At 44.8% G+C, this 144,179-nt stretch overlaps 1 protein-coding gene, 2 long non-coding RNA genes and 1 pseudogene across 4 annotated transcripts; 1 reads left to right on the forward strand and 3 right to left on the reverse strand.

The window, feature by feature from the left end:
- Nucleotides 1–38,520: 38,520 nt before the first annotated feature.
- LOC144216116 (uncharacterized) lies at nucleotides 38,521–50,365 on the reverse strand. Of its 2 annotated transcripts, none has more exons than XR_013330571.1 (3): nucleotides 50,145–50,365; nucleotides 39,855–39,988; nucleotides 38,521–39,560 (listed from the first exon to the last, which is right to left on the reverse strand). It is a non-coding gene; the product is annotated as an uncharacterized LOC144216116 (long non-coding RNA). The 2 variants fall into 2 exon arrangements; XR_013330572.1 differs by having other exon boundaries at nucleotides 38,521–39,565.
- On the forward strand, nucleotides 50,141–51,241 carry LOC144216115 (uncharacterized). The gene is made up of 2 exons (XR_013330570.1): nucleotides 50,141–50,606; nucleotides 50,956–51,241. It is a non-coding gene; the product is annotated as an uncharacterized LOC144216115 (long non-coding RNA).
- A 15,857-nt stretch (nucleotides 51,242–67,098) lies between these two features.
- ALOX5AP (arachidonate 5-lipoxygenase activating protein) lies at nucleotides 67,099–95,630 on the reverse strand. Its single transcript, XM_077745379.1, has 5 exons — nucleotides 95,513–95,630; nucleotides 88,605–88,704; nucleotides 78,933–79,003; nucleotides 74,673–74,754; nucleotides 67,099–67,572 (listed from the first exon to the last, which is right to left on the reverse strand). The coding sequence occupies exons 1-5, from the start codon at nucleotides 95,580–95,582 to the stop codon at nucleotides 67,410–67,412; spliced, it is 486 nt and encodes a 161-aa protein (XP_077601505.1). The 5' UTR covers nucleotides 95,583–95,630; the 3' UTR covers nucleotides 67,099–67,409.
- Nucleotides 95,631–108,770: 13,140 nt separating this feature from the next.
- Nucleotides 108,771–110,880, reverse strand: LOC144216120 (erythroid differentiation-related factor 1 pseudogene; annotated as a pseudogene).
- Between the last annotated feature and the right edge of the window lie 33,299 nt (nucleotides 110,881–144,179).

Here is a 144,179-nt window from a genome sequence, read left to right on the forward strand (position 1 = left end):
ATGGTGTGTATGTGGGAGCCTGGGGGAGGCAGCCCCTGGGGGCGGAGGGGGGACGGCGGGGGACAGGGGGGAGCAACGGGAGGCAGAACCTTGGCCTTCCCCTGCCGCTCCCCCTCGGTCACCCTGGCCCAGCAGGGGGAAACCTGGAGCCGTCCTTGGGCTGCCAAGGATCCTTCACACCCGAAAAGAGGAGAGGAGAGGCAGATCTGAGCCGCAGGGAACAAAAGGCTGGGTGCAGGGGCCCTGGCGGGGTAGCCCCGTCTGTCTGCCCTTCGAGACTGATGTGCCAGCAAACGTGGCTGATGCAGGACCAGGTCATGAAACAGCGGCCCTTGTACTCATCACGTACTAGGCCGCGAGGTACCCACTGCGCTTACATCACCTTCGTTCCTTTCGCCCTCACAGCAAACCCTACCGGTAGGGATTTATTCGCCCCCAGTTACGCCCCCAGTTACAGAGGATGAAGCTGAGGTTCAAAGAGGTTAAGGATCTGTCCAAGGTCACCCAGCTGAGGGTGAGGTTCATATCCAAGACTTCCCTACAGGAAAGCTGGGTCCCACAGCCATACGTCACACCCACTAATGCTGGCTTGAATGCCATCCCCTTCCCAGAGCAGGGCCGCTGGAGAAAGGACAGTGGGTCTCCCACGCACCTGTCATAAAATTGAACCAAATGCCAAAAAACTTAGCAATCAGTAAACATAATATTTTAATGCAATGTTTTAAAAAACCAAAATTAATAAAATACCCATGATGAACAAAAATATCAAAATTGTGAATAAAGGCAGGCTCCAGCCTGCGTTTGTGGGGCCTGAGAGTAAATCCTCCCTCACCTTCCCCTGCACTGGCCCCTCCCCCTGCACTGGCCCTGCCACAGAAGGAGGTTCCTTCCACCTGCCCCCTAGTAGTGCAATGCGCACCCTCGGATACATATCCCCCAAAGTATCTTTATCCCAACAGACAGGATCCCTGGACCCCGCCTCTCCTGCCAGTTAGATCATAAGAGCTGTTGCAGTTTCTAGAGCCTCCTCCACCTGTGTGGCCAGCACTGGACAAAACTATAAAGCTCTTCAGCATTCTGGTTTCCCCTCTCAATTCTCATGTCTGCCTCTACCCCAGGCACCCGTTTTGCTCATAGCTGGGTCTCCATGAACAGATTAAACCGATGGAGGTTTCAGCCAGTGGCACTCTTGGGTCTCGGCCCCAACTTCCATTGGCCAACGGAATAGGATCTCTGGGGTGGCCCAGGTGTCTGTGTTCTAAGGCTCTCCTGCTGATTGCCAAGTGCAGCCAAGGCTAAGAGCCAAAGACTGAAGGAATTACTTATTCCTGGGGCTGGATTTGCATTTTCATAGTGGACACTTAAAAACAATATATCCTGGGGTGGCCTGGGTGGCTCAGTCCCCTGAGTCCCCAACTCTTGCTTGCGGCTCAGGTCACGATCTCCTGATTCATGGGTTTGAGCCCAGTGTGGGGCCCTCTCTCCCTCTCTGCCCCTCCCCTGCTCATGCTCTATCTCTCTCTCAAAACTAAATAAACATTAAAAAATTTTCTTTTTAAAAAGCAAAGAATCCTTTAAGACCCATCTCTGAACTCAAATTATGATATTCAGGGTCCAGTGGGTTAGAAGATCCTTCCAGCATTCCTCAAGCATTGCCCATAGGCTGGTTCTTACTCAGAATAGCACCTGTGTCTTCTATCTCATTTATCTGTCAGCAACACTGGGGCAGCTCCCAAGCCTTTCTTCATCCAGTGGCTTACTCTTCAGAATGCCCAACAAGGAACAAAGTTACCACTTGCTCATCTTTGCATCTCCAGCACCTAGCACTATGCTGACTACAAAAAATATTTGCTGAGTCAACCAATAAAAGATGAATTGTTATTTCTTTCTTTCTTCAGCTGCTTATGTGACCTTGGGTTACATCTGACTTTCACAAACAGGGCATTGTGCGGCTGCCGTCCCCATCCCCAGGCCGCTCAGCATCCCCCCTCCCTGTCGTGGGAAACTCACCTGTCTGACCACATGAGGGGCTGCCTTACCCTCTGATCTTTGGTTGGGTGTGGTCAGTGGGAGCTCTAGCAGATTAGACAGATTGAGGTCACCCTGCTCGGCCAAAGTGGGTTTATTATGCCAACTTGGGGGCGATGGTTGGAAAGATCTGGGATCTTGAAATCTGGGATGTCCTCTAGTATTTCAGCCCTGCTGACCCCCCGAATGCTCAGCACTTACAGAGGTGACTCAGAACCGGCACTTCCCCTGAGGGGCAAGACAGTGCGTCAGCCTTGCACCCACACCACTGTAGTAGGCAGAGAAAGGGCCCCCCAAAGATGTCCATGTCCCAGTCCCCAGGACCTGTGAATAGGTTACCTTAAATAGCAAAAGGGACTTTGAAGATAGAATCAAGTCAAGGACCATGAGTTGGGGAGATTGTCCTGGGTTATCTAGTAATCACATGGTCATATGGGTCCTTAGAGTTGAATGACAGTTCCTAGCTAGGGTCAGAGGGCCATGTGACTGTGAAAGAATGGTCTGAGAGATCAATGTCACTTGTTTTAAAGACAGAGGAAGGGGCCACGAGCCAAGGGACGTGAGTGGCCTCTAGAAGATGAAGAAGTTAAGAAAACAGATTCTCCCCTAGAACCTCCAGAAAGATTTATGGCCCTGCCAGTGATCTCAGCCCAGTGAGACCTATGTTGAGCTTCTGATTGACAGACAGAACTGTAAGAAAATGAATTTCTGTTGCTTTCAGCTACTAAGTTTGAGGTAATTAGTTATAGCAAATAGAAAACCCACTTACCATTATACCCAATGCCCTGCTTGGGATCTGCCTTAGTCCTTTCGGTGGCAGTAACCAAATACTGGAGACGAGGTGGCTTCTAAGCAACAGAAATTTGGTTCTCATGTTTCTGGAGGCTGCAAATCCGAAGTCAGGGTGCCAGCGTGGTCAGGCGAGGGCCCTCTTCTGCATCACACACTTCTCGTTATGTTCCTATATGGCAGAAGGGCCAAGGATTTCTTTAGAGCCTTTTTTATCAGAGAATTCATCTAATTTATAAGTCTCCACCCTCATGACCTACTCACCCCCCAAAGTTCTCACTTCTGAATACCTATGTTGGGCATTAGGATTTGGTACTGTAATTTATTATATGTGGTCATCTTCCATGATTCCCGGCATTTTTGTAACTTCCTAAGTGATAAGAGCTATAGGGACATCTTTGTTCCCAGCTCCTATGCCTGGGTGGCTCAGTCAGTTAAGCATCCAACTTGATTTCAGCTCAGGTTGTGATCTCATGGTTCATGGGATCAAGACTTGAGTCAGACTCTACACTGAGCATGGAGTCTGCTTGAGATTCTCTCTCTCCTTCTCCCTCTGCCCCTCCCTTGCTTGCGTGTATGCACTTGCCCTCTCTTTCTCTCTCTCTCTCTAAACAGAAAAGGAAAAAAAATGACAATGAAATAGTCCGAAGAGATAAAACTGAAGTGGGTGTCTTTGATATTCATAACAAGCCTTTTTCCTCCACATCTGAGTTTATGTCAATGAGGTGACTTTTGGAAAGGTGCCAGGAACCTGACCATGCAATAAGATGGTTAAAAATTGAGATCAGTAACCAATAGCCAATGATTTAATGATTGCATCAATGCAATGAAGCTTCCATAAAAACCCGAAAAGAATAGGGCTCAGAAGGCTTCTGGGCTGGTGAACAAGAATGCATCCACATGTCAGGAGGGGGGTACACATCCCAAACTCAGACCTTTCTAGACTTTGTCTTGTGTATCCCTTCACCTGTTGAAGGGAAGGAAAAATTTTTCTTCTGCCCTCCACATCTTCCAGCTGGACTAAGAATTAAGTTGACATGAGACAGAGTAACTGGAGGAAAAAAAACGGTTTTATTATGTGCACAAGTAGGTTCAATATAATGAGATTGAGTCCCAAAGAAATAACCAAAGTAGGCAGTTTTTCTACTTTTTAGACAAGACAGTAAATCTGTGAAAAGTTGACAGGACAAAGAAAATTGAACTTTGGGAGCTTCAATTAGTAAGGACTTCTGAAAAGAATTTGCACTGGGGGAGTAAATTAGTGAAAGTAACAAGAGTGGTTTATATAGCCTCCTCTGCTATAGATTTCTTACCTCTAGTGATAAGGATGTCTCTTACCTCCTGGTCCAGGGAAGGCACCTTTCACATAGGAGATTTATCTCCTGCTTCTAGGGAGACAGAAGGGAGTGTCCTTTTTGTACAGGCTGGCTCTTAAACAACTTTTATTTTAAATAGCCAATATGCTGGGGCACCTGGGTGGTTCAGTCAGTTGGGTGTCTGACTTTTTGACTTAGGTCATGATCTCACAGTCTGTGAGTTCAAGCCCCGCGTCAGGCTCTGTGCTGACAGCTCAGAGCCTGAAGCCTGCTTCAGATTTTGTGTTTCACTTTCTCTGCCCCACCTCTGCTCACACTCTGTCTTTCTCTCACTCAAAAATAAATAAACATTAAAAAATTGAAAAAAAAATAGGCAATGTGTCAAAGTGACACATTTGGAGGCAGCCTGCCCTTGGTCTGTACATGGTGCATTTGTTTTCTTAAATATCCTTTGTAATAGACCGGTAATCTAGTAAATAAATTGTGTGGGATTTTTTTTTTCTGAGTTCTGTGAGCTGCTCGCAATTTAATCAAACCAAGAAGGGAGTATTTTAGCTCATGGGTCAGAAGGACAGTTGACAACTTGTATTGGCGTCTGAAGACATGGGGCAGTCTTGTGGGACTGAGCCTACTACCCGTAGGATCTGACGCTTGCTCCAGGTGGATAGCGTCTGAATTGAGTTAAATTGGAAGACAAAATCGGAGGACACCCAGCTGGTGTTGCAGGATGGCTTAACGTTCAGGAAGCCCACACGTCTGGAGTCAGAGGCGAGGTAGCATCGTGGGAGAGGGCTCAGAGTAGAGGAGGCACAGGAGTGTCACTTTCCCTAGCAGATTTCAGCACATACATTTTTAGGGGACACATAGGGACACAAAGGCCATAGAAGGGACTTTGTGCTTTCTGTCCCTACAACTCTGGCTTCTGCAGGGTTAGAGATCTTGGACCCCAAAGGGGATGTGCTCTGGCCAGGGGACATTACAAGGGGGCCTTTGAAGTACAAGTTATGGCTGCAGCCAGGGCACTTTGGACACCTTGTGTCCACTGGCCAACAGGAAGAAGAATGGCCATCGTGGCGGGGGTAACTGACACTTGTCAGCAGGGGGAGATGGGANTCCGATGCGCCCCTGGGGTGTCTCTTGGCTCTCTCTTGCCCTATTGCTACTGTGAGTGAGCACATGCAGCATCTGTCCTGGCCCGATGAGGCTGTGGTCACCAAGTGCCCCAGGAATGACGAGATGGGTCACAAGACCTATTGAGCTGATAGCTTAGGGAGAGGGAACATTTTAAAGAAATGTTTTAAGTTTATTCATTTTTTAAGAGAGAGACAGAGTGCAAGCAGGGGAGTGGCAGATAGAGAGGGAGACATAGAATCCAAAGCAGGCTCCAGGCTCAGGGCTGTCAGCACAGAGCTCGCCGTGGGGCTCAAACTCACAAACTATGAGATCCTGACCTGAGCTAAAGTTGGATGCTTTAGTCACTGAGCCACACAGGTGCCCTGGGAGAGGGGACTTTAAAAAGCAGAGCAAAGAAAAAAAGACACTGGTAGTGCTGGTGTGGCTTGCATCGCACTAATAGAAAAGGACGTTCTTCCCACGAACCTCCTTCTCCTAAGTTTCTCCTTAGGAAGAAAGGCCCACAAGAACCATGTTCCCCAGGCCTGCTTGGAGAAGGAATTCAGCCTGGCATGGAGAGGGGGTGGGGGGGGGGGGAGACCGTGGCAGTCAGGGAGTGTGCCGTTCAGCTCAGCCTCCAAGTTCAGACCTGCCTCCCGTCTGCAGGCTCTGCCCACTTTTACTCCTTCCCCCTTTGTGCTTTACACATATTTTCCCCAACACATCTCTTGCACGTGTCACCCATCTGCTTCTCAGAACACCTAAAATAGACCAAGGGTGGAAGTGGACCTTTCCTTGAAAGGAACTAGTGTCCCTACCAGCCAGTCATGCATGGAGGCAGCCAACCCTGGGCAGGAAAGGAAATGTCCCCCTCACGTCCAAGCCCAAGGTCCACCTCGGTCCTTATTCTGAGGCATAGAGATCTGGGGAACATTCATGATGGTCCCTTGAAGACAAGTCTAGAAGCATGCAGGAAGCCTGCCTTGTAAGATATGCCACTGTGGAACTGGATCTACAGGATAAGTGACATTTTCTGTGTTTTGCTTTCCTTCTATTTACCACAGAGCCATAGGTAGAGCCCCATTTGTAATGTCAGCCTAGTCTCTGCTCTACAAAGAGGCATTAAGCGAGGGACTTGCTCTACACTCGGAAGGGCAATGTCCCTCCCCACCCTGTGGTCAGAGTAAGGTAATAGCTGTGCCGCAAAACGGGTCCCACAAGGGGCCTCAGCGGTAGGTGGCAGCACAGTGGCAGGATGAGGAAATGGGCTGGGGACCCCGAGACCTCTCCCTAAGGCCAGCTCTCAGGGGAATGTTGCAAGAGGTACCAAGGTCCAGCGGGAAAGCCATTGGGAGCTTGTGATACCATAACTGAGGTTAAACAGAAACGTACAGGAGTTAAAGGGCCCCTAAAGCCTCCAACCAGAGGGTCAAAAATTCACCACATTCATGCTACTTGGCTACCCAATACTTGTCTGGGTTTTTTCCTTGTTTCTTGTGGTTGGAACAACTCAGATTTTTCCAAGCCTTCCAGGCCCTGACTCTCAGCTTTCCATCAGTGTTTCCGCAAACTTTAATGACCGTAGAATCTCCAGGGGGCATTTATTAAAATGGAGATTCTTGGTGGAGCTCAGAGACTCTAATCTACTAGGTCTGAGGTTGGTCTCAAAATGTGAGGTTTTTGGGGCGCCTGGGTGGCTTAGTCGGTTAAGTGTCCGACTTTCACTTGGGTCATGATCTCGCGGTTCGTGGGTTCGAGCCCCGCGTCGGGCTCTGTGCTGACTGCCGGCTCAGAGCCTGGAGCCTGTTTCAATCTGTGACTCCCTCTCTCTCTGACCCTCCCCTGCTCATGCTGTCTCTGTCTCTCTCTCCTAGAAATAAATAAAACATTAAAAAATTTTTTTTAAAAAAAAGTGAGGTTTTTTAAATGTATTCATTTATTTTGAGAGAGAGAGAGAGAAAGCGCAAGTGGGGGAGGGACAGAGAGAAGGAGAGAGAGAATCCCAAGCAGGCTCCACAGCAGTGTGGAGCCTGATGCAGGGTTTGAACCCACGAACTGTGAGATCATAACCTGAGCCAAAGTCAGACACTTAACTGGCTGGAGCCACCCAGATGCCCCACAACGGGGTATGAGTTTTAAAAGGCCACCCGAGAGCTTCAAATGCAAAAGGCTGAAGACCAAACTCAGTTGAAGCCAGTGGTTCTCAAACTTCGGCGTGCATCAGAATTTCCCACAGGGCTTGTTAAAGCACAGATTTCTGCCTCCTGATCTCCAGAGTTTTCTCAGCAGGTCTAGGGAAGGCCCAAGAATTTGTATGTCCAACAAGTTCTCAGATGGCAATGATGCTGCTGGTCCAGGGACCACACTTTGAGGACCTTTGCTTTAAGAGATACACCCCACTCTCCTCTCAGTCTTACTTTTACTGGGAAAAAGTGGTCATATTATGTTTAATTCTCCGGACCTTTCCAAAAAGACACAACTGTCAGAGGCTGGACTCCTGCAGATCTGTCCTTGTCAAGTTGATTGTGGTCAGGCCACAGCTCTGTCAGGCCATCAGACCAAAGTGTTAAGTAACTGAGTCCTGGAGCAGATGTGGCCACATTTATCTATCAAAGAGGCCTTAAAAGTGATAACCTGCTTGGAATGAGGGTCTAGAAGACCTGTCTTGAGGTGTTGACTTCTTAGCAGGTACACTAGTTTTATTTAGATAGAATTTTATTTGGACGGGGTTGGTGGTGAAGGGTAGAGTTGAGGAAGACTATGGTGGGGAATCTAAACTCCAAGCCACCTCTGAGAGCTGTCCTTGGAATGGGGTGACTATCAGCCCAGGGTCAGAAAGGGAGAGGTAAGCTGAAAGAGAACAAGAGGTAAGAGTCAGCACACAGGAGACTCCCATCCAGTGGCTGAAATCACAGGGGGACAGGAACAAACAGGAGAGGGGTGGGTTTCAACTCACAGGATAAAACAGGGCAACAGACCTTTGTAGAGATGGCCTGAGCCTTAAAGCCCCAGCTGGCCCAGGGGCCCTCAGCCCCACTGACTTGTATTCCCACCACGCTAGATTCCCTCCCTCCTGTCCCCACCTCCGTCACCACAGTAAATCGGGGGGAGGGGGGGTTTGATAAATATAAATGATAAAGGAAAGTCCGGGATAGCCTCCCCCCCTGTAGAAGGTGGTTCTCAAGGTCTGAGTATTTGGACAGAAGGTAAGGAGAATCCTAGGTGTCACCTTCATTTTGGGTTTCCTTTTGTAGCAGGAGATATTAAGGGGGTCAGAAAACCTGGAGCAAAGGACCCCCAGCACAGTAAGGTGAAATTCAGCAAGATAGGAAGCAAGGCAGTAAGTCCCAACCTGTCCCCCACACAAGTACGCACTCACACACACACACACATCCACACACACACACAGACATAACTGTTCAAGCTGTAGTAATTACGAGTACCTTTTACCAAAAGTTTTCGGTTTTCCTCTTGGGCAGATGACAGAATTGCATTTCCTAAAGGCCCCTCCACCAGAAATTTTGTGTGACTGTGTGACTTGATTTGAACAGTGAAACGCAAACACTTCTCACACTTCTGTGAGAAAATTTCAAGAGCCAGAGAGAGATTCCCTGCAGTATTTTTACCTCTGTCTTATTGATCAGATCAGCTTCTCCATCACACGGGTCCCAGAGAGAGGACCAGACAACCAGTGATAAACATTTAGAGTGAGAAATTAAAAAAAAAAAAAAAAAAAAAAGACAATGCTATGTTGTTTTAAGCAGTGAGTTGGTTGGGGGGGGGGCTCCTCATCACAGCATCATGTCATGTCATTTCTGCTACCTGATGCAGGGTATGTTGCTGGCCTTCTCGCCCACACCTGTCATGGGTGCCCTAGGGACTAAGGACGACTAGCAGAGATCTGAAGTTTAGAGACAGACTCTGTATGAGCTCAGTGGGGACTGGTCACAGACAAGGAGATTGAAAATCAGATGTGACAACTGTCAGAGAGGAGTCCCACGCCACCAGCACCCACATCCTCTCATTTATGCATCAGTTGTTTGTACAACAAACATGAAATAAAAGCTATGCCATCCACGCCGAGAGTTGTTCTAGCGTTCAAAAAACAAGGATGAATCACCACAGCCTCCATCCTGGGGAAGCCCATGGTCTGCTGGGGTGACAGGCGTGAAAACAAATGGTCACTATGCAAGTACGATCGAAGACCCAAGCCAAAGCACCAAGGGGAGCACCAGGAAAGAGTGGCCTTCTGCACAGGGCAGCTGGAGAGGGCTTTGCGAAAAACCTGGGGGTGCGCTGGGCTCCGGGGAGAGATGGGCATTGTCCAGGTGTATACAGAGTAGGAATCCATTAGCATCACGGGGTCAGGCCCCACCTGTAGCTCCATGTGAACCCAGGGCCCAGCCTCTTCTGACAGTGCAGGCCTCTGGCCCCTGGAGGTCACTGACCGGCCGTCACTAGCTGTGCCAGGGAACAGCCTGTCCACAGGAATGTCACAAGTAGAATTGCTTTCCAGCTGGGGAACTGACAGGTTGTTCCCAAGACAAGTCTCATTGACCATGTCAAACGGAGTCAATTTTAGCACAGCCCTCGCTGAGGTGTTGATTGGCTGGGCCTCAGCTTTCAGTGTTTTTCAGGTCTAAACACCGAGGAATAAGCCCACAGTCTGGAGGAATAATGTAAGGATTACAAACCATTGCCACAATCTGAGATGTGATGTGAGGGCATTATGCAGAGTTTCCCAGAGCCTGGGGGAGAGCTTGCTGTGCAGAAATGAATGCCACAAAGATAGATAGCTGATAGATAGATATAGATAGATAGATAGATAGATAGATAGATAGATAGATAGATAGATAATATATGTGATAGATAGGCAAGATTAATAGGTGATTGATAGATAAATAGATGATAGGTAGAATAGATGGATAGGTAAAAAGATAGGTATATGATAGATGGTTGACAGATAAGTGATAGATAATTGATAGATTAGGTATAGATAGATAGATACATAGATACATAGATGACCAAGGTAAGAGTACATAGCCTAAGATTTCTGGGGTCTCTTGGAGTGACCCAGTTTCTAAAACAAAAGTCTTAGCACAGACTGCCATCATCTTTTAAATTTGTTTTATCATCACGTTTTTCAAAAGTATGAAAATGAAGTATTTTATTTTGTCATATAATAATTGCTTTTACTTAAAATATTAAGTGACAGCAGATCAGGAAATTCCAGGTGTACAGGTGGCCAGAAACTCACACTGGACTCCATCCAGACACAGATCTGACTTTTGCCCTGGTAGGATGTGGTGGCATCTCTGTTGAAAGGAAATCAGAACGTCAATATATTTGAAAATACTTGGAGTATGACAGCAGGGGACACATTATTTCCCTGCCTCTCCCAGCCCTACCCGTCCCTGAACATCAGAGGATAGACCATTTGTTGAAACTGAATCCATTTTACTAATGTCTCAAAATAATGACCCAAACTTCACCAAGACACCCTTTGCTGGGAGGAATGACTTGAACTCTGGTGAATGACTTAGATGAAGCACGGGGGCTTGGTGATCTGCAGTCACATGCCAAGGACTCCAGGGACAGCAGTAGAACAATCAGCTCCCAATATAAGAGAAGCCAACGTGAAACAAAGTACTGTCATTTCGATAGCAATTTGCCTAGCAAAATTTGCCTTCGCGGGTGACAATCACCCCTTTATTCAGGGACAACCACAAGGTCAAAGCAACTAAGCGATTCTTTACATGAATACATACACTGGTTCTCTTCTTTGATAAATGGAAAACTATCCAAACCTAAGGCTTTCTCTGCTTCTCTCCACCTTTCCTCCTGATCTCCGCTTGGACTAATTTCTCTCCCTTTGTTCTCTCATTCATATCTCTCTCTCTCCCTCCCTCTCTCTCTCTCTCTCTCTCTCTCTGATATTCATTCCTACTTGAAGACATGGGAGTTTGGATCAAGTGCCTGCCACAATGTTTGTAAAATCCTGTTCCCCAAAGTGACAGTAATGGTCTGTGGAACCTCTCTGGCCCTAATTACTTGGCAGTAGAAACCTCTGTGGGCTGCTTCTCCTGCAGTCAGTCCAGACCATAATTATCACAAGCCCAAGCGACTGAAGCCATGTGCTGAGAAAAGCATAGCACTGGGCCCCTGATATGCCTGCTGCTGACTTTATGTGTGCGCAGAAAGAGAACAGGAAGGTGAAATGTGGAGCAGGAAGGACCCACAGATTCCACACATTTTGAAAACCAAAGTCAGTTTATAGAAAAAGAGAATTCATTTCTGCAAAAACAATACTATGATTTGTTTGGGCCAAATCATCGAGTCTTGGTTGGTTTTAGATCAACCTGCCCAGAGAGAGATCTTGACATCTGGGCTCTAGAACTCTGCCACAAAGGGACAAGACATCAGAGGACACCAGTGGCCCGTGGACAGGACTTGGCTTTGTCTAGCCACAGAGCTAAACTTTTAACATAAAACACATCAGAATTAAAATGAGTAACAGTACTAGTTTGCTGAGGCCTCTACTGCTCTGAAAGTGTGGTGATGAAGGCCCTGAAGGGAAGAAAACTAGCTTTCTCTGTGGCTCTGTTCTAGTACATTGGGCTACTTTTGGCTAGAATTTTGCAAAATCCAATCATGGGCACTGGATTGTCATCCTATGTTTTTCCGGGTTATGATTATTATTGAGCTGATCTCAATCCTGTGTTTCTTTCATAGCTTCTAGAACTTGGAAGAGAAAGTCCACTTTCAAAAGCTTTTAATTTGCCCTTTTTTAAAAGGTAGCACATACTGCCTGATAAAAGACATTCATTGCTGTATCCCCAGCACTTAGGACAGTACCAGGCACGGCATGGGTATTTGGTACATATCTATTAAAAGCTGATTTAATGAAATAGAATAGACATGTTAGGGGGTAATTTGTTCATAGGTCTTGGTTTTCTTACTAAGTGTTCCGGCAGTCATTCCCTCACCAGATCCATTAATTCAACAAATGTTCATGGAGAACCATCTTCACGCAGATTTGGGACTCCCCAGCCAGGATGGTGAGCCAAGCAGGCAACCAGCCTTGTTAAAGTCACTGCAAACGATGGTCTCCACCCTTAAGCTGCTTATAATAGGGTGAGGGAACGGAACAGATCAGAAGCAATTAGAAAACAATTAAGTGTTAAATTATATGCTTCTGAGTAGCCCAGGGTATTCTCACAGGGAGAAGATGCTAATGCAGTCATTGCTGTTTTTGTGGAAGAGGTGGGCCTTGGCCGGGGCCCTTGAAGAATGCTCTGGATTTGGGAAGCACAGGGGCTGGAGTGGAACATACCTATTAGGAGGCAGTTACCTGGGAGCCACCAAAGGAAAGCTGAAGCCTTGAACATCCAGTTACACATTGGACCAGAATCACTCCCAGTTAAATAGCCAGAAAATGCTTTAAAGATTTAGAAGAGTTTGAAGCGGACTTGGAGAGAATAGTTACCTGCTGCCACAGAGGCTAATTTCTCTTTCTCTAAAATGCCAGAACGTGACCCTAGGGGTTTTGCCTTCAGGTCACTCTACTGGGGGAGTCGCTGGAGGCCTCCCCCAATTGCTGGCCCAGGCTGACTGTTCAGGAAGCTCCTGGGGACATTCTTTCCCGGTCCCACCCATGGTCTCTTCTTCAGTAGCTCTGGAATGGGATCCAGGAATCTGTATGTTTTTAAAGTCCCCCAGGTGATTCTATTCATCAGCTGGGTTTAGGAACTACTTTCTTAGATTTATTTCAAAGCCATTTCCTTTCAGGATGAAAGGGAAGGCATCTAATAACCAAAAAAAAAATAGATACGACTTCTATCTGCGAATCCCGGTACAATGAACTTCCTGGAGAAGTCCCAGGGGAAAGAAATCAATCCAACACATTCCACTTCCTTGACCTTCTAAATGAGTCAAAATGGTCACAATTTGGCTAAAATGAATTAAATTTTGCTTTTATGGCATAGGCGCAGCCTGATGAATGAAAATGAGAGATTTTTCTTTTTATTTAAAATATTAGGAAGATGAAATTGTGAGCAAATTGGAGCAAAACTAGATTAAGGTACTAGTTTTTCTTATTTAGTTATGTCAGTTTGTGCCTCCAGTTCCAGAAAAACATCCATTGGTGTGTAAGGTGTTCCAAGCATAAATATCAGGAACAGCGTATCTCTTCAGTCACACACACAACTTGGAGAATAAAGCCATATCTGTTAGCATTAAAAGGGTTAAACGCATGGCTTTGGATCCTGTGTGCCATGTTCCATGTCTCCATCTCTCCATTTTTTAATGGGTGGTGATTATTAATGTTTGAAGATATGTTCCTCTTCTTGGACTCACCTGGCAAGTCCCTGGTTCTATTTTCTTTTATGTAGCTAATATACACTCTGCACTGGGGATTGGTTTGCATTTTTCTCTTTGGGTGTTCAATTCCTATTAATATTGATGGGAGTTATGTGCTCAAAATATACCCTCAAATTTTTTCTTGGCCAACACGCATGTACACACCACACACACACACACGCACACACACACACACACCTCCTCCTCTTCCCACTGTGTTCTTGACCCTTGCTTAATCCAAGACACCAGCGTTCAATTTATTTGTGACATTTCTAAAATCTGACTGAGGTTCCCTGAGGTCATCCATCTATGTGGAAATTAACTAGTTTCTCCCATTCTGAAGGAGTACTGATTTCAGAGGTGTTAATGGCTCAGAGGATGTACTTAGTCTCTGTAGACCTAACTGCATGACCTAGTTTATTATTCGTTCAGGATTAGTTCTGAATCGCTGGGAGCAAATCTCAATGTATTCATTATTTTCTGCTTAGAGCACGTGATCATGTAATGGCACCCAGTTCTTGCCTGAAATGTGTCTCCACATTGTTTTAACAAATAACCAGCTCAATAATTATCATGGAGTTATAGTAACACTGAGCAGAGGAGACATTGCAAGTGTGCGCATCAGAAAGCTGAGTTGTAAATATTCCCATTATTGTTGCTATGATGTCATTACAATTTTAGCGTCTACTTTAATGATAGACTAGGATTCAAGATTTACTTCCACAGAAACTGATAAGTGCAAAAGGTAAGGCACAAACACCAAGGCTAATTATATCTACAGTCATGTTACATTCGTCACAATCCTACAGAAAAAGAAACATCAAACTAATCATTAAACTGACAAGCTAGACTCCGTCTCCCCCATATACGTGCCTTAGAAGATTCAGAGCCTTCTTTTCTGTTAGAATTCTTCTCTGTAGCATCAAATATACACTTTTCCCCAGAGCTGCCTATGTTAGATTATTCTGATGAGTTGGCACAGACATCAAAGGCCCTTTCTGGAGGCAACTTCGTGGCTTTATTCACTCAATGAGCATGTATAGAGCAGGGACTTTGTGCCTGGCACCTTGCAAGTGGCTGAGGGTACACTGGATAAAAATGGACATAGTTTCTGGTCTCATGAAGGCCCAGACTAGCAAGGGAGACTCAGGAAAATCAAGTAATGACAGATCAGCATATATCCAGAGTTACGTAACACTGCGCTGAGTGTTAGTGCAGATGAGCAGCTCTCTGAGACACATGACAAGACACGTGGCCTCGATTGAAGGTCAGGGAAGGTATGAATGAGAAAGGGGTGTGCCTGAGCTCAGACATGAGGGATGAGCAGGATCAAGAATGCCACACAGGTGACATGTGCCAAGAACGGGCGGAAGCCACAGCCCTGAGATGTTATGTGCAAAGAAGACAAGTGTGGCTCAAGCCAGAGCTGAGAGGACCTGGTGTTATAGAGCCTTGAGAGCCCCCTTCAAGAACACTTTCTTTATCCTCAATGCAAATGGAACCTATCAAAGGTTTTAAGGAAGATTGATGCAATCAGATGTACACCCAGGAGAAATGTTCAGAGAGCTATGTGGGAATACACTGAAGAAGTGCAAAAGCAAAGGGAGACACGGAGACTAGTTAGGAAGCCAGTTTAGCCATGAGTAGTTGGCATCAGACTAGGAAAGTGGGTAAAGGGCAGCTGCAAAAAAGGGGACCGATGCAAGGGCTATACAGGAGGTAGAAGAAGCAGGCTTTGGGAATAATCAGATTTCTGGGAAGGAACTGGGGTGTCTAAAAGAACTTCTACACTTTTGACTTGCATAATGTGATGAAAGTGGTGTCAGTGGATGAGACTCTCTGTATGAGGTGGCCACAAAGCATCTGAATGGTGATGTTGAGCAGCCACGGATGAGAGATGTGAACCAGAAGACACTTAGAATTCATCATTGTCTAGCTGGTCGTTGACATCATGGGTGTGAAGGAGTAAGCCAAAAGAGAGAATAAATCTATGGCCATACCACCCTGATGGGGTGCCTGGGTGGCTCAGTTGGTTAAGCGTCCAACTCCTCCTTTCACCTCAGGTCATGATCTCGAAGTTTGTGGGTTCAAGGCCTGTGTTAGTGTTATACCCAGATCGCAGTATCCTCACCGACCAGAGACCACCAGGGAGACCGAGTCATGCATGCAAAGGCAAAGGGCTTTATTACAGGCTTAAGCTCGGGCTCACAGACTTCACCAGCGTATGGGTCCGTCCTGAGAGCCTCGAACAAGGGCAGAGTAGGGTTTATATGGGGTTTGAGACTTGGGAGTTACAGAAGTTGTGACATGGGAACAGTGATCCAATCATAATAATTCAACATCATTGACAGCGGGTTTGACCATACACATTGTCTAGAGTATTCGTTACTTTTGGCAGGATCCAATTACAACATTTAGAGTACCTTTAAATTCAACCAATCACAGAGCGAGCCTAGGGTCTTGTTCGGCGACTAACAGGTTAACTTTAACATTAGGTAACAGGGTCCTATCTATAGTTTCTATCTCCAGGCCTCTCCCTTAACAATGTGGAGGGTGGTCGCTGGTCTTTCCTGATTGGGTGTTGCGAGGGAGGTTTCTCCTGCCTTGGGCAATGTGTAACTGCCTGATAGTTTCGGGAAAGCTGAAACTCAGGCCTTCTAGTTCAGAGGGGAAACTTAAAACCTGTCATGGAGTCAGTTTGGTTTAGACGTTTAGACTTGTGGCCTTACATTAGCATCAGACGGGGCCTTGACTCAGGCCCCCGAGTAGGGCTGCACACTGACAGCTCGGGGCCTGCTTGGGATTTTTCCCTCCCTCTTTCTCTCTCTCTGCCCCTCTTCCACTTGTGCTCTCTCTCATGCTCAAAATAAATGAATAAAAACTAAAAGAGAGAGAGAGAGAGAGAGAGAGAGAGAGAGAGAATAGAAGGAACCTTGGGTTCTGGAAAATAATTCTGCAATGTAGAAACGATATTAGTCATGGAACTCCAAATCAACATTCCTATATTTAATATGCACACCGATTCGTTGTTCTATGCAATCCATCTATGATTTTAACAGCTAAATTAAAGGGTCATTGCTATTTCTTCATAGTAGAAGCCTTCAGAAATAGGTTTCGTTATGGCAGGCCACTAATAACTCAGGATTCCAATTTTTTAAAAGTCATTTATCACAAAGTTTCACTCAAATACGCTTACTTGTGCGCTGGTGCATTCTGAGAGATCAGGCTGACGCAGCGAAGTAGGAGGCTGGCTCAGTGTCTGTCGTGATTAAGATGGAATGGGCCCCCGAGTTCTATTTTCATGGCTCTCTTATCCAAAATCAACGACGCGTGCTCCAGTCTCTCTGTTCATTTATCTTGCTCACTAATTTTATTAACCTCTATCAAGGAGGTCCGGGATACATATGATCTTAGGGCAAAGATCTCTATTTTTATTTATCAGCCCCCTGAGAACATGTTGATCGAGGTACAGTATAATTATCAGTCCATTAACTCACAAGCCAACTTTTTGTTCTCATAAACAAATGCAAATCCAGGTTCTTGAACACTCTTGAAAAGCACACCTTCCTTCCTCTCTCTTCCCAGATTGAGTTTTTCTATAAACAAAGTGCTGTTTAACCTGCATGTTTTTGTGTTGCCTTTCACTGGTAGGCTAGCATTCAGTTTCCCAGCGCACCCACTCACTACCAAATTTGGTCCATCTTGGCTCGTGCCGGGCTGGAAGAAAAAAAGATACAAAACGATAGGTATCTCTTCCTAAGCCAGAGTGTTCCAAGGGGGTAACACCATGCCCAGACAGTGGTAGAATGTAAGGTATGTACAATCATACCATGGATGTGAATGTCCAAAACCTGGTAGCCCAGAAGTTGCTGCCAGACTTCCAAGGAAGTCTGCAATTCTGATAACTGTATCCACACAGACTACAATTTACAGTCCTTTAGCAATCCTTTCCATTTCCTCAATGCCTCAGCTTAGCTCTCCCTTCTGGGAATCCCCTTGGGCTCTCTCTTTTGAAGCTCCTCTCACATTGTTTCCATGGTACCCTCCACTCCCTTCATCCTAACTTACACTCCCTTGTGAATGTGTTCTTACTTAAGTGTATCCCCTCTACACTGAAAAGGCTGGGTCAGCCTCCACAGGACCATCGTTGTCACTGTTGTATGCCTCTTTCCTGGAGTCATTTGGTAAATACATGAATGAACAAATTAATTGCCAACCTTCTCTGCCAGGTCCATATCCTCACTCTCAGATTCTATGTGGGAGAAGAGAATCCAGCCAAAAACAAAACAAAGAAACACAAAGAGATGTTTATTGGGTGCAAATCCTATACCTCATCTAATCTATTTCTCTCCTTCTCTTGCCAAAGGGCAGAGAGGACTGAGTCTGCAACCCTCCCGAGGGGCACTTTGTTCTTTGTATAAACGTTCACATGAGGTAGGGGTGGGGAATGTTCCATGAGGTTCATGTGAGGAGCTGGTCCATGAGTGTGAAGGGCTCTAGGGATATGGCCCCAAAGGGAACCACCAGGCCAGGCCATGTAAGATGAGAGTGTGACTATACCTCTGAGAAGTGGTCCATCTCTGAATTCAGGAGCCTCCCTTAAGCTGGACAATTCCAAGTACATAACTAATGGGTCACTTAGCCTTTGAGGAGGGCATTTAGGCAATCAAGGCCACCTAGGCAAGTGGATTGGCATTGCCACTAGATCCTGGGGTCTCCTTCCATTCTCCTAGGCTTTATACCTAGAAGACCCCATGTCCAATGGCTCCCTTTCAGACACCGAAGAAAGACCATAACACCATGAGCAAACATCTTCTTGACCAAGGAATACTGAGGCCAGTCCAGAGCCACAGCCCTATCCCTATACCAGTGATGAGGAACTTATGGTCCCATTCCAGACATAGCCTTGTAGCTCATACAAAGCAATGGTTGGGGCTGTCGGGGCTGGGGTAAGGCTGGAGACTCTCTAGAGAAACATTACAGAGTGGTCCTTGATAAAATTGAACTTCCTGGCACATCTGCTCCAGGAGTGTGATGTGACCCTGGTTAGAGGACAATGGATTGGCTATGGGATGGCCCCATAGGACTGGGGGACTGTGTCCCAGGGAAGCCAAAGTCCCAGGGAATGCTACATTCTACACAATAAGACCTCCAGGTGCTAGAGGCACAGTTCAGGATGGCTCAGAGCTGGATAGATGCTCTTTCTGTCTAGTCTGGGCTTCCCCAGAAACAAAGCCTACATCAGAGACGTGGGTCCAGTTCACTTATTTGGAAAGTGATCCCAGGAAGAAGGAGGGAGGGAGACAGGAAGGAAGGCACGTCAAGTATCTCACACTTCTAATCTGAGCTGGAATAATACTTGGCAAATTCCAGTAGCTTCCAGGAGGCAGGCAAGTAGACAGCCACTGGGCATAGAGGCAGGACACTGTGTCTTGCCCAAGGGTGCTTTGGGGCTATGCACACAATCAGAGCCACATCAACTTATTACTTGTGTGTGGGACACTTCAGCTCCCTGGAGCCCCTGTTCCCTGACTGGGGAACATCTCTAAGTCAGGGTGAGAATAACACCTAACTCTTGGGGCTATTTCCAGGATAAAACAAAATATAAGAAAATATGTAACATGCCGGGACACACATTACAAAGAAGCTTCAAGGTTGGGCATCGGATTCTTTTTTCCAGTAAAATGCAAAATAATGCAATCTCTGCAGGGGGGATTTGGCAGTATTAGCTAAATCACACGTGTATTTGCTTTTTGAAGCAGTGATTTCGCTTTTAGGAATCCATTCCAAAGATAAGCTAGCAAAAATATTTAATATGAAAGGACAAATATACTATTTTTTAAATACCTGAATTTTTAAAAAGCAAAAGCAAGTCGAAGTACACTTCACTCCACACCACACAAACAGGAACTATGCCAGCACGTTTCATACACCATTATTTTATTGTAGATGTCTAATGAGGTATACCCTAAGGACAAGGGCTGGAAAAGAAAAAAAAAAACTAAACTGTTTTCAATGAACATTGTCATTCTGAGATTACGCACGCGTATGGTAGGATAAAGCAATTCCAGCGTGGAAGAAAGAAAAGACATCTACAGAACCAACAGGATTAAGTAAAAACCTCATAGTTCTAAAATGATCATATCAATATAAACTCATGCTATATTTTATCTTTAACAAATAAAATGTATGATTCCTGGTTCTGTCCACTGAAAAGGCAGGAAGGCATATCTTGGTGGCTTCTAAACACCTGGGCTCCTTGGAGAAGTGGCTGATCACAGGTCAGAGGAAGAATCTGGACCATCCTGTCACATAAGGAAATTAAAAAAAAACTATCAAAGACCAACCTGTTGTGTCAGATGTCAATTGAAAAGACCCCCATTGCCAACGGGACACTTTGAGCACCATTAAGGATATGAAATGTAATAGATTTAAATACAGAAAATGTTTTTCATGATAAAAACTCATTGGTTAATATTGGAGGTATTAGGGAACCACTCCAAAACTTTAGAAAACTTTGGTAAATCAAGTGAAAGAATCAAGCATTTATCCTTTCTTTCCTAAATGCTCCATATGTCTGAATAGCCAAAGAGTTGATGAGAGGAATTTTTCTATATGAAAGTGTGTCAGCTAATAAATGAAGAAGGAATGATAGAACACAACCATTCCTCAACTCCTAAAACATGAATGGATGAATGAACAATTGAAATGTGAAGTTAAACATGTGATCCCATTTACATTAGCACCAAGAAAACATAATAGGGACAAAGCTAACACAATACACACAGGAACCATATGAGGACAGCGACAAAACTCAAATGACAAATCAAAGAACGTCTAAATAAATGAGAGATATATCATGTTCACAGGTAAGAAGAATCAATATTATTAAGTCAATTCATCCCAGCCTGATCTATAGAGTCAATTCGATCCCAATCAAAATTCCAGCAGGTTAACTTGTGGATATCAAAAACCAGATCCTAAAGTTTTTATGGAAAGGCAAAAGACCCCGAAGAGCTAACAAAGTGCCGAAGAAGAACACAGTTGGAGGACTCATGCTACCTGACTTCAAGACATACTAGAAAGCCATGCTAATCAAGACAATGTGGTATTGGCGAGAAAATAGATAATAAAATGGAATACAGTGTCCAGAAATAGACCCACATAAATACAGTTAGTTGATCCTTGACAAAGCAGTGAAATAACTTAATGAGGAAAGGAATCTTTTCCACAAATGATACTGAAATAGTTGGACATCCACATGCAAAAGAATAAACCCAGAATTTACACCTCTCTGAGAAATGAGCTCTAAATTAATTATGGGCCTAAATGTAAAACATGGAATTATACAACTCCTAGAAGACAGCAAAGAAAATCTAAATAACCTTGGGTTTGGTGATGAGTTTTTAGATACAACATGAAAAGCATGATCCATGGGGGAAAAATCAATAAGCAGGGCTTTATTTATTTTTTTATTTATTCAGCTGTGGGTGAATGTAAATTTTTTTTTTTTTTTTACAAATAGTTTATTGTCAAGTTGGTTTCCATGTAACACCCAGTGCTCATCCCCACAAGTGCCCCCCTCCATGCCCATCTCCCCCCTCCTCCCACATCCATCAGTCCTCAGTTTGTTCTCAGCATTCAAGAGTCTCTCATGGTTTGCCTCTCTCCCTTTCCCCTACCTTTTCCACACTTCTCCCCCATGGTCCTCTGTTAAGATCCTCCTAATCCTCCTATACGTGCAAACATATGATATTTGTCCTTCTCTGCCTGTCTTATTTTGGTTAGCATAACTCCCTGAAGGTCCATCCATGTTGCTACACATGGCCAGATTTCATTCTTTCTCATTGCCATGTAGTATTCCATTGTATAGATAAACCACATAGTCTTGATCCATTCGTCTGTTGATGGACACTTAGGCTCTTTCCATGTTTTGGCTATTGTTGAGAGTGCTGCTATGAACATTGGGGTACATGTGCTCCTANAGTTTCTTGTAGACAGCATATAGATGGATTTTATTTTTTTATCCATTCTGCTACCCTATGTCTTTTATTGGATCATTCAGCCCATTTACATTGTGTTATTATTGAAATATATGGGTTTAGACTCATTGTGTCCTTTGTGGGGTTCATGTTTGTGGTGGTGTCCATGGTATCTTTGTTCCTTGCAAAATTTCCTTCAGAGCGTCCCCCTCAGGATTTCTTGTAGGGCTGGCTTAGTGGTGACAAATTCTTTCAATTTCTGTTTATTTGGAAAGGTTTTTATCTCTCCTTCTATTTTGAATGACAGGCTTGCTGGATAGAGGATTCTTGGCTGCATATTTTTACTGTTCATCACATTGAAGATCTCCTGCCATTCCTTTCTGGCCTGCCAAGTTTCAGTAGATAGGTCTGTCACCACTCTGATAGGTTTCCCTTTGTATGTTAGGGCCCTTTTCTCCCTAGCTGCTTTCAAAATTCTCTTTTTGTCCTTTTATTTTGCAATTTTTACTCTAATATGCCATGCTGAAGATCGATTCAAGTTACGTCTGAGGGGAGTCCTCTGAGCCTCTTGTATTTCCACATTTACTTCCTTCCCCAGGTCGGGGAAGTTCTCTGCTATAATTTGTTCCAGGACTCCTTCAGCACCTTTCCCTCTCTCTTCCTCTTCTGGGATTCCTATGATACGGATATTGTTGCGTTTGACCGTATCGCTGAGCTCTCGAATTCTTCTTTCCTGTTCCTGGATCAGTTTGTCTCTTTTTTTGTCAGCTTCTTGTTTTTCTATAATGGTGTCTTCTAAATCACTTATTCTCCTTTCTGCCTCTTCAATCCGTGCATTGGATGCCTCCAATTTATTATGTATCTCATTTATCGCATTTTTTAATTCATCATGCCTATTTTTATGCTCCATGTTGCTTGTAGCCATAGTTTCTTTGATGTCCCCTATGCTTTTTTCAAGTCCAGCTATTAATTTTATGATTATTGTTCTAAAATCTTGTTCAGTTATGCTGCTTATATCTGTTTTGAGCAGTTCATTAGCTGTCTATTCTTCTTGGAATTTCTTTGGAGGAGAGCTCTTTCATTCGTCATTTTAGTTAGTTTTCTGTCTCTTGTTAAAGACTTGTTATGCTCTCTGCACCTGTGAGCGCTGCTGTACCCAAGAAAACTCTTTGACTGTCTAGGGCCTATCCTTTCGGAGTGTGTTTTTTGAATGGTATCTTTTGGTCTCTCTTGTTTTGACTTTGGTTAGTTTATTTTCCTACTTTTGGTGATATTTGGGACTCTCTACCATGTGTACTTTGGCTTGTTTCTTGAGGTAGCCCTGGAGAAGAAAACAGACAGACAAACACACAGGGAGCAGAGGCACACAAGCGCACAGACAAATCCAACTAACCTGCAAACCGAGAGGGAAAACACAAAAGTTAAGAGAAAAGATGGAGAAGGGAAGGCGAATAATAGAAAATTAAAAAATACATAAAAAGGTCAAAAAGAAGAAAAGAAAAGGAAAAAAGAAGAAAACTGATGGACAAAGAATGGTTTAAAGCATATAACCGTATTTCTCAGCTACAATTAAATAGCCGTGTGTATGCAGTGCTGGTTGAAGAGCATAGAGAAAGAGAGAGAAGACAGGGCGGGGATGAGGCAAAATTGGAAATAGAATGAGCAGGCAGAAGGGATAAAAAGCTTTTTTCAAAGAGCTAAAGGGTGGAATATGGTTGGATAGGTGAGAGAAGGATGCTGGTGTTACTCAGAGAAACTATATAGTCTAATTACTCCTGAGAGACAGAGATGAAAAGGTCAGTAGGTGTAGAATTTAAATCTACCGAATGGACTAAATGTGATTGTTTAAGCAAGCTGGTGACCAGAGTTAGTCAGGTCAGTGTTCCAGAGGGGGAAAAAAAAAAGAAAAAGGGGAGGGCAGCTCTCAAGCAGGGATGGGCGTGGTGCATCAGGCAGGAGTTCTGCTTTGGGGGTTGTGGGGAGGAGAGTGGTGGCGCTGCAGTCCCTTCTTGAACCAAGCACTGCACCTCACTTTTCTGGGTGTGTAAACTCCCCGTGCTGGGGGCGCAGTCAAAGTGGGTTGCCCTCTTTCACCCAGGCCAGGCCTCGTTTCCAAGTCCCAGTCCACATGTCCCACTGAAATTGCCGTAGACACAACCTCGCAGGCGATCCTTTCAGGGCAATTCCAAGCCTCTTGCCTGGCCCTGGTGGTGGAGCCTGAATCCCTGCTACCTTCTCCTCCAGGTCGGGTTGGCGAGCTTGGGCGTGGGTTTGCCTGCGGGGCGCGCCGGGCCCACTGGAGAGAGAGAAACCAGGTCCCTCTGTGACTCATCATCCGAAACACGAACTCGCGGGCAAATCTCCAAGTTTTTAAGCCCTTCACCTTCCCTCTAGAGTTCCAGCCAGTCAAGAGCGCAGCGACCCAGTATGCGCGCCTGTGCGCGGCTCCTCCAGGAGTCTGGCCAGCCAGAAGCACAAAGAAGNCACTTTTCTGGGTGTGTAAACTCCCCGTGCTGGGGGCGCAGTCAAAGTGGGTTGCCCTCTTTCACCCAGGCCAGGCCTCGTTTCCAAGTCCCAGTCCACATGTCCCACTGAAATTGCCGTAGACACAACCTCGCAGGCGATCCTTTCAGGGCAATTCCAAGCCTCTTGCCTGGCCCTGGTGGTGGAGCCTGAATCCCTGCTACCTTCTCCTCCAGGTCGGGTTGGCGAGCTTGGGCGTGGGTTTGCCTGCGGGGCGCGCCGGGCCCACTGGAGAGAGAGAAACCAGGTCCCTCTGTGACTCATCATCCGAAACACGAACTCGCGGGCAAATCTCCAAGTTTTTAAGCCCTTCCCCTTCCCTCTAGAGTTCCAGCCAGTCAAGAGCGCAGCAACCCAGTATGCGCGCCCGTGCGCGGCTCCTCCAGGAGTCTGGCCAGCCAGAAGCACAAAGAAGTGGTCCGTGCCAGCAGCCCCTCCTGGACGAGTTGGCATGTGGTGACCTGGCATGCAGGGATTTGGCACACACGGTCCTTCTGTGCCCCAAGGGGAGGTTTTTCTGTTTCCCAGTGACAGGGACCATGTCTTGAGCGGTTTCAGACACTCTCTTTTTCCCCTCTCGCTCCCCCAGCGGGGGATCTCCCCCATCCCTGGAGTCTCTGATCCCGGCCCCTTTTTATCTTCCCCAGTTCGCACTCACGTTAGAAGCTTTCTCAGTGGATTCTGTGTCCTTTTTCTCCCAACCTCTTGGGTTCTGTAAAGTTTCCTATGGCTTCAGATCTTTTCCGTGTGAGATATGGGGGCGAGTGCAATGTACAGAGCTCCCTACTTCTCCGCCATCTTGCCCCCTCCACTCTAGCAGGGATTTATTAAATTAAAAACTGCTCTGCAAAAGACATTGTTAAGAGAATGAAAACATTAGCCACAGATTGGGACTAAATATTTGCAAAACATGTAATTGACAAAGGACTTGTACCTAAAATAGTTAAAGAACCGTTAAAACTCAATAATAAGGAAACAAACAACCCACTTTTAAAATGGGCAAAAGGGGACGCCTGGGTGGCTTAGTCGGTTAAGCATCCGACTTTCCCTTAGGTCATGATCTCGTGGTTCGTGGGTTCGAGCCCCGCGTCGGGCTCTGTGCTGACTGCCAGCTCAGAGCCTGGAGCCTGTTTCAGAGTCTGTGACTCCCTCTCTCTGACCCTCCCCTGCTCACGCTGTCTCTCTCTCTCCTAGAAATAAAAAAAAAACAAAACATTAAAATGGGCAAAAGATATGAACAGACACTTAGCCAAAGAAGAGATACAGATGGCAAACAAAGATATGAAAAGATACTTGCCCTCATGTCATTAGAGAATCACAAAGTAAAACAACAGTGAGATTTTATTATGCACCTATTAGAATGGCCCAAATCAAACAATCTGACAAGATCTAAAGCTGGTCAGGATATGGGACCACAGCAACTCTCTTTCTTGATGGTAAGAATGCAAAAGTGATACAACCACTTTGGAATACAGCTTGTCAGTTTCTTAAAAACTAAACATATTTTCACAAGATGATCCAGCAATAGTGCTCTTTGGTTTTTATCCAAGTGAGTTGAAAACTTATATCCACACAAAAACTTGCACACAAATATTTATAGCAATTTCATTCATATTGCCACAAACTGGGACCTTTAGTAGTTGAATGGGTAAACAAACTTTGGTACATCCATTCAGTGGAATATTATTCATCAATAAAAAGAATGTGCTAACAAGCCACAGAAAGAGATGGAAAAGACATACACATGTTGCTAAGTGACAGAAGCCAGTCTGAAAAGGCTACACACTGTATGACTCCAGCTATATAACATTCCAGAAAAGGCAACACTGTGGAGACAGTACGAAGACCTGTGGTTGCCAAGAAGGGTTTAGAGGTGTGGGGTAGGTAGAGAGGCGAGCACAGAGGATTTTTAAAGCAGTGAAATTATTCTGCACGATCCTTTAATGGTGGATCCATATCCTTATCCATTTGTCAAAACCATAGAATTGTACAAAACAAAGGGTGAAGCTTACTGTAAAGTATGGACAAAATAAGCCTGTATCAATATTGGTTCATCAGTCATAACAAATGTAACACACTAAAGCAATGTGTTAATCATAGGGGAAACTGTGAAAAGCCATAAGGGGGTCTCTGGGAAACTCTGTACTGATGCTCAATTTTTCTGTAAATCTGAAACTGTTTTTTAAAAATAGTTTAAATTTTTTTAAAAAATAGGAATTGATCTAGGCAATAATCGTTAACAGCTGCCATCCCTACCAAAAAAGAAATAACCACACATTACGTACCTCCTGATGGAAGAATACAATACCACAGATAAAGTAATCTCACAAAAAAAAAAAAAAAGCAAACCAAAAACGAAAGAAAACTTGAATCTCATCAAGCTCTTACCTCTAACTTGCAAATGGTTACAGAAAATACCACTGTACTGAGGAAATACGGAGAACAAAGCTTTATGTCCAACAACAACACAGGGGTGCAATACAGACTCTAGGAAATCCTGTGGAATAAAACACAGTTTCTTCAGCAAATCATTTGTAAGGAAAAATAAGACAGTGATAGAAGGAAAAGACTTAGGAGCAGATCAAGCAATTGCCATTTAAGGATCTGATCTAGAGCCTAGCCACATAAACAAATGATGGGGAAGAAAATACAAAACCTGTAATAACAAAGATTCATGAAACAGCTGGAAAAACCTATACTAATTCAACATTTTATGATATTAAAGAGTTACTATTGCTATTTTCAGATGTGGTAATGACATTGTGGTTTTATGTTTAAAATTAGCGTCATCTTTTAGAGATAAATACTGAAATACAGATATAGATGAAATAATTTTGTGATCAGAGTTTGCTCCCAAGACTGTAGCAGGGAGGAAGAAGGGATCAGAGAACAGCTAAACCGAGATCGACCGGAAGTTGGATTTTTTTGTTGTTGTTAAAAACGGGTGCATGGTGGCTACAGGGAATCCTTCTATCATTTCAGGGGTCAGAAAAACAACTATTTTTGCTCTGCTGATGAGCTGAGAAGGACCTTAACATTTTTAAATGTTAGGGAAAAGCTAAAAGAAGAATATTTCATAACATGTGAAAATTATGTGAAACTCGAATGTTGGCATACACAAATAAAGTTCTATTCGAACACGGCATCACCATTTACACGCTGTCCTTGGCTACCTTTGTGTCACAGCACAAGTAGTTGAGGCAAAGAAAAATACTGCTGTCCATCTAACCCTTTCTCAAAGAATCTCCCCCTTTGGCCATTTGGCAAAACACACTCCCTGCCTCATTTACCCTCCGTGACCCCTGCTCTGTGACTCAGAGGTGTCTATTACATCGTGAAATAGTATTTTTCACTGAATTAATCTTGACCTTAAGTTTGGTGTCGAAATTGCAACATTAGCACATATATGGCTTGGCAACCCGGCTGGATTCTCATATTAAATTCTCTACCCCGAGCTGTTCTTTGTTTCTCTGCACCCAGGCTAATGTTCAAGCAAATGAAACTGTATATTAAAGCTACGTACATTTTACGTGACCCATGGCAGTTGTATACTTGAAGATGTGTGGGGGCTTTCATGAAAGCCTGCCAATTCAGACTTGTTATTTGTGATTCTGAATTCTTCAATTGCAGGTGCTGGTGTGCGGGTCTGGGTCATCTGCTGTGCATTTCTGCTGAAGTCAGGCAAATGGCCTGCTAGGAAAGAGCGCCTTGGATCCCAGCCTTCACGCCATCGTAGCCAGCTCTGCAGATCTTGTCGCGTCAGCTCCCATGACAAATCCAGTCCTTCAGGACGGGCCTCTGGGAAGTTAATTGGCTGGGGAAGAAAAATGCCATGTGCCAGAAGAAGAGCCACGGATGAAGCCTTCCAAACCTGCCCGGTGGCTGGCGCTGGCCCTGCCATGGCCTGCCTGTCTGAAGCCATGTGGCTCTCATGACTGCTAATGGCTGGGACTGCTGTGTGAGTGCTCCTAAGGGCAGAGTTTGGCTGCTGCCAGCTAGTGTCAGAGAGAATGTCAGGGCGGGCCCCTGTCATGCCCTGGAGTGGCCTCTGTCACCCCCTGGCAGGACCTGCCCCCCTGGCCCCTTGCCCAGGTGGAGGTTTTGGGCCCACTTTGCAGTGCGCCCAGGGAACTGCCCCATTGGTTTCCCCAGTAGGTTGTGCCCCACTGATGTTGGCTTCAAGCCGTACTCCAGGAGGTGGTGCTGGTGTGGGTGCTGTGCTCCCCTGGTCCCCAAAGCATGGGGTGTGGAGGCTTCTGGCAGCAACTGGCTGGCTTGGCTCCTGGGGGAGTGAGGATGGAAAGCTCCAGCAGCCGCGACCGTGACCAGGGCAGTTACCCAGCAAGCCTGGCTCCTGCCTTTGGTGTGTCTGTGTCTGTTGCCAGCCAGCGTTTGGAGGAAATGGAGAAAATGAAGCTCTGTGGGGTTTTGCTCAGCCTCGAGCAGGTGTGTTAAAGCCCCCTCCTGTGTTTATAACCTTTGGCCAATATACTCTTTGTACATAAGAAACTAGAAGATTAGAACACTGTGTACACAGCAAGCTAGCCTCATCCTTGCAAGATAAGTTTCTCAAGAACTGCACCAGGAAGTTAGGCAGGAAGCCAAAGGTTAGCACAATAACTGCACTGTCTGCCTCTGTAGCCTACTTACCACATAGGCGATATTTGTATCTTAGAGAAACAGGTCCTAGTCCAGTCACGCAGATGCCTGGGTACCTAGTCCAGCCTGATAAGCTCAAGAATATAAGCTCTCCCCTGCTGCTACTTGGGGCTGCTTGATTTGGGTGCTCCCCAAGCATGCCCAGCGCTGAATAAAGAAGTGTGTGATGCCAATTTGTGTTCCTGTCTTCTGTTCACTGATCTCGGCTCCGGTGGCTACAACACTGAACCCCACCCCACTCAGGGTAACACTGGGAAGAGGCTGACTAAAATTTCCATAGTGTTAGGATGAAGGTGAAGGTGGGCCCATTTAAACAAAAAGGCCAAGAAGTAGTGAGACACTGAAATGAGAGTAGAAGTCAAAATTCTCACCATGGCCCAGGTCCTGCTTCGTCCAGTCTTTGGTTCTTCCTACCTCATTTTGTGCCAATTTCCCTCACTCCCACCTTGTCTCATACTAGTCTGTTCAGCTGCTCAAACATATACAGCCTCACAGCCTCAAGGCCTTTGCACATGTGGCCCCTTCTGCCTGGAATGCTTCATGCCCTCCTTCTGCATCCTCTGCTTTCTCCCAGTCCTGACCTCCACCCTGCCTCTGCTTGTAGCCCACCCCTTCTCTTCCATTAGGCCCTGGGGGAGAGCTCGCCCTGCCTCCTCCTTATACTCTCCCTCAGTTATTCTGTCTCAGCCCTTTTTTTTGGGGGGGGGGGGACTCTGTCATAGCCCTTGATACAACTTACAGTTGTTTCACTTCTTGTTTTACCTCCTTAGTTTTTCTTTTACTGTTTATTTACTTTTGAGAGAGACAGAGACAGAGTGTGAATGGGGTGGGACACAGGGAGAGGGAGACACAGAATCCAAAGCAGGCTCCAGGCTTGGAGCTGTCAGCACAGAACCTGATGCAAGGCTGGAACCCACAAACCATGAGATCATGACCTGAGCTGAAGTCAGATGCTTAACCAACTGACTCACCCAGGCGCCCCTACTCAGTTTGTTTTTATCTGTCACAACTAGATTATAATTTCCTTCAGGACAAGCACCATGTCTAACTTATTTTCCACAGAGTACCCAGCACCTAGTACGGGGCCTGGACTGAGTAGGTGCTCACTAAATGCTTATTGAATAAATGAATGATAGATTCAGTGGTCACTGCATTCAATTTTCTTTCTTGTTCTCAGTTGCCTATATTGATTGGCTAAGTGATGTTCTCAAGGTTGGGTTGTTCGTTCTGTGCTTTCATTTCTCCTCCCCTCTCCTTCCTGCTCCTGGTCTTTTAGTCATTTTGACGCTCATGAGCAACCCTTATTGTAGAGTGGGCAGCAGGAGCCGGGGGGTGGGGGAGATGGTCCTGGAAAAGACAACTGCTGGTTGACCAGGGAGCTGGACCCAGGCACTGGAAAGTTCCTCACCCTGTTCTCCATCCTTGGAATATGGGTCCTGCTTGCTTTTCCCGCCCCCAGTTGTTCCCCCAGGGACACAGCCTTGAGACAGTGATGTGGTGCTGAGAATGGCTGCACAGTACACGTGCCTGGATCCAGTTAAGGCCTTGCAGTAAAATTTTAAGGTTTACAGGTTCAGGGATCCACTCATCTTGCCACTGCCTGTGACAAACCTTGTAGGTAAGTTCTGTTTGCTTATTACAACGCCCTCAACCGAGCTGGAGTTGGTCTGTCCCCGCCCTCCGGTTTCACATCTCACCTAGGAAGCTCCTGAACAGGTTACAAACTAGCAAGGAGTCATCTGCTTCTTTTTACCTGATCCAACATGAGCCTTGGTCAGACCCGAGCTCTTCTTAGGGGCTAACCTATCTTTTGGGGATTATTTATTATTTTAATTGTTCATGAGATTTCTGTCCACTCAGAGCAGGTAGTCGTATTGGTCAGAATAGGCCAACTGCTGTACAAATAACCCCCAAATCTCAGAGGCATCCATCACTGCAGAGGCCGATAAGAATGTTCTGGATCGCACAGTCCTCCTCCAAGGAGTCCCTCAAAGATCCTTGTCATGGGACACTTCATCTTTAACACCCGGCCTCTTCATTCACCATGGGTGTGGACACCTCACCTTCTTGGTCAGCAACAACACAGCTTACACACAGTGGGACAGACAGTCCCACAGTCCCACAGGGATACAGGGTCTGATGTGGGAGGTGGCAGATGGAGCTCCGGGTGGGCAGCCTCTCCGAGCAACGGCTCTCACAAGGGGAACACGAGGGCCCCTGCCACGTGGCTGGTTCTACTCTGGCATTCACACCTCACCTCAGAGCCCAACACCTCTGAAAGGTTTTCCCAGGGCCCATCCCTCGGAGCCACCTACCTGAAACCAGACACTCTGCACTAGAAGACTCTGAAATCAGTTCACTCATTTCAACAATTTGGTTGTTCTTAAACTAAAACTTCAGGGGCGCCTGGAGGGTGCAGTCAGTTGGGTGTCTGACTCTTGGTCCCACAGCTCAGGTCTTGTGGGGCTCCGTGCTGGGCCTGGAGCCTACTAAGATAGATAGAGAGATAGATAGATAAAAACTTTCCAAAAAGCAGAAACATTGTCTGTTTTGTTCAATGTTATTTTCCCCATAAAGTGCTTGGCATATCATAAGCACTGACCATTGGTGCAGTAAAAGCAAACAGAAAAGAGTAAAAATGAAAGGTATTAACTTTAGGGCAGTCTTAAAAAGCAAATTTTCCTGGGGTGTCTGTGTGGCTCAGTCAGTTGGACATCCTACTTTGGCTCAGGTCATGATCTCGCGGTTTGTGGGTTTGAGCCCTGCATCAGGCTCTGTGCTGACAGCTCAGAGTCTGGAGCCTGCTTTGGATTCTGTGTCTCCCTCTCTCTCTGCCCCTTCCCGCCCATGCTCTGTCTCCCTCTGTCTCAAAAATAAATAAAAACTATAAAAAATTTTTAAAAAGAAAAAAATTAAAAACAAATGTTCCTGGTGCAGTTATAGTCAAATTGGCGGATTTAATTGAAAATCATTTGTTAGGAAAAATACATGGGCACCAGTTAATTTGTGCGGGCAGAGGGACAAAACCTCTCACGGTCCAAAGACATGAGCACCCGTGAAAGATCCTAGCTGAGTTGAGTTCTGAATCCGAAAACAGAGAAAGAAAGTTCAGGATGAAGAGACTATTTTTAGTCCTTAGAAGTAGCTCCCTGCTCCAGATAATGTGAAAACCAGGGAGAACTTCACTGAGATGAGCCCATACTCTCTCACTCTAAATGCCACAAAGTGCCAAGGGGGAGAAGGCCTCTAAGGAGACAGGATTAATGAATTCTGAAATAGAAGTAAAACAAAGAAGTTTAGTTCATTTAAGAGGAGCCTCCATTGAAGGCCTTTGAGTATTTGGGGTCCTATTTGATGGAACTCAAATTCTAAAATGAAATCACACGGTGTGTTTAATTATTTCATACCGTGTTTTAAAGCAAATATATAAGACAGAATTTTTTTTTAAATTGTATAATTCTTCTTTATTACCAACAAATCAATTATCCACTTGTACAGGTAATTATCAGTTATATGAATCCACATAGGTCTAGGGGCACCTGGGTGGCTCAGTTGGTTAAGCGTCCAACTCTTTTTTTTTTTTAATAGTTTATTGTCAAATTAGTTTCCACATAACACTCAGTGCTCATCCCCACAAGTGTCCTCCTCCATGCCNTATAAGACAGAATTTTAAAAAATGATTTTTTACATTGGAGAAAATCCATTCCCCCTTTCTTCCCAGTGCTGCTTCTCACACCGCTGTCTGCATGGCCCCTACCCACAGCCGCTATCGTTTGTCTAATCTGCCTTTATAACGGTCTTTACAACTGCGACTCTCTTTCATCTGCCTCTAGAAATATTTTTGTGGAACTGGCGTTCAGTGCTCCCAATTGTGAGTGCATATGGCTTTACATGGAAGACTGTGTTGTAGAGAAGCTTCATATTGATTAAATTTGTATTAATCCGAGGCTTTTAAACTCACCAGAAAGGAATCCTTTTACACAGCAAGCAACACACCTCACAGCTGCTCCGCTGTGAGTCCACAAACTGGGCAGACGTGAGGCAGGCGTACCTACACCGCCATGGGGCCTCCCCCTCCTCGGCGACTCCGGCTTCCAGGCAGCCTGGCGGGATGACAGTGTGGCCTCAGCCTTCTCACACGCGTCCCGTCTCCGTAGGAAACGACAGGATTATTAGTTCCGGTCCTGGCAGGAATGTGCTGGGGCTGGGGCAGGCTCCTGGCACGGGAGCTGTTTGAAGACAGAGCACTGAGGCAATCTGGAGAGCTGAAGCTCTGGGCCCAGTGAGGAGTCTGTGGGGAGAACCTTTCCTGGTTTCCTTAACCCTGTGGTTGGTCTTGGCCTCCTACCTCAAGGCCTTGTGTGGCCGGCCTGGGCTGGGCTGGCCTAAGGTGTCTGCGCACAAAGTACTTTAAAGAAGGTACTTTCAGGGGCACCTGGGGGGGCTCAGTTGGTTAAGTGCCTGACTTGTGATCTTGGCTCAGGTCGTGATCTCACAGTTTGTGAGTTTGAGCCCTGTGTCTGGCTCTGCGCTCATGCCCTGAAGTCTGCTTGGGATTTTCTCTCCTCTCTGGCCCTCCCCTGCCTGTGCCCTCTCCATCTCTCTCTCAAAATAAATAAATAAACTTTTTAAAAAGGCACTTTGAGTTCTGTGGATGGTGAGGGTCCAAAGACCCTATATGCCGCGCCATTTTGAGCATTTTTCTGTGTGCCAACAAAACCCCTTTCCACGATTGGCTCACTTAAAGCTCAGACATCTCTGGGAGGTAGGGTTAATATCACTTTCTACTGTGTTGAGGAAACTGAGTCACAAAGAGGTAAGAAACCTGGTGAGATCACGCAACTAGCTACAAGAGGGGCTAGGAATGTATCCAAAGCCATTTGACAACAGTAAACTCTTGACCAGCAGCAAACACAGAGCTAGCAGAGAGGGATAAAAAACACAGACCCACACAACCTGGGTTCAAGTCCCACCTCTGCTGTGTGATGTAAGCAGGTTGACAAACTTCTCTGTGCATCAGTTACTTTAGGTATAAACTGGGAATAACGATAGGATCTATCACATGTGGTACATATGAATTAAATCAGTTACTACATGTAGGTGCTTCTCTGTGCTGGGACGTAGTAAGTGCTGTGTGTCTACTGTAAGTCCTACCACGCTGCTGGTATTCCTGCCCAGTCCTGTGCTGCTGGCTCTTTTCTCCACCTGTTAATGGACCCTGAATCCCCTGCAAATCCAAGCCAATCGTTTCCGGGAGCGGAACCTTCTGGACGAGGTCCTGGGAGACGCCACTTGGTAGCTGCCTTCTCCTCCCTCCCGTTGCACACTGTTCAGTGAGTCCACTTTCAAAGCCACTGCGTTGGAAGGTGCCGAAAGCCTTGCGCCTCCAGGGCTGGTGTGCGCCGTGGTCTCCACAGACAATGTGGGTCCCTTCCCCCACCCCTGCCAGATGGGCAGCTGGACCCCGCTCTCCAAGGCCGGCAGCCCGCCTTCAGGGCCGTGCAAAGCACTTAAGGGAATTGGCTTCCGATTTTTTCTCACAGAATCCATGAGCTCATGGGAGGCTGGGCTGAGGGTCTGATCTGAAGCAGAAATTAGAATTAAGCCTCCTCTCCAAATGCTTGAAGCCCTGCAATTATCCCTCCCCTCCCTCTTTCGCCCCCTCCCCCTCCCCTACAGCCCTCACGCCCTCCCACCTCCCTCAAGTCAGGGGCTCTCAACTTGACTCAAAAGGCCGCTGGGGCTCCTGGGAGGCCTGCCCTCACGCGCCTGTGAGCACACATCCCCTGGGAAGCCTTCCATAGTTACTGTTCTGTTCTCAAAAGGGGTTTGTGATCCCCCAAAATGTCATGGACTCTAGCATTTATTCCATTGGATAAGTCGATCCATTGCGCTGGGCTCTCCAGGAAAGGCCCCAAGCTGGACTCCGACATGCAGGGGGTAGCTGAGACACTCCTGTGGGAAAGACGGGGGAGAAGCGGACCCGGGGCGCAGTCAGGCAGGAGGGAAACCTAACCAGGAGCTGCCCACTGGGATTCCGGAGCGCAGGTCGCTAGCGGGGGTGTCCCATGCTGGGGCCCCGGACCACGACGCTGCTCTCTCATGTTGGCCTAAGAAGCGTAGGGCCAGGTTGGAAAGCTGAGGTCTACCCTGAAGGAGCTGTCAGCCCACCATGCGCATTGTGACTGGAGCCTGAGCCCTTTCTGAAAGAGGGTCCAGGTGGTGCACCCCTGCGCCACTACGTGCCCTGGGTGGCCACCACACACAGCGTCTGGTGGGGCCTCCTCAGTCCATCAGACTCGCCCAGGTAGATTCAAATCCAGGTGGCCCAGCCCAAGGCACACCAGGGACCTCGCAGCCTTGACCTAGTAAATAGGAGTCCCTGAACTCAACCTGAGGAAGAGAGCTTCGGGCTTGTTGGGGAGGAGAAGCAAGTTGTAGACAAGGGAATTCTTTATCTTATGAATGGATTATATACATGATGGTTGTTTACAATTTGGGACACGTTTTCTCATGGAAATGCTATTAGAAATGGTTCCCCAGGCTCATTTGCAGAAACCTATTAAATTCATAGCTATGTTTCAATAATAGGAAGGGTCATCCCCAGGTCAGAGGCCAGGAAGACCCCCTTTGCGAGCCCTTCTGAGCTGTCCAGGGAATCTTGCAGCAGCAGCGGCAAAGGAAAAATCAGACAGCATGGGGGGGGNGACTTAGCTGTAGAGCTAAGACAGAACCCAGGGATGAGACCCCAAGGGTCTGCGGCAGGGCCCTGCCCCAAAGGCACGCTGTCCTGTGCAGTGAGGTTATGCCTGCTCTTTACTAACAGGGTTTCTTTCCTGCCATCTGCCCAGGCCTCTCCGCGACCACCCTCACGGAAAGGCTCAGCCCGGCTGGACGGAGTGCAAGCTCTTCGTTAACCTCTGGTATGCCGGGCTTCTTACCCCTGAGTGCCTGCAGCCGCCAAACGCGCCCGAGGGGGACGTTCTGATAGCGGCCACTAGAGGGCGCGTCCGCCCTTCCCTACTCCAGGTGATGAAACCCTCCGTTTTCAGGGCCCTTTAATGAGAAGGCTGTTCCCAAAGTACCCTCCTCCCAGGGAAAGCGCCAGGCTTCTATTAAAGGGAACCGCTTATTTATCCTCTAACATGAAGAAGCTTCCATGCAGCATCAATTAAACACATTTAATGTGAGTAAAGTGGGCAAACAGCTAAGGGATAGAAATGTAGGGTTGTTGTTACCATTTTAGAACATCAAACTACTCCCTTTGGGTCTCCATGGTGCGTAGGTTAGTTCTGGAATGGGCTCAAGTTTGCATATGCCGCAGAGTCCCATCCCCTCCCCCAAACAGGCTGAAGATTGGGGTATGGTGTCCAGATACTCCAGACGGGTCAGATAGTCTGGCTTCATACTAATTTTTCTTAAAAAATTAGTATTTTTAGCTCCACATGGACACTCATATTGTCAGGACCTTCGTTACAATGTCGGGGTTGAAAAACTGGGCCACTGGTGGTATTTTCTATACTGTCTACCTAATGTGTAGGACGGATTCTGGAAGGTTCCATCGTCTGGACCACATTGAATAAATATGTTCCCAGGGATGGGGTGTTCAGGAGCACATGATGCACCGAGAAAAAGTGAACTGAAATCTTAAGCAAGAGCCACAGTTCTAAATTCTGAACTGCTGGAGGGGCTGGTCAGCCACAGGATGCCAGTAAGGTTGTGGCTTAGTATAGTAACCAGAGGGTGAGGAAAGACCCTCAGGGGAAATGTCCCCCTTTCCTTGGTTCCAAAAGTAGTGATTTCCTAAGCAGTTGATCTGCTTTTATCTCCACACTCATCCGTTTCCCTTTTTTGTTTACTCCTGGTGCCTAGCCTGTGGCCCTTTGGAAGGAAATCTGTCAACTTGCTTGGTAAACTGTAGTTTTCCTCACCTCACTCCTGGCTCCAAGTTATATTTCCATTCTTCATTTTTTCTCTTGCTCTTGTTTTTAGCGTTGAAGCTTATATTTTGCGTCTCTATTGTAAACTGCCTTAAATCCTTTGTGGAACAAAGCAAAAGACAAATAAAATAAAGGAGATATCAGATACATTCTTTCCATGGAATAGCATCAGGCTGAAGTGTGGGTGTATATTTGTTACCTTTCCTTTGTAGGAAAGGAATGTTACAGTTCTCTGCCAGACTGCCTGACTGGTGACATTTTCCAATAACTTTCTACTTCCCATCAGTCTTAATTTGCTTAAGTGTGACTTGGACACCTCCAAGTTGTGTCTTCTAAACTTTTCTCTTTTGTATGCAGTACACAAGCTTATTTTTCTGATTTTAAGTATATTCTAACATCTCTGATGCCTGAAGCGACAAATGTGCTTTTTTAAAATTTACATTGATTTACAAATTTAAACTTTTTTTTACTCTCAGAAGACCCAAGTACTGCAAACCAGCAATATCATTTCACCAGTCTGGCCAATCCCTTTAAATGTATTAAAAAACAAAGGGAAAGTCACAAAAACTCAGATATTCCCAAAGCAATATACGTTTTTGCTGCTGTTGCTATTACAAGGATCAATAGCCGTTTTGAAGGCCTCATTTCCTGAATCTCAAGGGTTTGACCCCAAACTGGACACAGTAGGTGCTCAACACGATTTGTTCAATGAATGAATGAGTCAACGCAATGCAACCAAGATGCTGGGGCAGAATGGATGAATGCCCCGGGTCGGGCCTGGGTAGTTCCCTCACCGGGTCTTCGAGTGGGGTTGACTGACTTTCAATGATGCAGGTGTTTGCTGAACTGATGTTACTGTGGTTTTCTCCAGGAGGAAGGGACTGAGCCAAAAAGGGCTGGTGTCTGGAAAGGGCAGCTCTGAAGGAGAAAGGCTTGGGAAATGCCTGGAATGTCCTTTTTTTTTTTAATAAAATGAACCCTTTCTCTTCTCTCTTCCACCACCTCCCCTCCCTCAACTATTAGCAACTTGCCCTGTGAATGCCCTAAGTGAAACCCCATGGTCCTGATCCACAACCCCTTCTTCCCCGCACTTCCTTCTGAATGTTTGTCCCGAGAGACTTTTTATTCTTTCTTTTACTTTTACTTTTATTTTTTTTTTCTAAGAGGTTTTTCATTTCTGAAGCTGTTAGGTCATTGGCCAGGCCTAAAAGTTTAAAGAGAACAGAGAGGGTAATTAGTCTGTGGGTTTGGGCTGGGGCAACAACTGATTTCTCTAATTAGGGTCTAAAAGGTGGACTTAGCTGAGGACACGCATTTTCACTGGAAAATAATTCATTTCTGTTAGAAAATTTCACCAATTGGCATTTTTTTCAGCTCCACAGATGCATCTCATTCTCTCTGGCTCCTCCTTCTCTTGATTTTTCTTCGACTCCTTTTTTTGGGGGGACCTTGAAACATAGAGTGTTGTGGGGCCAGGCTTTACAAGAAGCAGACAGTGTTTGTTTGGTGAGGGACCTCTCAGCAAGCTGGAAACATTTGCTTTCCTAACCAGCTTCCCTCACTGTGAAGGACTCCACCAGCCTTGGGAAACGCTTTCCCTACTATGTTTACAAAGCACTAAATTCTCGATGTCATTAATTCCCTTCATAAAGAAAGGGGCCTAATAGAGTTTTCTATTAGTCATTGAGATAGTGGTTATAACCCTGAAAGACCCAGAAAACAATAGAGCCTAAATTGAAGTGGGTGTGGGGTGGGGGTTGGGGGTGTGTGTGGAACAGCAAAATCAGTTCTCTTTTTTTGCCATCTGATTTCTCCCGCTGTAAAGGGAAATATTTTGAATATCTTAATTGTTACCTCACACATTTGTTTATTTTGTTTTCCTTTTCAGAACATCGGGAAGTGCTGTGTAGACACAGACCTCTTCCCCCTCCCTGCATGTGTTTCTCAAAGGAAGCCTCTTTGTCCTGAGGGTTCTGGCTAACTGTGTCCAGAGTAGAGCACCCAGTATGGGGGAAGGGAGGAGGGGGAGGCCCAGGGTCTCAGCCCCCAGGGACATCAGAGGTGCTGGCTGGTGTGCCCAAAAGGCCGGGCAGAAAGGCCCAATGCTCAAATTTCTCCTTGGAATCCAGGCTTCCGGGGAGATTGATAACCCTGCAGGGTTACCCTTCCTGCTCTGAGTCCCTGCTTGTCCACCTCTGGGCAAGCCCAGGCCACCCACTCTGGGCTTTGGACAAAGGAAAGAGGACACTATTCTCGGTCAAGACACTGTTCCCTGCACAGCCCAGCTCCTGGGGCCTTGACGGGGGCATCCGTAATTCCACAGTGATGAGTCCCCAGAAGAATCCTACGGATTTCAGCATAGATTTCGTGTCTCGAGAATGTCCTGAGGCTCCAAATGGCTGAGAAGTGTCAAGTGTCACTGTGGCACCAATGGAAGCTGTCGGCTGGGAAATCACAGGTTCTCAAAACATGGCCCACAGACCTCCTACATCAAAATCGCTGGCAAAGCTCGTTCCACAAGACAGACGCCCCCCCACCGCTTCTACCAGCAGCACTCCCCCAGACAAACTCTGAATTTCCCATGAGGTCAGGGGAGTGGTGGGACAGGCCAGGAACGGTTCCCACACCTGCCTCTGACCCCAGACGCATGCAGGCCTCCCGGCCCCCTGGGATGGTCCAGGACGCTTTCTCTCCAGGCGTAGAAATACTGGGCTCCCACAGGAGGGGGCACTCATGGAGGCTACAGGGGATCCCAAGCTATGCTTTTTCCACGGAGCAATCAGCCAGAGGTGTGGCCAGCCTTCTGGACTCCGAATCTTCTCGTGTGCCCTGGTGTTTTCACCTCAATATTTCTCACCTGGGTAGAATCCAAGAGAGAATTAGAGTCACTCCGTAAAGTGCTCAAGAGCATGGATTTAAGTTAACACAGAGATGGCCTTTGTACCCCAGACTGCCTGTTTGACATGTGGGCCTGGCCTGATCCTATTCACATCCCTAGAGAGACACTGCATGAGCCATATTTGGCAGAAGAAATGTACAGACAGGCACGGGCATCAGGGCCACCTTTAGCAAAAAGAATTCCCAACCTCTGGCTATCAGATGAAGCCCGGGCATGTGGGCCACTGCAGCACCCATGTGGGACCCACCTCCTTGGGAGGCTTTCAAAGATGCTGGGATATTCTCCTTGTGTTAGTCTCTCCTCTGTGCCAAGCCTTTAGAGGCAATTATAGATACGCGACCTTGGGTAAATTACTCTCCTCCGAGCCACAGATGGCCTTACCTGTAAAACAGAAAAAATAATAATCATGTTATGGCAGCATCCGTGGAGCTGGTGCCTCAGCCTGTCTGCTCCTCCCCTGCCTGCCCGTAGCATCTTGCTAGGGGTCCACACCAGGGACTTAGGCATGTATCTGGACACTCAGAGAAATGGGGTGGGGGACCATGATAACTGCCTAAGTTTGGCAAGTGATCATGCCTGATATTTGTTCCTGATCTTGAGTGGAGATCATTGTTGCTCGTTTTTCAATTCAACAAGTCACCCAGTCTGTTGATGGGGCCTCCCATCAGGATGGATGCTCGACCAAGCTAGGGCTTGGATGACGCCAGAGCTGTCTTGCTTCTCAGATTTGCTTCGAGCCCTGCCATGCTGGGGTGGCTCTGAGCGTGGTGAGCTATTTAAGGACACATCTTGTATAACTGTCATAGATCTGGGTGCACCAGGAGCCACCAAGCCACATGCTGGCACCTGCCTAAATGTACCAGCTTTGAGAGACAGTGTTGGTGCTAAGATGGGGAGTCTGTTGGCTACCAGTGGCTGGTAGGTAGCAGACTTCTGTGGTCCATTCATTGTCTTGGAAACGAATTCTTGCATTGAGAGAAAGAGAAAGCAATTGTAATTAAAGCTTTCCTTGCGCAGAGTTTCCCAGTGAAGGGAACTGGCACATTTCTTGTGTGCCCATTCGGCCCCAGGCACTAGGCTAGGACCTTCCCATACATTGAATGTTTTAATCCTTACAACAGCCAGAGAAGGGACTACGGTTGTCACCCAGAAACAGGCTCAGAGAGGGTAACGAATCCCTTCAGAGTCTTACAGCTACTCAGTGTCAGAACCAGGGGACGAAGCCAGAGTTGGGAACTGTGACAATGGAGAAAGGGAACCAATGTTGCTCTTTTTAAACCTGAAGCTTTTCCAGGAACATGATCTCAGAGACTGGCCATCCCTGAGACCAGGGAGAAGGCTCTTCTCTACAGGAAATGCCTCCAAGCTTCCCTACGAGGTTGAGGCTAAACCCCTTCCTGATGTCTCATGGATGTCCACTGGGAAAATATGTTCTGTCCTATCTGACAGTATAGATGAAGACTCCGGGGAATGGAAAGACATCACAGACAAAAGAAAATAGATGCAGGGTCGAGGTGCTGTGCTACCTGCAGTGAACAAATGCTAGGAAACCACATAATGATAGAGAGGGAGTCCACTCCACCTTCATCTTCAAGCCCCACCTGTTTGCAAGCATTCTCCCTCTGCTCCTCACACAGACCTCTGGATCCACCAGCCACAACAGGCCCTTCTGCCCTCTGTTCCTTGGATCGCTGGCAGCCACATTTATGTCCAGAAGTTCCTTCTTACATGGGTCGGCGCCTCGGCTCTTTAGATGCAACCAGACTTGTGCAGCCTGCTTCTTCTCACTCAGTCCTACTCTTTCTGGGTGGCATCATGTAAACACTTCTCCCTTCTGTGAATGGTGAGCTCCTCTGAATCTCCTGTGCCCATCAGCGGTCCCCCAGAACACTGTCCTAGGTTTGTACAGAGAAGACACGCTACAAATGCTAAATGGCAGGTGGAATGAATGGCCAGTGGCCTGGGAATAGAGACTTTGTGTCTCTAATCCATATTCCCAGGCAGGAGCACCTGTCCAGTCACTCTTTTCACTGCAGCTTGAATGCAATACTTTCTCATTCAGAGATGGTCAGGAAGACCTTGCTCCCTCAGAGGGTAAACAAGGTTACACTGCCTCATGGTGAGCTCCAAGGAAATAACCAGTAACTAAACAGTGGTCGAATGTTCACAAGATCATTGAAGATGAAAGGAAGAGGGCTTCTAGGATTCAAAGAGAATGAACAATGCTGGAAAACTTTTTTTAAATTTCCGAGCAAGTGTTTCATTAGATACTGGGACAATTCATTTCACTTTTTAAGAGTCACTTCAGTAACTCAAAAGCATTCACTGAGCACCTCCCAAGTGCTTGATGCTACGGGGGAAATTAAGATCTTCTGCATAGAAAGTGCTTTATGGCCCTCAGCACATGTCACAGAATGCTTCTGTATTACCCGGCGGCTTTACTAGGTGGGCAGAATGGTGGCTTTGGAAGATGCCCTGATCCAACGCCTGCAGGGAGTGTGTGACCTCACATGGTAAAAGGGACCTTGCAGATGTGATTCATTGAATCGTCCCGGGAATGGGAGACCATCTTGGCTTATCTGGGTGGACTCAGTGTCATCGCCAGGGTCCTTACAAGGGGGGGTCAGCATCAGTCGTAGGGGATGAGACAAGGGAAGCTGACCATCGGGTAGCTGGAGCAATGTGGCCAGGAACTGAGGAGTTCGGACAGCCTCTCCAGAAACCGAGAAAGGCAAAGAAGGGATTCTTTCCCAGAACATCCAGAAGGAACGTAGCCTTGTGGACATGTCCATTTTGCCCTGTTAGGTTTGTGGTCATTTATTACACAAATCTTTACAACGGAGATAAGGATAATCCTTATCTCGTAGGCTCTGCCAGTAGATGATATGTGGCAAAGGTCTAGAACAGCGCCAGGCACCTGGCCATTTGGTCAGTTGTCATCATCACAGCATTGTTATTTTATTGTTATTTATTTGGGAGATCTTACCCTGTGGGGTAGGCAGGTCCACTTCATATTCATAAAATGAACCTGTATGAAGTCCTTGCCAATAACCCTAGAGACCCGAGAAGAACTTAATGGGGCTCCTGGCAGGCAGGGAAGGCAGACATCTTAACAAGGAAGGCCAGCATGGAGTGACGAGACTCAGTTAGGGGTATGCTCAGGACTGGGAGTCCAGAGGGCGGGTCTCTGGTGGGAAGTGGGGATGACTGGGGTGGTCCCTCTAATGAAGAAAGCCCTGAGCAAAGAACTGCAGATAGCAGAGGCCAGCAGGCAGCGAGAGGAGGTGCAGAAGGAGCAGAGGGGGCTGTGCACGGAGGCAGCCTTCTAGAGAAGAGGGGTTGGACAGATGCCCAAGATCCCACAACCAAGACTCCAACCCAGATCTTCTGCCCAAGGCCTGTCTGCTGCCCTGGGGATTCTCTGTATGCATGTGACATAGCTACTGGCAGGTCTCAAGGATGACATGGTTTGCCCAGAGACTCCTGAATATAGAATAAAGACACCATTTAAAAACAACCATTTTAGAGAATGCTTAAAAATAAATGGTGGTGAAATTCCACCAGGAAGGTGTAAAAGAACCAGATTTGGGAAGATTTAAAGAGATAAGAACATGAGTTGGACCCTACAGGTAAGTAGGATGTGGATAGTTGGGGGTGGGGGTGACAGGAGAAGCTTCTCAGCATCCTGGAGGCCAGCCAGCCCCGGGAACCCAGAAGGTAAGGGTGCCAGGCTAGCTATAGAAAGCCATGTGGGGGCCTTGAGGGCTAGTCCCAGTTAACACTTTACTTGGAGCATATTTGGGGAGTCTGCTGCAGGATCCTTGAGCAATAGGACGAAATCCGCATATTAGATGTACTAATGGGTCTGTCCATAAGATGGGAACTTACCTTTCTGTCTCCAGCATGGTGCATGCTCCACTGTTATTTGTTGTTCTGAACTGAGATTTGCTAAGTCCCCAGTAGCTCGCCATGATCGTATAGTGGTTAGTACTCTGCATTGTGAACTGAGATTTGCAGGATGGATTGGAAAGCATGGGGGACGCCTGGTCTCTGATCTAAATCCTACTGGCTTGCACCTCATTAGGGTGGAAGCTAATGGTCGTCAAACCCCACCAAGATCACAGTCCCTGATATTCACAAAAGGTTACAAAGTCATCCCAGATTTAAGTTTCCTCATTGCCTTTAACCTTTACTGGTAAGCACTAAATGTTTCACCGAGTGCAGATTGAAATAACACTTTTTAGCTCCTATTTGATATCCAAGTATTGACTATTTATAACTGACTATTGACATATAGAATTGACTATATTCTGACTATAAAACAGAAACTGAAAGTGTGATTTCAGTGCCAGATTCTGAGGTAAGACGCAAAGCCTTCTCGGTCTTCCAAGCCTTAGCATGGTGTGATTCCTGCCCACACCAATCCCGTACATGGGGGATTGCTGAACGAAACAGGTCCTTGGCTGCCAAAATGTGCCCAAAAATTGTGCACCAGAAATAATAGTAACAATATGACATGTAGAATGCTAAGAAACTGCTGGCAAGTATAATAGCATAGAACGCAATTTGAACTTGGGTGAAACGAGGTGCGCTTAGATCCCTATAATGGCAAGGCACTCTAGCCTCGGGAACTGCTTGCTGAAGCAGGGACTCTGATTCAGACAGAACCTTCCAGTCCCTTTTGCCACTTGCTTCTCCCTTACCAAATTTTAGCTTCATTCTTACCAAAAGGTAGTGGATCTTTTCCTCCAGGACGTGGGGGACACAACCACCAGCAGCTTCCAGGTTCTTTTCTCCCTCCCAGTAGGAACCCCTCTCCTCTACCAGCTACAGTGCCAATAAGTCTCAGGGAGGGACCATCTCCAATATCCTCCCCTCAAGGAGACTGAGGCCAGGGAGGCAGAGTCACAGAAAGGGATGATAGCCCTGATTTGGTCCACGTGGCTGGAGTCAGGGGACAAAACCAGCAGTTTCATCAAAGAAGGGCTTGGGTAGCAAGAACACTAAGGAATTGCTCCGGGCCAGCAAGCAAACTTCAGGATTCCCACAATGGCTTATGGCAAAGCCAGGCCTGGGAGGTTTCTGTTCTCTTCTGGGAGTCCCAGCCTGTGTTCCCACGTCATCCCGTCTGGCCTCTGATTATGTGCCTCTGAGTCCTGGCAAAGCCAGGAGACCTTCCTCCACCTGGAATCAGTCTGGGCTCTCTCCCCACCTTCCCCCTGCGTGGGGTCTTCTGAAGTTCTCAGTGCCTGCAGTTAAAAGTTCAACTTTGAGGGCACCTGGGTGGCTCAGTCGGTTAAGTGTCGGACTTTGGTTCAGGTCATGATCTCAGAGCTCAGATTCTGTCTCCATATTTCTCTGACCCTTCCCCACTCACACTCTGTCTCTCTCTGTCTCTCAAAAATAAATAAATGTTCTCTCAAATTCAGCGGGAGCTTCTGACTTTGGCTCAGGTAATGATCTCACGGTTTGTGGATTTGAGACCCACATCGGGCTCTGTGCTGACGACTAGCTCAGAGCCTGGAGCCTGTTTTGGATGCTGTGTCTCCCTCCCTCTCTGACCCTCCCCTGTTCATGCTGTCTCTCTCTCTCTCAGAAAAAAAAGAAATCAGGGGGCACCTGGGTGGCTCCGTTCTTTAAGCATCTGACTTCAGCTCAGGTCATGATCTCACGGTTTGTGGGTTCAAGTCCCATGTCAAGCTCTGTGCTGACAGCTCAGAGGCTGGATGGAGCCTGGTTCAGATTCTGTGTCTCCCTCTCTGTCTCTGCCCCCTCCCCAACTTTTGTGCATGTGCTCTCTCTCTCTCTCTCAAAAATAAATAAATAAACATTTAAAAAAATCCAACTTTGCCATCAAGTTAACATTGCATCAGGCAGGCACGGTGAGAGAGACATATCCAGGCCTGACATTCTTGTCAAAGCCTCACAAGAACCTACAGCTAAAAATGGAAGATGTGGGTGAAATCAGATTGGGTTGGACTCAATTGTTCATCAGAAGTTGGCAGATACCTCCCCTAACAACTACGAATTTTACATCCATGGCAAAAAGTGACCAATCAGGCCATAGGTCATTGTACTGACAGGTGGCTAAACACTAGCCATGGGTGCTCTCACTTGATGAGTAAAAGGCTTTGCTGCAAGGAAAATGTTGACTTAATTCAGGGATGGCATAATTGTATCTGCACATACTTTGTTCTATTGTTGATACACCAGAGGCTGCCCTGCTGGTTACAATTGTTTCAAATCCTCTGGCACCACTGATCCCAAGTTGACCCCAGATTCCTGAGCATCAGGAGCTAGCCACGACTTGTCACTGGCCCCCATGGCCCTTGCTGGGTTTACCGCGCATGCGTCATCTGCTGGGATGCACTGGGCTCAGCCTCGAAGGCCACCCTCTAACTGTGGGTCAGCCAAGCCCATAGCCATCAGGCCGGCCTCCTTGGGGGTCAGCAATGACAGAACCTGCCTGTAGCTAAAGTATGGCTTTTTTTTTTTTTTCTTAAGTAAGACTCTTTAAAACGGAAGCTTTAATTTTCTGGTTATCTGGCCAATAGAAATTCCATCCATCCTTGATTGTCAGAGAGCTGACTGCGAGTGCCTGGGCAAGTTATAACTTAAAGAAATGGTGAAGGTGGGTTCATTGCACTCAGAGGCAAAATCTGTTCCTTGGATCCTGGAGTACACCCTGGGCCTCATCCAGCTGGTTTGGAAAGTCTCCGATAGGTGAATGGGTGCCCGGCTGAGCAGAGCACAACCACTTCCCCTGTTCCCACAAGTCATCCTGATGTGCAGAGGAGAGTGAGTCAATGCACTGTGAACTCCCCCTGTATGTAAGAGCAACCCAGTCAGCTCTGTCGGACCAGGCTGGGGGTTCAGGAAGCCACATTCCGTGTGGGACTTCGAGCAGCAATCTGGCCGAAGGTACCTGGGCGGCCTGAAGGAGACTGCATTTAAGCCCTGCACTAAAGCAGCAGAGCCTTGAGGCCGGTGGTTTATTGGGTGTTTCCTGTTAGGATGCAGAGCCCCAAGCCTCCCCGCTGAATTCCTGGCACAGTAACACAGCACACATTTATCTGGCCACATTTACACTTGGGAATATCCAGAAAAGGGGCCTGTATGCCTTTCCCAGCATCATGCCCACCTGCCTCAGAAATCAGAGCTGTATGGTTGGAGTCAGATAGGAGACGCAGCAGTGCTGAGCCTGGAGCAGCTTATTAGAACGGAATGGGTCCTCAGCTGCAGACAAAAGTGTGCTTTTTCTTAAACCACGAACCTGGAATGTGCCGTCTGATGATGATTACAAGCCAAATCGATGCTCAAGTGATGGAAACCAGGCCCATGCTCTGGTCATGGTGTCCAGGCGGGGACAGCTGTGGCCTAATGGGATCAAGAAGTCCTACCCCACTCGCCGGCAGGTCCTCAGGGGAGGGGGCACCCAGGCGCTGTTCTGAGGGCCCCTTGCCCGGCGCAGGGGCTCAGCAGGTGTGCAGCAGAGTCAGCCCCATCCCACACATGGCCTCCTTGCTCGGGTGACAGGAAGGGGCTACGGTACTGGGGTCAGCTCATCAGGACAGACCTCTTCCGCAGCTCAAACCGAGGCCTCTCTGCCTGCAAATCTCTCATCACCACACGAACTACACCTGGAAGTACAGGTAAAGTTTGCTCTCTTTGCACTTAGTGGAAATGATGTTTCTATTTGATACACAATGAAGCCCCATGATAACGCACTCACAATAATATAAGATCTGATGAATAGACAGAGAAGGTGATCGCTTCCTGCCCTCCATGCCGACCTCCCCTGGCCATTCCACCTAACTCATTATAACTCAAGCACACATTTTATGGGACTGAGTTCCAGGGGCCCTACTTAGGAATTGATTTTGTAATCCAAATCATGCATAGAAAAATGCCAAGCATAGAGAAGACCTCCATCTGCTGCCAGGGCCACTTTGGTGAGACAAAGCCCTGGTGAGATGCTGCTGTCAAGGACATTTATACCTTGAAGAGCTTACATTTTAAATGCCCATGGGTCACTGTCACCTATTAGCGGTCCCCTAGATAAAGGCTCAACCGTTAAAGATGTGCATGTGGTCCTGGTGATGGTGTTTAGTCCCTCACAGAGCTGAAGGGTAGAAAGATGGTTTAACAGAGAAGTCAGGGCAGAACATGTGTTCAAGTACACACAGGACAGCAGACCCAGACTTGCCCTTGTTTTATAAGCTGCCTCCTCACCCAGCTCTGGAGAGGGATGTTTAATTATCCACCATTTTGGATGGCATCTGAGGCAAAGGCACCAGGTCCAGCTGTTCCTTCCAACGCCATCTTCCCCATCACCATTACTGGCACCATTGATCCTGAGAGATGAAGCATCCTTGAGAGGTTGGAGACCTGTTTGTCACTAATCTTGCTACCTGTCATTGTCAGTGACATTCTCAGATGTCAAGGGGCTACAACTTCTTTTTTTTTATTAAAAAAAATTTTTTTAATGTTTTATTTATTTCTAGGAGAGAGAGAGAGAGACAGCGTGAGCAGGGGAGGGTCAGAGAGAGAGGGAGTCACAGACTGAAACAGGCTCCAGGCTCTGAGCTGGCAGTCAGCACAGAGCCCGACGCGGGGCTCGAACCCACGAACCGCGAGATCATGACCCAAGCGAAAGTCAGACGCTTAACCGACTAAGCCACCCAGGCGCCCCAAGGGGCTACATCTTCTGAACAAGAAAGAATAGTACCTTCTCAACAGCTTCAGCACAAAAGATGACCTTGAAGAGATGTCCAAGTATGGAGGGGAGAGGAGGAAGGTACCAATTTTCCACATTTAATATTACTTGGGCTTTCTGGGAAAGAAACTGGGGTAGAGTTTAGACCTGGCTACACTCTTAGAGGAAGTTTACATCATTATCTAGAGTCTGGGTCTCTTTAAAGGGGCAGAACTCCTCAGATGTGACTACAAGCCTGCTGTGGTCCTCCTTGGGTCACCCCACAAGCAGACAAGTCAACAAACCCACTCCTCACAAACACAGTTGTGTGAACTTCTCCCTGCCCTCTGGTTTCACCCACAGGAAGTGCATTCCAGAATATACTAGAATATTCCAGAACTTCCCGAGAATTCTGAAATACCTGTGCTCTCTCACCAGGCCTAGCCAGTTCTCTGCTCCAAAGCACTTGCTTTGGAGTCTAAAACGACTCTTCCACTGACAGGTTCATCTCTGACATGAACTGAACTGGAGTTCAGAGACTGCTTATACTTGGTGTCTGCTAGCTCACTACTCAAATTTGTTTGCTACTCAGTATGCTCTCACTATATTGCATTTCCTTTTTCTCTAATTTTTAATCACAGTCCACAGGGGATGTGTGAGAGGCAGGAGAGCCATACCCTGGAGTTTTGTCAGCAATTGGTAGCAACTGAAGGACTTCCCTGACCCCCAGAAGCAGTTATATGCCCCTCAACCTTCATTATAAAGCTCAATACATTTGTTCACATTATACGGTGACTGTTGATATGCCTTCTCCTAGAAAATAACACCATTTACTGAGCACTTCCTAGGTGATAGTGTTTAACGTACATTATTTCCATTCCCTTAAGATAAGTATTCTTTTTTCCACTATAACAGGTGAGAAACTAGTGTTCAGAAAGGTGAACTAACTTCAACATCACACAGAAAAAGATCGAGCAGAGAAATCAAACTTCTGTTGGGCAGGCCTGGCTTCAAAGCCACTTTTCTGTAGCTTCACTTGCCAGTCAACGTCCTATAAACCGGAGGTCTCGGCTCAAACTTTCCTCTGTCCTGAAGGTTACCGCTGGGACTGAGAAGTTTTGTGACATGTGGTACTTTTTAAAAGTACTAAAACCAGGATTGTTGGTCATCCAGGGGGTGTGGACACCTGGACCTTAAGGTGGGCCTCGCCTGGAGTGCAGATGCGGCAGGAGGTGAGGTGGGGCGGCTCAGAGCCAAGGGAAAGAATGCCCACTGTGTACAAAGACGCCCCCTGGAAGACAGACTCTGCAATGACAAGTCTTCCAGCTTTTTCAGAGGGTTATAGCTTTGGTCTCCAGGCCAGAACCACAATCATGGTCATTTGGATAGTGCAGATGGGTTTTGTCAGTGGGAAAGATTTACCAAACATCAGAGAAACATCCCCAGGTTTTTCCCCACTTTATATGAATTCAAAGAATCTAAAACTAGATACAATTTTTGAAAATATTCATGGATCCATTGGACTCACCCATCTCGAATGCTCATCTCTGAGAAAGCGTCTAAGCCCATATCAGCCAAAGTTCTTAGGGTGCTCCAGATCCTATGGGATCTGCCAACAGCTCCCATGCCATTCCTCCCTGCACACACACACACACACACACACACACACACACTCCCCCTGCACATGACCTCATAGAAGCATCTTTGCAGCTGCACTTCACACTTCTGCACATGCCATGGCCATGGCTTAGACCAAAGCTCTCTACCCAGAGTCTTCCAGACTACCTCTCCCCTGCCTGGGTCACACAGTACTGTCCTTCTCTGCCGTAGATGTGTGTTTACCTCACCCCTTGAGGCTGGCATGCGAGGGCCAGTGACTATGTCTTATTCCTGGGTTCTCAGCATCCACCACAGTGTTTGGCAAGCAGATGATCAATAAGTGTTTGTTGGCATGTTGCTCCAGGTTGCAACCCCAGGCAATTCCAGGCTTACAAGCCCTAAGCTTGTAACCGGGCTTACTGTCAGCTTCTAACCAAGGGTACTCAGTTCCCAGCAGCTGTGGAGGCCACCGCATGGTTGCCATGGGAACCAGCCATTCACAAAGCCTCTGGGGCCCAGAACTCCACCAGTTCCCTGCTGCAGAACCTTCTCAGATGCTACCATGGGAACTGCCCAGGTGCCAGGGGCTCTCTCAAGCCCACCTCTTAGAGTTGCCTTGGGCCAGAAGATGGAGGCTGGACCTTGGTCGTGATCCCCATACCATCTGCTTTTATGGAGAAATGTACTCAAAGTTGCAAAGTGCCAGTAAGTGAACTACTCGAACATAACCTACAAGATAAAGTGGCTTTGCTCCAGGCAGCTGGTCCGAGAAGGGTGAGAATCAAGAAGCAGGCAGTTGGGAAAATGCAAAAGGGATCAGATCTCCTTTATCCCCAGAATGGGGGTGGGAAGTCTGTTGCTGGCAAGGTGGGGGGTGGGGGGTTGCTGGGGAATGCTGTCACACCTGCCAGAGGTGGGTCCCAGCAGACATTTTACCAACTGGCAATCAGTAGAGTATTTTGTAAATGAGGGAACTGAGGCTCAGAGAAGTTAACTGAATCTGTGTGTGTTTCTTCTTTCTGGGGACACTTTGCCTGCCCTCCCTTGCAACTAGGAGAGGCTATGTGGCTGTCCAAGGGACCTGAGAGGAAACAATGTGGGCCACTTATAAGCTTGGTCAAATCTCCCATGCGTGCCTCCGTGTCCTGGTCCTCTTATAGCCGGCTGGACTGATGATGACCCCTGGGCAACCTTGGAAAAGACCAGTGGCCTGGTGAAGACCAGAGAGCCTCTGCCGGTTCAAACCCACAAATGACTGTGCCGAGTGGGTTGCCCCACAAACCTCTACATCTCCCCAGAAGTATTACTTGAGCAAAAAATAAACTTCTAGTGTGATGACACATGTTGAAGTCTGTTTGTTACAACAAGTAGCCTTCCTTAACTGATAGGACAGGACAGTCCTGTCTGGCTCTCAGCTTCCCTGTACCACATGTCACAGGTCAGGACTCATTCCAGGGCAACTGGCAGCATCCGAGATATCTCTATATCTCTGGCTCAGTTGGACGAGTCCAGAGGTGCTGGGATCAGAGCTGTTTTGTTCATTGCAACAGCTGCTTCCTGTGTTCTGGAGGACTTCCAAGAAGCTGGCTCTAAGACAGAGCAGAAATTGTCCACATGACATGTTCCCAGGGAGATTATGGATTTGCCGCGTGGTGTCTGATACTTAAAAGGTGTTCTATAAATACTTGTTGGATGGATGGATGGATAGATAGAAAATAGCTTCTACTATAGGAAAGAAGGAAATAATGCCCTAAATATAGTGCTGGGAGTCTAACTGAGACACAGGAAAGTAGGTGAAGAGAGTTGCTCACTCCCGTGACAATACCCATTTACAATCCAGCTGGGTTGAGGGAAGTGGGTGACCGGAGATGGACAGGCCCAAAGAGGCAGCCAGTGTGTGGCATTAAGTAACCTCTACTGCTGGAAATGCTTCACACCCATCCCCACCGAGGGCTGGGCTTGCCATGTCAGCAAAGAAAAGCACAGATGTCCAGTTAAGTTTGAATTTCAAATAAACAAATACTATCTGTCCCTATAAAACTTGGGACATACTGATGCTAAAAAAAAATTCTTCATAATTTAAAATCTTATATTAAAATTTAACTGGATGTCCTGGACTTTCATCTGGCAACCCTAAAGCAGGCCTCCCCGTAAGTGATCTAGTATGGACCATTGGAGGAGGGAGCTGACGTGGGCTGATCAAAGATTGTTGCTTCAGGGACTTGGCTTCACTCAGGGTGGTTTGCCTTGTGTGAATAACCAGGAAGCAGAAGACCTGTAGCAACTTCATTTGGCCTCTTTCCTGCATTCTGAAAAGCATGCTAACTATGGAAAATGGTAGGTCTATAAATAGTGGTATAAATTAGAACAGGAAAAAAAAAAACTTTGGCCTTCAGTCCATTAGATCCAGAAAAGAAATCCTTCCAAGCTAGTGACTGTTTATTAAATGTGAAACATACAACCTCATTCATAACAGAGTTTATGGAATGGGAGTACAAGGGCCCTTTCTATTTTTAACCTTTAGAAGACGTCTCTGTGTTTTTTTTTCAATATTCCTAAAAACAAATATCATTCACATATAGTTACTGTCATTGTCCAAAAGCTGATATTTAATAAATAGTCCACTGTCGGCACATAATTCTTGGCTGGTCTTTATTTAGACACTGTTGTTCTCTTCCTTTAGATTCAACACCAGTTTAGCTTCTCTTAAGATTCCTAGGAGTCAGAGAAGAATGTTCTAGAAGCAAAAGGAATCTAGCCTCATTCCCTTTCCCCCACACTGATCACATTACAAGTTTACAGCAAAATCTCAGAGGAAAAAAGGCAAGAGAGCTGAAGGGGTAAGGCAATCACCATCGGGGCCAGGAGGTTTGGTCTGAAACAGCCACATGCTGTCATGAGGCCTCACATTAGTAATGAGATTCCGAGCTACATCTAAGCATCACATTGTGACAGAACCTCCATCATCATCACCCTCATTGGCCACATGTTTTACTTGTCATTGTCCCCCACTGCTGTCCCTATTTTAAGGCTTGCCTCATGGCAGGCCTTTCTCAACCCAGCAGCAACCAGAGGGATCTTTTGTAAAATGTCATTCTCTCATTTTAAGCCTTCCCATGATTCCCAGCCCTCTAAAAAATTCTCAGTGTGGTCTACAGTGCTCAAGACTCAACCCCTCTGACCTTACTTTCTTCTTCTACTCTCCCCAACGGCATTCACCCCACTTGACCGACATGGCCTACCTTCTCCTCAAACACACCAAGCCTGATCCCTGGTGAAGGCTCTGCATGGACTGGTTACTGTGTTTGAAAAATTCTTGCCCTACGTTTTGGCTGGCTGCTGCCTTTTGTCATTCAGGTAACACTTTAAAATTGCCTCAGAGAGCAGCTTTTCGAGAGCATGAAACCTAAAGCAATTCCCTCCCCATCTCCTCACCCTGTTTTGTTTTTATCATCACACTTACCACTAGCTCATAATTTTTTGTTTATCTGCTCATTGTCTGCATCATCAAAACAAAACGTAAATTCCGAGAAGACAGATCCTATTTGTCCTATTCAACCCATATCTCCAGTGCCCAGAACAGCACGTAGCATTCAGTAGGCTGTCAATATATGTGTCTTGCAGAAACTTTCAAAGCTTTATCATGTCACCAGGTACCAGATCCTCATGAAAACAGCATATACACAGAGTAATAATACTAGCAAATATTTATCCACATGTCTAAGCACTTTACATGTATAATCAATTCCCTCTCATTCTCACCATAGCTCTAGGAATTCTGTTATGCATTATCCCACTTTACAGACAAAGGCTTGGAGCACAGGTGGAAAAGTAACTTGCCCATGATCACACCGGGGCTGAGGAATTACTTGGATATACCCACGAAGTCCACCTCCAAACTGTGGGCACTGTTCGCTGAGTTGTGCTGCTAACCCCAAATAAAGCCCAAATCCAGGGACATAAATGGGACAGAGTCCAAGCTAGTTCTGAAAGATATTCCCTCTGAGGCTTTTTGTTGTCTATATGGGTTTGTTTCATACCATTTGTAGAGTTCCAGTCATATGTTCAGTGTTAGGAAGAAAGAAAACTAATCGTGATTTGGCAAGAATTACGAGAGAGCCAAAGACAGAAGAGGATGAAGGCCATGAAGGCCTTAATAAAGCACTGTCTTCTGTGTCCACCCATCCGTCCGTTTGTCTCTCCCTCAACACACATGTTTTGAGCACCTAACCACTACCAGGCACTGTTCCAGGCACAATTGTCCATCAAGAGGCAGTAAGGTCGAGGACTATGGACCACCAAGAATAGAACAATATGGCTTTATAGGCTCCATGAGGAGTCTGGAAGCAGGGTATTCCAGGTGGTGGGGACAGCGAGTGTGGAGGCCCTAAGGCAGGAATAGGCCTGGCATATCTGGAAGATCAGGAAGGAATGGGTATGAGATGGAGAGAGCAGTGGTGAGGGATGAGGTCAGAGGAAATGACAGAGGCCTCACAAGTGTAAGGTATTTGAAATTTACTCTGAGTGGATAGGAAGCAGAGATGTGACTTACCATGTTTAAAGAGTCTGGCTGCTCAGACACCATGGGTCACCAGGAAAAGCAGAGCTGCTATGGTGGTGGTTCTGCCCCCTCGTGGGCATTTCACAAGGTCTGGAGATATTTTGATTGTCACAACTTACGGTGCAAGAGGCAGGTGCAACTGGAGTCAGGTTGGGTAGAGGCCAGGGGTGCGTGCTACTGACCTCTACAGCCCACACAAAGCCCCCACAACAGGGAATTACCCTGCCCAGAATGTCAGTAGCGCTGAGGCTGAGAAATCCAGAGTTGGGGAATTAACTACAATAATCTAGGCAAGAACTAAGCACAGACAATGTGCCCGGTAACGTACCAGGAACCGAAGATACCACAAGGAACAAAACACAAGGTGTGCACCCTCACGGAGCTCACGTTGTGGTGATAGTGGAAGCTCAGAACAGAGTGGAGACTGGCAGGAGGGAAGGAGGGTCAGCTTTTTTTTAAATGTCTGTGGAAGGCAAAACTGACAGTTTGGTCAGAACTGGATGTGTCGAAAGCAGAGTCAGAGTGGACTCGAAGGCTTTGTCCTGAGCAATTAGTACAGTGCCGCCATGTGTTGAAATGAGGACCCCTAGAGGAGAAACTGATTTGGGGGCTGGCACTAGGGGGGTTCGGTTTCGGATATATTAAGTAGACATGTGGGCAACTGGATATTTTAGTTTGGAGGTTTGAAAAAAAAGACCTGAAGATGAAAAAAAAAATAGAATCTTAGAAATTGATAAAGAATACTCAGGGATTCAGTTTAAATGCAAGAACGCATCTGAGGGATCCTCACCCCCAGCCCCACCTCTCCACCACTGGGGAGGTTGGGGAGGAGCAGGGAAAGGAGGATGAGTTAGGAAGATAGCAGACATGCAGCGTTGTGTTGGAAGACAAATGAGGAAATGATATCAGGAGAAGAGAGTGGCCAAACCATGCAAGCTAAGTGGTCCCATGCAAGGAAGAAAACCTAAATATCACCCATCGCTGTTTTCTAACACTATGAATTGTTCTGGTGAGGCCATCACAAACTTGGTCCATCCATCACTGCCTTTTCTGTTCAGTCTCTTCAAGGATAATTGTGGAGCATGTATCCTGACCAATAAATTAAACCGGATCTCACATAAGGTGCAAAAATGACTATTACATAGTTTCTGTCCTCATGAAGCTTTCTCCTAGAGAAAATACAACATCCCTGGAAGTTTCTGTCACATCAAAATAAGGAATTAATCTACCGGTACTCATTGGGTATCTACTAAACTCATAGCACTCTCCTTGTGGCTAAAAATATACAAGAGAGGGGCACCTGGGTGGCTCAGTCAGTTAAGCATCCAACTCTTGATTTCAGCTCAGGTCATGATCTCGTATTTGATGGGTTCAAGCCCTGCATCAGGGATGGATTCTGTACTGACAGTGGGGAGCCTGCTTGGGATTCTCTCCCTCTCTCACAGCCCCTCCCCCACTTGCACATGCTCTCTCCCTCTCTCTCCAAATAAACTCTAAATGTGTGTGTGTGTGTATGAGAAATGTAAGACAAAGGCATTCGTCTCATGAAATTTACAATGTAGTGGAGAAAACTGGGACTAGGGTAAATACAAATGAAATACTTAGAGAAGAAATAAAGGCAAACCGTTATAGTGTAAAGTGGGAATGCCCCAGGTGTTTGAAGAAGGAGGAAACCATTCATATTAAAAGCCTCTCTCCCTGAACTCCAGCCTGAAATGCTTCCCCTTTGCTGTGGCTCACATAGGCGTGGGGGATCGGAGTTACACGGAAGTCGGGCATCAGTCAAGAGGATGTGAATGAATCAGCACCTGACCAAGACAGCCTCTGAGAAAGTGGCTCCAAAACACACTGGCCACCCACTTCCAGTCAGAGGAGACTTTTTCTAAGTGCTCATGATTAAGCATCTACTGGGACTGACGGTAGAAGTGGAATCAGGACCCACCAACTTGGAGCTATCTTGGTGTCTCTTCCCATTCATTAGCTCCCAGCTGTTACTTCCCCAGAAGTAACCAGATAAAAGACTTTTTGCATTTGAAATGTTGAGGCTTTGGAAAAATAAATTTCCACACCAATTTCTCCCTCAGTCTGATAGAGTAACCCAAAATACTTCTCGATTTTGCATACCCAAACATTATAGTGGGAAGTTCATGAATTTCTGCATAATATAACCAAATCCTCATATTAGACTGAGCCAAGCTTCAGTGCTCACGGGAACTCTTTGTGTAAGGGGCAGATGAACCTCAAAGGAAAATCAAGCATTTACCTGTTTTTCCTCATCTCTGGAGTAAGGGATGGGCAGTAAGGTAGCAGATTACTGGGCCCGTGTAGGTAGAATACACTTCAAGTTATTGTAAAAGATATGTGCTTTTTTTCTATATAAATTTTAAGCAATTTTTAAGATAAATATATATGACTTGAGTAGAGAAGGGATAAGAGAAACAATATATTCTCTTTTTCTGCTAATTCCTGAAATACTATTTCATTACAACTCAAAAATAGCTCAGAAGGAAGATGGAAGGACAAATTGTTTCAAGAAAATATCTTGAAATATTTGAAAGTATTCAAGTCAGTTTGCCTTAGCAACAGTAAGATACTTCAAATATCTGTTCTGTTAACAGCCCACCAAAACCAAAGGAAACATGATCATTTTACTTTGGTCCAAATAAATACGGGAGTAGGTTATCTTTTCAAACAGTAAAAGACCATTACCTATAAAATCTGGAAAGCCGGTAAGGCCATTATCAGGAAAATGCCCTTAAGTCTCTTGTCTTTAACAGAGAAAAAATTTTTAAAAGGCCCATATTTTTACTTTTCACAGTGCAAAGCTACCTTGTCCTCTTTGAGCCCAATTCTAAACTGAAAACTCAATTGATTTCTTATGAATGTGATTTTTCTTACCTGATGTGTTTTCCATAAATTAGGATAATGTTGCTGTGTTTTTAGATGAAAAGGCCCACTTAAATATGTCTGTCCATGGAAGAGGAAAGGAAACATCTGCTTTGTGCTTCCATTAGGAAGATAACTTAAAACAGGTAGTTGTCAGGCAAAGCATCTGGATTCTGATGGTGCTGGTTCAGATCATGGTGCTGAAAGTCTTCAAGAATCCAATGAAAGTCATAGAAACTTACCACAGCTCTTCCCACCCTGCATCCCCAGAAACATCATGAATGATATGGACGCTCACACATGCACATTCCTGATGATAATTTCAGGGTTTTTGAGCTTCCCCACGTCCAAGGTCCAGACCTGAATCCCATATCCATTAGCTTCAAGCTGTCTGATCTGGGTCAAATGACTTGTTCTCTTTAAGGTTCACTTTCACTTTCCCCCTTTGTTAAATGGGTGTGGAATAATGACACCTACCTCACTGGTTTGTTCTGAAGGTTAAATGATTAGATATATCTGAAGCCCTTGGCACAGTGCCTTGCCCATCATGAAAACTGGTTATTTTCATGCCTGGGCCATGAGGTTAAGATTTCCTGGTCAAAAAGAACAATATAGGTACTTTATAGTTTATTGATAGGATTTTTAAAAATCCATATCAAAGATATTATGGAATAACAGTTAAAAGTATTTGTTTACTTTAAAATGTTCATAATTTACTTTAAAATAGTTGGACATTGAGCATGAGAACATGAGTTTGTATTGCTGGACGTCTCAACTCTACGGGCATTTAGTAGCCCTTGGAAATTCAGGGGCAAGAGAGAAATTCAGCCTCCAAGGGTGGTCAGCTAGTATTACATCAAAAAGATATCAGTTCTTCTGATCTCAAGCACCACCTGAAGCTTTAAAAATTAGGATAGTGAGTATCAGAAGTGAGTTTCTTTAAGTCCTTATTTTTGAGAGAGAGCACAAGAGAGAGAGGAGCAAAAAGGACACAAAGAGGGCTCTGTGATGAGAGCAGAGAGCCCAATGTGGGGCTCAAATTCATGAACCATGAGATCATGATCTAAGTCAAAACTAGATGCCCAACTGAGCTGCCCAGGCACCCCTATCAGAAGTAAGTTTCTATTGGTGAAATGAGAGGCTTGCTGGTCTAGGTGATGAATGTCAGAAATAGGTTCTCAATGTTAAAATTAAACGTAGTCAATTTTTGAGGACTGGGTCAATATTGGGCAGGTGCTCCCCAGCACATGTGTGAATGGGCTGTAGGAACCCAATGAGGCCTGAGGCCATGTCCCTAAGGGATGACACTGAATGTTGTTGCGTCTGACTCAAGGGAAGCTTTTAGACAAGAGGCAGAATCCCTAAGCTCACAGTTATATGAATAGTCCTGGGCCTGCTTTCTAAAGGAATGTTTGTTTAATAAAAGATCTATCTTTGTGGCCAGATTTGGTCTGAGAATTGCTTTCTTAATAACAAGACACAAGGTTAGGACAGAGCTAACTCTTACCCTCCTTAAATGTCCCAATGCCATTACATGCCCTCAAATTACCCACAAGTTTTGGTTGGACCTTTTGGATAAGGTAAGTTCACAATAACTTTAAAAAGAGATAGACTTGGAGCACCTAGATAGCTGTCAGTTGAGTACCAGACTCACGATCCCAGGGTAGTGGGATTGAGACCCACGTTGGGCTCTGTGTTGAATAAGGAACCTACTGAAGATTCTCTCTCTCTCAAATATAAATAAATAAATAAATAAGTAAATAAATAAATAAATAAAAGATAGATTTGTATTTGGATCCGGGATATGCTTCCTGGCAGCTCTTTGACCTTGGGCGAAGGTCCTCACCTGTGGGTTATTAAAGGATTGAATAAGAAAAGGCCTACAGAGCACATAGTACAGTACCTGACACACAATGAGAAAGTAATAAAAGCACTGCCATGGCTATTATTAAGTGTTTAGTGATTCTTTTAAAAAAAAATTTTTTTATAGTTTATTTTTATTTTTGAGACAGAGAGACATACAGCATGAGCGGGGGAGGGGCAGAGAGAGAGGGAGACACAGAATCTGAAACAGGCTTCAGGCTCTGAGCTGTCAGCACAGAGCTCAACGCGGAGCTCGAACCCACAAACCGTGAGATCATGACCTGAGCTGAAGTCAGACGCTTAACCGACTGAGCTACCCAGGTGCCCCATAGTGACTCTTATTTCTCCTAATTATAAGTGGCTTTTCAGTGTCCTTTGAATCTCATTTTTCTGGGTGATTTACACAGAACTGTAAGTTGAAACTGCCCACTCTTATGCATTTATAACCTCTGTTGCTCTAGTGATTCTTGTACCTCTCTGACTGCTTACTGTCCCATTAGAATAAACGTTCCTCAAGGGCAATCTTGTCTCTCTTTGTCACTGCCAATGCCCAGCACTGAGCCCTAGGCCTGGGATATGGTAGGGGCACTCTAGGAATTTAATTGCATACTGATTCTCTTCTCACCCAGACTCAACACCCAGGATTCTCTTTTACTTTCCTTCTTTCCTTGTTTCCTTGGAACCAACCATGCTCCCTCTTCATTATTTATTCATAATGTTCTATCTTCCACTCTCTTCTCCATATGCCCCGCGACCATCTTAGTCCAGGCACCATCTTGCATTTAAACCATTGAAATTGTTACCTTCCAATCATCTCCAGCTTGTTCCTCCTCCTCCATCTAGCTATTTCCGTTCCTCAATTATCTTCAGTAAAACTGCCAGATTATTCTATTAAAATCATGCTTTGCACAAGTCATCATTCTCCTAAAAACAAAACAAAAACCGCTTTCAACAACCCTCTACTGACAGCATCCTAATCCCATAGACACTGAAGAGTCCACCACCTAACCCATGGACATTCCTTTTAGGCAATCTTGCACTCCAATCAAAATGGTTTACTCATTATCTCCTATTGATCCTGCTGCTCACAGTCCAGCATCTTTCATATCTTCTCACCAGTATCTCCAAGTTACAGGGAAGGTTGATTCAAGTACATAGTGGGAGATATTACTTTCAAGGCTTGTGTTTTATATGAAAAGCCATATCCATTTTGCATATATCTCTCAGTGGTAGGAGCTTTTCTGATGTGATGCTTTAAAATGCTTTAAAATGCAACAGAGGGGCACCTGGGTGGCTCAGTAGGTTAAGCATTGGACTCTTGATTTCAGCTCAGGTCATGATCCCTCAGCTTGTGAGTTTGAGTTCTGAGTCGGTCTCTGAGCTGACAGTGCAGAGTCAGTCTGGGATTCTCTACTTCTCCCTCTCTTCCCCTCCACAGCTTGTGCTTGCTTTCTCTCTTAAAATAAATAAGTAAACTTAAAAAAAAAAAAGTAATAAAAGTAGTAAGTAATGGCTTCCTTTTAAACTAATTTTTTAGCATTTTATCAAGGTCAGAGATTTATTTGACTTGTTTCATAGTAACAGACTAGTTAAGAATCCCTCCCTAAAGTAATGTGGAACATTCTAGAAGAGTATCCATGCAACTCTTGACTTTCTGGCGATCCACACCCTTTCTCTGCCTGGCCTCCCTCACTTAATTCCTCGATAACAGCCTCAGCATAGGGAAGAATGAAGGTAGCAAACTCAGGAAAGGAAGGGCTTTGAAAGAAAGGGTTATGATGAGAGGAGTTTCAGGCATTAGCTGTTTTCTGTGGTCCTCAATAACCTAGGTGATTAAAAGAGAGAGAAAGGATGTGTCAGCTGAATCACAAAATGCTCTTGTGGGTTTTGTCCTCTTGGTAGGCATGAACTAAACACACACACACACACACACACACGCACACATGCGTACACACACACACTTTCCCCAGCTCCTCCACCCCACCGCAGTAAGGCCTTTTGCTGACAGAAGTTACAAGAATCATCCTACTTCATGATCAATCACATCAGCTAGCACTCTTTTCATACCAGCTGATGCACTGGTAAGTTTAAATATAATTGAGGTGACAGAGCAAGGTTGTGTGCCCAGTGGGCGTGGCTCTTGGGCTCCAGGTGAGAATAGACATTTCCAGACAGTTGCTGTGACCATGTTCTAGTTGCCATAGTATTGACGTCGAGGGTGCAAACGTATAGGTAGGGAAGGAAGTCATCCTGCACCAAATGTTCCAACTTTTATTGTCTTGTTCATTGGCTGAGTAGTCATTTATTAGTTTGAATTCTGAGAAGGCTTATAATTCATTTTGTTTATGCAGTGGCTTCTAGGCTATTAATAGCAAGTTCATTTTTGCAACACTCTTCAAATATGAAGGTCAATTTCCGTTAAAAATTGTTTCTAAAAATTATCGGAAGAGAGACACAGTGCTTGCTTTCCTATAGATAGACCTTCTGATATTCTTGAAGCCTGTGCTGACCTCTTTTAGGCAAGTATGAGTGCACCCATTTGCAGGGCCGCAGGAAATTCAAGTGCATATGCTCCATACAGACATTCTGTACTCCTTATCAGCGCAGTATCTAAGTGCTTAGGCAAGGATAACAAGAAGAAAAGGAGGATAAACTTCTCCTGGGACTCTGGTCTATTGGTGTGCCAGGCCAAATTTTTAATTTGGAGAGCAATTCTGCAGAAAATGAACAGAAACTGCTATCTAAACATTTTAATACGAATAAGCCCCCAAGCCAATATGCAATCGAGTGCACTGCTTTCTAGTAATTTCATTTATGCAACAGTTCCACAAGCTGTTTCTCTCTCCATATTCAGATAACCCTCGCCTCTAGGGTGACTGTAAAAATGATATTTTAATAATGTGCCACATCTGTGATCAGAAATACTTAATGAAACACTCTCGTGATCATATGGTAACAAGCTTCAAAGAACTGTTTCCAGATTTAGATAGGACCAGTTTGCTTCCTATGGTAACTCTCATCGGCACATTTTTCAGTATTGTCTGCAAGAAATCATACCTGAAGATAAGTAAGTGCTCAGGGTGACATCCAGCACTTATTTCAGCTGTGAGGCTTGCTGGCTCCCATAGACCTTTTAGATCAATAGAAATATAATGCGAGCTGAATGTGTAATTTAAAATTTCTAGTAGTCAGATTAAGAAAAGTACAAAGAAACAGGTGAAATTATTTCTAATAATACATTTTATTTAACACCTATATCCACAAGAGTATCGTTGCAACTTGTAATCCATACAAAAACATTATGAATGAGATATTCTATATTTTTAACATTAAATCTTTGAAATCTGATATGCACCTTACATTTACAGTATATCTCAGTTTAGAGGAGACATATTTTAAGGGCTAGTAGCCACCATATTGGGTGGTACAGCTATAGAGCAAAAAGCTTCTGGAAGAGTGGTCTTCAACTAGCTACATCAAGAAAATCCAGAGAATCTTATAAAGAATGTGAATACCTGAGCCCAATCCCTAACGTATCAGATCATATCTCTGGGGGTGGCATTTAGGGGTCTCTATTTTCTAATGGGTTTCATAGCTGGAGTTTTGCTTACTCAAATTTAAGACCATCTGCGAGGCTCTCTGTCCCGAATTTGCTCACAGCTCTTTAGCCGTCACCACTATAACCTACCTCACAGTCACATAAGCCACTAGACACAATCATACAACCCAGTCTATTCTTCAAGCGACTCATTCAGTATGTCTGGAACACTGATTATCTGTCTCACACTGTTCTAGGCCATGGAGACAGAGGCATGAGCAATACAGCCAAATCCCTGCCCTTTGGAACCTTATATCCTGGTGCAGGAGACAGACAATGAGTAAGTAGAGGACTAAATAAGTGATCTAATTTCAGGTGACAGAAAAGAAGAAGTAAGGGAAGGATAGGAAACGGTTGGGGGGCAGGGCAGAGGAAGGATTGTGCTATGTAGACTCGGTGCACTGGTCTTGGAGGGGTCTGTGAGGAGGTGACCACTGGAAGACTCTACAAGGAGGGAGGAAGCCTCAGAGCACCTGGGGGAGGACCCTGCATTAGAGCCAGCAGCAGGAGGGCCAGTGGGGCTGATGCTGAGGGAGCCAAGGGGGGCAGCTCAAAGAGGAACACAGCCACCAACCACACAGTCTCTGCAAGGGCACATCAAGGCACTTGGGATTTGTCCCAAGAGCAATGAAAATCCCCTGGCAGGTTTAGCAAGGGCATGTGACATAATACCCAATGGATGTGGCTGTGGAAATGATTCAGGAGAGATATAACATCAGCTCAGACAACAAGGACAGCCAGGGGGATGTGTTTTGCATAGAGCTGGTAGAATTTGGTAAGGGATCGATGGTGGGGAAGGAATACAAGGAAGGACTGAGGGACAGTGTCTCCCTTTAGGGCCTGAACAACTGAGTGATGAGTGGGACATTGACTGACAAGGATAAGGCATAGGTGGAGAGGGAATATAAAAGTCCAGTTGCACAGCAGGGACATTCTTATCATGAAAATAGGGTATTTTAGTCTAAATGGAAGGGGAGGGTGGAGTTCACTTACTATTTGTCTCAGCTTCATCTGTTCTATCACTGTACTATTTCCCACAGAGGATAAAAGGTAATGAATGAAGCTTCCCAGCTCCCAAGGAGTTGGGAGGGACCCCAGACTCTCTAATAGAATTCTCATGTGTTCACATGTGCACGCGCATGCACGCAGACACACACACTTCACCCTGCTTCTGCACAGAAGACTCACAATCTCACCATCCATCCAGCTCCCTTTGGCTCCTCTGAGACTGGAAGATAAGGTGGGTAGTCAGAATCCTAAAAAGACCCACAATTCTGTATAATCTGCCCCTTGCCTTGAGTGTGAGCAGAGCCTGGATTATAATTTCACTAAGTTACATTATAAGGGGAAAGTGAAAGGATTTTGCAATGTCATTATGGTGCTAAACCAGTTGATTTTAAGTTAATCAAGTTAAGAGCTTGATTTTTAAGTTGTCAAGTTAAGAGCTTGACCTGGGTGGGCCTGGCCTAATCAGGAGAACACTATAAAAGTGGGTCTACAGGTCAGAAAGGAAAAAGGCACCAATGTGGCTCTCCTGTTAGCCTTATTAAAGAAATAAAATGCCATGTTGTGGAGAAGCCCATGCGTCAGGGAAGGGGCTACCAGGAGCTGAGGGCCTTTCTCTTGGAATTGCAAAGAACTGAGTTCTGCCTACAACCAGTGAGCCTGGAAGAGAACGCTGAGCCTCAGCAGACATTGCATCTAGGCCGACATGTTGATTATGGCCTGCTGAGACCCTGAACAGAGGACCCAGCTCAAGCACGATGACCTCTGACCCAAGAAAACTGTGAGGTGGCAATGTATGGAGTTATAATCAACTAACTTTGTGGGAGCTTCTTATGCAGCAGTAGAAAATGAATACAATAGGTAATGATAATAAATATAATAAATATAGCAACACTAGATGATAATATTCAGCACTTAGTATATGCTAAAATTTTTCAATTGCTTTATCTCATTATTCTTTATAGCAACCCCATAAATTTGACTCTATCATTATCCCAGTTTAATTAATGCAAAACTTGAGGCTTAGGGAGAAGTCACAGAATGGAGGGGGTGAGAGGGAAAGGATTGAGCCCAGGTCTAGGACTTTGAAGACAGAGTCTGACCACTAGGCAGTGAGACCTGCTCTACCTCTACCTCAACCCTTAGTGCCCTCAGTCGTGGACTCTCCACCAAGGCCAGAGTCAGCAGAGCCTCAAATGGGTCATTACATCATTTCCTGTCTTTGCACTCCGGGGGTCTCACAGTCAGTTGGGACAGTATGGCCTCTGGGAGATCAGATGTCCCCAGGCATATTCTGGCCTAGCTCACCTTTAGAGCCACCAGCTCATCTTGGTTTTCCCAGGACTGTCCCAGTCTTCCAACCGAAAGCCTCTCCTCCCATGAAATCTCTTAGTCCCAGGCAAACTATGATGACTGCCCTCTGTCCCAAGCCCAGGCTGAGGTAGTCTTTGAAGCCACTTCCACCTCACAGTTTGCAAAGACCTTTCCTTTCTGATGCCCACTAGGACGTTTGAGTCCTGCTCTCTCCAGAGAGCTAAGAGCAGAAGCAACTCTACTTAAGTGATTGGAACCAAGAAGCTTCTGCTCGTTGGTGTCTGGCAAGAAACCCCAAGTGGGGCGTTAGTCTGACCATCAGAAGGCCCAGGAAATCATGTCCACATGGGGGGACCATCAGAAGGCCCAGGAAATCATGTCCACACGGGGGTTTTCCTGTGAACTGAGAAATCTGCTTACCTTGAGCATCACACATGAAGCACATCGATCCAAACATCACACAGACCAGAGTCCATTTTCCACTCACTCCACTCCCCAAGCAGGCAACTTTGAGGAAACGCAGGAGAGGTTGGCCCCTGGATTTGTCTCATTCTTCCTAAGATTGTGACCAACATGAGACTCAGCTGGGGGTGACAAGGACTCATCAATTGCTGCTCACCTCAACTGGGAGTTCAATCCTCATGGGTTGCCTCTCCTGTGGGAACTGGCTTCTCTCTGTCGGGAGTCCCGAACTCTTGACCACACTCAGCTATCTTCTCAAGTGTGACAAGGGACACCGTGTGTGTGATGGTTGGACCACCATGCATCCATCCTCAATATGGGAAATGGCTCTACAGATATATTTTATTAACTATTGCCAGCCAGTGATTTATAAACTCATCCATGCATTTATTGATTTGTTCAACTGATAATTGGGGGCCCCCACAATGGCCCTGACATTAACCTAGGCTCTGACACTGAGATACAGCCCATTTTATTTTATTTTATTTTATTTTATTTTATTTTATATTAAATATTCATTTATTTCTGACAGAGAGCATGCAAGCAACGGAGGGGCAGAGAGAGAGAGTACAGAGGATCTGAAGCAGGCCCCTGTGCTGACAGCAACGAACCCAATATGGGGCTCAAATTCACGAACCACAAGATCATGACCTGACGCTCAACTGATTGAGCCACCCAGGAGCCCAACAGCACATTTTAAGCAGAAACTATATGATAGGTGCTGGGCATGATGCTAGCACATAAAGATACCAACCTAATCCTCATGAGATGTGTGGAGGATTCTTAAGGAAGTCCACAAAAGATCCTTAAGGAAGTCTGTCTGTCAATAGGAAGGATAGTGTGGGAGCTTTTTAGCTTTGTTTTTGTTTTGACATGTCTCCACAATTAACCCCATTAAAACACTGAAAGTAAACATGTCTTAATCTCATAAAACTCACCCCACCTGTCCCCTACAATATATCACTTTACAGGACATCTGTCTGAGTTCCAAAATAGCTTGAGGCAGGATGCCTGCGATGTGACAGTCTCCGAGCTTGGCACAGGAAAAACAAAATAAATGGGACATCAGGGATATTCAAGAGCTAATGATTTAGTGGGGAAAGGCAACACATGCTCATAAACATCTTTCCATTGTAATATGGATTTGCTGTGGTTGAGATGTTCAGAGGGTGCTGTGGGAGTTCAGAAGGCAACACCAGACAGACCTAGAGTTAGGAAAGGCTTCCCAGAAAGGGCCATGTTTCTGCTGTGTCTCTTCTGGTTCTTTGTTGAGTGATATTTATTTGGTCATCAAGAAACTTCAAATAATACATGAAAATATAAATAGAGTAAAACTTACCCCCAAATCTCTTTAGCCCAAGATAATCCTACTTGACATTTTAGTGAATGCCCTTCCAGGCACATGTGTGTAAGGATAGTATATTTTCTATTATCATCTTCGAGGTTGAAGAAATGAGATGAGTTGTTCAAATGTAGCAATAACCCCACAAAAAACTCAACCACCAGCCTGAAACCTGTCTCGGTGTTTTATTTTAGGAAAACATAAATGGTCACAAAACATCTTCAGAAAGTGGGATGACTCAAGAAACATACAGAACAGGTCTGAATAAGAGATACGGGGCCACTGCCATTCTCAAGGCAGGGAGCAGACACAAAGTTATTTTCTTCCAGGGAAAGCAAGGTTAATTTAAGCTGTGGAGCCCAGATGGTCATTAGATTTACCACGGTCTGAAGAGGAGCTGTATCTTTTCAAGGGCTGAGTAATGATGACTTTAGGTATTGATCAGATGAGAGCGCTGACCCTGTACTCAGCAGAGAGTCAGGGGATGAGGAGTAGAGGGGAGATGGTGGTGGTTATGGTCTTTATGTAGTTTTCGAAGTCACTTCCGAAAAAGAGGATGAGGTAATAGTTGAAGATGCCAGCAAGGGACATGAGGAACAGGAACAGTATGATTCGCTTCCCAAATATGTAGCCTGGTGTGCTGGATAAGACAGAAAAAAGTAGAAGTGGCAAATGAGGTCGATTTAGCAAAGAATGTCATCACTTTGAGATACAAGGGGTTTCAGTCATAGTTCCTTTTACTCAGGAATGCTCCATTTACTTCATATGAAGAATGGAAGGGTCTCCGCTGTTATTAGTCACTGAACATATTTCAAAACCAAGCTATGAGAGCATAGACCCCAAACCCCATCATCGTAGGGCTCAACTATACAGTTTCTCTGAATTCTCCCGGTTTCTTTCTGAACTCCAGTTCCCTGACGGTATGAAGGTGGTGGGTTTCGTGGGTCATCAGGCATTCTGACCCAGGGTTAGGAACCCCGGTGACTCTTCCAGACCCTTTCTGCAGCCACTCTGCTCCAGGAGTGCCTGTGAAGCTATGCTGGCAGCTGCATCTAACACAGGACTGAAGTACCTCTCCGAGAGAGGGCCAGGTTTCATGAACCAATAAAGCTACTGGAGTCTAAAAGGTGCTTCATGATCCAAGGGTTCAGTGTCTTCTCCTGAGGCTGCTTGGGAATAAGTTGTGTTCACACTAATGAAAGTTTGCACCTGTAGCAGTGGAAGACAGGTTCTTACATTTTAAGTGGATGGAGGAGGGGGAGAGATGTTTTAGTACATTCATATTCTTCTCTCAAAGGCTCTAAATCCTATGCTGCTTAGGCAAATCATCAGCTGGGGATCCGGAAGCACCTCCCCAGGGATATGTGACTGCTTAACTATACACAGCGGCTGCCCTTCCTTCCCTCTGCACGATCTTTCTGTGACCACGGTGTCTGGGTCCACCTGGGTAGCACTAGTGCATTTGGAAAGTCCAGCCAAATGGCTCGTTAAGGCTGTAAGTAATGACCCCACTGAGGGGACCCTTTGGCAATCAAGACTGCTCAATGAGAACAGCCAATCAGCTGAACAGTGCTGCTGAGAGTCATGTTTTTTGACATAATCAAGAGAGGGCAGATTTTGGCATCCCCAGGTTCAACATTAGCTATTACATCTTTTTGAAATGGACCCCAGAGGTTCCTCATGTAACTCCTAGCTTTCCTGTGTCAAGAAAAACGTCCAGCAATTAAACTATTTCCTTGCTACTCAAAGTGTGGGCCATGGACCAGCAGCAGCAGCATCCACGAGGGGCTTGTTAAGAAATGCAGAATTGCAAGTCCCTCCCCGGATTTACTGGATCAGGATCTGCATTTCGGCAAGTCCCTCCGTGATTCACATGCCATTAACATTTGAGAAACATGACCAGCTGACACAGCCCCTGCTCCTTGACCAGCTGCACTCTTCTCTCCTTGTTTCTCTGTTCACAGTCTTGCTCATGAAGTGAGACATCCTATCTCTTTATTGGGGAAAAAAATATGCTCTCTAAAGAGAGCATTATGGGCTGAATTGTGTCCCCCAAATTCATATGTCGAAGTCCTAGCCCAATTCCTCAGGACATGGCTGTCTTTAGAGACAAAATCTTTATAGAGGTAATTAAAGTAAACATAATCAGCAGGGTGGATACTGGCTCAATGGGACTGGTGTCCTTTTAAGAAGAGAAGATTTGGACATGGACACAGGCAGAAGGAAGACACAGGGAAAAGATGGTCACCTATGAACCAAGGAGGGAGGCCTCAGAAAAACACAGGCAACCAACACCTTCATCTCAGATTCTTAAGCTCCGGAGCTGTGAAACCATCAGTCTCTGTTGTGTGAGCCACATTGTCTGCAGTACTTGATTATAGTGTCTCTGATAGACAAATACAGACAGTTACCTGCTAATGCTGATAAGGAAGTAACAGAATCTAAGTGAGGGCTATTTTTTAGTCAGAGAATAGAGGGTTCAGAGAAATTAAATTGTGAAAAGTCAAACATTGTGGTGCCTCAGATTTATCACACGAATGAGGCCACCATATGCTCATTACAGAAACAAGAAAAAGTGATTTGCAAAGCTGTTTCAGAACGCGCCTGAGATAAATCTGTGGTGAAGGATGAAATGGCAGTGCCTGCTGCTGAAATCGTGGTGTTCTTGACTTTGGGCAGCATTTTTCAAAGGTCTCAAGGCATACTGCCCCCAGGGAGATGGCTGTGTGGTGCCTTAACTCTTTCCGTACCACGCAAAGGGTGTGGAAGGCAGGAGTTCAGCACATGCCCACCACCTGCAGGACTAAGTGTGAATGGGGGTCTGCACCTCGGGCACTTCCTTAGCCTCATTTTGAAATCTGTCAAGACTGGTGGTGGGCATGGTGTGGCATGTGGTGGGAGCGGTGTGCGCAGGCTCAGGAAGCTCCACGAAGAGTGTAGGAGGAAGGGACAGGAGTCCCATGGGGCACACGCTTCGTAATTAGACTGAGACTCAAGGCATCTCCATTATTGTCTCTGAAAGTTAATACAGAGTTCTCTCTACATGGGGTGGGGAAGGTCAGAATTAAAGGAAGCATCAGAGGGACCAGGCATATTATATCTGTGACTTCATTTAATCCTCAGATGTGAGGTATTGATAACCTGTTTTCCAGGTGGGGAAACTGAGAAGAGACAGGTGGAATGATGTGCCTGAAGTCACACAGCCAGGAAGAGGCAGAGTGGGAATTCAAACCTGTCCATGGGAGGCCAGAGTCCTGCTCTTCTACCTTACTGAAGGCTCCTTTGGGTTTTGGAGACTAGGATTGTATTGTTAGTTTTGGAAGAAATGTATCCCCCTATCTTACATACACAGCATAAAACCTATGTGAAAATATACAAGAGGCATTATGACAGACAATTCCCATCTCGAATGTGCCTAACACTTCAAGGAAGGGGAGGTGTGGTGTGAGATAGCTGAGGCCTGAGCTCCAGCCCCAGCTCAGGGCTGTGTGACCTTGGGCAAGTCGCTGACCCTCCGCTGCCTCACACAAAAATATAATCAAAATGTGGGTGGAAAAAAGAAAACTTTATGATCCCATCTGGCGTTCAAATTCTGTTCTTTTCAGTAAGGAAATGTCACTTTAAACCCAGTAACTTCTAAAGGGAATAAAAATTGTAAGGCCCATGAGAACCATATATTGTTTCTTCATTCACCCACATATCTCCATAAATCAGGCCCTCCAGAAAGTTTTGTCAAATGAATCATTCTTTAAAAAGAGGCACATGGGACGCGTGGGTGGCTCCGTCAGTTGAGTGTCCGACTTCGGCTCAGGTCATGATCTTGCTGTCCTGGAGCCTGTTTCAGATTCTGTGTCTCCCTCTCTGTCTGCCCCTCCCCAGCTCGTGCTCTGGCTCTGTCTCAAAAATAAATAAACATTAAACAAAAAATAAAACTAAAAAAAAAAAGAAAAGAAAAGAGGCACAAATCACCTTCAGTTATTCCCACATTGTGTGTAGAAGTTGTTAAAATGTATATTCCCAGACTACCCTAGAGATTCTGAATCCATAATTCAGGGTGGGACCAGGAATCTATATTTTTAACAAGCACCCCCAGACAATTCTGGTGCAGTTGGTTGTTGGGTGGTGGGTTTCACTTTAGAAATACCAGCCTTGATACCCATATACTCACCCGGGGGTTCCCAGAAAGCACATTCATTCTCTAATTCTGGTGAAGTAACCCCATAGTCCACATTTGGATTGGGGTTGGGGAGGAAGCGATTCTAAAATATTGACACTAAAGGGGAAAGTGATTGTGAGGGATCAGCACTTTTGAAAATTGTGCGCATAATTGTGTCTACGAGTTTAGTATTTTTGGTCCTGCTCCTGACTCTAGCAGACCCCGGGTCTTTTTGAGGACAAGAGTTCTGTCATGTTTATTATCATCTCAGCAAACTGGCTCTTACCTCACTGGAGACAGGAGGTCAGGAAATATTTTCTGAGTGGATGCTGAGTGAATGGGGAGTGAATGAGCAATCAGTAAAGGTTATCTTTGTCTGTCCACCACTGGGTTAAGAACTTCAAATCACACAGACCAATTTAGTGGGATCCCCAAAAAGAAACAGGGCTCTGGGGGATGAGAAGAGAGAGAAGTTTGGTACCAGCTAGGAAAGGTAGACGATAAAAGTCAAGTAAAGGTAGGGGAGCACCTGGGTGGCTCAGTCTGTTAAGCCTCTGTCCCTTGGTTTTGGCTTAGGTCATGATCTTGTAGTTTGTGGCTTTGAGCCCCATGTTGGGCTCTGTGCTGACAGCTCAGAGCCTGGGACCTGCTTCAGATTCTATGTCTCTCCGTCCTTCCCTTGCTCATGCTCTCTCTCTCTCTGTCTTTCAAAAATAAATAAACATTTTAAAAAAGTAAAGTAAAGGTAAATGATAAAAGGCAAGTAGTCTTGTAATATAATGCCAACTGCCACTGAGTTTGGGCCCTGATAGTAGCTTAGAATGAGAGGGGAAGAAACTAAAATTCATTTTTTTTTAGAGTGAAAGAGTGAGCAGGGAGGGCAGAGAGAGAGAATCTCTAGCAGGCCCCGTGCTGTCAAGAAAGAACCTGACACCAAGCTTGATCTCACGGCCCTGAGATCTGAGATCTGAGACTTGAGCTGAAATCAAGAGTCAGATGCTTACCCTACTGAGCTACCCAGGTGCCCCTAAAATTTATTCTTACTTGCATGTGGTTTGAGATGCTACAAACTACCTAATTAAACAGGGAGGAAAGGGTCAGGGACTAGGATGTAGGGCTGAGAATAAGACTAATGAGTTTCTAGGAGGGACAAAGTGGGGTCTCCAAAATCCCAGAAGGAAGAAGCTTTGGGTCGGGGGGGAATATACAAAGGAACGTCATGCCTACCCACTGTACCCAAAATGACATGAGAACTTCTGAAGTGGATAGGGCCAAAGTAACTTCTGGGGGAGTAGGGAGCAAAGATGATTGACAGCTCAAGGGAGAAATTCCTGGAAGGGTCTCCCTGAGCAGAATCTTCCTCTATTGGTGAACCCAATAACTAAAGCAGATCCTGAAGACATTAGAGCATCTGCAGAGTCCGAGTGTGACACAGGCCAGGGATGGAAGTGGGTGCCCGAAAGAGGGGATCCACAGTGGAGGATGGTGTTAGCACATAGTTTCTAGAAGGCAGAATTGAAAATCCTCTTGGACCTAGCCATAGAGGCTCTCAGACTTGCATCTACCCCAAAATGTATGTTGGTCTAAATTAGGATTAGACATTTCATTCTGTATATATCATTTCTCCTGATGACAGTAGCTCCGAACTCTGTGTTCAGAAGCATTGTGAGGCCACGTTTGGTCTCAGCAGGAAGGAGTGCCATGATGGATTAGTAATGAAAGCTGTGGTGCAGGAGAGGTGAGAAGGCTCTAAAAGCACCACGGACAGTGGTAAAGGGGCTGCTGGGGTCTCACAGGGAGACCAGACCAGGATTTAAGAGGTTAGGCAAACTGCATTTCAATGAGGTCCAGGGAAGTCTATCCAGTATTTTTAAGATTTTAAGTCTATATCTTATTAGTTTTTGTCACCTCGGCTCATTCCCTAACAGTGACCTTTACAATGAAAAGAGCCTGTGGGCAGATCAACAAATTTTGTCATTCTCCACAGACTGTCTTGGAATCAAAGCAACTGTAAGATCTCACATGAGTGGTGACAGACGAGAACAGTGACTGGGCCAGACCCCTGAGACTCTGGAGGAAGACAGGGATGCAGGAGGCACCCAAGAGATCAGAAACCCCTTATTTCACTGAAAGACATGCCACCATTCCTCACCTCTTGACAACAGGTGATTTCCTGGGGAAAGGCAGAATAGAGGTTCTCCATGGTGGAAGAGAATAAAGAATATCATTTATGACAGTGTTGATAAGGGTAAGAGAGATAATGGAATTGTGGTTTTCAAGGGTAAATAAGAACCCTACTAGAGAGGAATGAACAGAAGACCAGCACAGGAAAGAATCACTGAAAGAAGAGTCATTCTTTTCCCGGCTGCAGCTTGCCATCAACCCCCAACCCTGAGCCATTTAGTTCCACAGACTCCCATGGTTCCCAAACTTATATAATGCTGTCACCTGCCGACCTTCGAGGATGTCAATGCCTTTGTCAACCCTGCAGGTTGTTATCCAAATGGAGAATTCATTAACCACAAGAGGAGGGTGCTATTGTAAGACACAGGGAGGGGCGTGAAACTAGACAAGGGAGAAAAATGGAATGGAAGACTGGGATCAGCACTCGGGCAGCAGCCTTCCAGAACACATGCCTGGCTCCTGGAGCCCTCCTGGCACATAAAGAATTCTAAGGAACTGGGGGTGCCTTCGTGGCTCAGTCGGTTAACTGTCCAGCTCTTGATTGTGGCTCAGGTCATGATCTCAATGCTTCATAAGTTAAAGCCCCCCATCAGGCTCTGTGCTGACTATGCAGAGCCTGCTTCAGATTCTCTCTCTCTCCCTCTCTCTCTGCCCCTCCACTGCTTGCTTTCTCTCAAAAACTAAAAAAAAAACTAAAAAAATTCTAAAAAAGAATTCTAAGGAACAGGTGGCAGACTATAACTCGAACATGTCTTCTGTAAGTATCCTCATTTATTTTATGGAAATCCGGATTTCCCAATCCGGTTGTAGCCACAGTTATAGCTGGGGCTTTCCGTCTGGGGATTTCCTTCTGGCAGCATCTATAAGCAATGCAATGGGGACTCTATTCAAGGACTCCATCCTCTGCGTGTTCTTGCATCCTATTTTTGCAACGTTCTTCCTGCTGGTCCCTGGAAGATCTGTTACTCAAGAGAACTGATCGCAAGGTGCAAGCTTTAGTTCTCATTTCTCTAGGCAAACAATGAAACGCTTCATTCACCGGAGGCCTTGGGAAGCCAGACACAGAAAGTCATTCAAGGCCCAGACTCTGAAGGGTGGGAGTAGAGGGAGTGGGGTGGCAAGAATGTGCAGTGTGCCGCATTAAAGTATCCTTTGTGGGACTGACGCCATGTGGGGGGAGTTGTTACTGGGCACTCGACTCAAGTTCCCTCAGCTATATTTACCAAACCCACCAAGTTCAGGGGAAAAGGAGGAAGAATATTAATTAGCCTTCACCCTCCGGCCCCAAGTGACCACCCCAGAACCTTAAATCTTGGGCAGAATATGGTGATGAATAATCACTCTTCTTGCTCAAAAAGTGTGGCTCACACCGTGGTTCTTGAACAGTCCCAGGGGCCTACCTCTGAGTTCTCTCCCCTAGGTAGCCGACGAAGTACTTTTGTCTCACGAACAGGTACATCAGTCCAGCAAAGGCGGCGGGAACTAAGTGGAGAAAGGGAAACACCCGTGTGAGTTTCACAGACACCAGAGTGTGCCAAGTTAGCATAATAGAAACACGGTCATTATACAACTATGTTGGTCACAAAATCTAGCAGAAACCTCAAGCACTGGCAGCTGGGGTGGAGGTGAACTTCAGCAGAGGCCCAGGGCTGGTAGAAACCTAGAACCTTGATAATAGTAATGTTACTTTCTACGGGCATTGTGGTGCAGTTTACAAAGTGTTTTCGGGCCCTTCGTCTGATCTGAATCCTTGCACATGACTAGTATTTCAGGGGTCAAGGAGCTTATGTAAGACTGTCAGGTGGGAATAGGTGGTGTGTGTGTGTGTGTGTGTGTGTGTGTGTGTGTGTGTGTGCATGTGCGCACATGTGTGATGTGACCCAGGGCACAGGGTGGGGAACCAGACCTGAGCCCCAAGCCCAGCTCTAAGTAGGCTCTCTTAAAAGTATACTCTTCCCCTCTCAGCCACCAGGCAGTGCAACCCTCGACCTTTTCTGAATGATTGCTGTCAATTCAGAAAAGATCTCTAGGGAAGGAGAGTCCCTCTGCCTTCTAGTCCCATGAGGAACAGCCGTGAGCAGCAGGAGTCCTGAACCTTGAAGGTGAGAGTTAGAAAACCCAACCCCACCAGGACCATTATGGTCAGGAGCTAATACTTAACTCATTCTACATCTGGACGAAGAGCTGATTGTAGCTCAGGAATAACCATGAGGGTGATACAGATGCATGGGTATAAACGCACTTTGAAGACCTCCCAGCAATATTCAAATGCCAAATTAATTGCATTGACAGAGTGCTTTTTATATCTCAGGCACTTTGAGTCCTTGGGTCTCCAAGCCTCCCAGCCACCTGGCAACGAATGCATTACTGTCGCCATTGAGTAGATGCAGAAATTTAGGCTCAAGAAGTCAGTTTGCCCAGATTCACTTACTGGATCAAAAGACCCATGAGAACACACATCTTTGGCTAGCCAGCACCTCTGTGCTTGGCATAGTGCCTGGCACATACTGGTTTTCAAAATTATTTGTTAAGTGAATTAATAAAAATCAAGGAAGCCAAAGAAAAGATTGTTAAAAAGAAAACCACAGAGCCACAATGGCATCACTTAGGCCAAGCCCCCAAACTATGCTTCATATCTAATCTAATAGCAATTTCAATCCCCCACCCCCCGAAATGCAGTCTTAACCTGTAGTCAGGAATTTTCTGATCTGAGCCAATACACTCATCGGTCACATGGGTCCTCTCCCACGTGTGGAAGATGAGGTCTGCAGAATAAGATCTCCTCCTCTCTCCTCTGAAGGAAAGCAGCCATGTCTGGAATGTTCCTTTTCTTTTGCTAACAACTTTCTTACCTCCCCCTCCTTCCTATAAAAACCTCCCATTTTGTACAGTGCCTCTGAGCTCCCCTCTTGCTTGTTTGATGAGATGCTGGATTCATGAATCCTTTAATGAAACCAATTAGATCTTCAATTTATTTGGTGGAATTTTATTTTATAACAAGGTGGCATTTGAAACCAAGTTTGTATAATTTTAAAACCATGTTTCCACCACCATTACCATCCATCAATAATCACACTTCCTGGGCTTCTATTGTTAGGCTGAACTATATGAAACTGCCATTTTTGTGGGTCCTAAAACGGTCAGGCATCGGAGGTTTTATATGGTTCAACTTATATATACCATGCATTGTGTCAGGAGCTTTATGCACATTCTCTCACTTAATCCTCCTGGGAATTATTCCTGCTTTACAAATGGGGTAACTGAGGTTTAGGAAAGATGAGTGAATAGCAGCCCAGGGTTACACCAGCAATGAATGTTCTCACCATTGTCTCCCAGGGCTTCTGAGTGGCTCATTTGATTAAGCATTTGACTCTTGATTTCAGCTTAGGTCATGATCTCACAGTTCATGAGTTAGAACCCAACATCGGGCTCTGCACTGACTGTGTGGAGCCTGCCTGGGATTCCCTCTATCTTCCTCTATCTCCCTCCTCTCCCCTGCTCATGCATGTGCTCTCTCTCTCTCTCTGTCTCTCAAAATAAAGAAAACATTAAAAAAAAAACAACAACTGTCTCCAGTCTGTTAGTCCCCAGATCATCCCAAAATATTAGTGTTATGTGACAGATAAGAAAACCAAAACACAAAATAAACCATGTATGAGGTTTATGCTATTATCTGAAGGTCACAAAACTGTCACAATTCACAACCTGCCCTGAGTAACGTTTTTCCTGGTTTGTTCCATCTGGATGGCTCTGCTCTAACTTACCAGCCAGTCTCTTTTAACAGGAGCTACACTGAAAATGAGCTCGCAAGAGTCAGGAGTGGAAAATGGCTGTGCTCAAACTCCTGGACCCAGGAGGAGCACAGTGGGTTCAAATCTGGACTTGAAAATTTAGAGGTTGAGCAAACCACTCGCCCCTCTGGGGCTCCTGCTTCTCTAAAGTGAATACTCTGAGCTAAAATGATCTCCGAGGTTTCTTCTGATGAAACAGTTCAATAATTTGCTATAGAGCATAAGAAATGACGATGATTGAAGAAGGTTTACTGACACTTTTCTCCCCTAGCAATGCCAACATCTTTTTGGCAGAAGGCACACAGTTCTGAGGCTCTGAAACACCTTCAAACTCCCTTTGTATTTATCTAGCTAACACAGCTCTAGATTCATCTAAATCAAGTATCATCTAAGACATAAAAAGAATCATAACTCCTTGTATAAGCATAATTTGACTTGATTTTTCAAGTTATGCCAGACATGTTTCTTATTTCACTCGGGATAGATAGTGGTAAGTAAATAGTGAGTAATGACAGCCTTATGGAGCACAGAAGGAGGCCACATGGTGTCCCTGAAGGAGTTTCTGCTGCCATCCCTCACCTCTGCTCTCTGTCCCTGCACCTGATTCTTTTCCTTCATGGCACGTCTCACTCACGGCAGTAATTTATCCATTCACTTGTTTCCTTTAGGTCATCTCGCCCAGCGCTATGTGCTCTGCCACTGTCTCTTATTTATTACTGTGTATCGAAGTACAGGGCTTGTCATGTAGCAGGTGCCCAATGTCTATGCATTATGTACATGAATAGTGCAGAAAGGTACTGGTGCAAAATCCAGGATTTAGCCCCAAAGACCTGGGCTCTCATTCTGGCTCTGTTATTCACCAGCTAAATAACCTTGAACAAGTTATCTTATCTCCCTAAACTCAAAGATAATAGAGGGAGGGGCGCCTGGGTGGCTCAGGGGGTTAAGCGTCTGACTCAGTTTCGGCCCAGGTCATGATCTTACAGTTCAGTGTTCAAGCCCCGCATTGAACGGTGTGGAGCCTACTTGAGACTCTCTACCTCTCTCCCCATCCCCAGCTCACTCTCTCTATCTCTCTCTCCCCACCGCCGACTCACTCTCTCTATCTCTCTCAAGAGTAAATAAATAAAATTTTAAAAAGATAATACAGGCAGATAATATCCCCTCTACCAACTCTACAAAGTGGGAAAAGGGGATAAGGATTAAATGGTCCCTCAGAGGACACTAGTGGCCTTTTCTTACACACCCTGCCGGAGCCACACTGTGGCAGCTGGCCAGGTCATGCCAAGCCTCCACCAGGCACAGTGCCAATCTCCAAAGGGGACCAAAAAACATGACTCTGGTTTCCTTTTCATGTTAAATAAACCCTGGGAGTCAACCTGCTGTAGTCAAGACTGTGGGCGGCTGATAACCCCGGAGAAGGCTGGAGACCCGGAATCCGGCTCCTGGCTCTGCAGACACACACCCCACAGAGGACTTGCCATGCTGGAAGCTTGTTAGCAGAAGGGCAGAGTGACAGCAGTCCCAGAATAGATCCCTCAGGCGCTCTCATTTATAATGCCCTTGTATCTGAGCTAATGCTGCTTAAGGATTCTGAGTCACATTTAGCCTTAAATCACCCTTGTCAGTGCAGAAGCTCTCAACCAGCCACCAGGAAGCAAGCATTAGCAACGTATTATCGCACCCGCGCCACCCAGGCACAGAGCATGCCTGAAACACGACTTCCCGAGGGTGCACACCTCTCCAGGGCTTCACAGGATCGGAGCTGGAGGTCAAGCAAAGTCTTTTCAACAAAAAGCCTGCATTTGAACATCCTCAAGATGCATGCTTAGAAAGAGAGCACACAAAGAGAAGCCTCAGTTACCTTACCTTGGCTGCAGAGTAGCCCAGCGCTCCAGAGCACAACAAGGAATGTGGGGTACGCGTCTACGCAGTTTTGGCTGTAGAATAAAAAAAAAATGAGAAGAAAAATCAGAAAACAGGCTGAAAATTACCTGAACCCCCAAATTGAGAATCACCATCACACATGAAGCACGACCCCCATTTGTAATTCCACTTCCATCTACTGATAAGACATGGTTATCAAATCAGACATAGGCAAATACATGCTCAGAATCCATTTATTCCCTTCCTCAGTGAAACCAGTAGAAGACTTAGTTTCTTGATGGATTCGTTTTGGCAGGGTTCCGCTTCTGGCTGTGCCAAAGTGCTTCTTAGAATTGAAAAATGAGCAACACAGACAGCAGGGCTGTGGCAGCTGTCAGGATTGGGGAGGGAGAGTACAGGAGAGAGGAGCCCATCTGAGGAAACATTTGTCAGACACACAAGTCAGCTCTGACCCATAGGCTAGGCTGGGGGGAAAAAGATGAGCTTCGAGTGTTAAAGAAACCAAGGTAGATTCAGAAAAGCTGCCACTCAGAAAGTCTCTTGCTGGGGGTCTGATCGAGGTGTGCAAGGCTCAGTCTTCACTCCGCTGGAGGGGGTCTCACCTCACACTGACCACCATGCTGATATTTTGCACCCTTTGTTTCCCGTAAGCTCACCACAGTTGTGTAGGTGCACAGGGTGGCTGCATGCTCTTTCTGTGTCTGCGGGAATAAGTAGCCACAAACTGAGGGGCTTAACACAAGACACCTTAAATCATCTGGAGGTCAGGAGTCCAAAAAGCTTTCATTGCGCCATGCTCAAGGTGTGTCAGCATGGCTGCATGACTCTAAGGAAGAATCCTCTTTTCCTTGCCTTTCTCAGCTTCTAGAGATCACCTGCATTCCTTGGCTTGTGGCCCCCTTCCAACCTCAAAGGCAGCAAAGGTCAAGAGAAGGCTTCCTGACACCCACTTCTCTGCCTCCTTCTTCCACATTTAAAGGACACATGTTAGGGGCACCTGGGTGGCTCAGTCAGTTAAGCATCTGACTTTGGCACAAGTCATAATCTCATAGTTCATGGGCTTGAGCCACAGCAGGCTCTGTGTTGTGGATTCTGTGTTTCGAAATGCTTTGGATTCTGTGTTTCCCTCTCTCTCTGCTCCCCTACCCCCACTCACTCTGTCTCTCTCTCTCTCAAAAATAAACATTAAAAAAATAAAAAGAACCCTTGTGATCACATCGGTTCCATCCAATAATCCAGAATAATCTCTTGATTTTAGCATTGGCCAGTTAGCAATCTTAATTTTTCCTTGCCATGTACGGAATATACTCACAGGTTCCCAGGATTGGAGTGGGAAGATGTTTTGGGGCTCTTTATTCTGTCTACCGCAGTTACTCTCACTTTCCCATGAGAAACAGAGGTTTAGAGAAGCTGAGTAATGTGCTGAACATCGTCGAGCTACACAGTGGCAGAGTCAGGATGCACATCCTGCTCAGTCCAACTCTGCCACCAGACCTGTTAGCTCTCCGACGACACTAAAAAAATAGTGAATATCCTCTTGAAAAGTTTATAGTCTTGGTCAGCACAAACAATATGCACATCCACGTTGATAAAAGTCTTCAACGAAGTAGGGACAGATGGAACATACCTCAACATCATAAAGGCCATCTATGAAACACCCACAGCTAATATACTCAAAGCGGAAAAACTGAGGCTTTTTTGTCTAAGGTCAGGAACAAGATGGAGATGTACTAAGAAGTCTTAGCCACAGCAGGCAACAAAAAGAAATAAAAGGCATCCAAATCGGCAAGAAAGAAATCAAACTTTCATTATTTGCAAACAACATGATACTCTATGTAGAACACTGGAAAGACTCCACCAAAAAAATTGCTAGAACTAATACAAATTCAAAGAGACCCAGATATGAAATCAATGTGCAGTAATCTGTTGCATTTCTATACACCAATAGTGAAGCAGCAGAAAAAGACATCAAGGAATTGATTACATTTACAATTGCACAAAAAACAATAACATACCTCAAAATAAACTTAACCAAAGAGGTAAAATACCTGTACTCTGAAAAATATAGAACAGTTATGAAAGAAATTAAAGAGGACACAAAGGAATGGAAAAGACATTCCATACTCATGGATTAGAAGAACAAACACTGTTAAAATGTCTATACTACCCAAAGCAATCCATACATGTAATCAATCCCTTCAAAATACCACTAGCATTTCTCACAGAGCTATAATTTAATATCTATATGGAACCACAAGAGACCCTGAATAGTGAAAGCAATCTTGAAGAAAACAAAGTTAGAGGCATCAACATTCTGGACTTCAAGCTATATTACAAAGTTGTAGGCATCAAGACAATATGGTACTGGTACAAAAAAAGACACAGAGATCAATGGAAGAGAATAGAAAATCCAGAAATTGACCTACCACTACATGGTCAACTAATCCTTGACAAAGCAGGAAAGAATATCCAATGGAAAAAAGAAAATCTCCAACAAATGGTGCTGGGAAAACTGAAAAGCAAGGTGAAACTGGACCGCTTTTTTACACCATATACACCATATACACACCATATACAAAAATAAACTCAAAATAAAAGCCATCCATAAAATAAAAGGATGGAAGACCAGGAAGAAACTGTCAAAACCTAGAGGAGGACACGGGCAACAACCTCTTTGACCTCGGCTGTAGCAACTTCTTACCAGACAGGTTGCAAGAAGCAAAAATGAACTATTAGAGCTTCATCCAGATAAAAGGTTTCTGCACAGTGAAGGAAACAAACAACAAAACAAAAAAGCAGCCTATAGAATAGGAGAAAATATTTGCAAATGACATATATGATATAGTGTTAGTATCCAAAATCTATAAAGAAATTACCAAACTCAACACCCAAAACACAAAAGATCCAGTTAATAAATGGACAGAAAGGGGGGGAGTGCCTGTGTGGCTCAGTAGGTTTAAGTTAGTTAAGTCAGTCCAACTCTTGATGTTGGCCTAGGTCACAATCTCATGGTCATGAGATCAAGCCCCATGTTGGGCTCTGCACTGGGCAAGGAAACTGCTTAAGATCTTCTCTCTTCCTCTGCTCTCCCTCATCCTCAAAAAAGAAAAGAGAAGAGGAGAAGAGAAGAGAAGAGAAGAGAAGAGAAGAGAAGAGAAGAGAAGAGAAGAGAAGAGAAGAGAAGAGAAGAGAAGAGAAGAGAAGAGAAGAAAGGAAGAAAGAAATGGGCAGAAGACATGTATAGACATTTCTCCAAAGAAGACATCCCGATGGCTAACAGACACATGAAATGCTGTTCAACATCACTCATCATCAGGGAAATAGAAATCAAAACCACAATAAGATACCACCTCTCATCTGTCAGAATGGCTAAAATGAACAATCTGGAAACAACAGATGTTGGTGAGTATGCAGAGAAAGGGGAACCCTTTTGCATTCTTAGTAGGAATGCAAATTGGTGCAGCCACTCTGGAAAACAGTGTGGAGGTTCCTCAAAAATAGAACTATCCTATGATCCAGGAATTGCACTCCTAGGTATTTACCCAAAGGATACCAAAAATACATTTTCAAAGAAGGTACATGTACATTATCAACAATAGTCAAACTATGAAAAAAGCCCAAATGTCCATCAACTGACAAATGGATAAAGAAGATGTGTTATACATATATACAATGAAATATTACTCAGCGATCAAAAGGAGTGAAATCATGCCATTTGCAATGATGTGGACAGAGCCAGAAGACATGCTCAGTGAAATAAGACAAGCAGAGAAAGACAAATGTCATATGATTTTACTCATATGTGGAATTTGAGAAACAAAACAGATGAACATATGGGAAGGGGAGAAAAAAGACCGAGGGAAACAAATCACAAGGGACTGTTTATGACAGAGAACAAACTGAGGGTTGATGGTGGGAGGTGGGTAGGGGATGGGCTAAATGGGTGATGGGCATTAAGGAGGGGACTTGTCATATTGAGCACTGGGTGTTGTATGTAAGTGATGAATCACTAGATTCTACTCCTGAAAACAATATTACACGGTATGTGAACTAACTAGAACTTAAATAAAAACTTGAAAAAAGATAAAAAAAATACTTGCACATCCATGAAAAAACAACCTTACAAGACACGGAGGCATGGATGGGGAAGTGCGGCAATGCGATAGACTGGAAAGGGCATGTACCAGGATTTAGTCTCTGACCTGATATTGACCATCTGTTTGTCAATGGCAAAATAATCACTTTGGATGTAGTTTTCTTACCTGGAAAACAAAGAGACATAATAATTCTAAGATCCACATAAGCTTTAAGAGTTGATGCTCCAGTGAGGTGGTCCTCAAAGTGTTGTCCCTGGATGAGTAGCATCAGAAACACCTGGGAACTTGCTAGAACTACAAAAGTTAATGCCCATCTCACACCTACGGAATTAAAAACTCCGGGGGTGGAACCCAGCAATCTGAGTTTTAACAGCCCCTCTAGGTGACTCTGAAGCATGCTCAAGTTTGAAAAACACTGGTCTAACATAATTCAAACTATACAGGTAAAGCAAAAATGCAATTTTCAAAATGTATTTGGCCTTTTGTCCAAATTCCTTCTTGGATTCTTTCTTGTGGATCCTTTCTGATCTGGTTCTCATGACTTTCCTCCCAAATCAGCTATGAACCCTTATTCAGACTGATGGTGTCTCATGCCTCAGTGCTACCACTGAGAGCTCTGGAATGACCAAGCCTTGGTCCATCCCCTGCAGAGAACCCAGAGAGGGTGAGCCATGTCCCTGGCCACAGGAACTTACATGTCACTTTGATGATCAAAAGATCCTCTACTGAAAAGTCAATGAAATTAAAGGTAAGAAAATCAGTGTATCCTATCCTGGAATACAGACACGGGAGAGAACAAAGCCCCGCTGACCTCACTAGGCACACAGGGGTTTCACTGATCTAGTGGCCACAGTAGTTCATGTCAGTACTTCTGTATCTCACTCCCAAAGGGGGAGAAAAACAAAAGGGAAAAATATGAGTTCTTTTCTCCATGAACACATTGATAGTGTAGTGCATCAAATTGAACACAGCACAGGGAACTGTTGACAAATTTCACAAGCAGCTCAGAATCAGACCTGGAGGAAGGACAGGAGCCCTGAATAAATTTATCATTTGGAGTGAAGTACTTAGTGAATAAATAGGTCTTGTATGCAACTATGCAGCAGCCCAACATCACATCTATTATGTATTACAGGAATAAAACTACAGCCTTCGTATCCATTTCCCAGTTCAAGAAAACTAGGGAGAACATTCCTTTCTTTTCATTAAATAATGCTCTATGTTTGATGGGATCTAATACCTGAGGCTCCAACAGTTTGAAAATCTATTAATATCAAAGATTGCCCCTGCATCGTCTTCAATCTCATGCTTCTGTTTTTGTTTTCAAGTACTGGTTTGGGCTGGGTGACGCAGTTTTTTAAAATGTTTAATTATCTAAGGCGTTTGCTCATTAAAAAGAACAGTACAGTAATGTGACATTGGATCAGTCATTCGATCATTCCTGCCTATTGTCTCAAGTCACCTGGGTCCCTAATAAATCATAGTTTGTCTGGATTGGAATGAAACTCCCAGCTCCTGTCCCTTGATCTAGCTCAAGCCAGTCCTTTTCCAATCCAGTATCTCTGACCCTTCTATCCACAGCTCCACATGTATATGTCCCTTCTTGACAGAGAGCCACTACTGGGCTGAAATCAAGTAGCGATGGTCAGTGACAGCACTGTCTCCGGAGCTGGAGCCTCATGGATGCTCACATGGTCTTTAAAGGCACAAGGCTTGGGTCTGATGCCCAGTCTGCCACTGTGTGAGTATGGGTGCAGTTCCCAGCTTCACTGGGTCTCAATTTTCCTCATCTATAGGAGGTGAATGGAGACCTGAGTAATTACTGCCCTGGCTTGTGAAAATAAAATTAGCCCAGTTCATCACAAGCATTCAGTAAGCGATGGTTATTATTGCTCCAATGTCTTCCTTCTTACAATACCCAGTGGAAATGTCTTTCCCACTGACAAATTATTATTATTCCAGATTTTCTTTTGTGGAGAGTTGTGTGCCATTCTGTGAGACAGAATTGACCAACCCATCTTGGTGCTCATTTTCCCAGGTCTCATTCTGAGCTGCTTGCCGGATTTGTCAACAATTCACTGTGCTGCGTTTAACTTGATGCACTTATACTACCAATGTGTTCATGGGGAAAAGGATTTGTGTTTTCCCTTCTGTTTTTCTCCACCTTTGGGAATAAGTGCAAGAGAACTTATATGTGTTTTGTTAGTTTAGATTAACATAAAACAAGTAAATTATCGCTAATAATAGTAACAGTAGCAATACTAATTGATAGAATCAATGCAGATCTATTAGCTTCAAATTATTTACAAGTCCACTCTATTTAGAAGTGAATCTAAAGTGGATTCTCAGGGGTGCCTAGGTGGCTCAGTCAGTTAAGCGTCTGACTTCAGCTCAGGTCACGATCTTGTGGTTCATGGGCCCCAGCCCTGCATCAGGTTCTGTGCTGATATCTCAGAGCTTGGAGTCTGTTTCAGATTCTGTCTCCCTCTCTCTTTCTGCTCCTCCCCCACTCATACTCTCTCTCTTTCAAAAATAAATAAAGGTTAAAAATTTTTTTTAATTAATAAATAAGGTGGATTTTGAGAGGTGCAGGGGAGAAGGGGCATTAGGGTGACATTTTAAAAAAAAATGCATTTTGTGAAACACTTAACCCTGGATATGCTCTGCCCAAAAACAGACAGAGAGAGGTGTATTTGTAGTTAAAAAAGACTTCCCCCTCTTGGAGAACCAAGAATCACAGTGTTCCTCAGTACATTAAAAGTTCTCAAAAGACTTGTTTTACAGAACTTGCTCTCCTCTGTCATACCTATTACAAGCCCACCAACTTGTAATCTATGGAACATATGTAGGAAATTACGTTTGTCCAGAGACCCAGCTCCTCTATGCAACCTGTGCTTACTGGCATCATAAGGAAGAATCTTAAGTCAGTTTAACTGAGATATTTCTCCAGAAAACTAACTGTGTCCTAGCTGTGCTCATCATGTGGGAACACGACTGTGAACTATGCTTTGCTCACAGGAAAAGAGTCAAGATCAAGATTCTTTATATCTCTCAAACCCCGACTCGGCCCTGCCCTCGTGGGAGGTGGATGATGGGACAGACCATTTACCGAGGCCATGTTGGAGCTGATGGCCACTTCCAGCTGCCACACCTGGTTATCAACTGCCCCCTAATCTTGAACCACTCAGCAGGCATATTTTATCCTGAAAAATCTGCATTGGTCTTTTCAATTCACCAGCACCATTTATCCTTTAAGCTAGTTTTTCTTTACAACCATGGTCTGGAAACATTTATGATCTCACACCCCATCAACCAGAAAATTTTATCACGCAACTCTGTGACAGGGATAATTCACACACCGCTCTCAACATGTATATTAAAAATAAGTAAAGCTTAATTTCTTATTTTTTAGATAGCAAGAGTAAATTCCTGTTTTTTTCTTTTTGCACATTCAAGGCTCAGCCTGCACCCTCTTTGGTGCTTTTGGGTGCCCCAGACAAGCTACTGCCAGAGAAGAATCTCTACTCGACTGACCTAGGACCCCTTGTCCATAGCTTCCTGGCAGTTGCACGCACACTGGCACTGCTGGGCTTTGCCAGCATGCAGCAGTACGATTCAACAAACCACCAGAAGCACACAGAGTGCTGTCAGCTGGGTCAGGAAGGAAGTGGTCTTTGTAACAGAACCACAGCAGTGTCTGGGCAACCTCCATCTTCCAGAAGATTCTCCTTTTCTCCTCCTTAGTTGCTACCACTCTACAGACCCTGGCTCTCCTCTTGCGGAGGTGAAGTATGGACACATGAGTTTGGGAAGCTGGGCCGCGCAACCCCCAACACGGCAAGGATGTCCAGCCACTCTCCTCTGGCACCTGCTTCCCTCACGGACCCCACAGCATTGCAGAGCTTCCAAACCACCACTGCCAAATGTCACTTCTGCAATTTGGAGGCCAGCCCTGGGGCCAGGTGTGAGCACAGTCACTTCTTAAGTGCAGAGCCAGCCCCCTCCTGGGGGACATGGCAGAAACTGGACGGCCTGGTCTCTTCCATGTCATCTTCATTGAAGGCAAAATGGAAACTGGACCTCTCCCAAGGTGTGCCAAACTCCACATGCTGGCTGCCCTGTCTTACTTCTCCAGAGAGGATGCTCTGAATGTAACTGCTGATAACACGGAGATCTGGGCAGAAAGAGGCTTCTCTTTCCAAAATAGTAAAATAGCATTAATGTTTCCTTCGGGTTATTTTCAGAGAGTATTTGGTGTCGGCCCTGATCAAAGACACCTTCTTCATACCTCTTGCACCTAGAGTGTCTGAGAAGTATTCTCATGTCTCCCTCCTGCAAACTGCACAAAGACCTACTTTGTTCCTGACCCTCCTTTAAGTGTAAATGTCTAAAGTGGCTTAAACTACATCTTTAAACTTTTTCAGTTGATTTTAAGAATTAATACACTGACGGTCCAAATGTTAAAATAGAAATGTCCCTGTAGATAGTTTAGCCAAAAATTTCCTTGAGACCAGACTGCTGGAATTACCCTGCTCAGGACTGCTTAGTGTGAGTGAAGGGGACCCAGAGCAGGTGGTGAGGACCCGAGTGAAGTGGAGGTCTTGGAGGGATATCGAGCACATTGGAGCAGCCTGAAGCCCTAAGCCCAAATGGTAACGGGTCCAGACATGGACCTCGGATATCAGCCTGTGACAATCTCTTTGGGTATCCATGAACACCCCTTTGGAAAGATCTCTGTGGCCATCAGAACCACCTGAGAATTGAGACTGAAGGCCAGCTCCTGGGCTCACTCACATTCAAAGCCTTTTCCCCGACAGGTATATAGGCACAAAGAAGCGGACAGGTCACTGCCTGACACTGCTGTTCAAATACATTCTGCATAAGGAAAAATGAGTGTTTGAATAATATCCATTCAGATTTGCATCCCAAATACCTCCCATCTCCTTCGCTGAGCTGCTCAAGTGTTTTCAAACAGCTTTTTAAATCAGGAATAAAGAAATGGGGGTGGGGAGGGAGGAATTGCACAGCTCCCCCATTCTTCCTCTTCTGTTCTAGTTGCTCAAGGAGAGGAGGCATTTACGAAAGACCTTGGCACACCTCCAGAGTCCACCAAAGGGACGTAAGGGGCAGTGAGCTGAAGACTGCCACCTTCACATCCCTTCTGCTGCTTCCAAAGCCAGCCAATGAGTAATGGCTGGTTTTCGTGTTAGTGCCTTTGGACTAATTCCCCAGGAAATCAGTAACGCTGTGACTATATGACTGGCTCAGAAGTTTCTGGAGCAAACGGGGAGCTGTAGCGATTGCACATGTCCCCACTCCCAACCCCACTGTCCCCAATTCCTTTCTTTCTTTAAGGATGACATATAAGGATGATCAATGACTCCCCCAAAGCACCCCACCACCCAGCTGAGGTTTAATCCTCCTTGGGAGCTCTGCCTTACTGGCATCCGAAGGTTGACCCAGAGACCCTCGGGGGTGGTGTTCACTCCAGTAGGGAGGCCCCCCCCTTGCCCAGGGCCCCACTCTGTTAGTTTGCAATATCAGGGTTTGGACTCACTTGGCAGTGTAGACGCGTTCAAAGGCAAGGGTCCCGGTCCTCTGGAAGCTCCGCCCATTCTGTGTCTTGCTTTCATGCTCCACCTTGTGGGCAAAGAACCCTGGCAGATGGAAAGGTTTGGATCTGGTTTATCATGGGCACGATCATGAGCCTGTTGTCCCATTTTTTTAGTAAGATATTAAATGTCCCTCTCTGTGCCCTCCAAACAGCCCTAAATGTCTTCTAGAAAATATCATTTGCCAAAAATTCATTCGGCAGCTCTCTCTACTAACTACTGCACTTGGTGATGGTGATGTGATGGTTAGCAAGGCATGGTCTCCACTTTGGATCTCATAGTTGAAGTAACTAGACAAACAAGGAGAGCAGAAACTGCAGTCTAGTGACTCATGTTAAGAGGAAGCTGAGTGAGAACACAGAGCCATCCAGGGTCCGAAGACAACTATAATAAAGTGTTGGGTAGAGTATAATAATAGAGTACAGTATAATAAGTAAACATAATAGAATGTTGGGATCATGGAGGGATCCTAGAAGAGGTATCCTCCAGGATAAGATCTGCAGAACATGTAAGAATTAGCCACATAGAGGGAAGGGGCAGGGGACCACAGAAGTGACCACCCCACTGATGTGGAATGGAAAAGGCAAAGGTGCAGAGGCAAGAACTGTCTTCATTTGGTATGTCCAGCTTCTGCTGGGGGAAATAGGGAGTAGACAGTAGAAACCAGCAGAATTACAAAGGAAACGAAAGAGGTAGATGGTGTATTGTTCTGTGAAAGACGTTTCCCTTTGTGGCTTGCCACGTGCTAGACACTTAGCTTGCCTCTGAGAATGAAACACACGAAGATCATTGGCCTGAGGAGCTTCTGTTCTAGTGAGGGTGGAAGAGGAGGAGGCAGACCGTATACCGTGAAAGAAACACTTAGATGAGAATTATACAGTGTGTTGCACTGTGGGTGGAAGAGGACGCGGAGCATGGTGGGGGACCCTGTGCAGTACTCACACGGTGGAAAGAGCGAAAAAGCACTGAGAAAGCCCAAGCCTAGAGGAGAGTTGAGAAGTGCCTACCGGATTTGACCGTGTGACTGTGACCTTTGTGAGCCTCAGTAAGAAAATCAGAATTTGTTCCCATCTCATGAGTAACAAAGAGTCACACTAGCAGGGATAAGCTGAGCAGTTGCTGTAATGAAAGCCTCTCTGTCTTCTGCATGGGGAGTGTCTGAAGGGGTCACCCCCAGGACGGGAAGCAGGAAGACAGGGAGCCCAGTAAGGTGAGGCGGTGGGCTGTGTGGGATGCTGAGGAGCCAGAATCTCAAGAGTTTGTCTCTAGATAGGAGAGGGGGATGGGGGAAGAATGAAGGTCTCTCTCCCCTCCACTCCTGTTTTACTCCTCTACTCCTGTTTCCTGAATATTAGGGGTCCCTGTGAGATTCCTTTTCATCAGCTTCATATGAACCTCCTCAGAAAGATGTGAAATGGATGCCTTATCAGCCATGTATTCATGTTTTCTTTTGGGCAAAAGCATAGCCCTCCACCAGCAATGTGCCTGTCTGAAACAGGGTCACTGGTAGCCACAGGGTTGCTTGTAAGAAGGGGGTGTCACCTCCACTTTGGGCCCTTCAGCAGAAACCTGACATCTCTTCCCTCCCTGGGCCTTGTACCAACTCTGCCGAGCTGGCCATGCTGTCTCCACTATGTAGACAAGGCCCCAGTGTCTCGGAGAGGTTGGATGGCTTTCTCAGAGTCACACCACTGGGAAGCAGTGAAGCTAGGGGTTCAAATCTAAGGAGGCAGATGAGGATGTTTTCCCTTGTTGCTGTCACATTGAAGCTCACCGAAGGGATCCCATCAGGTACACTGGGTTTAAATACACTGTCTGCTCTGACAGTCTCTTCTTAGCACAAAGGACAGTAGGAAATTCTGCTCACTGCCTTCCCAGAACATAAGGGGATGGCCCTCACCTTTGAACATGTAGCAGAGACAGCATTAAGAAAGTCAGAGGTGATTTCTGCCACCAGCAGTCAGCAGTACAACGTGGCTGTCCTTTGCACCTGCCTTTCTTCTTCCTCTCCTTGCTCAGAGAGACAGACTCCTTCCTCTTTTCCAAGGCTTGCTCTCTACCTGTGACCTTGACTCCATTCCTCCTGCCTCTCTAGGCCTTTGTCTCATCAGTGTTCTCTCCAGTTCCTGAACCTTCCTTCTCCTTTTCCTTCTTTCTCTTGACCCTAGAAACATACTCGGATCTTTCTTACCCAACAAACAGAAAACCAAACCTGCCCCAGGCTATGACGCTTTACGTCTCCCTCCTTCTTAGCTAAACTTGAAAGAATTTTGCTTCCTTTGCCCACTCCTCACCATCCATTCATGCCCCACCCCTGGGTTATTTTCCATCATGTTACAGAAACCTTAGGTGCAAAGACCATTGACACACTTATCTTGGCTAGCTGTTGACAGTAGGCCAAACTGGAGAGAGAGTGCCAGAGCCAGAGAGACAGAGACAAAAGGCTGCAGACCATTATGGAGCACACACCGTATGCTGGGCACTACAAGCTACTTTCCTGGATTATTCCTTGCAGTTTGGTTTTGTTTGTTTGTTTATTTGTTTGTTTTTTAAGTAGGCTTCATGCGCAGTGTGGGGCCTGAACTCACAGCCCTGAGATCAAGACCTGAGCTGAGATCAAAGGCTGGACGCTTGACCAACTGAGCCACCCAGACACCCCTCTGTGCAATATATTCAACAGACACTTAAGGAAGTTATCTTAGCCCCACTTTTCAGTTGAGGAAGCTGAGAGTCAGAGAAGCCAAACAATTCTCTCAGGATCACATAAAAAATCTTGAGATTTTAGTTAGGCACAAAGTTACTAAGAGCCAGCCATGCAATATGAGTGTTCAAAGGAATAATGCTCCCATGATTATCTTAATAGAATTGATGTCTGGGTCTCAGGAACAGTGAGTTTCCCGGCAGAGTAAGTGTCTATCTGCATCTTAGAAAAGCTCGGGGCAAGATGGGTGGGAGGGTATAACCCAATGACAAGGGACACTGGAAACCAAGTCACAAAAGAAATGATACATTGATGACAAGATGCTATAGCTGACTCTGTAAACCTAGAAGCCACCAGGATAGTACAGAATTTTCCAAAGAATAGAAATAAGACCAGTGGATAGAAGTTATAGGGCAGCAGATTTAAGCGCACATAGGAAAGAACTTCTTGAGTAAGGAGCTTTTAAATAAATGAATTTGAGACAATATACATAGCATAAGTGTCTACATTTTAGAATTGGTTTGAATCCCAGTTCAACCATTGTTCTAGCCTTTCCNCATAATTCACAGGTTGCAGAGATTCAGTGAAATAATATTATGCCCAATACAAAGCTCTGTGCTTGAAACAAAGCAAACTTCCAATGAGAAGGGCGATCTCAGTAGGTTGTGAGCTCTCCATCTCCGGAGGGTTCAGGCAGGAGCTGCTAAGAATGGTGTAAATATGATTTTCGCTTTGGGGTGCCCCATGGGTCCTGTTTCTAGAGCCCATTTAACCCTAAGTTTGTTGTTAGATCTTCCAAAATGGTGCAAATGAGATTCACTTTGAGTGTGCATGTTGGGGTGGGAGTACCAGGGATGGCATGGAAAGGTAGAAGCTCCCTACTAGCTCTCTATCCCTCCTCATCTTATTCTCAGAAACCCTTGTGAGTGCAAGGCCATCATGTCTACCTTCCTTGCTTCACAGCAAGAAGAGAGTTGAGGCAAGAGAAGATGCCAATTCCCACCACCTTTCCCAATGCCCAGAAAGACTGTAGGAGTTGTTCTCCCACTGGAGGACACCTTTTCTCTGTTGCTCCTCTTTGGGTTTCCATACACAGCCTCGGTGCCCATTCCCCTCAGCTCAACGTCTCCTCTCAATCTAATTAGTCTGGCTTCTTATGGAACTCACTTTCTCTAAACCTGTGTTTCTTAGGTTTGCTGCATGTCAACACTGCTGGCACATTGGCAGGAGAGGCTGGAGGCTCAAGATGCTATTTATGGGAAATGCTTCTATCTGTACTCCCTGGGAAACCAGGCTTTGGTGGTTCTGGCCCAGCTTTCTTGGAATGATGTATTTTAAACTTGCTCTGTGCTTCCAGATCTGTGTTTTTGCTGGATCGAGCTGGAAGAGAGTCACAACTTCAAAGATCTGATGACTAAACAATGTTTAAGGGTCAGAGGAGGAAGTTCCAACAGGCAAGCTGGGCTCTGGCTTCTTTCTGGGAAATGAGGTTCTCACACAGTGTACAGAGAGCATAACCCTGGACACCATCATGCACACATGCGGACGAGACCTCTTTGTCTCGGGACAAAGACCAAGTATACAGTGCCTGGCAACAGCATGTAAATATTTCTTAAAACTCAGAGGAAGGGTTTGAAATGGCATTTGGCAGGGCAGGGGGAGAAAGGTACAGCTTTTGCATATTTTCTGAACTCTCTAAGGAAGACCTATGGTTGCAACGTCGGGGTTAATTAGAATTGCAAAGAGAGGCTCTGGACACAGACTTGAACCTTTGTGTTTGCCTGGAAACTCATGGTGTAAATGAGTACAAATGTTCTCTCCTGAGTCATTTGAATTTTTCTTGTTCCCTGACACGGGCACATTTAGCAGTTACAAAAAGGCCTCACACGGGGGTCTCCACATCACATGGCAGTCGGGGTCTCTGCCTCAGAGGGAAAGCATTGAGGGATTGCTTCTGTGGCTTCAAAAGAACAACAGTCTGTCCTTCCTCCAAGCACGGGGGCAACATCATTGTGCAAAGTCATTCTGCCCCACGTTGCCCTAGCTGCTCACAGGGGGCTGGGAGGTCAGAGGCCATGATGTGGCGACCATGTAGGGTGTGCCCAGCCTGAAGAAGCCTCCAGCCCCAAACAGTAGCTCCACTGTGGTCCATGTTTATATCTCCCACTAGGAAGCTTCCATCCCACTCGTCAGTGGCTGGAACTCTATTAGTGAGGCCACTGGGTTGTGTCACTATCTATCCAAAATGACCTGTCAAAAGTCAAGGCCCTTACACTGTGGTTGTTACAACTCAGGCATTTGCCTTGCTATCATCTTTCCATCCACACTGTAAAAAAGAAGACGACTTAACTCATCTGCCAAAAATAATTAGGAACTTCACTATACCCCTCATGTCTGATCAGGGCTTGCTCTACCACTAAGGGAAAGGCCCAGGACCCACTTGACAGGCCAAGACCAGGTTCTGCATCTCATCTTAGGAGAGATGAAGAGACTCTATTCTCACAACAGGAGACTGTGCAGCTTCCCGCAGCTCGGCTTTGAACTGAGAGGGAGCACTTCAGGGTGATCTTCAGCCCTTCAGCTAGCTTAGCCCCAACCACACAGGCCAGTGACAAGGTACTGGTTCCTCTGCCCACTGATACTTGTCAGCTACACTGACATTCACAAGGGGAAGGGCCAGAGGGGAGACCCTACACAGAGCTGGGGAGGACCGCCCACTCAGTCACCCATGCAACAGTGTCCACAAACACCAGAAGGGTCTTTGAAGCCTTCTTACTGACCTTGTCAGATCATCTCTTCTCCCTATCCTTTCTTTTCCCAGGAGACCCACCCCACAGCTATATCCCCATAAAGCTGGGACATTGACCATCTCAAAGGGGTCCCTGCAGGTGTCTACACGTTGAATAAATGAAACCCTTGCTGATTTGCAAGGCCAAGGGAGCTCATGATGCCTGCATGAAATAGCAATGGCTGGAGGAATAGCAGTCTAAACAATCCATCTGTTCCCTCTCTGAGCTGCAATATATGTGTGAATTTAGTACGAAAATATTTGGGTCAGACAGTGGCCAACTGTTGTTCTGAAAAATACTCAGAAGATGCATAGGTAGGTCTTTCTGGTGTGGGGAGGTCTCAGGGAAGACTTACAGGGCTCAGAAGGCTAATCCTCAGCCTCTCTGGCCAGGTTCAAGTTGGGGGGAAATAACAGTAACCCAAATTGGTTAAACATTCAAATTTCCAAAGTATGATGACAGTGTGTGAACATGTAATAGTTACCATTAAGTTATAGCAGCTACCCTTGGTAATTACTTTCATTTTTTCTCTATCTTAATAAACCATGAAACACAAAGCCACTGGAAATACTTAGAAAAAGAATCTGTGGCAGTCCTAACTCAGAGCTTTAAAAAGAAAATTCTACATGGTCTTGTCTTTCTCAGGTCTGAGTACTTTGCATCTTTCTTTTTTCCTTGCTTGGTTTTCTTAAGTGATAGAAAGGTTAATGGAAATGCAAACCCCACAAGAAGAAAAATGTGTCCTCTCCCTCTGTATGTTAATATACAATGCATATGAAAAATGCTTCAAAATTATACATTGCCAGGAAAAAAGAAATACACAAAGAATCTCTTTCTTCAAAAGAAAAAAGAAGCAATACAGAGATATAGTAAGAGTAAGGTGATTTCTCCCTCCCACTGTCCAAAAATCTTTTTTTCTTCTCACTTACTGGTGACAGGTAACATCAGTTTCACTGAAGTCAGCCCAGCTGCCCTTAACAAAAGCCCCGTGTGTTGAGTCAGTATGTATTTCCCTTTCCCTTTCTGGGCTTCTTGCCTCCCATCCCGTCTCTATCCATAGTAATTAATAGTTAAGCAAACACTTCAACAAGAATTTTTATATAAAGCTCTTAGGTTGCTGCCCCGGCTCTGCAAACATGGTTAGTCACCAACATTAAAGTGAAAGAAATACCAGAAGGAAAACCCCCAAAGTCATACATAAATGCATATATCTTATCCATTCAAAGAAAAAGAAACAAATACAAATAAGGTGACGGTGGGTACAAGTGTGCACAGACACAGAGAACAGTGTAAACCTCTGACGTTCAAACAACTGGCAAACAAAATCTGCTGTGTGTTCCCTCTGAGTGAGGCATTCCCTTACCGTTCTGGACCACGCTGATGAGGGTGACAATGACCAACAGGACAATATTGCCCACTGTTTCCTGGTCCATGTTTGCTTCGGGCTCCCCAGCAAGGACTGCTCAATGTGCTGGCACCCCGTGCTGTGCAGGAAGAGGAAGTGAGGGCCCTGCCTTTCATCATTAGAATTTCCGAAGGTCCCATCAGTTACACAGTGACTTCTTCTTTTTCCTCTTCTTCTTCTTTTTTTTTTTAACTAGCCACCAAAGTGTCCTGGCTCAGTATGACCTGCCAGGGGAAGAAGAGCTTGGAAGAGGAGCAGGAAGGGAAGAAAAGAATAAAACTTATGTTTTAGCGGCACCTGGGTGGCTCAGTGGGTTGAGGGTCTGACCCTTGTTTTCATTCCGTTCAGGTCATGATCTCTAGATTCCTGAGAGGGGACCCCACTTTGGGCTCTGTGCTGATAACCTGGAGCCTGCTTGGATTCTCTCTCTCTTTCTCTGTCCCTGTACCACTCACTCACTCTTGCTCTCTCTCTTTCTAAAAAAATAAACTTAAAAAAAACCCTCAAACTTGGGTTTTATTTATAGAGCACCAAAAAGATCTGTGTTTTGAGTACTGTTTTTCTTTTCTTGAATTCCTAGGGGGGAAAAAAACCCTGAATGCATAACACACAGCAGGGCCCAGGGTAGCAGCCACAGAATAAGGCCTGGATGGGTGAATATATGGATGAAAGAGTAAGAGGGGGAAGCTGACATCTCTATTTCCACAAAAAAGGGGGGGGCAAGAGATTACACTAAACCAAAAAATTTAGATAAGGAACAGAAATGAGGTTCCATATGACCCTTAAGGAAACTTGTGAACAGGAAGTATTATTAAACACCGTGGCTGGCCCTCAGAGCTGATTGTTAAACACCTTCCTGGAATGGTCTCAGTGTGGTAAGAGGAGAGAGAAGGTGTAAGAAGGAGTCTGCTGGGGAAGCTAGGTGGTGACACAGCATTTTACAGGACAGCTTTCTCCTAGAAAATGGCAATCCCCCTGAGGCCATACAGAAAATGTGAGATTCCTACAACCTTCAGCCCAGAACCAAAAACTCTTTGGCAGTGACAGAGAGGAGCTTTTATCAAAATCTCACTTTGAGAGAGAAGGTCAGCCACTATACTTGGTCGCAGCAGGGTGCTGCACCGTAGCATGAGAGAGGTGGGCTTGAGTGTCCTCCATTCAGCTGAGAAGAGACAGACATCCATGGAGGCAGTGTCCAGAGCTTGGAAGCAAGGAAGCCAGTAACTAGGGCAGTCCAGTTATAGTCTTGACACTCCTGAGTACTCTCTGAAGACCTGGAGCACTCTGCCAAGTGTGATGTCACAAGACTGCTCAGGAGCTCAACACCAGCAAGATTTGTGTATTCACCTTAATGATATCTGATTTGTATGGGAAAGTTTGGTAAGTTACAGAAGATGCTCATGGCCCATAGATAAGGAGTCTGCACCTCAAATGATGGGGACATCATAAGTTAGAGATAATGCACAGAAGTGAAGGCCAGTCCCTTTTTAAAGTACTCCAGTTGCAAACAATGGAAATTTAGCTCAAATTACCTTGGGGGGGAAAAACGGTGGAGGTAGGAGGGGTGGGGAGTGGGGAAATGATTGGCTCAAAAAAATCCAAGGACCCAAACGACCAGAAGCTGAAAAGAACAGAGATGTGGTTGGGCTTTGGAGACCGAGCGTATTCTCTCTCTCTCTCTCTCAAAAAGAGTTCTCTCTTTCTTTCAATTCTCTCTTTCTTTCTCAACTTTCTCTTGGTTTGTCAGCTCTATTCTGTCTGCAGACCACTCTTCTCCACACTACAAAAGACTGACTTTGTAGTGTAGTCTCATCTAAATTCTTACAAAGACCTCATTGGCCCTGGCTAGTCACATATCATTCCTTGGACAACCAGATGGCAAGAAAATGAGAGAACCTGGAAGTCCATAGTTGTCATATCGTCCCCTAAAGAAAGATTGGGAGGACTGGAGGCATGTCAGGTATATATATCCTATCACACTGTGACTGTCCTCTACTTAAAATTCCAGACTGAAACACCGTTTTACTAAAGAAGTGTTTCTATCATACAGCCTGATGTCTTTAAGGCTCAGCTTAGTCTCTTTCCTGCTTGGGTGTTTGTGTTTATGGTATGTATGTGTGTGTCACCAACTGCAGGCACACACAAAACAGCATGAACAGAATCCAACAATGTCTTTGAAAATCATTCCAGCTGGGGTTCCTGCAATCCAAGAAGGGCAGCTTCTCCGCTGGCTTCCCAAGTGCCCAGGAGCCCCACAAAGTCGGACTGGANATAGAAGTCCCCAGGAGGAGGTTCAGGAGCTGCATTCCCCCCTCCCTTGAGGGCCCTCTACATCCGAGCTCCCCGGAGTCACCCTGCCAGGGTGGAAAGCATGTGCCGATGGAGCAAGTCCACTTTACCCGGGAAGAGAGTTTTAATAGTCAGCCGAGATGGCCATTAAATTACAGTGCGCACATTAAGATTCTGGCTTCTGCAGCGGAGGAACACTTACCAGAGGTGAAGCCTCTGAAAATGTCATTCATCTCAATTGAGAGCTGCTGAGACAGAACAAAAAGACGAAGGCCACCAGGGGAGCCGGGGGAGGGGAGCGCAGAAGCTGGCTCTCCATTTCCCACTACTAACAAGAGGGTCCAGTGCCCCGCAGTTGGGGCTGGCAGGGCTCAGACCAGACCAGGAACAGGACCCGCAGCCCTGAGAGGTCTGTGCTTTTGCTCCTCAACACAGCCCTCTGGAGACAGGGTTCTCCTCCCATTGCCCAAGGGAAGAAACTGAGGTTGCAGGACGAGGATTCAAGTCCAAGCTTGTCTAGCTTCAAAGTCTAGGTCCTCAACCACTCTGCTGCTTCTGGAAGAGTTTTCAGAGTTTGGGACTCCCTCGTCCTTCTGCATCGTGCTTGGTGACCCCCTCAGAGGCTAGTGAATTAATTAATGGCTCCTGGCCCCTAAAGAGATATTTTTTAAATGTTATTTTATTTTATTTTTGACACACAAGGAGAGAAAGAGTGTGAGCAAAAACGGGGGAGGGGCAGAGACAGAGGGACACACAGAATCTGAAGCAAACTTCAGGCTCTGAGCTGCCAGCCAAAAGCCTGACTCCGGGTTGGAACCCATGAACCTCATGACCTGAGCTGAAGTCAGATGTTTAGGCAATTGAGCCATCCAGGCACCCAAGAGAGATTTTTTTTTTTTTAAAGAAAGGAAAGGAAAGCAAATGCATGTCACAGGAAATAACATATTCCCCAGACACCTTGTTGTTGTAAAGGTTAAGTTAGCTAGAACTATTCCACAGCTCCAAGCTGTGAGCCCACCTCTCTGTCCCCAGATCCCTGCTCTCAGCCCCCACCTGATATGTCTATGCTGCATTATAGCATGTGACAGGTTAGTTAGACAAATGTGCTGGGAATAGGGAAAGATAATTAGCACATTCATTAATTTAGAGTACTGCTAGTGGTTTGACTGTGAAGGACAACCATTTGTCAAAAGTGATCAGGACAGCTGGGGCCAAGCAGCCACTAAGGGGGGAAGCAATTCAGAGAAGGCAGTGGCACTGACCAGCTGTTATAAAAAACATGAGAGCTGGTCATATGCTTAGCATCAACTGGACTCCATCACCATGGCAGCAAGGGGCCACTTCGTTGCCTGTCAAGCAACAACATTCATATATCCTTCATCTCAGCTCCTGTGCATGTTGCCATTTCATGACATCACTTCCTTTCACTTTCCAGGCAGGGGTGCCCTTCCTTTTCATCAAGATGAGTACTTCCCTCATAAATGCTGGGAGTAAGGGAGCAAGCACAGAATTCTGGGCTGGGGCCATCAACTCTAACTAGGACCTAAAGATATAGCTTATGCCCATGCCCATGCCCACAGGCACACACTGTATAGATGCATACAAAGGAGTTCCTTTAATTTCAGCTAATCTAAAAACTATTCAGAACACACTGATCTGAAAGATAGATGATATGAACAGAGACCAGGCCATGTTCTGTTCTAGATATCACACACCAATAGTCTCCAAGAGAACCAAATCAGACTGATTAAAATGCTCAAGTCTCCTTCCCCAGCTACTATCAGATGGTCTTTCTTTACATGAAGAGCCCGTGGTCCTGAATGAAATGGAATTAAACAGAGATAGGCTTTCATGACAATAAATAGATGAGGAAACAGAGGTATAGTTAATTGGCTGTAACCTCAGTCCAATTGATTACATTGCACATGTGCTCAGGGCATTGAGAGTGCTTTACAAATCAAAATGACATTTACAGATATGACTTCCATCTTCTAGAGTCTTAAGCTAAAAGCTGATAAGACCAGTGCAAAGAAACAAACAGAAGCTGAAGTCCACAGGAACACAGACTGCAAGAAACCGAGGTGGCATCGGGGAAGCATCTTCCTTCCCATATCACAAACACATGAAACACAGTGTAATGCTATGAGCTTGTGGAAAGATTAAGCAAGTCACCCATAAGTGCAGAAAACATCATGCTGTTTGTTGTACAAAAACAGATATTTCATGTGGATTCCTTTCCCCCAAGTATCAGCTTCACTTTCTATGGTCAGTAGTGGGCCTGGCCAGATATAGGAGCATTCAGTTCTAATAGAATTAAAAATTGCAAGGTTCCTATATGCTCATTTAATTTTTGACAGAGTAATTCAATGAAGAGAGGAACATCTTTCAAACAAAGCATGCTAGAAAACCTGGCCATTCATGTGGGGCAAAGAATGAACCTTGACCCTATGCCCAAATCACACAAATATAACTAGAAATGGGTCTTCAACCTAAACATAAGAAACTAAAACTATAAAAATTCTAGAAGAAAAAATAAAAGCGTCGCCATATGGAGGGCAAAGTGTTTTTATCTTTAAATTCTTTTTTATATGTCTATAGTTGAGACACAACATTACATGAGTTTCAGGTGTACCACACGGTGATTTACTTCTCTGTACATTATGCTGTGCTCACCACAAGTGTAGCTGCCATCTGTTACCCAGACAACGCTATTGCAAAGTCATTGACTAGATTCCCTGTGCCATAAAAAGTTTTTTTAAGACACAAAAAGTGTGAGCTGGGTAAAGAAGAAAAATCAAAATTTAAAACATTTGTTCCTCAAAAGACACCAGTAAGAAAACAAAAGGGCAAGCCACAGACAGGGAGAAAATATTTGTCATATATAAACTTGATGAAGGATGGAGTATATCCAGAATATATAAAGAACTTATTCCCATTGCTCAGAAGATGAACGATCTCCATTTTTAAAAAATGGGTGAATGACTTAAACTGACAAGTCACAAAAAAAGATCTACAAATGGCCGATAAGTGCATGAAAAGATGCTCGGGGTCATTAGTCATCAGGGAACCACTAAGCAAAAAAAACCACCATAAACTTCCTAGAATGGTTAACAAAGATGTGGAGAAAATGGGACTTTAATCTGTTGCTGGTCAGAGTGTAAAGTGGTAAAAGTAAGAATGGCAAAATAGAAATAAAAGCACTTCCAAAAAAGTTTGGTAGTTTCTTAAAAAGCTAAATCCGCATTTACCCTATGACCTGGCAATCCTCTCTTAGGGATTTTTCCAAAAGAAATAAAAACACATGTCTTGTAGCCATCAGGGTTTTGTCAGAGATGCAGAACTGCTAGAAGAGTATCCATATATTTATATTTTTTCATTTATATATATAATCCATACACAAATATTAATGTGTCAGAGGAATCTGAGCTTACACAACTGTCTATATGAATGTTTTTGTTTTTTAGGGTTGCTGTAAAGATATTTGAAACAGTAGAAACCTCTTGTGACACAGTTTTGGAGTAGAAGAAATCTAAAATCAAGGGGTTGGCAGGGCATTGCAGCGTCTGAAACCCAATATTCTTCTGTGCTACCGCTAGCTTCTGGCAGTCACCAAAAGTCCTTGGTGCCCGTTAGCCTGCAGCTGCAACCCTTCAGTCTCTGTACCTGTCACCACATAGTGGCAACCCTTATGTCTCTGTCTTCACATGACCATCTTCTCATGAGGAAGACAGTCATACTGGATCAAAAGCCCGCCCTACTCCAGTATGACCCTTTTAATTCATTATATTTGCAGTGACACCATTTCCAAACAAGGTCACTTTCTAGGGCACGAGAGGTTAGGACTTCAACAGGTCTTCTGGAGGATACAGTTCAACCCCTGACAGTACAGCTGCTGTTCTACACTGCTGGTGCTGAAGCCTAAATTCCAGAGGGCAAGCTGACAGGCAAAGAAGGACAGATAAGACGGACATGAAGCAGGGGAAGCAAGAACTGACTGACGCTAAAATCTGTGAGGAAACCATGAGGACAGGCTGGAACCCATGTCTGTCACACACTGACTTTAAGCCCAAACCTCAATGACCAGAGATTTCTGCAAGAGAATCTGGTAGTCTCGTCACAGTCCAGTCAGAGAAGCTGGAGGAGTTCCTAGCACAAGTTGGAACAACTGAGGGCCCCAACCAACCGCACTAAGTCAACTGATTGAGCCAGCAGATAAGCAAGAATGTGTGTGTCCTCTGCTAGGAATTTATCCAAGGGATATAGGAGTGCTGATGCATAGGGGCACTTGGACCCCAAAGTACATAGCAACAGTCAAACATAGCCAAAACATGGAAAGAGCCTAAGTGTCCATCAACGGATGAATGGATCAAGATGTGGTTTATCTATACAATGGAATTCTACATGGCAATGAGAAACAATGAAATCTGGCCATGTGTAGCAACATGGATGGAACCTGAGGGTGATATGCTGAGCAAAATAAGTCAGGCAGAGAAGGACAGATACCAAATGTTTGCACGTATAGGTGGATTAGGAGGAACTTAACGGAGGACCATGGGGGAGAAGAAGGGGGGAAATAGAGGGGGAGAGGGAGGGAGACAAACCACGAGAGACTCTTGAATGCTGAAAACATACTGAGGACTGATGGGAGGAGGGGAAGGGGGTGATGAGCATGGAGGAGGGCCCTTTGGGGATGAGTACTGGGTGTTATATGGAAACCAACTGGACAATAAACTATTTAAAAAAACGTTTGTGCCCTGCCTAACTGTTAAGCGTAAAAAGATGGCTGCTGGGGGGTGGGGGGCCTGGGTGGCTTAGTCGGTTAAGCGTCCGACTTTCGCTTAGGTCATGATCTCGCGGTTCATGGGTTTGAGCCCTGCGTCAGGCTCTGTACTGACTGCCAGCTCAGAGCCTGGAGCCTGTTTCGGTCTGTGACTCCCTCTCTCTCTGACCTTCCCCTGTTCAAGCTGTCTCTCTCTCCCTCCTAGAAATAATAAAACATTAAAAATAAATAAAACTTTAAAAAAAAGATGGTTGCTGGTTCGCTTCTTCCTTCTAACCTCATGTAAAATGCCTCCTGTTGTCCTCACTAACCCAGAATTACACAAGGAAATGAAATGAGGAAAACATGGCTCCAGTTTAGGTAAACTGACACAATACAAATCGACCACAGTACACCCCATGTAAACTTAGCACCTTTAACTAAACTGAAGTTAACTTCCAAAAGAAACAATGCTAAAATCATACTTCCTTGTAACATAATGAAACTTTTTCTCATAAAATAGAAAATGCAGTTACCCTCTCCCCCAAAAAAGGATACAACTCTCTCTTCATCTTTGGGTTTTGCTTATCCTGATTCAGATTCACATTCCCCTCAAGTACCTCAAAGATACTGCAGGTTGGATTCCAGATCACCACAATAAAGCACATATTTCAATAAGGTTAATCAAATGAATTTTTTGACTCCCAGTGCATTTAATGTTACATTTATACTATACTGTCATCTATTAAATAAGATTATGTCTTTAAAAAACAATGTATATACTTAATTAAAAAATACTTTATCACCAGGTGCCTTGGTAGCTCACTTACCTTAGTTCATGTGTTGGGCCTTGTACTGACAGCATGGAGACTGCCTGAGATTTTTCTCTCTCCCTCTCTTTTTAGCTTCCCCCCACTCACGTACTCTCATGCACATACATACACACTCTCTCTCAAAATAAATAAATAAACTTTCAAAAATACTTTATTGTTCTGTATTACAAAGCTGTAATCATCAGGACTGTAAGGGACCAGCATAAAAACAGGCACATATATCAATGGAACAGAATGGACCAGAAATGGACCTACAAATGTGTGGCAACTAATCTTTGATAAAGCAGGGAAGAATATCCAATGGGGAAAAGATAAAAAGATGGTGGTGTCTTCAACAAATGCTATGGGAAAAGTGGAGAGTGCAGTCCGAAAGAATGAAGCTGAACCATTTTCTTACACCATACACAAAAGTAAATTCAAAATGGGCGAAAGACCTCAAGTAAGATAGGAAACCATTAAAATCCTAGAGGAGAAAACAGGCGACAACTTCTTTGACCTCGTTGGAGCAACTTCCAACTTGACATGTCTCAGGAAGAAAGGGAAAGAAAAGCAAAAGTGAGGAGGGGGCAAGATGGTGGAGAAGTAAAGAGCTTTGTACTTGCACTCGCGCCCATACATCACACGGAAAACATCTGAAGCCATTGGAAACCTTACAAAACCAGAGAGATTGGGAGAAAAAGGATGCAGAATCCACAGAGAAAGCCTTATAACGGCTACCTCAAGAAACAAGCCAGAGTACACAAGGTGGAGAGTCCCATATATCACTACGAATAGTAAAATAAAATAACCAAGGTCCTAACAAGAGAGACCAAGAGATACCATTCAAAAAACACTCTCTGAAAAGATAGACCCTGGACAAGTCAGAGTCTTCTTGGATATAGCAGCTCTCATAGATACAGAGAGCATTAACAGGTCTTTAAAACCAAAAAGAGCCAGGAGGCTAACTAAAATGACGAAACGAAAGAGCTCTCCTCCAAAGAAACNATTGAAAGACACATTGGAGCAGATAGATCTGACGGATATATTTAGAACTTTACATCCTGCGGCCAGAGAATTTACTTTCTTCTCAAGTGCGCTAGGCACATTCTCCAAGATAANTCACGCCAGTCAGAGTGGCAAAATGAGCAAATCAGAGAACTCTAGATGCTTAATCCCCATTCTTCTCAAGCTATTCCAAAAAATAGAAATCGAAGGAAAACTTCTGGACTCCTTCTACGAAGCCAGTGTCGCTTTCATTCCCAAGCCACACGGAACACCAGCAAAAAAAATAGAACTACAGGCCAATATCCTTGATGAATACAGATGCAAAAATTCTCAACCAGGTATTTGCAAATCGAATTCTACAGCACATAAAAAGAATTATCCCACATGACCAAATGGAATTCATTCCTGGGTTACTGAGCTAGTTCAGGATTCGCAAATCAATGTGATACAGCACATCAACACAAGAAAAGATAAAAGCCATATGAACCTGTGGATAGATGCAGAAGAAACACTTGACAAAATACAGCATCTCTCCTTAATAAAGACCCTTGAGAAAGTCGGGATAGAAGGAACTTACTTACACATATTAAAACCTATCTATGAAAAGCCCCCAACTAACATCATCCTCAATGGGGAAAAACTGAGAGCTTTCCCCCCCTGAAATCAGGAACATGACAGGGACGTCCACTCTCACCACTGTTGTTTAACATAGTGCTGGAAGTCCTAGCATCAGCCAGCAGACAACAATAGGATATAAAAGGCAGCAGAATTCACATACAAGAAGTCAAACTTTCATTTTTCACAGACAACATGATACTCTACACAGAAAACCCGACAGACTCCACCAGAAGAGTACTAGAACTGATCCATGAATTCAACAAAATTTCAAGCTACAAATCAACGTAAAGAAATCGGTTCCATTTTTATACACCAACAGTGAAGCGACAGAAAGGAAATCAAGAAACTGACTCCTATTCACAATTGCACAAATGACAATGAAAATCTAGTGATAAACCTAACCAACGGTATAGGAGATCTATATGATGAAAACTATAGAAAACCTATGAAGGNGAAAAGAAAAGAAAAGAAAAGAAAAGAAAAAGAAAAGCAAAAGTGAACTATTGGGACCTCATCAAGAAAAAACTTCAACACAGCTAAGACAACAATCAACAAAACTAAGAGGCAACTGACAGGATGAGAGAAGATATTTGTAAATGACATACCAGATGAAGGGTTCGTATCCAAAATCCATAAAGAACTTACCAAACTCAACACCCAAAAAACCAAATAATCCAGTTAAGAAATGAGCAGAGGACATGAATATACACTTATCCCAAACATCCAGATGGCTAACCAACACATGAAAAGATGCTCAATATCCATCATCATCAGGGAAATAAAGATCAAACCCACAATGAGATACCACCTCATACCTGTCAGAATGGCTGAAATGAACAACTCTAGAAACAACAGATGTTGGTAAATATGTGGCGAAAAGGTTTTTTTTTTTTTTTGCAATTCCCACAATTTGCACTGTTGGTGGGAATGAAAACTGGTGCAGAATTGAGGAACAGTATGAAGGTTCCTCAAAAAGTTCAAAATAAAACTACCCAATGACCCAGCTATTGTACTACTAGGTATTCATCCAAAGGATTAAAAATACTAATTCAAAGAGGCACATGTACTCCAATGTTTATAGCAGCACTCTAAACAATAGCCAAACTATGGAAAGAGGATAAATATCCATCAACTGATGAATGGATAAAGAAGATGTGATGTATACATATAATGAAATATTATTCAGCCATCAAAATGAAATTACACCATTTGCAACAACATGGATGGAACTAGTGTATTATGTTAAGTGAAATAAGTCAATCAGTAAAAGACAAATATATGATTTTACTCATATGTGGAATTTAAGAAACAAAATTGATGAACAGAGGGGAAGGGAAGAAAAAAATAAAATAATTCAAAGAGAGGNATATTATGTTAAGTGAAATAAGTCAATCAGTAAAAGACAAATATATTATTTTACTCATATGTGGAATTTAAGAAACAAAATAGATGAACAGAGGGGAAGGGAAGAAAAAAATAAAATAATTCAAAGAGAGGGAGACAAAACATAAGAGACTCAACAATAGAGAATAAATTGAGTCGCTGGAGAGGAAGTGTAGGGAGATAATGAGCTAAATGAGTGATGGGTATTAAAGAGAGCATTTGTTGGGATGAACACTGGGTGATGTGTGTATGTAATGAATCATTAGATTCTACTCCTGAAACCAATATTACACTTTATGTTAACTAACTTGAATCTAGAAAAATAAAATAAAACAAAACATAACATCAAATGAGTACTTCGATTAGTGAGATCTTGTCACTGTGTCTAGAATGAAGACTGCATGGGTCAGGCAGAAATCCTAACAAGATAGTTATGGAAAGTTTTTAGTTTACACACCAGAATTGGTTTCAGAGGTAGGAATATAGTGGCAATCTGTGCCTAACATTCAGAGAACTGTAAGTAAAGGAATGGATGGAATGAACCCTGTAGAAGCCGAAGACTGTCCACTGCACTGTATAACTGTGACCTGATGGAAAAGACTAAGAGTATGGACAGATTCTAGAATTGTATGGTCATCTACGAATATAAATTTTTTCCTTTAGGAATTCACTATTAATTATTATCACTGCCGTTGTTGTTTGTTAGTGTCATAAATGATGTCACTATTTTTAATTCCAAAAAATGTATTGCTTACAAAAAAAGTTAACCATCGTCTGAGCTTTCAATGAGTCATAATCTTGCTGGTAGAAGATCTTGCCTCACTGTCTAGCTGCTGACTGATCAGAATGGTGATTGCTGGAGGTTGGAGTAACTGCAGCAATTTCTTAAAATAAAACCACACTAAAATTTTCTTCATTGACTGACTTTTCCTTTCACTAGTGACTGCTCTGTAGCGTGTGGTGCTGTGTGAGAGCATTTCACCCATTGTAGAACTTCTTTCAAACCTGGAGTCAGTCCTCTCAAACCCTGATGTGGCTTTCACCACTAAGTCTGTATAACATTCCAAATCCTTCGTGGTCATCTCACCAACCTTCACAGCGTCTTCACTAGGAGCAGATTCCATCTGAAGAAACCACACTCTTCGCTTAGCCATGAGATGCAGTCCTCACCCAATCACATTCCCTCACAAGATCGCAGCCATGCCATCCACCTGAAAGCCCCACTTCTAGTTATGGTTCCCTCACTGTTTCCACCACATCCATAGTGACTGCCTCTACGGATGTCCTCTACCACCCCAAAGTCATCCCCTAGGGTGGGAATCAACTTCTGCCAAATGCCTGTGTGTGTTATTTTGACCTCTTCCTGCAAAACAAGATTATTCTTTTTTTTTTATTTATTTTTTATTTTTTATTTATTTCTAGGAGAGAGAGAGAGAGAGACAGTGTGAGCAGGGGAGGGTCAGAGAGAGAGGGAGATACAGACTCTTAAATAGGCTCCAGGCTCCGAGCTGGCAGGCAGCACAGAGCCTGACGTGGGGCTCGAACCCACGAACCACGAGATCATGACCTAAGTGAAAGCCGGACGCTTAACCGACTAAGCCACCCAGGCGCCCCAAAACAAGATTATTCTTAATTACATCTAGAATGGTGAATCTTTACCAGATTTTCAATGGACATTTCCCAGACCCATCAGAGAGATCACTATTATGGCAGCCATGGCTTCACAAATTATTTCTTGAGACTTCTAAGTCAAAATTACTCCTTGATCCATGAACTACAAAAACGGATGTTGCATTAAAATGTCTGAAAACAGCATTAATCTCAAAAAAAAAATTTATCTTCTTTTACAACTCCTTCAGACCTCTTGAATGGCCAGAGGAATTGTTATACATTTTGGAAGGTATCTGTTATTCTGACCAGAAGATCTCAACAGTAGCTTCAAATATTCAGTAAACCATGCTGTAAAAAGATGCGCTGTCATCCAGGCTTTGTTGTTCCATTTATAGAGTACAGATAGAGTAGATAACATAGGGTACCATTTATTTTTTTTAAACAAAAATTTATTCAAAAAAGTTTTCCTACCTTATTCACAGTTTTCCAGTTTACAGGAAGGAACGGGGAGCAGTACCTATTCTTGATCAGCTATCTTAGCCTGTCAGAGAGAAGCAGCTGCCCTCAGCTCATCCCAAACACACCACCGCAGAGCCCCGCCCATCCGAGAAATCGAGAAGCATAGTAGACGAAGGACGTTTCTTCAACCTGCCTGACTGAACCACTAAGTGATCTGGATGAACTTTCCCCTGACCAAAGTATCATCAACCAAAATAATTCTATCTTAACCCTGTGGAGCCTAACAGACTTGAAACCTGTTTACGAGTGTACCTGTGTCAGAGCCAGTGTGGAGACACTGAGGTCCCACATATGTCTCCGAGAAACAAAGCTGGGGGCTTTCTGTCTGACTCTGACTTTGCTTCAAATGAAGCAATGAACTCAACCAAGATCTGTCGGTCATGGGGAGTGTGAGAACTGTATTTCCTCTGCTGTTCCTGTTTTCAGTGGCAATTTCCCTCCTATTTAATGACATGAAACACAGAATGGACACCCCGGTCCCCAACAGCAGAAGGCACTGACAGAGTCTCTGCGGATGGAGCCTCAGACCCGAGTCACGAGCATGCTGTTCAAGCAAGTGGATGAGAACGTGGATTCTTTCCAAAAGAGTTGCGTGCCTGTTGTCGGTAGCTCTCAGAAGCTGGGAGTATGTCTGCTTGTTGGTTTTGAGGACTGAGTCTTCTTCAGTGTTACTCCTTGTTTTCTTCTTAGTGGAAAGCAGTTTGATAGACTGAAAGAGAACGAATGACAACTGAGATTCAAATATACTGAGGAGCTTGATCACTTCTCGATTGAGACTGGGCAAAGAGTCAGCAGCTGGAGCGCCCTCCTCACGCTTTGTCTGGTCAAATTCCTCAACAAGCTCCTTTCTGAGGAGCTGGAATGCATATTTAGTTCTCATATCAAGAGCCTTAAACCGTGTTTTCAATTTTCCAGCATTGCTGTTCTGACTGGTCATCTGAAACTCTGCAAATGTCACTCTTTCTAACTGCACTCGAAGTAGTTCACAGGGAGCATCTTTCAGAAGCTGAAAAAGCTTAAAGGCTTTGCTGTAATGAAGACCTACCAGCACCCGGTGCTGCGTCTTATGATGTTCATCAGCAACCTGTTTCCTCAGACAACTGTGGTACATGGATGCCAGCCTGTGATGGATGGTTGCTGCGCGGTACTGACAAAGAGGCTGGCGATCATGCACGGAGTCCACGTCACAGTGTTTCAGAGAATTTATCATAGCCTTGCTGACTTCTTTCTCAATCGGCTCCTTTGCTTTTCTAGATAACGGAGGGTAGTCTTGCTATAGCGTCGCCATAGTGAAATACGTAGTGGATATTTCCCAACTCACCAACTCCCAAACAGCTAGGTGCATGTCTCACATTCCCAGCTACCTTAGAGCTTTCAAATAGTAATCAACAGCCTTATTATAATACAAGCTTTCTTCAGGAGAAAACTCACGCTGACATTCATTGTCAGCATCACAGTGGGCCTGTGCACAAATTCGCGTGAGCTTCCCCTGTTACAAAACAGAAAGGGAGCGTTTGTAGCGTCATCAATTGACTCAAAGTTATGAATTCCTTTTTCAAAAAAGAAAAGCTTTTTTCCCACAGATGTTGCTTCGCAATAGACACGATCGTGCTCACTGTTCATTCACTCTGCAGCACAGCAGTCTGGTTCATGTAGAACACGACAATCTCATTTCTAATATTACCTGTTCTCTTCAACACCTGTACATATTGTTCTGGGTTTGGGCTTTTTAGTCACTAAATTGCAAGATTTCATTAGCAGTTCATAACATTTACAACTAACTGAAAACTGACTCTCTAAGTCTGTAGACAGATCAGTTGCCCATGCAAATTCTTGACAAAGGGACTCTCTGTGAGGTTGTGCAAGATCTCCTGCTCTTCTTTTGTTTGGTAATTAACTCGTCAAGATGCGCCTTTCTGTTGTTTGCTTTTTGGGCCACCATTATCTGGATGTCACTGCAGAGTATCACGTACTGAGAGAGAAATAGCAGCACTTTTGAAAGCATGTTGGTGAAGAGGCAGCAATAAGTGTTTGCTCGGCAAAGTTAATTTAAGGTATCATAACACTATTCTGAATTTCTGAAGACGTGTCGAAGCATCAGACAAAACATAATAAGCCTTTTGACTTGAGAATCGCTAGAATTTCATTTTATGTTACCAAGAACTAGAGATCATTCCATATTGACTGGAATAATTACCCTTCTGAAGAGAGCCCATTTTGTCCAAAAACAAGGCTATCTGTTTCTACAGACCATCAGGACCCCCTCTTATGGATTCATCTTCATATTTTAATGGGATCGGGGTGTTTGGGTCAGCTTCAGGAAGGTCCATATACCTAAGGGCTTTGGATTTTTGGAATGGTCAATGTGCACTGACTTCAAGTCAGCAGCTGCATTAGCCCACAGCAAGAAAGTCAGCCTGTCTTTTGAAGCCAAGCATTGGCTTCTCCTCTTTAGTTCTGAAAGTCCTCAATGGGATCTTCCTCCAAGGGAAGGCTGTTTTGTCTACATTAAAAGTCTGTTGTATAATATATTCACCTTCAATGAATAATTATCTTTGACAGACCTTCTGGATAACTTGCTATAGTTTTTCACAGGTGTTTCATCTTGTACTTTCACGTCATAGAGATGGATTCTTTCTTTAAAACTCATGAACCTGACTCTGCTTGTTTTCAACTTTTGTAGCTTTCTTTTTTAAAAAAATTATTTATTTCTAGGAGAGAGAGAGAGAGACAGCATGAGCAGAGGAGGGTCAGAGAGAGAGGGAGATNAAACTTTTGTAGCTTTCTTTTTTAAAAAAAATTATTTATTTCTAGGAGAGAGAGAGACAGCATGAGCAGAGGAGGGTCAGAGAGAGAGGGAGATACAGACTCTGAAAGAGTCTCCAGGCTCTGAGCTGGCAGTCAGCACAGAGTCCGAAACGGGGCTCAATCCCACGAACAGTGAGATCATGACCTAAGCGAAAGTAGGACACTTAACGGACTAAGCCACCCAGGCACCCCTTGTTTAGCTTTCTAACCTTTCCCTGCTTTCATAGAGTTACGGAGAATTAAGCCTTGTTCTGGATTAGGCTTTGTCTTAAAGGAATGTTGTGACTGGTTTGAACCACTAAGACTTTCTCCAAATCAGCACTAAGGCTGTTTAACTTTCTTATTTGTGTGTTCACCAGAGTAGCACTTTTTTAATTTTTCACTCACAATTGGCTGCCGGTTTGGTCCAAGAGGCTTAGCGTTCAGCCTGTCTCAGCTTCCAACATGCCTTCTTCACATGGGTTCATTTCTAGATTTAATTTAGTGTGAGAGCATGCAACTATTCTTTTCATTTGAACATTTAGAGGCCGCTGTAGGGTTACTCACTGGCCTAATTTCAATATTGTTTCATCTCAAGGAACAGGGAGCCCTTAGGAAAGGGAGAGAGACAGAAAATGGTTGGTTTGTGGAGCATTCAGAACACACAAATTTATCCATAATTTCACTTTCTTTTTTTCATCTTCTTCTATTAGCATGGTTCCCAATACCCCAAAACCAATTAAAATAATAACATCAAAGAGCACTAATCACAGATCGTCATAACAAATGTGATAATAATGAATAAGTTTAAAATATCATGAGAGGAGTGCCTGGGTGGCTCAGTTGGCTTAACACCCGACTTCAGCTCAGGTCATGATCGTGCAGCTTTTGAATTTGAGCACCTTGTCGCGCTCTGTGCTAACAACTCAGAGCCTGAAGCCGGTTTTAGATTCTGTGTCTCCCTCTGTCTCTGCCCTTCTTCTGCTCACACTCTGTCTGAATCTCTCACAAAATAAAAAACATTAAAATAATTTTCTAACAAAATAAAATAATAAAATATCATGAGAATTACCAAAATGTGACACAGAGGCACTAAGTGAGGAAATACTGTTGGAAAATTGACACCCATAGCCTTACTCATGATAGTGTTGACCAAAACTTCAACTTGTAAACAAACAAAAAGAGTATCCGCAAAATTCAATTAAATAAGGTTGGCCTGTAGTCTTCCAGATGGGCAGATGCTTTCCCTGAACAGATCTCTGGATGAATGGAAAATGGAGAATGGTTCGACTATTTCCATCCTTTTTACAGAGGCTACTGGGGAAATTTTCCAGAGGAGGTGACATCTACGTTAAAACCTGAAGCATGAGTAGAAATCAGCTCAACAGAGAGAGGAGGAAAGAGGAAATGATGTGTTCAAAATCCTAACAAGAGAAAGATCACAATCCAGTTGAGGAACTGAAACATTTTGCATTTAGCTGGAAACTAGATTGAGGAGATGTTATGGGAAGGGTCTGGGGAATCACTCCACCAAGGGCCTCGCCAGTGCAGTCAGGAATTTCAAAATGATCCTGAGAACAGAGAGAAGCCACCCAGGACTTTAAAGAGAGTTGTCTCAAAATAGGATTTGCATTTGCTGTCAGCTGACTAGGGAGGAGAACAGCTCTGAGGGGACAGCATGCAGACAAGGAAAGCAGCTGGGAGACAACGCTAGATGTCTATGGAAAAAAGGGGATGAATTAGTCTTGGACTGGTGGCAGTGACCTTGGGCAGAAGTTGGTGAATTCGAGGACTGTTTATTGAGTAATCACTAGAAGGGTTAGTGAAGGATGGGCGATAAGGAAGGGGAGTCAAGAGTGATCCTCAGGGGTCCGACCACCTTCCAGATGAGTTTTGGTGTAATTCCCTGAGAAGTTCCTCAAGACTCTTACTCTTACAGCCCTTTACTGGGGGTCATGTGGGCATACAGGTGAAGTTCCCGGTGCGGAGTAGCCTTTGGCTACCATTGAGTGAATGTGTAATAAGAACACTAGCCTGCATTACTACAGTGACATGGCAATATTAGACCTACTGCAGATGTGTTTGCATTAAAATGAATGCCCATCTTCTGTGATCTTAGACAGAAAAGGAGTAGAGGGAGGCATGTGTAGCTCGCAGAAGGGGGGCATGTGGAGTAAACTCATTGAAGGGTCCAGGAACCCTGTGCAATGACAGAAAGTGGAATTAAAAGCTTCATTTCTCCTCAAGTACATGTCCACCGGGGGGGGTGGGGTTCTCAGCTCTAGATTAAGGGTGCGGCATCCACACAGAATTGCAATCCCTGCAACCAGAGAGCCCGCAGAGAAACAGAGGTACAAATTAGAAGGGCAACTCTGCTCCCAGGAGAATGCTTTCAGCAGCAGATAGCACGTCTCTTCCCCAGTGAACAAGGAGAAGAGAGGAAAAGCCCTGTGGGGGTTGTTCTGCCTTATTTTATTGACAGAAATTATGCAACAGGCAAGGAAATAGAATACTCAGATTTAATGACTGGGCATTTACAGTTTCAGAAGTTAAACTCCTACCCCAAGCAAAATTAGCCTGACCACAGTAAGAGAATATATCTAACATTAGAGTAGTTTTGTTCCTGTTTTCTTTTGAATAAACCAAACTGAAAACATTGTTTGCAGTGTTAAATGGATTTCATAACCAATATGGGATGTGGATAAACTCATATTACTGTGATAATTTTCATTGAATTTCCTGACTTTTACATGCTTGTCAAATTTTAACACTGCATTAAACATGTTTCCAATGTTATTAATATGAAATGCTCACATTCCCTTAAGACCGTGATTATATTTTGCTTATCATTCCTGCATGTTGTATTGGCTATTTAAATATGTCTAGAGACCCTTATATGTGTACTGTGCTAGAAGACAAACAGATGTTCTCTCATACCCTAAGAGATACTGTAATTTACATTGTATATGAAGGTTGCTTAGAACCACTAAGAGATTTATCTTAGTTGGACAAAGGGCTTAAGTTTTAAGTAACACATAGCATCCGATAGTGTGTGATACTATAAAATCCAAAAAAAAAAAATTCCAGTCACATTTTCCCAATGCAAGCACACATTTTGAAAGTACTGTTGGAAAGAAGTAAAACAAAGCATTTGAACCACAGTTGTATTGTTCTCAGTCTGTGTTTGAACTACATGCACAAGGGAACAATTGCCACAAGTTTACCTCCTGAACTGCCCAAACTGTCCCTCTTCACCCACTAAGAACTTAGTCCATGAACCCCACTTGTCCAGCACACACCGTGAAGTACGACACAGCAAATACAACTCTGAGAAACTCAAATAGATTTAACAGAGACTATTCACTAAACAGTATTTGACTCTCCGAAATGCCATAAGAACCCTGATCATTTTATATAGGATTATAACAGGCTTAGTAGTCTGAAGTCTACACTGCCAACAAGAGAATAAAAAGCAAGAATAAGGAAACCTGTCAGTAGGTGGGAAGAGTTATTGAATGCAGCTAAATGCAAGGAATCTTGCACATGTTACTTTATTTAACTTTATAATAACCCTATGAAGATGTATTATTGTCCCTTTTTCCAGATAAGAACACTGAGCCCAAGGGGTCACATGGTGACCATGAGGTGAAACTGATGTCCTCGTCAAGGTTACAATAAAGTCATTACTAACAAGTTACAGCTGCGTTTTCCCCAGCAGGGTACTGACAGAGAAGCACCCAGGTTCATGAGCAAGCCAGGATGCACATGGCCTTAACCCTAACCCTTACCCACACACACTGCCTCAGAAGGTACTCACTACCTTCACCTTGACAAGTGCAGTGTGGCACAGCTATAACTCATCGAATCATACTTTCCCTAATAGCAAAAGGTAACATAGATCAGGTATGGTAAGTATACCAGGCACTGTACCAAACGGTTTGTACGCAATGTCTCATTTAATATGGACATATTCCCTATTATTGTTGCCTTTTTTACAGATGAGGAAATTGAAGCTCAGAGAGCCCCAGCAAATTGTCCATGGTCACAGAGCAAGTTAGAAAGTGGTACTAAAAGCCATACCTGTCAGTCTCCAAAACCAGTGAAACCTAGTTGTTTTATGAAGCCACCGGAGGTTCAGGCACCCAGTCATGGCCGTACATCAACCTGGAGAGGGAGCAAGGTGGCAAACCTGAGAAAGAGGGCAGCCCTCGTGCATCTTGTGATATGCCATCAGACGCTGATAAATTATGTGATGTCAGAAGTGCCCACGCACCAGCAAAAAGCTAGTTTCTCACGACCTTGATGCAGGCTTGGAAGGGGGAACATGGCACAAGACTGCAGGGAGTTATGAGCCAGATACCAAGAATGGCATTGTTCACTTAGTAAAAAAACATTTTGGCAAGCCCTGAGTTTCCCAACAGGAAACAGAGACTATAAACTAAAGACATTCTGACATATGCCCAGAGCCAGTTGGCAAGCAGTCTTGTAAGAGGCCACAAAAAGTCGCCAAAAGAACCACCTGCCAAAGTTTCCCACCCCCAAGGCCCTCACCTCTGGACAGCCACTAGAGCCTGCAGTAGACTACAAACCACAGACGGTACCTGGAGAGCCCTTCATATCGTGGGCAGCTGGCCGCCTGGGAAGTGTCCAACCAAAAAGCCCTCTGCCAGTTATTGCCTCTTGGGGTAGGAGCTAGGGGAGGAGGGAGAAGGGGCAACATACGTGCTACCTGTGTCAACAGGTCACTCACACACGGATGACGAAGTGCTCACCCTACTGGTTTCCCTGTGTATGGTCTGTGGGTGTCTCCTTTTCATTTGACCTCCCATTCCTCCCTGCACAGAAAAGACCCTTCTGCTAGGAGGGAAGGAGATTTTCCCTGTAGAGGGATCTTTCTCAGAACAGAGGAAAAGGGATCCCCTGACCTATCCCCATAGAGGACTGGAGAGATAATATATGATAGTTACCTTATCTGTTGAGCTGAATGACGGCATCCCCACTGCGTTCCGTCACTGGGTTGAGTTGCTATCACGTCCCTAGAAGGGCACACATACACGCGTGTTTCGACAGCATGAACTTAGCCAAACAAGCTGTTGACCGACTGCTGAAATTCCACACCGTGTCGTGTTGCTTCCAAGAGCCGAGGACCCTTGACTTCCCTCATGTTTCCTTAGCCTCTGTTTGCTAACATTACTGACACAGAGGGAAACTTCTGTAAGCTGAAAGACGGGTTCGCCCCAGTGTTCTTCCACAGAGTTGAGTTATGTGGCGCTCACTCATGCTTCCATCCATGTGCTTTGGAACGCGACGAACTTAGGGAAACCTGCGGGGAGCGGAATCACGCGTTCAGTCAAGTGCTCTTGAACCGAGTGGAGTAGAAACACCACGGACCTTCCCTNCCACAGGGTTGTCTCCGAGGGCTGAGGATCCTCGTCTCCTCTCATCGCTCTTCGCGTCTCTTTGGTAACAGTACTCACATAGGGAAACACGNAGAGGGCTGAGGATCCTCGACTCCTCTCATCGCTCTTCGCGTCTCTTTCGTAACAGTACTCACATAGGGAAACACGCTGTTGGGTGACCGATGGGGTCGCCCCGGCTTTCTTTCCTAGAGATGAGTATACGATATTTACTTTTTCACTGAGTTGAGTATATAACCCTTCTTTTATACCTCTATACGTGTGTTTTCAAATGTTACTTTATGAGAAAAGATGGTAACTACATTCTGCATTCTGTATAGTGTTGTTTCAGGGAGCTGAGGATACTGCAGTGTACGTCATTGTTACAACTGTAGGTAATGATTACAACACTAAATTCTGGTGGTTCCAGCTTGAATTGACTCTTCAGCATCACTCGGTATCCCTATGGCATGAGATTCTTGTGCCTCAGTTCATGCCACTGAGTTGAGGCCTGCTGGTTTCTTGTTTGTCACTCAACTCAGATTCTTCCAGGAAGAAGCATAGATTAATATTAAAAACTAAACTAATTATTCAACACTAGACAATGTAGAGGGAGTATAGCAGCTCCAGGGAAGACATGGGACAATATCCCTACGGGGATTTTGGTAGTGTCTGCTTCGTGATATGGTAACACAGTGTGGGACGACCCTCCCTCCTCCATCACTGAGTGAACGAAGAGTAGGTTCTGAACAGAAGTGGCTGTTCTCCCTGACATCTCTAGGAATCAAACACTTGCCCTAATGTTTCCTCTGGGTGTGAGTTTCTATGACATTGATTCAAGATATTAACAAGGCAGTTACCTTTCACAGATTCAAAATTTGCAAATTTAATTAATGATTTGACTAAAATAGTGTTGCGTCTATTGCAAATAGGGGTAACCTTTTGAAAAGAAGTTTGAAAAACTCTGTTCAGGCATCTTACACCCTCCTGTGTCCCCCTTACCTGGTTGAGCAGCCCTGAAGTAGAACCTAATGTATTCTGGATGTTTCTCCTTGTCCTCACTTTAAAAAAAAATTTTTTTTAATGTTTATTTATTTTTGAGACAAAGAGAGACAGAGTGCAAGCTGGGGAGGGGCAGAGAGAAGGAGAAACAGAATCCGAAACAGCCTCCAGGCCCTGAGTTGTCAGCACAGAACTTGATGCAGGGATCGAACTGCCATGAGATCATGACCTGAACTGAAAACAGCCGCTTAACCTACTGAACAACCCAGGCACCCATATCCTCACCATTTATTTTTATGCCAAGACATTTTATAGCACCTCCTGGTATGAGATTCACTTATATCCAGCTGCAAGGGAGGGTTCTGATTTGCCCAGATACGTGTGAGCACTCCCTTGCTGCAGTGGCGGGTACAGGAATGCAGTCTTTGCATAAGTGAGAACAGTCCTCTGCCTATTCTCCACTGCCACCAGGAGGTGGCCATGTGATGGGTTCTGAGATGTCATCAGAGTCCTAGTTGGGTTCTCAGGAAGGTTTTTATTTTGGTTTGGTTATTTAGGCTTGGGATTTTCTTCAGTTATGAAGGGGCAGATTCAGCAGGGACCTACCTGTTTGTCCTCTCCTTCCTGACAGAGGCTAGAATGTGATGCCAATGACAAAGCGGCCATCTTGCTACTTGGAAATCAAAACCTACTCGCTGACCATGGTGGAGCAAAGAGCTAGAAGAAACCTGGCTCTGAGCAGGCAACTCCCTTAGCAGCTTTACCAACTGGGGTCCACTTACCTCTGTAAACAAAATATTAACCTTATCTGAATCAAGAAAGTGGAAATTGGCATAAACAAAATTAGACAAGTACTGGTCAATAGAATGAAACACAGAGCCCAGAAACAGATCCATGCTGGCAATAAAATTAAAACCTGATCTACTGAAGTTCATAAAAATGTAAAGCTTCCACTCATCAAAGACATTACGAATAGGAGAAGGCAAACCACAAACTGAGAGGAACTATTCACAATGCATTTATCTGACAAAGAGCTTGTATCCACAATAAATCTACTGCTGTAATTTTTCCACATTAAACAGAAAAAACAAAGGAAAATGAAACCCAGTGTTTTTAAAGCATGAGCTATAGACTTCAAAGTCATGTCACCGAGAAAGTTGCAGAAATGCTCAAAAAGCACCTGAAAAGACATTGGTTATCAATGAGATGTAGTCGCAACGTGATATTTCACATCCACCTGAATGGCTAAGATGTTTAAAACTGGCAACAATTTTTTCAGCTGTGCTGACAGCTCAGAGCGTGGATCTTGATTTGGATTCTGTGTCTCCCTCTCTCTCTGCCCTTCCCTTGCTCGTGCTCTATCTCTTTGTCTCAAAAATAAAATAAAAACGTTAAAAATAAAAAAGAAACCCTGAATATGTATCAACCAATGAGTGGGTACCAAAATGTGGTATATTTACTCAATAGAATACTTGTTAACAATAAAAAAGAGAGAACTACTGAAATTTTCAACAACATGGATGAATGCTATGAATATTATGTTGAATGAAAGAAGTCAGATACAAAAGAATACATTCTGTATTGTTCTATTTATACGAAGTTCTAGAAACAGGCACAACTAAGCTCTGGTAAGAGAAGTCACACCAGCGGTTGCCTAAGGGAAGACATCAGGATTCAAAAGAAAGGGACATGGGCTCACTATAGTACCTTTGCAGAAACTCACTGAACTGTAAATTCAAAATATATGGATTTACATCATGTAAATATCTTTTTTAAAAAACTTATTTGGTTAAGCCCCTGCAGTCTGGTTTCTTTTAATGTGACCATCCTGATTCAGGAAGAAAAACGAGAGCAAAATTATAAAGATAATACAGGACAATGAAGAATCAGCAGCAGGCAGTGTGGTACACAACATCACCTCCATCCACAAGTCCTTAAATCTTCAAAACCATGTAAAATTAATTGCATTAATCATATGGCTTAATGGATTTTCTTGTGTAGGTGGGTAAGTTTTGTGCACAAGTCAGGTTGCATGGAAATAGGACACATGTAGTTATTCCTGAGGGGAAGCTCAGGTCGGAGGGAATGTAGGTATCCTGGGACCAGGTTTAGAAACTCACAGCTGCAAGGCACCTGGGCGGCTCAGTCAGTTAAAAGTCTGGCTTTGGCTCCGATCACCATCTTGAGGTTTGCAAGTTCAAGTCCTGCATCAGCCCGATGTTGGGCTGACAGCTCAGACCTTGGAGTTTGCTTTGGATTCTGTGTTTCTCTTTCTCTCTGTCCCTCCCCTGCTTGCACTCTGTCTCTCTCTCTCTCACACACAAAAATAGTAACCATTAAAAAAAGAAGTAACTCACCAATGGAAAACTGGGTGTGTGAACTCAATGTACCCAAATCTTTGAGGTTCCAAGAGACCCAAACTAAAATAGGAGTCAGGTTTGCCAAGGGAGGAGAGTGGAAGTATACTTGGTGCTCTGACTTCTGAGGTCCAGCTGGTGTTTCTGTCCCCATCCTGCACCCTGGTATCCAACTATCCATATATGTGGTGATTTGGTTTCAGCTCAAAACAGTTTTCTAGGCAATGCAGGACATTACTGTGGAAGATCTCTTCCTTTCCCCATGGCTGGCTCCAGGACAAGTGTTCTCGCCAAATCCCCACTGAGGCTCCAGAAAGAAAATCTGCAGTTGTCCATCTGCAACACACTAACTGGGGTAGATTTATGTGGGTGGGGCCCTCACATCATTAGCAATGGGCCCTTGTTTTCTGGTCCCTACACATTCTCAACGTCCATTCATGCAGTTCTGATGGAAAAACACTCACAAGAAACTTGTATTACTCATCTTTACTGCTGCTCCCAGGGCACACACCAGGTAAAACGCTTATTGCAAGGATTAGATTTCCCCCCCAAGAGTGGCTTTTTTTCTTCAATACCCACCAATTCTGAAGACCACATTAGTTCAGAGTGACAAGTGATACTGTTTCACTGAACCGGAATCCTCAAACCAAGAAAGTGGCCCTCCTTGTCACCGGCAGCTTTGCTGGCATTCCTGCTTTGAGCTGCTGCTATGTCTTTGTCCAGACAGGGCACAAAGATGTCACTGGTCTTCACTGGACACCAGTGCTTTGTTTTGTATGAAATCCATCTTTCATCTTTTCTCTCAGTCTGCAATCACTTTTAAAATGCCACTTGAGGGGAATTTGGGTGGCTCAGTCGGTTAAGCGTCTGACTCAATTTCGGTTCAGGTCATGATCTCATGGTTTGTGAGTTGCAGCCCCGTATCAGGTAGGTTCCGCACACCGACTGCATGGAGCCTGCTTGGGATTCTTTCTCTCTCTCTCTCTCTTTCTCTCTCTCTGTGTGTTTGTGTGTGTGTGTGTGTATGTGTGTGTGTGTCTGCCCCTTATCTGCTTGTGAGGGTGCTCTCTCTCTTTCTCTCAAAATAAATAAATAAATACACTTTAAAAAATAAAATAGGGTCGCCTATGTGGCTCAGTCGGTTAAGCGTCCAACTTAGGCTCAGGTCATGATCTCGCTATTCTCGAGTTCAAGCCCCCCATCAGGCTCTGTGCTGAGCCTGGAGCCTGCTTCAGATTCTGTGTCTCCCTCTCTCTCTCTGCCCTTTCCCCACTCACACTCTGTCTCAAAAACAAATAAACCTTAAACAAAAAATTTTAATAATAAAATGCCACTTGGCATCAAAATGATCATAAACACATTTGTGCATCTGGGTCCTGAGGTGGCAAGGTAGTACTCCTACATAAGGGGATTGATCACACAGCCTATAATATGCTTATTCCAACCTGCTTAGATTATCATAAACTGTAAAAAGCACAATTTTAAAATACTTGCAGAGAACTCTCACAACTCTGGGGTACAACCTCGTGTATTCTCACACCCCCAGCCCTTGCCTGGGGACTGCAGACCCATCAGAGAAATCCCTCACCCTTTCTGATGTTTCCCTCAATGCTTTCTTGTTTTGCCTCAGATCTGGCTCCATTAGACGCAACAACACATGTTAGGAACCCAAGGGGTTTTCACTCAGGCCCGTCCTAGGATCTATAAAAGCAATATTTCTGTCCCGCTGGTTTTCTAACATTACCTGGCCAAATATTGCCTCCAGACTTGATGTAACTGTCACATAAGGAAATTGTGGGAGATGCTTCCTGCCTCTTGGGATGTATTCACAGGCGTTCTTACTTTTCAGCTTCTGATGTGCACTAAAGAAGGTAGGCCTCAACAGCATGACAGAAGGGGGTGACATGGAAGCCTCTCTGTAAAACTCGGGGTCGGTCTTCCTCTCCCCCAGCAGATGGGCAGACTGTCCCTTGTCGGGCCCAGCTGAAGCTTCCTCCTGCATGGGTTACTGGCTGTCAGCTGGAGGAGAAGTTCCAGGAAGTGGATGCTGTTCTTCAGGCTCGGAAAGCCCACATGCTAAAAATATTGATGGCAGAGGCTGTCACCAGGGAACACTTGGTGGGGAAGATGATGTGCTGTGAGATGGAAGAGCCTTGTCCTTTAGGGAGAGATTTCTCAACCAGCCCAATCTGTGAACCAGCCTTGATGGCCAGCCCTCCTCGGAGCTCCACGCACAGGGAGCTCTCCTCACAGGGAGATAGACATCCTCATTTCTTGACTCCTACCCATCTGGGCTCACATCTGTGTTTCCTCTTTGACTAAAGGAGATAATGGCTCCCCCGTGTTCCTGTGCTCAAAACCCAGGAGTCACTTTTCTGACCTCTTTGTATTCATCCCCCCATGGAGATGTACTGCTTTCCAGTCCCCCAGTGATACCTCCATCCTGCTCTCATTGCCTCTCATTACGGTGGCCTCTTAAATTTCCTCTTGCTTTTGCCAACTTAGATTACACACATCCTCACAATCCTCATTCTTTACGTCTTCATAAAAGCATCACTCCCATTGCATCCAAGTACAGCTCCTTGAAAATGAAGTCACTTCCCAAACTCTTCTCCAAGCCTCCATTTCTGTACATGTGTCTGGTGCTGCATATCAGATGACTCCCAAAATCAGAGCCTTTTAAAGCATCGAGAAAACACTGTCTCTGTTACTGTGGGTCAGAAATGCCAGAGTGTCTTAGCTGAGCGGTTCTGGCTCAAGGTCTCTCGTAAGTTCCAGTCAGGATGTCAGCTGGGACGGCAGTCACCCAGGGCTCTGACCCAGTACTAGGAGACTGGGCTCCAAACCAGCTGGTTCACATGGACAGCAGGTGCAGGTTGGTGTTGGCTCGTGGCGGGAGGCTTCAGTTCCTTCCCCACACGGGTCTATCCCTCGGCCCACTGCATGTCATCATCACAAGGCAACTTGCTTCCCCCAGAGCAGGAAATTCAGAAAACGGCAGGGGACATGGCAACACCTTCTGTGACACAGCCCTAGAAGTCACACACCAACATTCCCACCATGTTCTGCTGGGCACACAGACCACCCCCTATACAATGCTGGCAAGACTACAAAAGAGCACGAGTGCCAGAAGATGAGGGTCACTGGGTGCCATCTTGGAGACAGTGTTCCACCTTGACCCTCACCCTCTCTTCCTATGCACCCTGACCTGTAGTCACACAAATGGTCCTCCTCCCATTTCCACCTGACAAAATCCTACCTGTCCTGCCAGAACTCACAGTGTCAAGAAGCCCTCTCAGATCCCATGGGTTTTATTAAATCCTCCTCCCTTGACCCACTGAGCATTTCTCTTTCCTTTCCTTTCCTTTCCTTTCCTTTCCTTTCCTTTCCTTTCCTTTCCTTTCCTTTCCTTTCCTTTCCTTTCCTTCCCTTTCCTTTCCTTCCTTTCCTTTCCTTTCCTTTCTTTTCTCTTTCTTTCTTTCTTTCTTTCTTTCTTTCTTTCTTTCTTTCTTTCTTTCTCTCTTTCTTTCTTTCTCTCTTTCTCTCTTTCTCTCTTTCTCTCTTTCTCTCTCTCTCTCTCTCTCTCTTTCTCTCTTTCTCTCTTTCTCTCCTTCTCTCCTTCTCTCTATCTCTCNTTCTTTCTTTCTTTCTTTCTGACCAGGAGAGGATGAGTTGTGGAGGGGCACAGGGAGAGGGAAAGGGAGAAACCCTTAAGCAGACTCCACACCTACCACAGACCCCAACCCCACGAACCTGGGATCATGACCTGAACCAAGAGTCAGACACTTAACTGGCTGACCCACCCAGGCACCCATCCCTGTCTTCTTTTTTTTTTTTTAACACTTAGCGTTTCTGCTTGTATTCTAATACTTATCACTTTCTGCCTTGTATTATATAGTTGGGTACATATGCAACTACCTAAAAGTCCTTGAAAGAAAGAACCCATGATCTATGCTCTTGTTCACCCACTCCTTGGGAAAGTACTTATAGAACTAGATGCTGTATATGAGTTTAATGAATTGAATATGTCCTCCTTCCTGTCAGAGTTACTGGTTGGGCTAAATCATAAAAGAAAAGAGAATATTTCATTAACTTCATACAATGTGCCCACTATGTGCTAGCCAGTGGGGATAAACATAGTCCTTGCTCCTATAGTGTTCAGCCTAGAGAAACATTTGTAAATTCTCATAAATTACCAAACAAATGAAGCCACTTCAAAATTTTCTATCCTGTCAACTCAGCACGTTGGAATATTCGAGAAATTATCCTAATATTTGAAAAATATTTCACCTAGAAGATTTTGTGGCCCAGTCTTCCCACTTTATCCTCAGCTTTTTAATGATGGTGCCTATTCATTCACTCATTCATTCATTCACCTACCAACTCATCCATTCATACACTCAACAAACACTCACTGAGCAAGTCACTGTAGGTAAAGATAAACAAGATGAACTTTCTCCTTTTAAGACTTTTTAAATCCAGAGGAGGAGACAAAGAGGTACACAAAGGAATCTAACACAACCAGCCATTAGCACAGGAAAAGGAGGAGCATGACAGTAACAGATTTCAAGAGCAATTCAGAAGATGCTCTTCAGCCTGCAGGGTGAGGGGAGAAGCCCCATTTCTGTTACCAAGGCTGGTGTGGGCAACATTAACCTCCACAAACTACATCAAAGATAAATAGCTGTGTTGGGGCGCCTGGGTGGCTTAGTCGTTTAAGCGTCCGACTTTCACTTAGGTCATGATCTCGCGGTTCGTGGGTTCGAGCCCCGCGTCGGGCTCTGTGCTGACTGCCAGCTCAGAGCCTGGAGCCTCTTTCGGTCTGTGACTCCCTCTCTCTGACCCTCCCCTGCTCACGCTGTCTCTCTCTCTCCTAGAAATAAATAAAACATAAATTAAAAAAAAAAAGATAAATAGCTGTGTCTTTTTTTGTCCAGAAAGATCTGAAAACCCTCCCCTGGGCCCCAGAACAAAACCTCACTGCCAACCTCTCCCTCTTTCTGCACAGGGCATTGAGAGCCAAAAAAGGAAATAGGAACGGGATTGCCAGTTAAGATAAAGTTCAAGTTCACCAGGTGCGAATTCTCAGCAGCATGGCTCTTCAGAAAAATGGATCAGTACTCACTTAAGTTTGCCCAGCACTGTCCTTCCCCACTCTGAACCAGCCTGGAGGGTATGAGCATACCAGTGATTCAATACTAGTGACTCTATAAATCTGGAACCTGCTGAATGTCTAAGAAGCGAAAAAATAAATACATGCTCACATATTAATTCCTAGAAAATCAGTACCATTTCTATAGTTACCGAATAAGAATACCTGGGCAGTCCCATTATTTGGTAGATGAATCCAATAATGGGATGGAATAATTTATTTCATTGTTTTCCTGGAACCCCGGGACATACGATTGTTGAAACAAGCCTCATAAATGCTCATTTATTTTTAATGCATTTGTTTTAATGCGAGACATACCATACACATAAAAAGGATTTATAAGACATATGCACATTTTAAAGCTTAATAAAAGGAACACCAGGTACCCACCACCCCATTCAAGAAACATATGTCAGTTTATTATTAATACTAAGAGTTAATATTTCCTGGACACTTATTCTGTGCCAGACATTGTTCTATGCACTTAACATATATTATCTGATGGATTGTCACAACCCCCTTATATATTAAGCAGCACTATTATCTTTTCACAAATGGAATAACGAGCCTCCATGAGGGAGCTTGCCTGAAGACAAGCAGGTAATAAGTGGCTGAGCTGTGATAGAAACTTAGACCATCTGCCTCTAGAGCCCGCACTTTATTTTTTTAACATTTATTTTGGGGAAAGCGCAAGCCAGGGAGGCGCAGAGAGAGGGGGACAGAGTATCAAAAAGGGCTCTGTACTGCAGGTTGACAGCAATGAGCTCAACACAGGGTTTGAACTCATGAACCATGAGATCATGACCTGAGTGGAAGTCAGATGCTCAACCTACTGAGCCACCTAGGCACTCCTAGAGCCTACACTTTAGATCACTACACTATACAGAGGCCCTTGTTTGTACAGAATATTGGGACCAATTGGCCATGGAATGAAAAGTGTATGCATACCAAATTTCTCCACTGACTCCTACTCTTACATGGAAGGTGAGTTTGGGGGCAGAACCAGGAAAGAAAGATTCCTAACCACAAGAGACAAAACACTCCTGAGACCCAGGCTATAGTTGCCAAATGGCAGCAGATTTAAAAGATGTAAAGGCAGGAACACAGGGCAGAAGATATAGTGATTAAAAAAAACCACAACCCTATTACCCGCACTTAGAGACATATATAACCTTGTGGTTATTTTGCATCAAATACAAACTTTATCCTGAAACAGCCAAAAATGATGTTAGAGCTTCAATGATCATGGGGATTTTGATTCCACAAATAACTGTTATTTGGAAAAAGTGATTTCAATTGATATATTTATTTTAATCTCAGTTGGACAGCATGTAAGTGCCTTGACCTCTTTTTTCCCTTTTTTTCAAATGTCCGAAATCAGAGAATTGGTGGGAATAAGATTTTTTTTTTAATGACTGAGCCTTTTACAATGCCAAACAAAACACCAGGAAGGTCTGCCTGAGGCTGTGCCTCTGTCTGTCCTTAGGCAGCAAACCAGCACACCCCGGGGGGCTGTGGGCAAGGCCTCAGGGGCAGGGAGAGAGCCTGTTGCAGAGCCCAGTGAAGTCTGCCTCTTCCTCCTCCTCCCCTTTTCCTTTCTTCGTGCTTCTGTTCTTCCTCTCGGCTCTTCCCTTCCAACTTCCACTTTCTTTCTTCCCACTCACCAGTTCACTCCATGAACTGCATTTGTCTTTCCTTCCACACACATTCTTAGAATAACCTTCTATTTCTGCACCCAAATCCCTCTTCTTTGCACCCTTCAGCCCTTCAGACCTCGCAGGGAGCTCACAGAAGATGCGTAATGTGCTGCCATTAACAGCAGGTTCCAGACTCCAAAGCATGGAGCACATTTGTGCAAGGACATAAACAGGCAAGGTACAGATGTGACCAAGACTGGGTCCTCCTGGCCTCACACAACTTCCAGTCTAGAGAAGGAAGCAGACAGAGGCCCATAAAATGACCCAGCCCAGGCTGCGTGGGCTAAGGCATAAAAGTAGAGTTAATACTATGGGTGAGCAGGCCCTGGGAGGAGGCCAGGTTCATGCTACAACAAGGAGAGCTTTCTGGAGAAGGCAGAAACTGAGCAGAAGGGCAGGACCCTGCCTTTCTTATCTCTGAAGCTTCATGAGAAAATGTCCAGTAGAGATATCTCCACAGGGCTTAGGAGAAAGGGCTGACAGTTTCAACACCCGCTTGCATAGCTGCGGGAGCCTGAGCTCTGCACACGACCACACCTTTGGCTCCATCCCAGCTCACACAGCCAGCTTTACATTCATCAGGATTCTGTCTCAAGGTGCAGGGCGCTGAGAGAGATTACCAGAAGGGAGCAGAGACAATCTTAAAAATCTTCCCTTCCCTGGCCTGGAATGAAAAATCAAACCCACACACAGGAGCTCAGTGTGCTTCATGTCCCCCTCACCTCTGGCCCATCTGTATGGGTTTCCAGCCTGCCTGTCCTTTGGTTCAGACTCAAGACAACAGGGGAGGTGAGAAAGTGGTGGGGGAAAGCAGATGATTCTTTCAAGAATCGTTCTTGAGCAAACCACCTCCCCTCTCTGGGCCTGTTTCCTCATCTGAAAAATGAGTAAGCAGGTCCGTGCCAGCCCAGACATGACAGCTGTTGGCTGTTTCCTTCCTGCCCTCCTTCAGTGTATCTTTCTCTTCCAGTAAGATAAGGCTGTTTCCAGGTTTCTGGAAACCACTTCTCACCATCTGCCTCTCATCGCCCTCTGTAACAAGAGCTGTTCCCCCCCTTCCCTCCTTGACCCCTCCCCGCTCTGCTCTTGCTCTTTTTCATGCCCCTTCTTGATTCATTCTTTCTCAAAACTGGCTTTTCTGTCCCCTGCTTGGGCTTTACTGGGCGAGGCAGTACATGCTGCTGTTACTTTGGGCCCGGCTTCTCTGAGCTTCCCTTCCTTCCACCTCATAGCTTTCAGGGGGCACACACAGACGGGAAGCCAGGCTCTCAAGCCGTGAGCTCAGCACTTGTGGGAGAGCCCTTGGATTCCTCAGTGACTGCAAGAAAAAGCCATTAACCCCAGCCTGACTTACAAAAGGGAATTTAGAATCTCTGAAAGGCCAGCAGAGCCAGGTTGAGGAAATTGCCTTTTTTTTCTTTCAAATCCTGGTTAAGACTTCGAGGAAGAGTGAGTTAAGCGTGGCTGTTGCAAGACCGTAGCAAGGGGCCCTCCAGGCAACAGAACACGGTCCGACACTGGTATATAGTCAGTGGTTGACCAACGGGAGAATGAACGCTTCTGTCCATTCTGTCGCAAAGGATGTTTCCTCCCTTTAGAACTGTTGTCAGAAGAAGGGGTTTTTCTAGGATACACTCCAGCTGGAAAAATAGGACAACAGTCCTATGCATGTGGAAGCTTCCTCCTGCCTTCATTGTCCTGAAAGAGCCCTGTCAGAGCACATTGGCTGGAAGGTCCTGTAAAGGTGACCAGAGGTGCCGAGGTGTGACCATCCTCCACTTGGCGATTCGTCCATTTTCTGTTCACTCCATGGCCCTTCCTTTGTGGTTCCACCACCTTCCACCTCCCTGAGAAACTCTACCAACCAGAACTTCCACCCCCACCCCACCAGGCACATCCCACCGCGCCTGAGTGAGGGGTGAGCTCTGAAGTGAATGTCACAAATGTATGTGTTCTTACCACTTACTCAATCTCTCCCTACACGACACGCTTCCAGCATTTGTGTTCTGTGGTACTTGGCCAGCATCCACTAAACTCTGCCTTTCATGACTGTCATTCCTTTGATGTACATGCCCAGTGTCCCCAACCAAACTGCAAGTTGCTCCTCGTTCACCTCTCTAACCTCGGTACCTGTCAACATGTCTCATTCATAGTCAGTAGATTCGTTTTTATTTTGTATTATGGTTTATTACACAGATAAAACATGCTCACAGTAGGATTACATGTTCACTGGCAGAGTAAATCATCACAGAATCAAGTACACAGCCTCCAAAGCTATTAAAGAAATGCAAATTTTTTAATGTTTTTTTTTTATTTATTTCTAGGAGAGAGAGAGAGAGACAGCGTGAGCAGGGGAGGGTCAGAGAGAGAGGGAGTCACAGACTATGAAACAGGCTCCAGGCTCTGGGATGGCAGTCAGCACAGAGCCCGACGCGGGGCTTGAACCCACGAACCGCGAGATCATGACCTAAGCGAAAGTCGACGCTTAACCGACTAAGCCACCCAGGCGCCCCAAGAAATGCAATTTTTTTAATGGAAGATATTCTTATACATGTATTAAATTAAGGCAAATCAATAAAAATGAAAAAATGCTATGCAAGAGTGATTATGGAAAAGAGTGTGCTTACACAGTATGGGTGTGTCATTTGATTCAAGAATTTTGAACGCTATCTGGTGGCATCTCACAGGAAGTATAAAGATGCCCATGTCCTTAAATTTGGGATATGAGTGTTAGATCTGACATAAGGCATCCTGACACTTCTCCATTCTATATTTTTCTTTCCTGTCGCCTTCTCCCTCTCTCTCTCTGTCTGTCTGTCTCATCTCCTCTCTGTCCACCTCCCCTCATTGCGGATTTCTTTCTGCCACTGTGTCTTCCTCAACCACATTGTTGGCAACAAGCGTGTCATCATTCTGTTCCGAAGTAGAAGGAAATTTCTCCCTGAGCTAGACTTTCACCATCTGCCTTCCAAGTGTCTTCTCCAGTGTGGATAAGTCCCACCCTGTTTATGTTCCTCCCATCAGAGACTTCACCAAGGCCTCCAGAGTGAATCAGATTGTTCCCTTTGAAACATCATCAAACATCAGCACTCTGTGTGCAAGGCCAGGGAGCAGTCCTTTCCTCCCTGGTGAGTGTGTGGGGCAGAATCCGAGAGCAGAGACTCGGAGGCTGCTCATGGAGGACCTGTGGAGGCCAAGGCCAGCAGTGAGCATCTGCCACACTGCTTCCTCCCCAGGTTGGTCCCAGGACCAGAAGACAGAAGAGATGGGAGGCGGTGGGGAATGGGGGTGGGAAGGGAGTGCTTGTACTGTTTCCTTACTTAGCTGGTACCATTTGCTTTTCTCTCTGCTGTTTAGTGGCCCATGTCATGGTGGCCACACCCACTTCTCTTCTGAACTGTTTTGGAGGTTTCCACTGTGATTGTCCAGTGGGCAATCCCTCCACTGGGAACGTCACAGAATCGCAAGGTCTTGGCTCAAATACTGTAGCAGATGCTGAGTGTGCCATGGCTGGAGGCCAGAGGCCGCCTCACTTTTCACAGCAGGATGGCAAGTTCTTTCTTTTCTTTTTCTCTTTTTATAATGGAGCTTAGTTGACATACAATGTTATATTAGTTTCAGGTGTTCAACGTAGTGAATCAACAATTCTATACATTATGCAATGCTCACCACCACCAGTGTAGTTACCATCTGTCATCATACAACATTATTACAATATTATTGATGATTTCTTTTCATCCCCGTGACTTATTGATTTTATAACTGGGAGTTCGTACCATTACAATATTATTGACTAATTCCTTTCGTCCCTGTGACTTATTGATTTTATAACTGGGAATTTGTACCATTACAATATTATTGACTAATTCCTTTTGTCCCTGTTGACTTATTGATTTTATAACTGGAAGTTCGTACCTCTTAATTCCCTTCACCTATATCGCTCATCTCCCCCATCCCTCTCCTCTGGCATCAAGTTCTTGTTTTTTAAAAAATTTTTAAATATTTATTTTTGAGAGACAGAGACTGCAAGTGGGGAAAGTGTGGGGGTGGGGGGAGAGGATCCCAAGTGGGCTCCATGTTGACAGCAGCGAGCCTGATGCGGGGCTCAAACTCACAAACTGTGAGATCATGACCTGAGACAGTCTGCTGCTCAACTGACTGAGCCACTTGGGCACCCGGCAAGTTCTTTCTTGAAGAGAGAGTCTGAGAGAGTCTCGAGGACCTGCATGGGTTTCACAATCACCCCTTCTAGGGATCCAGGAATGGAGATTTCTTTGAGGAGCAACGTGAAACTAAAAGTTCTAACACATTTCCCTCTCTTCCCCCTCCTTGAGACAGGAGCGGGTGCGTTCCTCCCCAGGTCAAGCGACAAGTGAAAGGAGATTTAAGGGAACCGCTGGAAGAAAGCAGGAACCCCTCTCACCCGCAGAAGGCCATGTGCTCAGTGCTGCTGTAGGATGGGCAGAGGGTGGCAGGATAGATCTTGCTAGAGATTGATTTGTGTCTCTTGTGTTTAGGAAGCATGGACCAGGTGCCAGGGGCATGGGCTGAGGGTGAGAGTGGGAGCACACTGCGCTCCTGGAATGCATTGGCTAAAGATGCACAGGGTTCCTGTTGCAAGGCAATGTGAATAGAGTTCACATGTGAACTCTATGTGAAAGGATCCCTCCCCAGAGAACTGTCTGCCACAGAGACATGCAAGCAGGAAGAGGCCAGCACTTATTGCTTCTGAGGACGGCGACTGAGCCAAGTGGTGGAAGGTCACCTGGAAAAGGATCACCTGCTTGAAGGGATAGACATGTATAGACTCCCCAGCAGGGGTGTCACTCTGGAACCTCGAACAGGAGCACTAGGGCCTCGCTATTTCTGCCCCACTAGTGGATGATCGCAGGTCCAGAGCCCCCTCCCCACTGGGTTGGTCAATACTTCCTGATTCCCACCATAGTCTGGAGTGCCGCATCCAATCCTGTTTCCTCCATCAGCTTTTCCAGCCATTGCTCCCCCATAAACCTTCTGCACTTATAACCAGCTCAGCTTCTGCTCCCAAGAGAATCCAAACAGTCACAACTTCAGAATTTCAGAATATCCCTAAATCATGCGAAATGCTGCAGGTTGAGCTAGCATCCCTCTTTAGAATGTGTGCATGCTTTTCACCCTTTGCCTTCAGCTCTGAAGCACCAACACCTAATATCCTGTTACACACATTTCTGTATCCAATTACATATCCTACAAGCCAACTTTCACTACATAACACTGTTGTGACAAAACCTAAAATCTCTGTGGCTTACCACAACAAAGGTTTATTTACCTATTTATTTATTTGTTTGTTTTAAAGTGTAATTTATTTTGAGACAGACAGAGACAGCATGAGTGAGGGAGGGGCAGAGAGAGAGAGAGGGAGAGAGAGAATCCCAAGTAGGCTCCCTGCTGCCAGCCTAAAGCTCTACATGGAGCCCAAACTCACAAATCTGTGAGATCATGACATGAACCAAAACCGAGTGGGATGATTAACCAACTGAGCCACCCAGGCACCCTTAAAGATTTTTAATCTCTGCACCCAATACAGGTCTCAAACTCACAACCCTGAGATCAAGAGTCACACGCTCTACTGACTGAGCCAGCCAGGTGTCCCAAGTCTGTCTCTTTTAAGTGTTGCGGTGGTGGTTTTTTCTTTTCTTTTCTTTTCTTTTCTTTTCTTTTCTTTTCTTTTCTTTTCTTTTCTTTTCTTTTCTTTTCTTTTCTTTCTTTTCTTTTCTTTTTCTTTCCTTCTCTGGCAGTCTGCCTTAAAGATTTCCACCTACTTATGTTTCATTGGTCACTTCTCTCTGCAAGGAATGAGAAGCCATGTTATTCAGCTACCACTCCCAATAGAGGGGTTTTGTTAATAAGGAAGATACCATGAATATTGGGTGCTCAGCTAGTGGCTTCTGCCACTCCAGCAAGAGAGGTATCTAAAAGTTTTTGAAAGCTACAAGACAGAATGAAACAAGTTAACTGATGAAACTGAAAGAGAAGCCACAGTATAGAATTTTCTGTGGTGGTTGCAGATGCTGGAAACTGGTCTACCTACTAGAACCCTGACATGTTTCTGGGCTCAGAGTCAGCAGCTGGGCTAGAAGACAGAAGCAAGAAGTGAGTGAAAAAGAGAACCCCAGAAAGTCTTACATGGACATCTACCCTTCACACCATCTTCCCCATCACTGCCCAGAAAGCCAACACTCAGCATTTACTCCCATGCAAAACAAAACAAAACAAAACCCAAAGTACTAGACAAAATATTCTGGCCCTCTTTCCTTAAGCCTTTATTGGGAGGCCCCTGCAACCTGATAAGCTCACTTCTTGCCTACCTTACCCAGAGCTCTGAATCCAAATCCTATTTGGTAGAGATACCTTGTCTGAGAATAGACCATTGTGGAAGCCCATATCAGCCAGGCAGTCTTTCTCCCTCATATATGAGCAAACTGTTGGGGCTTACCAGGCAAATGAGGGGCTCTACTGCAGGGTCAGATGGAATCACAGCTGATGTCACACCCAGAACCAAATGTTCAGTGAAAGTTTAGAGGCTGAACAATAGGCCCACCCCCAGCCCTGTTGTATCCATGCAACAAGAACAGGTTGCTATGAAAATGGGACATTCAGAGAACCACAGAGGAGTACTTATAAAGTTAAAACGCTGCCTACCTCGAATATAAATATTAACACTGGGAAGAGGGACGGTGCAAAGTAAAATCTTCATATTGATGAGTTAAAAGATAAAGTCAAAGTCTTCTAAATAAGTAAATAAGAGGTAACAACATATAATCTAGAGTTCTGAAGGCAGCCACAAGAAGAACTAAATGAAGAAACTGTTTGGAAGGAAGGAAGGTAGGAAAGAAGGGAAGGAGAGAGAGAGGGAGGAAGGGGGGAAGGAAGGAAGGGAAGAAAAGAATATATTTTCTCTGAGTTGTGGATTCAAGGAGGGGAGGAAATGTAGACGCCCATGACTTTCCCCTATAACTTGCTCTGTATTATTGGATCTGTTGCCACTCATACGGACAACTATACCTATGCTTTCTACAATATTACATGTTTAGATATATACACACTGAAACCGTTATATAGCATTGCAGTGTCTATTTATGCTTATTTCTATAGGTCCTTTAGATGAGTATTTGAGTCATTTAAAATGTTTCAATGTTAAGAACAATAGTGGATCATGAGTGCGAACTGGGGAAGATAAAATCGGGCCGGGATCGGAGACTCCAGGGTCGGAGGAGATCCCCCTCTGTGGGGAGTGAGAGGGGGAAAAAAGAGAGAGTACGAAACAGAAAAACCTCCGCTCGGGGAAAAACCTCCGCTCGGGGCATAGAAAGACCGTGCTTACCAAATACCTGCACGCCAGGTCCCCTCGCGCCAACTGGTCCCGGGGGTGCTGAGGCACAGACTGCTTCTTTGTGCGGGCTCCTGGCGGCTGGACTTCAGAGTAGCGGCGCGCCTGCCGCCATTGTCCTCCCGGCGGCTTGGNAGATCTAACTATCATAAATGCCTATGCACCGAATATGGGAGCACCTAAATATCTAAAACAATTCATCACAAACAGAAACAAGCTTTTAGATAAGAACCCTAACCCTGCTAATAACAGGGGACTTTAATACTCTGCTTACAGCAATGGATAGGTCAACCAGACAGAAAATCANTAAGGGGGAGAAGGAGTGGGGAAATGGTGGGGAAAGGGAGGGAGGCAAACCATGAGAGACTCTTGAATGCTGACAAAAACTGAGGACTGATGGATGTGGGGGGGGCAGGGGGGATGTCATGGAGGAGGGCACTTGTGGGGATGAGTACTGGGCATTATGTGGAAACCAATTTGACAATAAACTATGTGTAAAAAAAAAAGAACAATAGTGGATCAAATAGTCTTGTATAATCCTAGTGTACAAGTCTGGAGGGGGCATATTCTGCACTGGAGGGACGGAGTCTCTTCAAGTTCACCAGGAAACTGATAAATTTCTCTCCAGGACAGGTGCCCCAGCCCTCATCCATAAGAGACAAAAATGCCAGTGTTCCATACCCTCACCAACTGTTTGTCAGTCCTCTTAGATTCCGCCAATCTGGTGGGTGTACAATGACGTCTCACTGTGACTCTGCTTCTGAGATATTAGAAGAGTTGAGGGTCTTCTCATGAGTTAATTGGCAATACACATTTCCTCGTCATGGATACTTTGCCTGTTTTTCTGCTTTGTTGTTCGCCTTCCACTAATTGGTAGGCATTCTTTATGAATTTCGGATACTAAGGCTTTGTTGGGTACATGTGTTGCAAATTCTTCTCTCAGACTATTTGTTTTTTATTTTTTTATTTATTTAATTTTATTTTTTAATTACAAAAATTTTTGTAATTTTTTAAAAATTTATTTCTGAGAGAGAGAGATACAGTGTGAGTAGGAGAGGGTCAGAGAGAGAGGGAGACACAGAATCTGAAGCAGGCTCCAGGCTCTGAGCTGGCAGTCAGCACAGAGCCCAACATGGGGCTCGAACCCACGAACCATGACATCATGACCTGAGCAGAAGTCAGACACTTAACCGACTGAGCCACCCAGGAGCCCCAGTCTATTTGTTTTTAAAATCTGTTTACATTTTGCTCATTCATTTAACATCCATTTTAAACTTAATCAAATACATCAACCCTTTCTTTTATGTTTATACTCATGTCATGTTTATGAAATCTCTCTTACCCTGAGGTCATCATTCTGTCTTCCTTGGGGCACAAAGTAATGCTTCAGTTAATATATAAATAAATACACAAATAAAGAAATCATTTCCAGGTTGTTGGTCTCCAGGACATTACAAATCCAATTTTTATTTTGTACAAGCACCTTGCTCACGCAGGCAAATCTGTATTGCAAAATCAGACTTATAGACAAATGTTAAAGGGGTTGCTACCATTGATCATAATGAAACCAAGCTGAAGCATGCCTTACTAAACACATACAAAAGTGTACAACCAGTGGGAATAACTAATTCTTCTTCTTCAGAAAAGATGCACTTTATCTTGTTAGTAAGGGCTACAGCGATAGAACAGGGCACCTGGAACAGCCCAAGTTTCAAAAATTATATTGAGCCTGTATTGTATGGCAGACCTGTAAGCAAAGTTGTGGAACTTCCTTTAAAAAAAGGGACAGGGAGGGCGCCTGGGTGGCTCAGTTGATTAAGTGTTGGACTTTAGCTCAGGTCATGATCTCAGGTCATGAGTTCGAGTCCCATGTCCGGCTCTGTGCTGACAGCTCGGAGCCTGGAGCCTGCTTTGGATTCTATCTCCCTCTCTCTCTGCCCCTCCCCGACTTGTGCACACACACTCTCTCTCTCTCTCAAAAATAAACAGTAAAAACAAACAAACCTATACAATCATTAAATGTCGTGGCACAATAAAATTCTCAAAGCCAGAGTTACTGCCATCAGTAGCACTAAGTCAATAGCTCTAACTCGTGTGTTTGTCAACCGCATCCCATTGCTTTTCTCCTTAAGCCTTTGTCTTTCATGTCCTTTCCATTCTCCACGGCCCCATACCAATAAGGCCTCCTCCCTCCATATCGAGTTTATAGAAACAGTCACCTATCATCCTACTTCCAGCTTGCTCTCACATCCTCCCGCGATCGACGAAACTTCCCTGAAACCTGGCTGTTAATCAGGTCTTCTGCTCAAAGTTTTCACTGCATCCTCGCCACACATTGGATAAATATGCCATGGAAATTTGTACATTGTACCTTTGATGAGTATTTAAGTCATTAAAATTTCCCACTCTTATGAACAATGCCATTTGTAATACGTATTTTCTCGCTCCATACTCTGTCACCAATTAGCCTTCCTTATGTCCCATCACACCCTATGTAAATCCTCTGTTTCCTCCGGGCTGATCTTCTGTTCTCCACCTCTGTACCTTCTCCTCCCCAACTAAAGGATCGTGCCAAGGACAGCCCAAGACCCACTTCTTCAGCTGATTCTTTACTGACTGTTCAGTGATTATTCCCACCTCACATTCCTAAAACACTCACCATCTGTGCCATGCAGTTAGCGCTTGCTGCCTTGAAACGTTTTTATATATCTCCTAGATCCCAAAGTAGATTAAAGTGATCTGTGGGCAGGAATGATGTGTCAGAGAGTCTTGGGCAGAAGGGAGGTCCCTGAAGCATCCAGCCCAGTTCCTTACAAGATTCAATAAATATCGGCTGACTGTCATTTAGCCCCAAATATATTAAATTTTTCCTAGTGTATTCATCAGTGTTAAAAAAAAAAAAAGTTTTAATATTCTCCTGTAGGTTGGGTTATGCTTCCCAAATGAAAACAACTCATTGTAAAAAAAGAAAAATAATTAATGCAAAGAAGTGTTTTTAAACATTAAGAAGAAATAAAAAAGTGACCTAAAATCTCAAGCACTCCATCTCTTTTTAAATGAAAGCATATCCTGGGCACATGGGTGGCTCAGTCAGTTGAGCGTCCGACTTCGGCTCAGGTCATGATCTTGTGGCTTGTGGGTTCAAGCCCTGCGTTGGACTCTGTGCTGACAGCTCAGAGCCTGGAGCCCGTTTCAGATTCTGTGCCTCCCTCTCTCTCTGCCTCTCCCCTGCTCATTCTCTCTCTCTCTAAAAAATAAATGTTAAAAGCATTTTTTAAATAAATAAATGAAAGTATATTCATTAGTGAAGAGTCACACATTGTAAAACTCTCCACAGAAGTCTGCATGTTCCTCAGACACCCTTCTCTCAGGGGGTTGAAGACTTGGAGAAGAGAGACCAGCGTTGACGGTTACACTGTGCTTGGCAGAAACCCACAGCTACGCACTGGACCGTCCAGGCTGCCACCTCACGCTGGCATTCTCCTGGTCCCAGACAGAGATCTTGTGGAGAACAACCACATACCACCCTCTATCTGTAATTTAGGGAAACTGCTGCTGCCTTTCATCGCTGGCTGCTTACAAGTACAGCTTGCTGCAAATGCTTGAGGAAATAGTGAAAAGGGGTAAAGAAGAAAATACAAATCAGCACCCAGGCATAACCACTGAAACTCTTTTGGAGATTTTGCCAAATACTACACACACATGCACACCTGCACCCCACACCGTGGGCTCCTGGCCCATATGCAGTAAGAGGGAGGCTGTATGGGTCAAGATTAAAAGCATGGCCACTGGAGCCTGACCCTAGGTCTGGAACCTGGTCCTACCACTCACTGGCTCTGTAACCTGAACAAATTGCTTCCTGCACACATTCTTTCACCTGTAAAGTTAGAATCAGAATGAGGGTGTCTGCCTCATAAGGTGCTATGGGTTTAAGTGAGGGGATATATACTTAGTGTTTCTGCCAATGAGATGTGTAGAAAAAACTAGGCAGCTCTCAGTTATTGTGATTATACAATTCCCCATCTTACCTTTGTACTTAACATTTTGTCAGGACTCTGTTGTCAAATCTTCTTTGAAAATATTGTCTTTATGGGAGCCTCTGGGTGCCTTAGTCAGTCAGGCATCTGACTTTGGTTCAGGTCATGATCCTGTGGTTCATGAGTTTGAGCCCCATAACAGACTCTCTGTTGTCAGCACGGAGCCCACTTCAGATCCTCTGTCTCCCTCTCTCTCTGCACCTTCTGCTTGCTTGGTCTCTCTCTCAAAAATAAATAAAAAACAAAAAAAGGTTTTTTTTTTTTTAAAAGAAAACATTGTTATTTGTTTACCTTAGTTGGTTTTTAATTTGTTTTGCTCTTCACTGAATAATTTGTTTCTTAAAATCAGGACCTACCTTCAACTGATCTATGAATTCTCAGAATTCCTAATAAAACTGTGTTCAATGAAAAAAAAAGAAAATATTGTTTTTATGATTATGTTCTCTACCTTACTTTTAACTTACCACTTTATCATGCCTATATGTTTTTAATATTCTTTTAAAAAATTATTTCCGATGTCTGTATGACTAATACTCTATTTTCTAAATATGCCACATTTATCATTTTCTCCTATTGTGGGATGTTCAGGTTGTTTCCTTTTTATCACTATGAATTATAATACTGTGATAATAAAAACTTTAGTCACATCTGTTTGCTTTCCTAGGACTTCTAACATAGAATTTCTAGAATGATAGGGGATAAGCATTGTTTAATGTTTATGTTACCAAACCGCCATCCAGAAAAAATATTCCAAGTTTACACCCATCAGTCCTGTGTCAGAGTGGCCTCGATGCCCATGATGGTGTTTTAGTGTTATCTCTTGTTTTGCTCTTTGGGAATAAGAAAAATTTTATGTCATTTAATTTTGATTTTGACAGCCAAACTTGTCGGAGGCCGGCTCCGACAGGTCCAGGGGTCCCTGAAGGATGGACGGTGTCGGCGAGAGAGAGAGTGAGAGAGCCCCGAGATTCTTTCTGATCACCAGGCAGGCATCTCTGACCTGTCGGTTTTGGTGTCTTTATTTAAAGGTTCAAGAACAACATGAGATCAGAAAAAGGAATTTTTACAATGGGAAGCCTTTTGTGAATTACCTCAATCATAGTGAAGTTGAATTGTACAACTAAGGAAATAACAGGATGTTCTTAATGAAAAAATAGGATGACATATATATGTTAAGTCGTAAATAGTTAGGCTAGGAATTATTCTGTTTGGCTCTCAAGAGGATGAATGTTTTTGAACTGGTTAGTTTGTGGAAACCTATTTGATGCTAAATGTGTGAACACCACGGAGGCCCTAAATGTGTTAGCCTTTTGCTTTTGGGTTATGTGTTAGCTACTCTTTTCTATCCTCATCCCAGCCACCTGTAAGGGAGGATTTTTGCAGATGGTATGCCTTTGGGAAGGGACTGCCATACGTCATCAGTTAGAAGAAGCTGTACGTGTTAAGTTCTACCCCTGTTTGTTCCTAAACTCTAAATTAGGCTCTTTGTCTTGGGGCCAGGCTCAATTGTCTTTGATATGCAAGGCCCATAGGACGAGGCTTTTGACAATCACCCACAGAGCTCTCATCTAAAATCTCTTTTGTAAAGGCAGGAATATGGTTTTCCTTATGTGTCATCTGTGTTCGGAATATGGGTCTGATATGGAATATTGTGAGGCCTGGTCAATACCAGCAGGCTCATTTCTAATATGAGCCAATAGTAGCAGAAGGAGATACCAGTTTTTGTTTCTCACAGCAGGAGCTGTGCAAACACTGCCATTTCCTTGCTGTGACTGCCATCAGAGAGGCCAGTGCGGCTCCCAGCACAAACTTCAATGATAAGATTGGGCAAATGTATTTCTTCTTTTGGGAATATTCGATTCATGTCCCCATTTTTTTGTGTTTCTTTGATTTCTTCTGGTTGAGTTGCAAAGAGTTTTTTCATACTAATTGATATGTCCTCCTTATATATTAGCAATTTCATTTTTCTGTCACATTTTTTTTCTAGTTTAGGGCTTACGGTTTTCATTTCCTCACTGACTCAGCACACAGTTATTGAGTGCCTGCTGTGTGCTGTTGTTGGTGTTGGGGATTCAGCAGGGAGCAGAGTCAGCTAAAACCTCTGTCCTTCGAGAGCTTGCATGTCAGTGGGACAGTGAAATTGTGATGCATAGAACCATCTAGTTCTTGGAATGCCTGCTTTACAGTTTTATAAGCACCTGTAATTTCTTAGACATAATTGGCCTATTAATGTCATCTTCCTTTCAGAAAACCATTGTACCCACATGAATAAGGAGGAAGAGAGACCCCTTAGTCTAACAGAGAAAATTAGATAATATTTTCAAACAAGTATGACTGAAAGGGCACCCACAGACTTTCAGATAGGACTTGGGGCATCAAGAGCACATCTAGTGTTTTGTTTTTGTTTTTTCCCTTTCACACAGGTACTTCACTCATACATCCCACAGTAGGGTGGGCAGGAGAAACAGAGGGGTGCAGGCAGGCATGATGAGAATAGAAAAGTTGGGATCCTATCAGAGTTGGCTCGGGCTGTCACAACAAAGAGTGCGTAGCTTATAAACAGCAGCACCCTCTTTCTCACAGTTCCTGAAAGTCTGGACATATCAGATCAGGATACTAGCATGGTCAGGTTTTGGGGGGAGCCTTCTTCTGGGTTGCAGACAGCTGACCACTTATTGTGTCCTCACATGGTGGGAAAAGACTGAGCTGGCTCTCTGGCCTCTTCTTAAAAGGGCACTAATCCTATTCACAAGGGCTCACCCAAGTACCTCCCAGAGGTCTCACCTCCGAAACCCATCACACCACAGATTAGATCTTAACATGCGAATCTGGGGAGGGCATAAACAGGTTCCATAAGCAGAGGGGATTGTGCCAGGAATGACTTTATGCAATGGCTGATGCACGAGCACCAGTCTTACAAGAGATTCCCATCCCTCCATGGATGCACAGGAGAGCTACAGGACCAGTGATGGGAGCAAAATTGCCTTCTCACTGATCCGTATGCACATATTACTCAAGCACCAGATGAATGACCACTTTCCAAAGGGTCAACCCCTGGAGGAGTACCTGGGTGGCTCAGTCAGTTGAGCGCCCAACTCTTGATTTTGGCACAGGGGTTCATGAGTTCAGGCCCCGCATCAGGCTTGTGCTCACAATGAGGAGCCTGCCTGGAATTCTCTTTTCTCTCTCTACCCCTCCCCTGCTCTCTCTTTCTCTCTCCCTGTCTCTCCAAATGAATAAACAAACATTTAAAAAAAAGTTTAAAAAGAAAGTGTCAGCCCTTGGAAACAACTCCACAGAAACAGACAAGAGAGAATCCTGAATTGACTGGGCAGCAGCAGAACAGGGATCAAAATAACAACTGAATGGCATTACGGAAATTTCTATTTCCCTATACCTCTGAAAGATCACATTGTGCTTTTAAGAGGAATCCCGCAAAAAAGAGATCATTATTTAAACACTTCAACAAGGATTCCCGCAATTCTTAAAGAAACTGAAAACGCAAAGCGAAGATTCTGTTAAATTAGCATAATTTTAAGTTCACTTTTACAAACGTGGTTCTGAAAACAACCGTTCTGATATGCACACGGTGGAGGTCATCAACTCCTCCTTCACCCTTGGCCCCTCATAAGCAACACATACATAAATTCTCTACAGAGCTGGGATAAACATAACTGACTCTCAAAATTGTCCAACCCAGATGAACAAGAACCAGGCGACAACAAAATCTCTAAACAGTCCTACTCAGAAGATCCCTCGCTCACCCCCTCGCCTTGGTTGGCTCAGGAACCGCTTTACCCCTTCCTTCCACTCNGAGGTCTCACCTCCGAAACCCATCACACCACAGATTAGATCTTAACATGCGAATCTGGGGAGGGCATAAACAGGTTCCATAAGCAGAGGGGATTGTGCCAGGAATGACTTTATGCAATGGCTGATGCACGAGCACCAGTCTTACAAGAGATTCCCATCCCTCCATGGATGCACAGGAGAGCTACAGGACCAGTGATGGGAGCAAAATTGCCTTCTCACTGATCCGTATGCACATATTACTCAAGCACCAGATGAATGACCACCTTCCAAAGGGTCAACCCCTGGAGGAGTACCTGGGTGGTTCAGTCAGTTGAGCACCCAACTCTTGATTTTGGCACAGGGGTTCATGAGTTCAGGCCCCGCATCAGGCTTGTGCTCACAATGAGGAGCCTGCCTGGAATTCTCTTTTCTCTCTCTACCCCTCCCCTGCTCTCTCTTTCTCTCTCCCTGTCTCTCCAAATGAATAAACAAACATTTAAAAAAAAGTTTAAAAAGAAAGTGTCAGCCCTTGGAAACAACTCCACAGAAACAGACAAGAGAGAATCCTGAATTGACTGGGCAGCAGCAGAACAGGGATCAAAATAACAACTGAATGGCATTACGGAAATTTCTATTTCCCTATACCTCTGAAAGATCACATTGTGCTTTTAAGAGGAATCCCGCAAAAAAGAGATCATTATTTAAACACTTCAACAAGGATTCCCGCAATTCTTAAAGAAACTGAAAACGCAAAGCGAAGATTCTGTTAAATTAGCATAATTTTAAGTTCACTTTTACAAACGTGGTTCTGAAAACAACCGTTCTGATATGCACACGGTGGAGGTCATCAACTCCTCCTTCACCCTTGGCCCCTCATAAGCAACACATACATAAATTCTCTACAGAGCTGGGATAAACATAACTGACTCTCAAAATTGTCCAACCCAGATGAACAAGAACCAGGCGACAACAAAATCTCTAAACAGTCCTACTCAGAAGATCCCTCGCTCACCCCCTCGCCTTGGTTGGCTCAGGAACCGCTTTACCCCTTCCTTCCACTCTATCAGGAGCTGCCCTCCTTATCTGACCTGCCCTCTGTCACTCTCAGTAGAGATGGCCTGCTAGAAGGACACACGTAGAGGAAGATTGGTTTAGAAAAGATGTTCAGTCATTAGGGAACTGCAAATCAAAACCATAAGGAGATAACCCTTCACACCCATTAGGAAGGCTACTTAAAAAGAAAAAAGGGAAGGAAGGTTGGTGAGGATGTGGAGAAATAGAAACCCTTGGTGGTGAGAACGTAAAATGGTGCAGCTGGTGTGGAAAATGGTGTGATGGCTCCCCAAAGATTTTTAAAATGGGATTACCATACAATTCATCAATTATACTCCTGGGGATACACCCAAAGGAATGGAGAGCAAGGCCTCAAAGAGATACTTGCACACCCATGATCACTATACTTATTCACAAAAACCAGAAGTTGGAAGTCAGCCCAATGTCCACTGACAGACGAACGGGTGAAGAAGTGGCGTATTCATACAAACGGAATATGATCTGGCCTTAGGAAGGAACGGAATTCTGCCACATGCGACAATCTGGCTGAATTCTGAATACATTCTGCTAAGTGAAATAAGCCACCACAGAAGGACAAATACTGTCTGATTCCACTCACATGAGCTACCTACAGTCAAATTCATGGAGACAGAAAGGAGGAGGGTGATTGGCAGGGTCAGGGGCAAGAGAGGAATGAGCCTCAGTGGAGGAAGATGACAAAGTTCTGGAAATGGATGGTGGTGGCAACTGCACAGCGACATAAATGTACTTAATGTCTGTGCACTCTTAAACAGAGGATAAGTGCTGAGAAAAAGAACTTGAAGGAGGAGTGGGTCTCGGGTCAAATCGGATGGAAACAGGGACACCCAAGGACTGGATTTACCGTGTGCAGGGCGAGGAGGGAGGGGCCACACCACCGAGCTCTGGGAACAGGCTACCCAGAAGAATCTCTAAAGCTTGTCTCACTCGCCACCCCCTCCATGAAGC

This window comes from Crocuta crocuta, unplaced genomic scaffold (assembly GCF_008692635.1).
Source record: "Crocuta crocuta isolate KB4526 unplaced genomic scaffold, BGI_CrCroc_1.0 scaffold258, whole genome shotgun sequence".
Lineage (NCBI taxonomy): Eukaryota > Metazoa > Chordata > Mammalia > Carnivora > Hyaenidae > Crocuta > Crocuta crocuta.

Excerpts from the sequence above, each read along its gene's own strand:
- ALOX5AP (XM_077745379.1), bottom strand. The coding sequence starts at position 95,582 with ATGGACCAGGAAACAGTGGGCAATATTGTCCTGTTGGTCATTGTCACC. Across the intron at positions 79,004-88,604 it reads GAACGCGTCTACACTGCCAA|CCAAAACTGCGTAGACGCGT; the intron begins GTGAGTCCAAAC and ends TTTATTCTACAG. Across the intron at positions 67,573-74,672 it reads CTAGGGGAGAGAACTCAGAG|CACACCAGGCTACATATTTG; the intron begins GTAGGCCCCTGG and ends TGTCTTATCCAG.